We start from the raw sequence: 144179 nt of genomic DNA, 5'->3' as shown, positions 1-144179 counted from the left end.
AAGCTTTGCACCCTCGGTGGATACACTGGGCAGCATAATTGACGTCTCCGGATGTCACGTTTGTTTTTGATGCCTCCTTACGGTCGCAGGAATTTTTGCAATATGAATTTGTTCATCCTGCGACTTTGGCTATGCAGACTTTGGAGGATTTCCATTGCATCATATACACTGATGGTTCGGCACCGGTTGCGCATGGTTCTAAACACGCCTACGTTTCCGCATGTGCCATTGTGGTAGCTGCCATGGTGAACGATGAGTTCAAGTGCAGAGTCGTGCGCACGCAGAGTCTAGGGGACTGCACCGCACAATTAGCAGAGCTTCGTGCTCTAATGCTTGCATTGGAGTACGCAGATCCTAGTGTGATGACTTTGACTTTGATCGTAAGTGATTCTTACTACTGTGTCCAGTCTTACAATAAAAACTTGTTCTTTTGGATTCAGAATGATTTTCGTGATTTCAAGGGTAGCACAATAAAACATAAAATGATCTGGGTCTGAGTGGCTGAGCTTAAGGAGCATTTGCCACTCGTGTTTGTAATTCATGCTCTCGGTCATCAGCACGTGGGAATTCACACTGTTGGCAACTCGCTTGCTGATGAAGCAGCGAAATCAGCAGTATCAACATATTTAGTTGCAGCAGTTACACGGTCCAAAAGTAAGATTGATGATGATATCTTGGCGGCTGTTGCTGCCACTGAGAAGGGAGTTAATTATCCTACGGCGTTCCCTTCGAAGTACACATACCACTTAAGTCCCGATAAGGTTCCTTATGTGAAAATTCCTGAAGTTGGGGAGAGATTGATTCCCAACTCTGATCACAACGACCCATGAAGTTGTTGCGTCTGCGTATGCGGGCGTTTCAGCTACTGTGTCTCAGTTGCAACAACGTTTTTGGTGGCGGGACTGTACAAACAGACTCGTGACTATGTCCTTCAATGTGACATTTGCCAGCAGATTAAGCCTTCAACTGCTACGCGTCCGCCCCAAACACAGTTGTTCATTTCTAATAAACCATTAGGTTGTGTTTATTTAGATCACTGTCGTCCTTTTTCTTCTGATACTGCGTATGAGTACATCTTAGTAGCAGTTGATTCATGCACACGCTTTGTATGGGTATAGCCTCATCGCAGCTCTGATTCGCGGACTGTCATAAGGGATTTGCGTGTCTTTGTAGGGATTTTTGCCTGTGGTACCTTCTCGGATCAGGGTCCTGCTTTAGCCTCTAAAGCCTATAGGGATGCCATGCCTTTGATGGGGGTCCAAGTCAAGTTTTCGTCTCCATACCGACCTGAGGGTAATAGTGTTGTGGAACGAATGAACCGTAACTTAAAGCAATCACTGACAGCTCGAGTTATAGGCACTGGCAGAAACTGGCTGGCCCATCTTAATGGCGTGCAGCGTGCTCTTAATAATCTCCTTAGAAGGTCTCTGGGTGGGCGGACCCCATACAAAATGCTCTTTGGTATCAAGATGTATGTACCGGACCTTGACGGTCTAGACTCGGTGGCTGCTGCTGCCTCCTTTGACGTAGATGAACATTGCAATGTTTTTACAGACTCTACAAAAGACAAGAGACAGTCTTGCAAAGGAACATTTGCCCTCCACTTGGGATGATGCGTTACAGATCCCGGTAGTTGGCTGGCTACCCCAAGTTGGAGAATTGGTTCAGGAGAAGATCGATAACAAGAAAGAATTTGGTCCCTCATACCGTGCTCCAGTTCCTGTACTTGGTGTGAAGGGCACAAGAACAGTCATTTTACCACCACTTCCAGGTCGTAAAGAAAACAGGTATATCTCCATTGACAATGTCAAGATACACAGAGTGGCTGATTCTTCTTAGCATGACACCAGCAATTTCATGTCCTTCGATGGTGAGAAATTCTGTATTGGCCACTGCTTTGGATCATGCGCCGGAGGTGGCCCTTGAGATGCCTGCAGTTTCTAGTCCTTTACTGAGTAAATTGCCTGGTACTCAACTTGATGAAACTGATTACACCTACCCAACTGACTTATTGATGCCTGATTTGCAAACTTGTTTAGCGACAGAATCTAGATTTTCATTTGACACTGTTTCACACACTTCGGTAAAGCCCACAAGGCTTAGGGCCTATGCAAAATTGTTTAAAAAACATTTTGTGATTCCCCCTTGGACTTACATTTGGTTGGGCCTTTTTTCAGTTTACCTTTTTATGTCAATTGATTTTGTGTTTTATTTTTTCCGCTTCATCAATGGACACTATGTCGAGGAAAGAACATGCATTCGACATCTGAATGGAACATTGGCGCCCCATTCCTCGTCACATTCTGCTCAGAGATTGAAGAGAGACTTGGCTTTTGTTAACATCACTGCTTGGCCTGTCCTGGATGGGATAGTCTGGGATGCTGTTACATTTCAAATCCATGGGCCTACTGAAGTTATTAATGTTCCTAATGTGCTTAGAGTTAAAATGGGGGATGTGGTTAAACAAAACATACGTTATGATGATTGGAATGGGGGCGTGGCTTGGACGCCGATCGGGATGGCGGCGTGAGCTCGTAGCTCCGCGCGGATTCCCGCTAATTCTCCTGTTTTTCGGGACCCCAGGCGACCCGGAGAAGACGTTCCTGCCCTCTGAAGTGTAGGGGGACAGCTGGACGTAATCGGTTCATTGCTGGGGGACTGCTGGCCCCGAGGAGATCGAGGAAGAGGCGGCCGAGGTGTAGACCAGGGTGTGAAGAAAATGGCGGCGAGGAGATCGGATGGTCCCGGACTACAGCCCTGAGACCGGCTGTCGCCAAGCAGAGAGGGACCCTGCACCCGACTGCCCGACGCACTGGGATTGGCGGCGCGAAGCCTTGAGCCCGGGGGACGCTGCTCGATTCACCCAGGGGACCCGGGGCCCTCGTCGGCCGCCGTCCCGTGACTCATCCTCCCCCCACCGGACTAGTGGGGGTGACGGACCGGAGCTCATCCGCCTGGTCATTGCTCCTGCGACCATTGGCGGTGACACTGTGCTGCCTGGTGCCCGGTGCTCGGCACGGGCCCACGAGAGCGCCTCACAGAAAGGGTGGCCGGACTTGTGACGCAGCGCCCTGACATGGCGGCGATCGGAGGGCCGACACCCGGGAGCCGCGAAGGGGACTCGGCGACATCGACCCGGTTGAGTGAGAATCCCTCCCCGGAGCTTGACCAAGAACAGCGGCTGAACCGGCGCTTGGATGCCATCCTTGAGGCGATCACCTCCACCAAGGAGGCGTTGCATAACGACATTGCCCAAGTGGCCACGGGCCTGGGGCTGCTGCGTGCGGATCACGCGAAGCTGGCGGATCGGGTCAAGGATCATGACCAACTGTTGCTGGACCTGAAGCCCTCGGTGGTGACTGCGGAGCACAGGATTACAGACATTTTGGCCCGGCTGGACATTCTGGAACGGAGGGCGGAGGATGCCGAAGGCCGCAATAGGCGGAACAACGTGCGGGTCGTAGGCCTGCCGGAACGGATTGAGGGGGAGGATGCGGTGGCCTACATGGAGAACTGGTTCCGCACTGTGGTGGCGCCGGAGGGGCTTACTCCATTTTTCACCCTGGAGCGAGCCCACCGGGTGCCCGCTCGCCCGCCGGGGCTTGGCCGCCCCCCCCGTCCAATGGTGGTGCGGCTCCTCCATTATAAAGATCGAGACCTTCTCATCCAGCGGGCAAGGATGTCGGGTCCTTACGGGGTGGAGAACAGCAAGGTGACGATATTTCCGGACTACACGCAGGCGGTCCAAAAGGACAGGGCATCGTTCCTTGCTGTGAAGAAGGAGCTCAGGGAGGAAGGCATTCAGTACTCCTTGCTCTACCCGGCCAAGCTGCGGATTATCATGGATGGCACCGCACATTTTTTCCAAACTCCGGACGACGTTTGGCACTGGCTTGAGTTGTACAGAGCGGGGACGGACAGGACGCACCAAAGTAGACGAGACCAGCCCAAGCAGCCCAGGGTGCGGCAGTCTCAACGTATCAGGTCCCGCAACAGGCGCCAGCGGGAGAAGCGGGAGGCCCAAATGGCGGCGGAGAAGAGGGACGCACTCGCGGCGACGGCGGCCATCACAGGGTCGCAACAGAATAGTGAACGAGCCGAAACGGACTCGGGTGGAGAGGGCAGCGGAACAGGAGAGGAACTTTCGGAGGCGGAGAGCCAGAAGGGGCCGACAGTGACCCCACAGACTTCGGATAGTATTATCTGCGGCTAAGACAGACTTTGGTCTTGATCGGGACTTCATGGTAGGGTGATATCCTGTTGCTGGAGGGCGGGTTGCAGGGTGGGGGAGCGGAGTGTATCTGAGGGGATGAAGGGCGGACGCGGGCTCCGCTGGCTGGGGTCGGCGGCGACTCACCCCCCCTAGGCCCTTAAGGCCGACTGTGGTGGAGACCACAGGGTAGGTGTGCGAGTAGTTGGTTCAAGGTTTGGATGGGGGCGGCCATTGGGTTCGTATGCTCTGTCCTGGGGAGTGGGGGTTGGGGTATGTTTCAGTTTTGGGGTTGTTGGGGGGGGGGCAACTGCATTGGGGGGGTCATGGACCGTGGGAGTGTGAAATGGACTGTACGGACTTGGTATGGGGACATTACCTAATTTGAAATGCCTAACGTGGAATGTCCGGGGGCTGCGGACTATGGTGAAGCGTCACAAAGTGCATGCATACCTGGTACGCAGGGGGGTCCAGATAGCTATGCTCCAGGAGACTCATCTCACTAAAAAAGAGTGCGCTGCCTTGCAGAAAAGATGGCGGGCCAGGTTTTTGGCACCACTTATTCAGCGTATGCCAGGGGGGTCTTGATCTGGGTGAGGGCGGGGATCCCCTTCCAGGTCCTGAATCAGGTAATAGATCCGGATGGCAGGTTTGTAGCGGTGGAGGGGAGACTGTATGGACGGGACGTGGTTTTATGTTGTGTTTATGCACCTAACACTGACCAAGGCCGATACTTTGATGGCCTCTCGGGGTCCTTGGCCTCTTTCCTGGCGGGTCCGATAGTATTAGGGGGGGACTTCAATTCAATTACGGATGTGGCTCTGGATAGGTCCCATCCCCCCCTGGTAGACTCTCCTGTGCGCAGGCTGGCCGCGCACAGGAAGGACTGGCAAGAACGGTGGGGGTTGCTGGATGTCTGGAGGGAGAGGCACAGGGGAACCAGGGATTACTCCTTTTATTCTGCCTTACATGATTTGCATGTTAGGATTGATTCGGTGCTCTGTGGGGGCTCTCTAGCGCCATTGATCACCCATGCTGAGTATCTCGCTAGGACGATATCTGATCATAACCCCCTGTTGGTGCATATTCAATGGCAGAGGGAGCGCTCAGTAATTCCAACATGGCGGCTTCGGCCGGAGACGCTAGAGGATTCTGTGTTCGACGATGCGGTCCGGCAGGGCATTGATAGTTATTTCGGTGTGAACGCAGGAACGGCGACGAGCAGGTCTGTTGAATGGGATGCAATGAAAGTGGTGGTGAGAGGGGTGTGCCTGGGTAGGTTCTCGAATGCTCGAACGACTGTGCTGAATGACCTAATGAAAGCGGAGGAGACTTTGAGGGACCTGGAACGCCGCAGGCCTACTAAGCCAGGTTTACAGGCCCAGTTACTGGACGCGAAGGAAGTGGTGGCCGCGGAGACGGAACGTTTGAGATGCTATGATTACAGGCAGTACATGATTAGGGCGCACGCAGAAAGGGACAAGGTGGGTACCCTCTTGGCCAGATTAGCTAGCCCGGAACTTAGGGGTTGCCCGATCCTCAGCATTACTGACGCACAGGGAGAGATGGTGTACTCTCAGGCGGCTGTAGTAGACCGCTTTCGGGGTTACTATGAGGAATTGTACCGGAGTCAGCTGGGAGTGGGGGTGCAGGACATCGTGGAGTACCTGGGGGAGAGGCCGCTTCCGGTCTTGGACGAGGGCGACGCGACGGACCTGGGTAGCCCGATCACGCTAACGGAAATTCGAGTGGCTATCAAACATATGGCCCGTAACAAGACGCCAGGGGTGGACGGCCTCCCAATCGAATTCTATCAGCACTATGTAGACGCTCTGGCGCCCAGGCTGCTGGTGGTATATACGGAGGCCTTCGAGAAGGGGGTGTTGCCTGCCTCCATGCGGGAGGCCTTGATAGTACCACTCCTCAAGCCTGGCCGGGATGCCGCGGACGTGAGGTCTTATCGCCCACTGTCCATGCTGACGGTGGATTACAAGATCCTGAGTCGCATCCTAGCCACTAGACTGGCCCCTCACATGACGGGCCTGGTGCACAGGGACCAGGCCGGGTTTATACCCACGAGGAGTACGGCGATGAATATCCGCCGCCTAGTGGGAATAATGGACGCCATCTTGGAAGGGGAGGGGTCGCCAGCGGTACTGTCCGTGGATATTGAGAAGGCCTTCGATAGTTTGGAATGGCCTTTCCTGGATGGAGTGCTGGAGCGGTTTGGCATGGGCGATGGGTTTAGGAGGTGGACGAGGGTCTTGTATAACTCGGCGACGGCGAGGGTACGATTGGGCGGCCTGGTATCCGCCGCGTATCCGGTGGGCAGGGGAACACGACAGGGATGCTCTCTCTCCCCTCTATTGTTTGCCCTGGCGATGGAACCCTTGGCGGTCCATGCGAGGTCCGGCGACCGTTACGCGGGAGTGGTGGGGGATGGGCAATGGCACTATATATCGCTTTATGCGGATGACCTGCTCCTGTACCTAGCAGACACCTCGGGGGCGTTGGTCGGAGCGATGGCTCTGCTGTCCGAGTTCGGCCGATTGTCGGGCCTTAAGGTCAATTGGGCAAAGACCTGTGTGTTTCCGCTGAGAGCGGGATCGCCAGCCCCTAGCAGCGACCTGGGTGTGACGTGGGAGCCCTCTTGCATCGTCTACTTGGGGGTCCGCATTTACCACTCAGCCGCCGACCTCCTGGAGGGTAACATTGGCCGTTGTGTCCGGTCACTGCGGGGTAGTTTGTCTTTCTGGTCGACCCTACCGCTGACAGTCCTGGGCAGGATAGCATTGTTGAAAATGGTGGCGCTCCCGCGCTTCCTTTATTATTTCCGAACGCTACCGGTTTGGATTCCCCAAGGGGTGTTTAGGGACCTGCGGTCCATGATTATTGGCTTTCTGTGGGGGCATGGCCGTCGTAGGGTAGCCTTGAGCACGCTCCTTCGCCCCAAGCTGGAGGGGGGCATGGCTGTGCCCGATCTTGAGCTATATTATTTGGCGGCGCAGTTGCAGGTCCTAACGCAGAATGTGGCCAGGGTGTTCCGGGGGCCGGTGGAAGACCGGGATCGGGGGATACAGCGCCACGTGCTGTCGTACATCATTATGCAGCAACGGCTCGAATTACGGGCCCTCACCATGGAGGAGCGGACGCTCCGGCTGTGCTGGCAGAGGAGCCTCCGGAGAGCGAGAGCATCGCGGCCTTATGCCCCGGAGATCCCGATCGGGATGTTGACGGCTTTACCGCACGGAGGGGACTGGTCCCCGCTGATGGATTGGGAGGACGCGGGGTTGCAGGTGGTGGGCGACTTGTATATAGATGGGGCGTTGGCACCGTTTGACGTGCTCCGGGACCAGTTCGGACTGCCTGAAGGGGGTTTCCTACTGCACGCGGCTATAGTGGCTGCTGTGCAAAAGCACTGGAAGGAGGGGCTCCTGGAACCCGCGACGACTATGGCATGCCAATATGTGGTGATGGCGGCTGGCACATTCAAAGCTGTGACGTGCCTCCATAACAGGATGCTGAACGATGGGCTGGAACCACTCCATGGGCTCAAGGCTAAGTGGGAGGAGAGCGTTGGCCGGCCAATACCGGATACGGCATGGGGCCATATCCTGCGACGCACGTGGAAGGGCACTAGGAATGCGCGCTTTCAGCAGGTCCATTTTTATGTGCTCCATAGGGCCTACCTAACCCCAGAGAAACTACAGCGGCACTTTAGGGTGCCGGATGCCTGTTGCCCCCGGTGCTCGTCCCCAGGGGCGGACATGGACCACTTGTTTTGGGGGTGTCCGCAACTGGGAACTTATTGGGCGGAGGTAGGGGACCTCCTGAATGAAGTGACTGACAGGGAGGTAGACTTCGACATGGCGACGTGTCTATTGCTCTGGTTCCCACATACTAAGCACACCAAGGTGACCAGTAAATTTATAGATCTGGGCCTGATATTGGCTCAAAGGGAAATATCGTGGCACTGGAAGGCCAGGGGGGGTCCCTCACTGCGTAGATGGAAGAATGAGTTGCTGCGATGGTCTGACTGCGAGAGCGTGCTCCGGATGAAGCAAGCGGTGAAGTTGGGGACTGAGAAGGCTCTGGATGCAGCGCGTGCGTGGGAGTTAGTGGTACAGGCTCTGCGTGATGCTTTGGTTGAGGATGAAGACGGCGAGGACTAAGCCGCTGGACACCGCGGGGCGAACACAGAAGTATGCCATCATGCACTGTAGTGGAACCATCCAGTTCAGTAGAAGCGAAGCACACACCTTAGCAGTTGCCAGGGGGGGGGGGGTGTTGGGGGGGTTAGTTATAGAGGGGGTTGGGGAGGGCCGGAAGCCGTTGGAGGGTTGCTGGTGGTGGCCTGGATCTCCTGGGACTGGGGGTATTGAGTGGCGGGCGGATTGAGTGGTTGGAACGGCCTGGCACGAAGGCCCAAATAGCCTAGAACAGGCCCCGATGGGGGCGATTACGTTGACACCTTGGAGATGGCTGACGGGACTGTTGTTGTGGGTGGGGGGGTAAAAGCAGATACTCAATACGACCTTTCGCCAGGGTCCCAATGGGACGTACACTGTGTTGTGCTCCTCCGGAGCGATCTGATATGCCGCCCGGCCTCCGGGATGCGGGCTGAATGGCTGTGTACAATTGTGAACTGTTACTGGTGGGAGGGGCCCACAAATGTACTGGCTGATTACTTTTTTCCTGCTGTTTATAACTCTGCAATAAAAATATATTTTAAAAAAAAAATGATGATTGGAATATTCAGCCCGTAGAGGCTTTGTTTGCTGATTTGAAATATTATGCTGCTTTTGATGCTGAAGATTTATATTTAGAATCTGCTAATTATGGTGATATGTTTTGCTTCCAACATTTTGGCAATCACTACCTACATAAAACTAATTCGAGGAGAAGTACTGTAAATTATACACAGTGGGAGCATTGCCCAGCTCCGTTACGAGCCAGCTCAAGTACGTTTTTGAAAAAGTACACTTATTTTACTGATTTTAATCAGTCCAATCCCGCTTCATTTTATTTTAGAATGACAGAGAAATCCATGTCCAAAGTTAGACTTACCGATACTAAGTTATTGTACTCGAAGTCCTTTCTAGACAAGCTAGCTGTTGGAGGCTACGAGTTGTGGAGGGAAACCGTTGACCTTAAATCAGTTTGGGGTTCTAAAATTTGGCAGGTTCAAGGCACAGAGGCTTTGCACTGTGCATGTCTCATTCCAAATCATTTGTTGTTTTTGAATTCTACCATCTCACAGACAACATGCTTTGGATTGGCTACTTCTAAAAAATTAAATACTCCTTCCTTCCCTGATTTGGAAGAATATTCGGGTTGGGAAAATTCTACGAAATTTTCTATTAGAGAGTTGCAAACTCTATTGCTAAATTCGTCATTTAACATATCCAGTTTCGATCCCAAGGGTTGGTTGATGTGGCACAGAAGTGCAGATTTGTGTCAGCATCGTTTTTTGAGTCTGGCTGACGGTCTTACACAGGTCAGGGTAGATCCCCGTTTTGAGAGTGACCATTCTGTAACCACTTATTCAGTAGGCAAATTGTGTCAGAATTGGCTCAAACACTCTACATTGGCGTCAGTCAAACTGCATTTGTCTAAACTGACTGAAGAGGTTGATTTGAATGATTTCATAAAAGGCCCGGCAAGAGGTAGATAGAGAAGATGGATATATGCCGTTTATAATGAACTCTGGAAAACATCACAGAGTGAAGCAGCTACCCGCCTTAGGGCTATTGATCAAGCTAATTTAGAGAAAGTGCTTGCAGTAGTGGATAACAGCATTAACACACTTTCTTCCCGCATCTACACATTGGATAATATTGTGTCATCTGTTGTTGATATTGTACAGGATGATGTGTCTGTTTTGTACCATGGTCAAAATCAATTGCGTTCTATTATGCAGTTTGCATGGACCCTGCAGACGCTGAAGGCCGGAAAAGTACCTTGGAATTAGGTGATTGTCTCATCTATTTTTGCCCCATTTAATTTGACTGAGAAGCAACGTTTGCTTTCAATGAGAGATGCGTCTTTTTCCATGTTACACATTGAACGATTGGAGTCTTTACCATTTTCAGTGGCGGAGGCCACTATTGCTACGTGGCTTATCCACGAGTTAATAACTTTACCATTTGCACTTTTCCAGTCTACAAATTGCATGAAATATTTTGCCATTGGTAGGTACGAGCCTCTTGGTAGCTCCTATTTTTATGAAGCCTGGTCGCTCCCTTTCACTTACAGATGCCTTAGGGACGGAAAAGAGGTTTATCTGAAAGGTGAAGAGTGCACGGAAACACCAGATCACTCATTAATGTGTAGAAACATACAATTGCATGGCTCTTGTAATCAGGAACGGCCTAATTTAGCATGTGTTTTAAAAGGTACACCGTGCCCGCTATTGTCCCCACTTTTACTTTACTAGCAAACGGTAGTTATTTACTTTTAAATAATGAAGTTTGCTGTGGGTTATTAAAAGGTATAGCTGATGTAGTTACAGTCAGTGAGCGTGTGGTTTGCTGTAAAAATGTGTTGTATCCACCCACGCATGGGAACTTGGATGTTTCCATCTGGCCGAGGATTCCGACCTTGAAAGCAGAGTTCACTAAGATGAGTCGAATAAGTGCCCTATTGTCACAAAAAGAAGTTGCCCTGACATCTGCTCGTGAAACATTTGTCCTTCACGTAGCTAACACCCGCACAGAAGTGCATGCTTTATTAAATACTGACCTAGCATTACATTTCGTTGAGCTGATTCATACTATTTTTAACGCATCCTCCACATCGGGGCTGGCGCACTTTTTTAAAGTAGTGAGGAGTGGTCTAGTGACTTCTTTCCAAAAGATATTTGGAGTCATTCCTGCTTTCTTCCATTTGATCTTTTCCAGCCTATTTGGTGGATTTCCCGTTTTGCTGGCGCTGGCTGCAGGCTTTTTAGTGCTATTTTGTTTGATTCAAAATGTATGCCCATCCTGTGTTAGAGAGTTGCAAACTCTATTGCTAAATTCGTCATTTAACATATCCAGTTTCGATCCCAAGGGTTGGTTGATGTGGCACAGAAGTGCAGATTCGTGTCAGCATCGTTTTTTGGGTCTGGCTGATGGTCTTCACAGGTCAGGGTAGATCCCCGTTTTGAGAGTGACCATTCTGTAACCACTTATTCAATAGGCAAATTGTGTCAGAATTGGCACAAACACTCTACATTGGCGTCAGTCAAACTGCATTTGTCTAAACTGACTGAAGAGGTTGATTTGAATGATTTCATAAAAGGCCCGGCAAGAGGTAGATCTAGAAGATGGATATATGCCGTTTATAATGAACTCTGGAAAACATCACAGATTGAAGCAGCTACCCGCCTTAGGGCTATTGATCAAGCTAATTTAGAGAAAGTGCTTGCAGTAGTGGATAACAGCATTAACACACTTTCTTCCCGCATCTACACATTGGATAATATTGTGTCATCTGTTGTTGAAATTGTACAGGATGATGTGTCTGTTTTGTACCATGGTCAAAATCAATTGCGTTCTATTATGCAGTTTGCATGGACCCTGCAGACGCTGAAGGCCGGAAAAGTGCCTTGGAATTAGGTGATTGTCTCATCTATTTTTGCCCCATTTAATTTGACTGAGAAGCAACGTTTGCTTTCAATGATAGATGCGTCTTTTTCCATGTTACACATTGAACGATTGGAGTCTTTACCATTTTCAGTGGCGGAGGCCACTATTGCTACGTGGCTTATCCACGAGTTAATAACTTTACCATTTGCACTTTTCCAGTTTACAAATTGCATGAAATATTTTGCCATTGGTAGGTACAAGCCTCTTGGTAGCTCCTATTTTTATGAAGCCTGGTCGCTCCCTTTCATTACAGATGCCTTAGGGACGGAAAAGAGGTTTATCTGAAAGGTGAAGAGTGCACGGAAACACCAGATCACTCATTAATGTGTAGAAACATACAATTGCATGGCTCTTGTAATCAGGAACGGCCTAATTTAGCATGTGTTTTAAAAGGTACACCGTGCCCGCTATTGTCCCCACTTTTACTTTACTAGCAAACGGTAGTTATTTACTTTTAAATAATGAAGTTTGCTGTGGGTTATTAAAAGGTATAGCTGATGTAGTTACAGTCAGTGAGCGTGTGGTTTGCTGTAAAAATGTGTTGTATCCACCCACGCATGGGAACTTGGATGTTTCCATCTGGCCGAGGATTCCGACCTTGAAAGCAGAGTTCACTAAGATGAGTCGAATAAGTGCCCTATTGTCACAAAAAGAAGTTGCCCTGACATCTGCTCGTGAAACATTTGTCCTTCACGTAGCTAACACCCGCACAGAAGTGCATGCTTTATTAAATACTGACCTAGCATTACATTTCGTTGAGCTGATTCATACTATTTTTAACGCATCCTCCACATCGGGGCTGGCGCACTTTTTTAAAGTAGTGAGGAGTGGTCTAGTGACTTCTTTCCAAAAGATATTTGGAGTCATTCCTGCTTTCTTCCATTCAATCTTTTCCAGCCTATTTGGTGGATTTCCCGTTTTGCTGGCGCTGGCTGCAGGCTTTTTAGTGCTATTTTGTTTGATTCAAAATGTATGCCCATCCTGTGTTAGACAGTTGCAAACTCTATTGCTAAATTCGTCATTTAACATATCCAGTTTCGATACCAAGGGTTGGTTGATGTGGCACAGAAGTGCAGATTCGTGTCAGCATCGTTTTTTGGGTCTGGCTGACGGTCTTCACAGGTCAGGGTAGATCCCCTTTTTGAGAGTGACCATTCTGTAACCACTTATTCATTAGGCAAATTGTGTCAGAATTGGCACAAACACTCTACATTGGCGTCAGTCAAACTGCATTTGTCTAAACTGACTGAAGAGGTTGATTTGAATGATTTCATAAAAGGCCCGGCAAGAGGTAGATCTAGAAGATGGATATATGCCGTTTATAATGAACTCTGGAAAACATCACAGATTGAAGCAGCTACCCGCCTTAGGGCTATTGATCAAGCTAATTTAGAGAAAGTGCTTGCAGTAGTGGATAACAGCATTAACACACTTTCTTCCCGCATCTACACATTGGATAATATTGTGTCATCTGTTGTTGAAATTGTACAGGATGATGTGTCTGTTTTGTACCATGGTCAAAATCAATTGCGTTCTATTATGCAGTTTGCATGGACCCTGCAGACGCTGAAGGCCGGAAAAGTGCCTTGGAATTAGGTGATTGTCTCATCTATTTTTGCCCCATTTAATTTGACTGAGAAGCAACGTTTGCTTTCAATGAGAGATGCGTCTTTTTCCATGTTACACATTGAACGATTGGAATCTTTACCATTTTCAGTGGCGGAGGCCACTATTGCTACGTGGCTTATCCACGAGTTAATAACTTTACCATTTGCACTTTTCCAGTTTACAAATTGCATGAAATATTTTGCCATTGGTAGGTACAAGCCTCTTGGTAGCTCCTATTTTTATGAAGCCTGGTCGCTCCCTTTCACTTACAGATGCCTTAGGGACGGAAAAGAGGTTTATCTGAAAGGTGAAGAGTGCACGGAAACACCAGATCACTCATTAATGTGTAGAAACATACAATTGCATGGCTCTTGTAATCAGGAACGGCCTAATTTAGCATGTGTTTTAAAAGGTACACCGTGCCCGCTATTGTCCCCACTTTTACTTTACTAGCAAACGGTAGTTATTTACTTTTAAATAATGAAGTTTGCTGTGGGTTATTAAAAGGTATAGCTGATGTAGTTACAGTCAGTGAGCGTGTGGTTTGCTGTAAAAATGTGTTGTATCCACCCACGCATGGGAACTTGGATGTTTCCATCTGGCCGAGGATTCCGACCTTGAAAGCAGAGTTCAATAAGATGAGTCGAATAAGTGCCCTATTGTCACAAAAAGAAGTTGCCCTGACATCTGCTCGTGAAATATTTGTCCTTCACGTAGCTAACACCCGCACAGAAGTGCATGCTTTATTAAATACTGACCTAGCATTACATTTCGTTGAGCTGATTCATACTATTTTTAACGCATCCTCCACATCGGGGCTGGCGCACTTTTTTAAAGTAGTGAGGAGTGGTCTAGTGACTTCTTTCCAAAAGATATTTGGAGTCATTCCTGCTTTCTTCCATTTGATCTTTTCCAGCCTATTTGGTGGATTTCCCGTTTTGCTGGCGCTGGCTGCAGGCTTTTTAGTGCTATTTTGTTTGATTCAAAATGTATGCCCATCCTGTGTTAGAGAGTTGCAAACTCTATTGCTAAATTCGTCATTTAACATATCCAGTTTCGATCCCAAGGGTTGGTTGATGTGGCACAGAAGTGCAGATTCGTGTCAGCATCGTTTTTTGGGTCTGGCTGACGGTCTTCACAGGTCAGGGTAGATCCCAGTTTTGAGAGTGACCATTCTGTAACCACTTATTCATTAGGCAAATTGTGTCAGAATTGGCACAAACACTCTACATTGGCGTCAGTCAAACTGCATTTGTCTAAACTGACTGAAGAGGTTGATTTGAATGATATCATAAAAGGCCCGGCAAGAGGTAGATCTAGAAGATGGATATATGCCGTTTATAATGAACTCTGGAAAACATCACAGATTGAAGCAGCTACCCGCCTTAGGGCTATTGATCAAGCTAATTTAGAGAAAGTGCTTGCAGTAGTGGATAACAGCATTAACACACTTTCTTCCCGCATCTACACATTGGATAATATTGTGTCATCTGTTGTTGATATTGTACAGGATGATGTGTCTGTTTTGTACCATTGTCAAAATCAATTGCGTTCTATTATGCAGTTTGCATGGACCCTGCAGACGCTGAAGTCCAGAAAAGTGCCTTGGAATTAGGTGATTGTCTCATCTATTTTTGCCCCATTTAATTTGACTGAGAAGCAACGTTTGCTTTCAATGAGAGATGCGTCTTTTTCCATGTTACACATTGAACGATTGGAGTCTTTACCATTTTCAGTGGCGGAGGCCACTATTGCTACGTGGCTTATCCACGAGTTAATAACTTTACCATTTGCACTTTTCCAGTTTACAAATTGCATGAAATATTTTGCCATTGGTAGGTACGAGCCTCTTGGTAGCTCCTATTTATATGAAGCCTGGTCGCTTACAGATGCCTTAGGGACGGAAAAGAGGTTTATCTGAAAGGTGAAGAGTGCACGGAAACACCAGATCACTCATTAATGTGTAGACACATACAATTGCATGGCTCTTGTAATCAGGAACGGCCTAATTTAGCATGTGTTTTAAAAGGTACACCTGTGCCCGCTATTGTCCCCACGTTTACTTTACTAGCAAACGGTAGTTATTTACTTTTAAATAATGAAGTTTGCTGTGGGTTATTAAAAGGCATAGCTTATGTAGTTACAGTCAGTGAGCATGTGGTTTGCTGTAAAAATGTGTTGTATCCACCCACGCATGGGAACTTGGATGTTTCCATCTGGCCGAGGATTCCGACCTTGAAAGCAGAGTTCAATAAGATGAGTCGAATAAGTGCCCTATTGTCACAAAAAGAAGTTGCCCTGACATCTGCTCGTGAAACATTTGTCCTTCACGTAGCTAACACCCGCACAGAAGTGCATGCTTTATTAAATACTGACCTAGCATTACATTTCGTTGAGCTGATTCATACTATTTTTAACGCATCCTCCACATCGGGGCTGGCGCACTTTTTTAAAGTAGTGAGGAGTGGTCTAGTGACTTCTTTCCAAAAGATATTTGGAGTCATTCCTGCTTTCTTCCATTTGATCTTTTCCAGCCTATTTGGTGGATTTCCCGTTTTGCTAGCGCTGGATCGCAGGCTTTTTAGTGCTATTTTGTTTGATTCAAAATGGATGCCCATCCTGTGTTCCAAGACGAGCAGTCGTGGTTAGCACTGTTTTGCGACAGGATGCATGAATACTATGGTATGCTGCCGCTCGCCACCTTAAGTGCAGCATATGAATTATCGTTTCGATTTTCCTATTTCACCTGTGTCCAGCCTGTCTTTCATTGCCTGAGCTGCGATTTCGACTGGGCCCTGGATTTGTGTCTCTGCAATTTGGTGTCTCCTGAAGTGGATTTTAATCATCTCATGAGTCCCTTAGTTACTCATGAATTGCTTTGTTCTGACGTAAGGATTATGGCCTTTGCAGCGATGCATGGAATACTGGGTCGTTGGAATATATTCGCAGCGGCGCAAGATTTCTTGGCACACAGCTTTATTGAGAACCCGCCGAGTTGTCCTCTGATGATACTAGAGGCTCCTGTAATTGAGGAGCATGTATGTTCTTTCTCACTATTTAATTGGATGACTGAGTTATTTTCGGATGATAACAGTGACTTCCTTTTAGAAGCAGTTGCTGCTTATTTTGCATACTCAGTGTTAGGCTGACTCCTATCGAGGCCTTTGATATCATGAAACTTTTTTCACTTTTTTTCTTCCAAATTTTTTTTAGAAAAGTATGATGGACATTTTTGTTATCGGACCTATTGACTTTAATAACAGTGAACACTGAATTGTCATGCTGGTGATATTTTGTTTTTTTGGCTGACTAAAATATTTTTCCTCACTTACTCGAATTTGAACTGACTATTTCATTGAACTCTGCATTTCAAAATTGAGTCCCTTATCTTATCTTATCCGTGCTGGGATCATGGGAGGGTGTCATATTGTCAGACGAGGTCTTCCTCAGGATCTGTCGAGTTGATATAGGGGCCCACCTCTCAATACCTCCAATTCTGATTGTAGTAAATACACAGAATATTGAAGTGATCAAGCGGGAGGAAAAGGGTGTTGGGAAAGGAACAGCAGGGAAGGAGATCTGAAAAGGAAAAGTTAGTCAGGGGTGTTGGGTAGGGAACAGCAGGGAAGGAGATCTGAAAAGGAAAAGTTAGTGTTGCAAATCTATACTGATATTTTAAGAACTCTGCAACAACTTAAAGTACTAAAAATGTCAACCCTCAATAAAAGACCTTTTGTCTTTAACCTGGGTTTAACTCCAAATCAACATATATGATATCATTCCTTTAGGTTATGCATCAAAAGAAAACACATTTGGGTCTCAAATTCAACACTGACGGAATGACTCCTTTCTTGTAAATAACCACTTTACAATGACAGTCAAAAATGCCTCTTCGCCTAGCAAAACATAAACTTTTACATGGATAATCTCTGATGCAGTTTTTTACATAAATAATCTCAAGTTCAAAACCTTCACTTGAAAATTCTTTCTGAAACAAAATAATTCTTTCTTTAGTAATATCAATTCTTACTGCGACTGTTGTGGATTGCGACCAAGGAAACCATAAGAAAAGACCTAACTAGATAGAGCCTACGCTCTCAGAGAATTATTTCACAGAAAACAAAGAATGTGTATTTTGCGCAGATAAAAGACTCAAAAACACATTTAAACAAGTTTACTATAATGTGCTTTAAATATTGGCCTAGAAAATAGCTTAAAATGTCCTACCTGTAGAGTACGACCTACTCTACTGATACACAGGGCGTGGCCGAAGAAACCTAGGCCTCAGAGATCCAACTTACTGGTACTGCAAAGGGTTCCCAAATACCTCCTCAGCAGGTTGCGCCTTCCCAAAGGACCTTCAGCAGGATTGCCAACCCCTTCCTGAAGCAAAGTCCAAGAAAATGCTTCCAAAACTCTGAACTCCACTCAGAGCTACTGGAAGACGCTGCTACACCCTCAAGATCCTAAGAATAGTGAGCAAAGAGGCCTGGGCGTGGTCGCGCACGTTAACGTGGCTACGCCCGATGTTAAATGCGACCGCTTGCCGTTTCTCACGCATTTCGCGTGAGGTTTTCAATACCGCTTGCCAAACCTCACGCATCTCGCGTGAGGTCGCCAAACCTCACGCATTTCGCGTGAGACAGTCAAATCTAACGCATTAGGCAGACTAAGGGGTATGAAGAGCATGTTACAAGTACATTTACATCACACATCATCACACATCAGTATGTACATCCACATATGTTTCTGTAGGTCGTGCAAACGAACCACCAGCGCCCCCTGGAGGGAAAACTGTGAATCTTCCCACACAAATACTTCGAGCATGGCTGATGCCGTGGGGCGGGCCCTAGACCGCAAGCCGCCCTAGTATTCCTGACAGTACCTCCCCCTCCCAAGAGCGGTCTAGGGCCCGGCTTAGAAGGATGAAGGAGGTGGAATCTGCGTAACAACCGAGGGGCATGAACATGTTCTGCCGGTTCCCAAGAATCATTCTCAGAACCGTAACCTTTCCAGGAAACCAGATACCATAGTTTCGTGCCCCTGCGTTTAGAATCCAATATCTTTTGCACCTCATACTCCCAATTGCCCTGAATCAGGATCGGTGCAGGTTTGGGAGTTACACCTTGTCTAGCTGGCTTTAACAATGACGTATGAAATACAGGATGAATCCGCAAGTTCTTGGGAAGTTGCAGTTTGTATGTCACTGGATTAACTTGACGGATCACTGAATATGGACCAATGAATTTGGGACGAAACATGTTTTTGTGTTTAAACTGTAAGTTCTTAGTGGACAACCACACCTTATCTCCAGAAGAATACATTGGTCCTGCTCGATGACGCTTATCATATTGCTGCTTGTATTTCTCTTTGCTTTGTAATAGCCTTTTGTGAATTTTCTGATGAATGTTCTGCATATTTTGCACTGTCTCTTGAACTGCGGGAGCATTGGTTTCTTCTTTGGGCAGATTTAGAGGAATTGTTTTTGGTATATAGCCATATAGGGCCTCAAAAGGAGAGGATCCTGTAGAAGAATGAGGTGATGAGTTATAGGCTATTTCAGCAAACCACAGCAAATCCAACCAAGACTCTTTTGAATCTGTTACATAGCATCGCAGATATTGCTTCAGGGTTTGATTTAATCGTTCGGTTTGACCATCCGTTTGAGGATGATGACTGGTTGACATATTTGACGTGATCTGTAGACATTGACACCATTGTTGCCAGAACTTGGATGAAAACTGAGAACCTCGATCCAATATCAATACTGAAGGCAGTCCATGTAGTTTCACGATATTTTTTAGAAAGATTTGCGCTAACTGTCCAGCTGTAGGCAATCGTTTACAAGCTATGAAATGTGCGTACTTTGTTAAACTGTCTACAACTACCAAGATAACTGAATGTTGGCTGTTTTGCGGAAGATTTGTAATGAAGTCCAAGGAAATATGTTCCCAAGGTCTGGTTGGAGTGGGTAGCACTTGCAACAGACCTTTTGGTTTACTGTGATCCGTTTTGAATCTTGCACAAGTTTCACAGTTTTGAGCCATTTGCGTCACATTTTTCTGTAGAGTTGGCCACCAGAATAATCTTTGTATTTTCTCCACTGTCTTCCTCGGACCCGGATGTCCTGCCATTGGATGAGAATGTAACCAACTGAAAACAGTTTTTTGTAGTTCTTTGGTTGGTAGATAGATTTGCCTTCCATGAAATGGTAATCCCTCTTTGATAGTTTGATTCTCTTCCTTATTCTCCCATTTTTTCCATTGATTAGGAGAGAAGTTTTCGTGTATTTTCTCTAGAAATTGATCGGCTGATATCAAGCAAAGTACTTTATCTGGGCTTATGATCGCTTATGGATCTCCTTCGAACCTGTGCAATGAAGAATCTTTCCTAGAAAGAGCATCAGCTTTCTTGTTGTCTTGACCAGGACGATAAGTTACTACGAAATCGTATTCTGCAAAAAACATCATCCATCTTAGTTGTCTGGGTGTCAACATTCTGGCTGAGCTCATAAATTGCAAATTCCTATGATCCGTGTAAACGGTTACCGTGAATTTAGCTCCCTTAATATAGTGTCTCCATTCTCTGAAGGCTTCTAGGATAGCAAGTAACTCTTTTTCTGCGATGATATAGTTTTGTTCGGCTGAGTTCAATTTTCGTGACATATATGCCACCGGATGCATTTGGCCAGTTTTAGGATGCCTTTGAGAAAGAATAGCTGCAATTGCCACATCTGACGCATCTGCTTCAATTATGAAAGGTTCTTTAACATCCGGGTGCATTAAAATTGGAGCTGCTGTGAACGCCTTTTTTAGTTTCTGAAATGCATCATTTGCCTCGGAAGACCATTCAAATTTTACCTTTTTTCTCAACAATCTTGTGATAGGAGCTACTACTGCAGAAAAGTGATCAATAAATCGACGGTAAAAGTTTGCAAAACCCAAAAAACATTGTACATCCCGGACTGAAGTTGGAATAGGCCACTCAGCTACTGCTTGGATCTTTCGATCAGTCATTTTCATTCCTGTTGGGGTGAGTAGGACACCTAGAAATTCCACTTCAAATACATGAAAGTCACATTTTGTTAGTTTACAATACAAATTATGTTTTTGTAGGGTTTTCAAAACTTGTTTTACATGGCCTTCATGTTCTTCCACAGAGTCTGAGTAGATTAAAATATCATCGATATAGACGATAACAAATAGATCTAAAAATTCTCGTAAGACATCATTGAGGAAGAATTGGAATGCTGCTGGGGCGTTACAGAGACCGAATGGCATTACCAAGTATTCAAACAAGCCATATCGAGTTTTGAATGCAGTCTTCCACTCGTCTCCTTGTCGGATTCGTACCAAGTGATAAGCCCCTCTGAGATCAAGTTTGGTATAAATCACTGCTGTTTTGACTTGATCCAAAAGGACAGGGATTAACGGCAATGGATATTTATTTTTGATGGTTATTTTATTCAACGCCCTATAGTCGATGCAAGTTCTTAATTCCCCATTCGCTTTTGGAATAAAAAACAAAGGGGAGGCAGCTGGAGACTTAGAAGGACGGATAAAACCATTTTCTAGATATTGGTCTAAATAGTCTCTCAAATGTTGGTTTTCTTTTTCTGATAATGCGTAGATTCTACAATTGGGTACACATGATCCTGGCAGAAGATCAATCTGACAATCATAGCTTCGATGAGGTGGAAGTTTTGCTGCTTTCTCTTCACTGAACACCTCTTGAAATTCTCTGTATGCTTTGGGTAAAATTGTCTCTTTTTCTTCTGCAGTTGCGATTTTACTTACAATTGGTTCCAGGATTTTTAAACAAGATGACTGACAAAACTCTGAGAGGAATACTAGTTCTCTTTTTTGCCAATCGATTAGAGGATTATGCAAGCAGAGCCAAGGCATGCCCAGAATAAACCCATATTGAGGAGCTTGGATCACATCGAATTGCACTTCTTCTAAATGTCTTTGTTTCTTTGAGTCCTCACAGATCATAACCACCTTTGAGGTTTGCATTGTAACTGGCCCTCCGGACAAAACCTTCCCATCGACTGCTTGGACAATTTCTGGAGTTTCCTTTTTCTCGCAAATGATACTTAGTCTCTGTACAGTTTCTAGATCAACAAAGTTCCCAGTAGCACCAGAGTCGATTAAAACTTCCATTTGCCAAATCTTAAGAGTTACTTGAATTTGTACTGCCAACCTGAAATGAGCTTTGTAATTGGACACACAAGAGTTTATGGAAGGGTAAGCGATGGTACCCAAGAGATCCCCTTCTAAACATCTCGGGCAAACTAGTTTACCGACGTTTGATCTGTTTTTTCTAGGATTGCCGCCTTGTTTGCACTAAAGGACTTAGTTTTTGGCTTCATCAAGCAATCCTTCACGAAATGTCCTTTGCGACCACAGTAAAGACATTGTCCATTTTTGCGTCGGGTTTCTTTTTCTTCCTTAGATAATGGTTGTCTAAGAGCTCCGATCTCCATAGGTTCTGAACTGGATTCGGAGTGAGATAATTGAGTCCGGGATCTAGGTTCATTTTTCCAATTTGGCTTCTCGCTCTTTCTTTTATCTGACCTTCTTTCAGAGAGCCGATGATCCAGTCGTAAGGTTAGATTAATCAAATCCGAACATGCAGTTGGTTGTGGATCAATTTGTGCAAGAACATCTTTTAACTCATCCCGCAAACCCTGATAAAAAAGAGCAGCTCTCTTTTCTTCTGGCCAAGAGGTTTCGGCCACCAGTCTGTTAAAATGGGACAAATAAGAAATAAGGTCTCTGTTTCCTTGTCTTAACTGCAACAATTCCCTGTCTGCAGATAAAGTTACAGTTCGCCTATCAAACACCTTTTCAAATTCCTCTACAAAACGTCTCCAGTTATATAATAAGGCACTATCCTGTCTGACCAACGGAACCGCCCAAGTAGCGGCATCTCCAGACAGGTAGGATATAAGAAACGCAATCCTAGATTGAGGAGTAGGAAAGGCTGCAGGCCTGCAAGAAAAATGCAACTCAATTTGTGTCAAGAAGGTTTGCACCTTAGAAGGATCTCCAGTAAAACGTTCTGGGGATGCTAAAGGAATTTGCGGGGGTACAGTAACCGAGATATTAGTGGAAGCTCTAGAACCTGTATCCTGAACTTCATCAGGCAATGGTGTATTCTGAAGTTGAATGTTATCTACTTTCTCAGCCAATAACACAGTTGCATTCATGGTTTCATTTAGATCAGTTTGCATTTTTACAATTACCGCCATTAAATCATCTAAGGTGGCCATTATAGCAACTCCGACAGATCAGGAGGAAAAGAATTCGTGGGCTCACTATTCTGTCAGACGAGGTCTTCCTCAGGATCTGTCGAGTTGATATAGGGGCCCACCTCTCGATACCTCCAATTCTGATTGTAGTAAATACACAGAATATTGAAGTGATCAAGCGGGGGGAAAAGGGTGTTGGGAAAGGAACAGCAGGGAAGGAGATCTGAAAAGGAAAAGTTAGTCAGGGGTGTTGGGTAGGGAACAGCAGGGAAGGAGATCTGAAAAGGAAAAGTTAGTGTTGCAAATCTATACTGATATTTTAAGAACTCTGCAACAACTTAAAGTACTAAAAATGTCAACCCTCAATAAAAGACCTTTTGTCTTTAACCTGGGTTTAACTCCAAATCAACATATATGATATCATTCCTTTAGGTTATGCATCAAAAGAAAACACATTTGGGTCTCAAATTCAACACTGACGGAATGACTCCTTTCTTGTAAATAACCACTTTACAATGACAGTCAAAAATGCCTCTTCGCCTAGCAAAACATAAACTTTTACATGGATAATCTCTGATGCAGTTTTTTACATAAATAATCTCAAGTTCAAAACCTTCACTTGAAAATTCTTTCTGAAACAAAATAATTCTTTCTTTAGTAATATCAATTCGTACTGCGACTGTTGTGGATTGCGACCAAGGAAACCATAAGAAAAGACCTAACTAGATAGAGCCTACGCTCTCAGAGAATTATTTCACAGAAAACAAAGAATGTGTATTTTGCGCAGATAAAAGACTCAAAAACACATTTAAACAAGTTTACTATAATGTGCTTTAAATATTGGCCTAGAAAATAGCTTAAAATGTCCTACCTGTAGAGTACGACCTACTCTACTGATACACAGGGCGTGGCCGAAGAAACCTAGGCCTCAGAGATCCAACTTACTGGTACTGCAAAGGGTTCCCAAATACCTCCTCAGCAGGTTGCGCCTTCCCAAAGGACCTTCAGCAGGATTGCCAACCCCTTCCTGAAGCAAAGTCCAAGAAAATGCTTCCAAAACTCTGAACTCCACTCAGAGCTACTGGAAGACGCTGCTACACCCTCAAGATCCTAAGAATAGTGAGCAAAGAGGCCTGGGCGTGGTCGCGCACGTTAACGTGGCTACGCCCGATGTTAAATGCGACCGCTTGCCGTTTCTCACGCATTTCGCGTGAGGTTTTCAATACCACTTGCCAAACCTCACGCATCTCGCATGAGGTCGCCAAACCTCACGCATTTCGCGTGAGACAGTCAAATCTAACGCATTAGGCGGACTAAGGGGTATGAAGAGCATGTTACAAGTACATTTACATCACACATCATCACACATCAGTATGTACATCCACATATGTTTCTGTAGGTCGTGCAAACGAACCACCAGCGCCCCCTGGAGGGAAAACTGTGAATCTTCCCACACAAATACTTCGAGCATGGCTGATGCCGTGGGGCGGGCCCTAGACCGCAAGCCGCCCTAGTATTCCTGACACATATAGATATACTTTGCCTATATGCTGTGTTAAGTTAGCATGAGCTTATTAGGAGTTTGAACGCCATTTTACCTTTCTGCTGCTTCTGCACACAACATATAGCTGTTACTTCAGCTTTGAGCCTAGTAGAATGTTTTGATTCATGCGAGAATAATATGTTGTTACTCTGATATCAGCCTTGCTTGGTGAGCTGTGTCTGTACCGTGAGTGCAGAAACCTTCAAGGATATCTCAACACAGTGGTTGTTGTGAGGTCTGATCTTCGCACGTTCCTAGACATGACATACATGCAGCTGCGGCCAAATTCTGGCTTTAGGCGCGTTTTATATTGCTTTGCACAAGATCATAGAAAAACACTTGATGGTGCTTCGCATGCAGAGAGCTGGTGGAAGATGATGTGATCCCTTACCACTAGAATCTTGAGGTATGGGGCCGCCCTGCTAAAAACCCAAAGAGACCTTCTTAGATATAATATAATATACTAGCTAGGGAGGGTGAGAATTAGGTGTTTCTGAACCCTATTCATTTTAGCATTTTACCATGTTTTCACCTTTGGGGGTTCTATGGACTAGTGACTATGCTGATTACTATGTTTCTTATAATATGTTTGCTTGTATTAGCTAAGATACTGCGTTTGAGAACACTGCATTAGTGAATAAACATTTCAAATATGCACGTGTCCTCTTTTACTCCTTGTTCTGGATTGTAATGATTGTATAACGAAAGAGTGTTCATGTGTTCCACGTTACCTGAGGTGTACTAAGTCCATGTTCTGGTTTGTCTAAGCATTGGGGGTTTGTGATAACCAATGAGACACTGTAGCTTGTCTGGTAGGGGATTTTGGGTACTAAGGTGAGTTTTGGCACACCCTAATTCACTGAGGTTCCAAGTCTCTATGCACAGTTCTGTATGAGAACGGAATCCCTGCGACAGAAGGTAATCAATTGCTAATTTTCAACAGACAATCCTCCTGGTTCCATTTTCCATAATTATAAAAGCAGTTCCATAATAGACTTTACTGTGCTCTCAGTTCCCTTAGTTGATCTTATCAACAGCGTTCGCATAAAGTCCAGGGGAGAAAGTGACCATCTGCTACAGGAGCTGTACCTTGCTATCCTCCCCGATAATCGCCCAGCAAACAAGGCTCTCAAAGGTATCTCCTACAGAGCAAATAGTAAGAGAGAAAAAACTGGTCGAACAGGTAATTTTCTACTCTTTCTGAATCCGCAAAAAAATAATTCATAGCATTTTCATTTGATTTGAGAGCTCCTTATAGTACTTGGAAGTCCATCCCCAGTCTATTTGCCACGCAGAATGCCTTCTCCAAAAGACGTCGTAAAACAAACATTGGAAAAACAAAGATGGATGATCAGCATAAATTAAAAGACCTGCTTCAGGCCTTGCCAATCGAGCTCTCAGGGCCCTTCAATAGTCCACGAATAACCACTGCCTGAAAAACACTATGTTAAAAGAAAGGTCAGCCTACAGGAAGTTCAGGTGTGACCTAAAAAGAAAGGCCAATGATAATCTTAGTGCTAAACTCCTACACGATTTAAAAGCCAATAAACATGAGTGATTTTGGAAGGCTGTGAATAGCCTAAACATTCTTTCAAAAATCGCAAAAACAGTAAATATACAAGAAGAGAACAGGTTCGAATACCTCACAAAGCACTTTGCCCAATCTGCCTCTTACTCTGCTCACCCTCAAGACACTTAAAACACTAACGAGCCAGAACCATCCTAGCCCCTCCATCCGTAACAGAACACGACCTGCTAAGTATCTGCAGCACAATCACGGCATGCAGCCCCCTGAAATTTCAAGTAACAATCGAATTTCAAAAAGGCGCTGCGATAGGGCATCTGGCCCGAACGGCTTTCCATCAGACATTATTAAAGAGGACAATACATTACAATCTGAAATCAGTTGTTGATAATATCACGATTTTATACATCACTCCAGCCTCCTGGAAAGGATCAAATATTTTTCCAATAACTACCATTTTATAGCACTGCTGGATGTCGAATCAAAATACTTTGCCTGATGTCTACTTGAGGAATTAACAGCATGGGCTGCTGAAGAGCGCCAGCAGCCCCTCAATCAAACAGAGTTCGCAAAAGTCATGGCCCCAGCATCTAACATACTAACTCTATCTCTACTGTTTAACCAACACAAAATTCATTGTCAGCCCTTTACCTCTGTTCCATTAACTATAAGGCGGCATTTGACCGAGTCGATTAGAGTAAACTTTGGTGAAAATTAGGAAACTGGAACATACCTCGCCCCTTGCTACAAGCCCTGATCCTCCTGCATAGGAACACCTGTGTTAGAATAAAGTTGGTAGATGTCACATATCTGTTTGGAAAGATTAACTTATCAAGGCCTGACTGAGACAGAATGTGTTTTAGCCCTCATGCTTTTCAACTTGTTCCTGACTGACATCCCACCTATCCTAAACAAAGTTAACGCTCATGCCCCATAGGTGGGGAGCACCCTCCTCCCATGTTTAATGTATGCAGACGATCTTGTCCTACTCAGCTGAACAAAAGTTGGTCTCCAGAGATTTTTTAATGCCACTGCTACAAACTCCAGAGAGTCCTTTAGGGAGATCAATCTGAGGAAAACAAACATCATGATCATGGGCAAGCCTGCTCCAGGCTCGCCAAAGTGGTACTTGGGAAACAAAGAAATTGAGATCATGTCTGAATATCAATCAATCAATCAATCAATCAATCAATCAAAGCATTTATATAGCGCAGTGTGGCTCAGGGGTTAGAGGCGGCAGACCCGGAATCTGAGATCGGTCCTGGACCAGGGTTCAATTCCCTGCCCCGGCGGGTCTTGGGCTAAAAATTCCACGGACTCGATAATTCTCGTCCCGGTGCCTCCTCGACTCACGGGTTCACACTCTGCGACTCTGGGCAATAGCTTGCTTAATCTCCACAACGGCCCCTCGCGGCGGGATGCCTGACTTTCACCCTGTGGACACCCTGTCTGGGCTTCTCACAGGGGAATACCAGGACGGGTTCCCTAGGCAAGCGCCAGGATGCCCTTTGTGGTGACAGGTTGCGCTATATAAGTATACCTACATTTACATTTACATTTACTCACCCAGAGGGTCTCAAGGCGCTAGGGGGGGGGTCCGCTACTGCTCGAACAGCCAGGTCTTGAGTTGCTTCCTGAAGGCGAGGTGGTCCTGGGTCAGGCGGAGGTGAGTCGGGAGGGAGTTCCAAGTTTTGGCGGCAAGGTAGGAGAAGGACCGTCCCCCTGTGGTGGCTCTTCGGATGCGGGGGACGGCGGCGAGGGCGTGGCCTGTCGATCGAAGCTGGCGTTTGTGAGCGTAGAAGTTGGGCCGCTGTTGAGGTATCCTGGGCCTTGGTTGTGTAGGGCTTTGTGTGAGTGGGTGAGGAGACGGAAGGTGATTCTCTTGTTGACCGGGAGCCAGTGCAGGTCTCTCAGGTGTCCGGAGATGTGGCTGCGACGGGGGATGTCCAGGATGAGTCGTGCTGAGGCGTTCTGGATCCGCTGGAGTCTCTTCTGGAGTTTGGCGGTGGTTCCGGCGTAGAGGGAGTTGCCGTAGTCCAGACGGCTGGTGACGAGGGCCTGGGTGACCGTCTTCCTGGTCTCGGTGGGGATCCACTGGAAGATCTTACGTAGCATGCGCAGGATGTTGAAGCACGACAAGGAGACGGCGTTGACTTGTCTGGTCATGGAGAGGGAGGAGTCCAGGATGAAGCCCAGGTTGCGTGCGTGGTCTGTTGGTTTGGGTGCGCTGCCTAGGGCGGGGGGCCACCAGGAGTCGTCCCAGGTGGAGGGTGAAGATCCCAGGATGAGGACTTCCGTCTTGTCCGAGTTCAGTTTCAGGCGGCTGTTCTTCATCCATTCGGCTACCTCTTTCATCCCTTCGTGAAGGTTGGCTCTGGCGGTGGTGGGGTCGTTGGTGAGGGAGAGGATCAGCTGGGTGTCGTCGGCGTAGGAGATGATGTTGAGGTTGTGCTGGCGTGCGATGTCTGCGAGGGGGCTCATGTAGACGTTGAAGAGGGTTGGACTAAGCGAGGAGCCTTGAGGAACGCCGCAGATGACTTCGGTGGCTTCTGATCTGAACGGGGGAGGCGGACTCTCTGTGTCCTTCCGGCGAGGAAGGAGATGATCCACTCCAGTGCCTTCTCCTGGATTCCGACGTTGCTGAGGCGCTGAACTAGTGTACGGTGGCAGACAGTGTCGAAGGCCGCGGAGAGGTCTAGGAGGATGAGGGCTGCTGTTTCTCCGTTGTCGAGCAGGGCTCGGATGTCATCGGTGGCTGCGATCAGGGCGGTATCGGTGCTGTGGTTGGCCCGGAAGCCAGACTGCGAGAGGTCAAGGGATCCGTTCGTCTCGAGGAAGGCGGCCAGCTGCTTGTTGACGGTCTTCTCAATGACTTTTGCAGGGAACGGGAGCAGCGGGATGGGGCGGTAGTTCTTGGGGTCGGCGGAGTCGGCTGATGGCTTCTTAAATAGAGCGCTGAGTTCGGCGTGCTTCCAGCTCTCCGGGAAGGTAGCGGTGTCGAAGGAGGTGTTGATGATGTCCCACAGGTGGGGTGCGATGACAGCGTCGGCCTTGTTGAAGACGTGGTGAGGGCAGGGGTCGGTCGGAGATCCGGAGTGGATGGAGTTCATTGTGCGGACGGTGTCTTCGGTGCTGATCGGGGTCCAGGCACGGAGGGTGGTGGTGGGGGGCGGTGGTTTGGTCGTGGCGTGCGTCGGTTGAGTGCTGAAGCTGTTGTGTATGTCCGCGATCTTGTTGTGGAAGAAGGAGGCGAGGGAGTTGCAGAGGTCTTGCGAAGGGGTGATGTCGTTGTTTCCGGCGTTGGGGTTGGAGAGCTCTTTAACGATGTTAATATCAATACCTTGGTCTCTTATTTGACAGACAGGGCTCCTTCAAGCTGCTTTCCAGTGTCTAAAGCCAACAATTTCCGCATTCTTATTTACACCCCTATTGAAGATGATACAGGCCAAACTAGTTTCTACCATAGCCAATGGCAGTGAAGCAATAAGAGGTAGAGACGTCATTCATTCGGACAAACCGATAGTTAGGCATTATAAGTCAATTTTCCATCTCCCATGTCATTCTTTGCCAGCCCAGCTGAGTTTGGAAATTCGGACTCATCAAATAAACTCAGGCAAGACATGGGGGCATTCATACAACTTTGCTACAAATTAAGAAATGCTGCTTTTGGCACATGGAATCACCACCTCTGGGAAGAAATTGCCGGCAGGGATTACTCTCCACCCAGGAGCTACCTTTCTACAGCCCTAATATCCTTAGGCTTAAATCAACAATGGGACCAAGTAGATAGTTACTCCCAGTTCAAGAGCATCAATAACAAAGCAACCAACCACACCTCTCTTCTGGCCGACAAAGATGCCGTTTCCAAGCAACAGCACATAGACACCTACAAAACGTTAGCACTACAGCCCTACCTAGGCGCAGGCACCAATTCCCATATCAAAGAATCTTTTCTGAGATATCGACTGGCCTGCCTGCCATCGCTTCCACATCTGTCACCTTGGTATTGCAACAACGTCAAGAAAACGTGCCTTATATGTGGGCTAGCTCCAGAAACAATAACTCATCAAATCTGTATATGTAAATTGACTTCAGAGGATTGCAAAGCCAAGTTAAAGCCAGGAATTAATATGAGAGGGCTTTGCAGTTGCAGGTAGTCATCGCCTGCTTCGACTCTTCCGACACTCAGCTAAAATGCAGACTGGTAAAATAGCAGAGAAGAGTCGAACATAAAATCTACAGGGCTGTAGCAGTATGTGCTCTCAAGTTGAACCCTGGAATTGAGACTCTTCTTGTCACAATAAGATCACTTTTGCACTGCCGCTTTACTGTAAAGATGTTAAAGACGTCTATACAGTGAAGCCATGAACGCCCTTAAAATTACATTTTAATCCAAAATATATTATTGAGGTCACATTTTAAGAACCTTCTATTTTGCACATGCATTTCGTCTATTGAACTTCATCGATTCCGATGTATTTTTTCAGTTATTGGTGCAACGGTTTTAATTAACTATGCATTTAATAAATATTCATTTATACATGAGAAATGCATTAGTGGTGGAGAGGTGTTTCAGGACTGCTGTGTGGGTTATTCGGATAGGGAAGTAGTGGTTTAGGGAGCAGCTAAAACCATGCAGTGTCTACACATGCCAGGGTCTTAGCGCTGTTAACTCTTCTGTATTAGGGCCCAGCTTATGTGTGCTTGAGAACAGTTATACAGTGCTTAATTGGACATTAATCCTCAGTGGCAGTGGGACGGTGGACGCTGTTGCGGCGCTTGGGTTCTTGCTAATTTTAAAACTGTGTTGTGTTTTTTAACTGTGTGCACTCTTTACTTGGCTTACCTGCTGCCTTCTTCCTATTCCATCTGCCTGCACCCCTAGCCCCGGTCCGGATCGGCAGTGTGCCGTTACTCGGAGGGCTGACTGGGGTCAGCAGGCCGCCATCTTGGGAGGGCAGTCTAGGCTGGGTCAGTGCTCCTGACATCGCGCTCGATCCCCACTTAAGCCCAGCCCCATGCGCTCGCGCAGCGGGCGTGACGGAGGCGCGCCAAAGTTGCGCCTAAGTTAAGCCCGTCCGCGGCCGGCTGGGGCAAGGGGCACCCCACTATGCCCGTCTCCTCTCCTACTCTGCTACACAACTCTGTTCGTATCAGGATTCTTGGCAACTCCACCCCGCCACTCTCACATGGGTTAAGGAACTTGGTGTGGCCCGTGCTACGCCCTCTTGCTCCCTCCCTGCTACCCTGCCTTCCTTGTTTTCCTCCTCCTCTACCCCCTCCCAACCCCTTCCCTTTCCCAGCCCTACTCTCACCTCTACCATCTCGGCCTTCCTTCTGAACACTAGGTCAGCTGTAAAACATCAATTGGAGTTATATAACCTCTTGGACTCCTACAAGCCGGACCTTCTGTTTTTAACAGAAACCTGGTTTCGGTCAGACTCCTTACCGAACGTGCTGGCAGCTCTCCCCCCCCCCCTACTTTGTCCTCCGTGCCGATCGGCCGGAGGGGAAGATGGGAGGGGGGGTGGCCTTGATTGCTCGAGCTGGACTTCACTTTCAGGTCCTCTCCTCCCCTCCCATATTAGCAGTCGACTGTTTAGTAGTGCGCTCTGCTTCCTTTCAGGTTTCTGTCACGTGTGTGTTGGTCTATCGCCCACCCCAGCCTATCCCCGGTTTTATTTCCACCTTTCAGGACTTACTGGCCACATTGGTAGTTAACAATGCATCAGTCCTACTTGTTCGGGGATTTCAATTTCTGGCCCAACGACCCGGCGGAGGACGCCTTGTCTAGAGACTTCTCTCACCTTCTACTCAGCCTTAACTTTGTCTCACAGGTCCATACCGCCACCCATTCTCATGGCCACATTCTGGACCAAATCTGGACTATTAACGTCCCGGTCACCGCCCCCTCCGTCACTCCGTGTGCATGGTCTGACCATTTTCTGATCTCTTTTTTCTTAGACCTTAGCCTAGCAAAAAAAACTTCCTTCCCCAGAAAAACCTGGGCTAGGAATTGGAGTAGAGTGGATATCCCTTCCCTCTGTGCCTCTTTGTCAACCTTGTGCCCGGATCTAGCTGGCCTTGCCCCTCTGTCTCAAGTAGCCACGCTCAACAGTTGGCTTTCGATGGCTTGCGACCAAGTGGCCCCCATGAAGCGCGTCATGGTTAGACGCGCCCTTGATGCCAATAAGTGGTTCTCCCCTGGCCTTAAAGCAAAAAAATCGGAGGTGCGCCAAGCAGAGCGCGCTTGGAGGCTTGCCTATTGTCCCACTCTTAAAGCACGTTACACGGCTGTCCTTAACGAATATAAAAGAGACATCCTCCACGCTAAGACCGAATACTTTTCGGGGAGGATCCTTGCCGCAGAGAACTAGCCAAGAGAAATCTTTGCCACTGTGGTGAGCTGGCCTCCTCTGATAGGATACCCCTCAAACCCCCCCTCTCAGTTTCTGTGCGACTCCCTCAACAAATTTTTCGTTGAGAAAGTCGCATTGATTAAGGCTAACATACCCCCGTCCCCTTCCTTCTGTGATCCCCAGCCTCCCCCCAATAGGTCTGTCCTTACCCACATACAGCCATTGACCAAAGAAACTCTTCTTCCTCTCCTGGCTCGTGTTAAGTCAGGATCCCCTGCTGATACCTGTCCAGCTCACGTCCTGTGTAAAAAAAATTCTGATTCGTTTTTGCCTCCCCTCACCTTTATGAATGATTTCCTCAGACAAGTTATAGTCCCTACCCCTCATAAAGCGGCCATCATCATCCCCATCTTAAAGAAGCCTGGGGCCGACCCCTCCCTCCCCGCAAATTATCGGCCAATTTCCCTCCTCCCTTTTCTGGGCAAGGTCCTTGAGTCCTACGTCACCCAGGTACTCAGCTCCTTTGTGGAAGACAGTGGATATCTTGCCTCTTGCCAGTCAGGCTTTCGCCCTCGACATTCGACCGAGAAAGTCGTCATCTCTGTTATGGACCAGCTCAGGGAGGGGTTGGACACAAACACCCCTCAGGCCCTCGTCCTTCTAGATCTGTCCACCGCCTTTGACACGGTTGACCATTCAATTCCTTTTTCCTGTGTCAAGGCGGCGGGCTTGGGGGGCTCGATACTGGCCTGGCTTAGCTCCTTCCTGAGAAAGTGCAGTGTGGTGTCCCCCAAGGGTCTTCCCTTTCCTCTTTATTGTTTAATTTGTATATCTTTCCTCTCGTTTTTGCATTACAACAGATGGAGGTCACGGTGTATAACTACATCGATGACCTCCAGCTTATTTTTCATCTTTCCTCCTCACCAGCCGGTATCCACACTTTCCAATCGGTCATGCTGTTTATCCGGGATTGGATGAATTGTAACCAACTCAAACTCAGCCCGGATAAGACTGAGTTAGTCCTGACCGGTGGCAGCGGCAGCCCCTGGTCCTCCATTTTTTGGCCCTCCTCTCTCGGTCCCCCTCCTTCTCCCTCAGTCTCAGTTAAAACACTAGGTATCACATTAAACCAACATCTCACGCTTCGCTCCCAGATCAGTTCTGTTGTTTCCTCTTGTTTCTTCATTCTTCGCACTATCCGGAAGATTTCCAGTTTTTTTTCTTTCCCGGCCCTTAAGCTGATCCTTATGTCGATGGTTCTATCGCGGTTGGACTACGGGAACATTAAATTAAAACATGGGCTGGTGGGGGAGTTACATCTTCCCTCTCATTGCTGGTGCTCCTCTTGTGATCTCAGTTTTTGGGCCTCTTCTTTGCTGCACCCACCGCCTGGGCCTTTATGGCCTGCCGGCGTCCACCCGCCATGACCGCAGGCAAGAAATACTCTCATCCGCTGACTTGACCACCTGCCAGGCCTCTGAAGCACTGGCATTGTATTGCGGACTCCTGACACCGTGCCTAAGGGTAGGTGTGGAAGCCGTTTTGGGTTGGCGATCTAGCCAGCTTGGGTCGGATCTGATTTCCAACATCAGCAAGCTTCTTGCTCCTCCATTCATATCCCAACTTTAGGTGAAGACGTCTCTGACCTCAGATCGCTTTTCAATGGAGGCCAAAAGAAGCAAGCCCCAGAGGAGCCCCAGCGTATTTTGGTCTATCAGGTCAGTGTTATGGCCCCACCCCAGCATACATTTTTTAAACAACGGATATCTCACATTTTGTATAGATAAGCAGTAAGAGATACCAAAAGTCATTTCTGCCTAAGGATTCAATATTGGTCACACTACTTCTGATTTGGCTGTCATCTACATGACTTACCTCACACCCTTTCACCCCATCTCCACCTACTAAATGTTCACTGTATAGCATCATTCCTTTATCTCCCCCTTTTTTTTTTTGGAATGTTTTCATTTGCATTTTCTTAATTACATTACAAAAACACATCAGATATTCAGAGCATCTCATTTGTGTTTTCATTCCAAGCAGAGAGGAGTTCGACAATATTGTCACAAAAATGATCAACGATACCAAGATTTTTCCTGTCAACAGGATCCCTTTTCCCCCTCCCTCCCCCTATATATCCTCCCTCCCCTCCAATTTACTGCGAGTCCGTGAGTGCAAGACCATAATAAGTTAACCATGGCTTCCATATTTTCCCGATTTTTTCAGGCACCCCCTTGCTTTATAGGTTGTTTTCTCCCCCAGCATATACATGTCCATACCCCTTTGCCATTCTTCTAGCGTTGGATTAGACGCAACACCCCATGCCCTTGTCAAGTCTCTTTTGGCTACTACCAAGCCCAGCTGGAGCAACGTCCGTTTCATTTTGGGGAGATCAATCTCTGTAGGTATGCCCAACAAAATAAACATGGGATCCGGGGGTATTGAGTCTTGCAATGTAAGTTCCAGCTCCATCAGCAGCGTGCCCCAATATATCTGCACTTGTGGGCATCCCCAGATAGTTTGAAAGAAGGTCCCTCCCATGGTCTTATATTTCAGACAGTTGGGTGATTCCACTCTACCTATCCTATGCAACCGGGCTCTGTCATAATACATTCTGTGTAAATACTTGAATTAAATCAATCGAAGTCTGGATCTAATAACTACTTCCCTAGGATGCATCAAGGCCATTTCCCAATATAGGTCATCTACATCCTCCAGTTCAGCCTCCCAGTGTGATCTAAATTTTCGCAGAGGGTCTGGTGTGTTATTCATAACTGTCCTATATGTCCAGGACACTGCCTTTTCCCCAATTTCGACCATCAAAAGCTGTTCTTCTAGCGGGGCATATTCTGGGAGGTCCTCTATATCAATATGTTGTGCCTTCCAAGCATGTTTCAACTGTAAATATTTAAAATGCTGCGTCTTGTTCATGTCATATTCAGCCTGGAGCCGCGAGAACGTCACCAGCTCCTTACGATATACCATGTCTTTGAGCTGAGAAATGTCCATCAAGTCCCATTGCTGAAAACCTGTCAGCTTGGCAAATTCCTTGAGTCGTGTTCCCACCCAGAGCGGGGTTTCCTTGGTCACCCGGCCATCCCGTCTCATTCACCTCTCTGCTTTCTTTCATGCCATTCTCACAATTTGTGTGCCCTGCAACATTTTTGTGACTCCCTTACCTCCATAGAGATAATGTGAGTATGGCTTTTTGATGAACTGTGTGTGTTCTAGCGCACACGTGGGGTGGTCCCCCTGTCCGAACGCCCATTCGTTTATAACTATCAAATGGGCTGCCCAATAATAGACCCGAAGGTCCGGCAGGGAAATGCAGCTGCTGCATTGTAACTTTAAAAATGCTACCCAAGGAGATTTCCCTCCCCAGATGAACTTTCTCAGAATATCATCAATCTTGGTGAACACCTCTTCTGGGATTGGACGATAGGCATTTTACAAAACATAAAAATTTTAGTAGGGTTATCATTTTGAAGAGTGCCGCTCTTCCAAGCAGCGTCAGAGGTAGTGAGGCCCATCTATCAGCGTCTAAGCGGAATTCTCCTAGCACCTCATAAAGGTTTCTCTCCAAAGCCAGCGGATTATCCAGCGTAATGTTAATACCTAAATATTTTATCCCAGTGGGTGCGACCTACAGTTGGCTGGGGTAGACAACATTCTCAACATCCTGCCCAGCCGGATAAACACATTGTTTTTCCCAATCAATTCTGTACCCCACGTACCCGCCATATTCCTCGCAACACGTCATAATAGTAGGGAGTGTCGTTTCGGGGTTTGTGACATATAGTAGTATGTCATCAGTATACTAAGATATACACTCATCGAGGTCATCTTTGTCACTCACTCGAAAACCAGTTATGTTCGGATGTGCTCTAATGACACATGCCAGGGGTTCTAGAACCATTACGAAAAGCAGAGGAGACAGGGGGCATCCCTGTCTGGTGCCCCTTTCTATTGGGAATTTCCAAGACGTAACCCTGTTGACTCTGACACTTGCCAATGGTCTTTGTACAGAATGGCTATCCACCTCCTGAACTTGGGACCAAATCCCACCCTATCCAGTACTGCCATGAGACATGGCCAGTGGACTGTGTTGAATGCCTTCTCAGCATCCAGGGACAGTATGAGATGTAGGTCAGTTCTATTTTGCACCGGCTCCAACCAGTTAGAGACTTGTCTAAGGTTGAGTCTCGTCCATCTCTTAGGCATAAAGCCTGATTGGTCCCTGTGGACAAATCCTGTAATGACCTGAATGAGTCTATTGGCCAGAATTCTGGCCAAAATCTTAGTCTACATATTTATGAGGGAGATGGGCCGATACGAACCACATCTATGTGGCGGCCGCCCTTCTTTGGGTATCACCACAATAGTGGCTGTCCGCAAGTCCTCGGGGAGTGCACCCAGATCTCGCGCCTCCAGTTACATCTGCAGAAGATGTGTGCTAAAAAGTGCCCCATGCTGTTTAAAAAATTCTGGTGGGTGTCCATTGGGACCTGCGGACTTCCCTGTTTTCATCTGACCTATGGCTTCTACAATTTCTTTTTTCGTCAACTTTGCCTCCAGTGCTTGAGATTCACTGGACTCCAGTCGAGGGAGCTATATGGATTGTAAATACGTGTGAATCTGCTCAGTGTCTGCTAGGGATCGTTTCGTATAGAAGGCCTCGTAATATCCTGCAAAGGCGCGCACTATTGCATCTGGGGTTACGTGAACCTGGTCGTCATCCATCTATTTTTGGGCTACCCATTTGCTTTCCAGCTCCTTTCTGCTGAGCCACGCGAGCAGTCTACCTGTTTTATCACTCACGTAATACAGTCACCTATGCATGGCATGTATTGCATGCTGCAGATCCCTTTTGGCTAGTGCAAGGTATTTTTGCTGCAGGAGCTTCAGCCTTCTCAACTGGGAGGGGTTATCGCTTATAGGGGCTCACGATTCAGTCTGCAGGAGCTGCGCTTCAATTCTTGCTACCTCCTCAGTCTCCTTATGTTTCTTATGTGCTATGATATTTTGGGCTCTGTGCCCCGGAGGACTGCTTTGGAAGCTTCCCACAAAATATTGGCGGAATCCACTGTCCCTATATTGTCCAGGAAGTATAACTCCGTGTCCACTCTAATCTCCTGAGCCACCCATGGCTCTTGTAGTTCCCACAAGTTCAATTTCCATTCTCTAGGTTGGTGTTGTGCCCGAGCTCCGGTTGTCAGCCATAAATACGAGTGGTCTGAGAGACCTCTTGCTAGGTATTCGATCTTTTGTACTTCCCCTACTTCCCCTGCCAGGGTGAATATGTAGTCTGGATCACTGACATAATATCGATTACACAAATATAGAATTACCAAAATATTGAGGAAAAAATATAGAATGCAAAAATATCGAATTCTTATCTCCAAACAGGTAAGTACAAAAATATTGAATCAAAAATATAGTTGTAAAAAATATAGTTAGTCAAAATATCGATTTTTTTTAATGTCTTAAAAGTAATTGAAAATTAGTGAAATAATAAATATAATTAACTTAAACATACTTAAAATACTTAAATAATCCCAAAATTATTAAATAATTAATGTAAGGTAAAAAAACATACAATTTGATTTTTAATACATATATATATATATATATATATATATATATATATATATATATATATATATATATATATATATATATATATATATATACGTAATATTAATAAAAAATATACAATATTTTTACCGTACGATAGCGGGAGGGTAACATTTACTATTACCACTCCAGTGAGTGCAACAGTAGTGAAAGCGTTGGATAGCGTAGGGGTAACAACTACTATTCCCACTCAAGTGAGTGCAACAGTAGGGAAAGTGTTGGATAGCGTAGGGGTAAAAATTACTATTCCCCCTCCAGAGAGTCCAACAGTAGGGAAAGCGTTGAATAGCGTAGGGGTAAAAATTACTATTCCCACTCCCGTGAGTGCAACAGTAGGGAAAGCGTTGGATAGCATAGGGGTAAAAATTACCATTCCCACTCCAGTGAGTGCAAGAGTAGGGAAAGCGTTGGATAGCGGGAGGGTAAATATTACTATTCCCACTCCAGAGAGTGCAACAGTAGGGAAAGCGTTAGATAAGGGGAGGGTAAGAATTACTATTCCCACTCCAAGGAGTACAACAGTAGGGAAAGCGTTGGATAGCGTAGGGGTAAAAATTACTATTCCCACTCCAGTGGGTGCAACAGTAGGGAAAGCGTTGGATAGCGGGAGGGTAACAATTACTATTCCCACTCCAGAGAGTGCAACAGTAGGGAAAGCGTTGGATAGCGTTGGGTTAAAAATTACTACTCCCACTCCAGTGAGTGCAACAGTAGGAAAAGTGTTGGATAGCGTAGGGGTAAAAATTACTATTCCCACTCCAGTGAGTGTACAGTAGGGAAAGCGTTGGATAGCGTAGGGGTAAAAATTACTATTCCCACTCCAGTGAGTGCAACAGTAGGGAAAGCGTTGTATAGCATAGGGGTAAAAATTACCATTCCCACTCCAGTGAGTGCAACAGTAGGGAAAGCGTTGGATAGAGGGAGGGTAAATATTACTATTCCCACTCCAGAGAGTGCAACAGTAGGGAAAGCGTTGGATAGCGTAGGAGTAAAAATTACTATTCCCACTCCAGAGAGTGCAACAGTAGGAAAAGCGTTGGATAGCGTAGGAGTAAAAATTACTATTCCCACTCCAGTGAGTTTAACAGTGTGGAAAGTAATGATTTAATATATTATTAAAAATAAATTAAATATCAATACCAATAAAACATTAATTACAATTAATTACCAATTTAATATTATGTAATAATTAGTTAATTAGAAATACAAATAAATATAAGTTATTAAAAATCAATTAGCTATTCATAATTAACATCTAATTAAATTTCAATAACAAAAACGAATTATTAATAACAATTAATATCAATTAATAATTAATTAACAGTAAATTAATTATCAATACACAAAAAGTATTTTTAATATGTAATTAATTACAATTACATTACTTCCCAGCCTATTCCCCTATAAACCCACAACCTGCTACGGAAGAAAAATTAATAAAAGTATCATAATTATCAAATAATTAATTAATAAAAATAAATTACCAATTAAAAATGTATTAACAATAAATTAAAAATCAATACCAATAAATAAATACAAAATATTTACTTAAATTCAATTAAATTACTTCCCACCCTATTCCCCTATAAACTCACAACGCACTACAGAAAATACATTAATACAATTAACATAATTATCAATTAATCAATTAATGAACATTAATTACCAATTAATAAAAATTAATTACCAATTAAAAATTATTTAACAATAATTCAAAATGAATACCAATAAATAAATATTTTTTTTAATTAATTACAATTAAATTACTTCCCACCCTATTGCCCTATAAACCCACAACCCGCTACAGAACTAAAAAGCTAAATTAAATTCAAAATAATTAATAATTGCTAAAAATTAATATTTAATTTATTATAATTAAATTACTTCCCACCCTATTCCCCTATAATCCCACAACCCGCTACAGAATTAAATTACGCTAAAATTAAATAACTTAAAATTCATTACTTTAAAAAACTAAACATACATCACAAAAATAATATACACTTTTCACACATACACTAACATACAAAACACTTAAAAAAATTGATATTATTAAAAATTCGATATATTTTAATGCCTATATTATATACTTCGATATTTTGACTTCGATATTTTGACAATCAATAATTCTTACCTTCAATTCGATATTTTTAACCACTATATTGTGTCCATTCGATATTTTGTCCATTCTATATTTTTTATTCAATATTATGTCCATTCTATATTTTTACTTCGATATTATGTCTTGTTATCATGTAGTCCAGTCTCAAGAAGGCCTTGTGGGCCCCTGAGTAAAAGAAATACGCTTTTTTCTGGGGGTGTTGTCTGCGGCACAGGTCAGTGAGTGTCAATGTATCCGCAAATCTTTTGAGTGGGGTTTCCCTGGGGACCCCTGGTGGGACCGTTGTGCGATCCAATGTGGGGTCCATCACATCGTTGAAGTCCCCGCCTATAAAGTGGGTGTGGGAACCTGCTTCAAGAAGAATGGCAGCCAGTTTGTCCATCATTTACTTCTGTAACCTAGGGGGTGCATAAACACTGATAAGTGTGATATGTTGTATGTCCCAAAGCCCCTTCACTGCCACATACGTTCCGTCAGGGTCACTCCATGTGCTCTCTATCCTGAATGGTGGACTTTTCTTTATTAATATGGCAACCCCTCTTGCCCCCGTGGGGAACCCCGCATGTTCCAGTGTTGTGTATGGTCTACGGCCCAAAAAACTGCATCTCATGCCCTTTAGGTGCGTTTCTTGTAATCCATCACTGTTCTTTAGCCCACTCTGCCACCCCAGTTCAGACAGGGCTATATGCAAATCAGTCTGACCCTGCTTGCTTGAATCCAGTACCATCACCACCTCCTTTTGTACCGCTTTTGGCCGCCATAAGTGTGGCAGGGTATGCTCAGACGTGAGTCCCTTGCTCACTTTGCCACTGGATTCATGCAAGCCGGGCTGAAGATGGCTGGAATGCCAGAAACCGGTGCTCGGAAGTTTGTTTGCAGTCCAGGGAAGACATGGCTTGGCAGTTCGGGCTGGAATGTTCCCATGAGGCACAGGGTCAGACTGATTTGCATATAGCCATGTCTGACCTGGGGTGGCAGAGTGGGCTAAAGAACGGTTATGGATTAAACCCAGATTGTTTGACTGGGTGTGAGTGTTTGATTGATTCAGATGCCCCAACCAGCACCACCCACCTTTTGTACCACTTTTGGCGCCATAAGTGTGGCAGGGTATGCTCAGACATGAGTCCCTTGCTCACTTTGCCACTGGATTTAAGCAAGCCGGGCTGAAGACGGCTGGAATGCCAGAAACCGGTCCTCGGAAGCTTGTTTCCGGTCCAGGGAAGACATGGCTAGGCAGTTCGGGCTGGACTGTTCCCATGAGGCACAGGGTCAGACTGATTTGCACATAGCCATGTCTGACCTGGGGTTGCAGAGTGGGCTAAAGAACGGTGATGGATTAAACCCAGATCGTTTGACTGGGTGTGAGTGTTTGATTGATTCAGATGCTCCGTCCATCACCACCCCCTTTTGTACCACTGAATTTGAGCTGGCACCTGCTTCCTTAGCTGTAAGTGCTTCCTGATTAATGATGAGCTTGATCTTTTGCACCTGCAAAGTGCTTTCAGTTTTGCAAAATTCGTTAGCACACCTGCCCTGCCTCAACTGACATGAATGAATTAGGGGTTGATTAATGTGTCACTGAATTTGAACTTCCAGTCTGGCACCTGCTTCCTTATCTGTAATTGCTTTCTGTTGCAGTGTAATTTTTTTTAACAGGACCTTTGTGGCATTCTCTGAGCCTGCTGTGAGGGTCAGAGCAGGGTCATAGTTGCAAGTAGGCAACTGAACTCTGGAGGGGGCCCTCAGGAAGCACTACAGGGAATGGCTACTAATGATGAGCTTGAACTTTTGCACCTGCTGAGTGCTTTCAGTTTTGCAAAAATCGTTTTTCTGCAATTTCGCGCGATTCGCTGGGCGCGAATATGCGCAAGATCGAATTCGGAAGCCGCGAATTCATGCGAATATGCGATTTATTTTTTTGCGGTGTGTTAGTTTGCGTGGTTTTTTGCGTTTTCGCAAGCCGCTGGTGGCGCAACGACGCCAAGTTACCCTAGCGGTCGTACATGAGCGCGGCCATTTTGTTTGCGTGACATATTTCCGTTTCCGGGCGCTTTGTGTAATCTCGCAAAGTGTGTGGCTCGCTAGTACAAGTTTGCGTGTGATTGCGGGGGAAATCTCGCGCGAACTTACCCACGCGGTCGTGAACGGGCGCGGCCATCTTGTTTTTCATTCATTGCTATTCATTGTTCTGGGCATGCTTTCTGTATCCTCGCTCAATCTCTGCCATCCTCTGCTTGTTTGAAGTTTTTTTAATCTATTTTACTTATTATCTATCCCTCTATTATTCTAGCTCTATATTTTTGTGTTTTCTGCTACTTTTGATTAATTTTAAACTACTTTTTTAAACTCTTTTCTTTTCTTCTTCCCTATTTTATTTCTTATTTACCTTCCTTTCTGCCCAGACCATGGTAAAGGGAGCCAGGAAGCAGCCCGAGAAGGGGAAGGGTCCCGCACCAGTGCCCGGCTCCCATGCAGGCGTTTGATGGGGGAGCTAGTGATGCCACAGGAGATCTTTTGCGCGGAGGAGGTGGCCGCACTAGTGTTCTATGTGCAGCGCCGCCTGCCCAGGACCATCATGGCAGGCGGCAAGATCCCAAGCGGCTACGGGCTCCGGGAGCGCCGGAAGCGGTGGGAGAAGGTGTGCCGGGCCATGCATTCTCACTCTCGGGTCCGGCGCACCTATAACCAGGCCACCCACCGTTGGACGTATCTCCTGCAGTGGGAACGCAACTTGTTCGACCTGCTCGGCATCGAGATCCCCGGGCTTGGTGAGTAGTAGTAGCTATTTAATCCCTACTCTGTTTTCTCCTGCTCTGTGTGTTATTATTATATTGCAAATGTTGGTTTTTTACCCAGAGCAATAATGCTGCCGATTACATTGTAGGTAAATTATATTTCAAAATCTTCTGTGCATTTCAGGTGCACTGCTCTCCTTCTCAGTAGCGTTGCTACTATGCTTAATTTTTTTCAATTTTGTGTTCATTTCATTGGCCTGAGAAATTATGTATGAGTGTAGTTTACAGAACTGCGTAATGCTAGACACTAAGGGGCCGATTTGCAATTACCGGCGCATCCCTGCAAAGGAGCAGGGATGCGCCAGTAATTGTGCGCCAAGCCACCACCACCCATGGTGCGCCGTATTTACAATGCAGCGCACCATGGGCTCAAAACGTCACCGAAGCGTTAGGCATCTCTGCCGCAAAGGCGGCGCATTGCTGGAGTTGCGTCGCAACGAGGGCGCAGCTCCAGCAATGGTCTGGGGTGCTCATTCTCCCCAATGCTGCGTCAAGCCGTACGTCTGCTTCAAGCAGGCGCAGGGTTTGAGTGACGCATCATTGTCTTAAAAGTGACTGATTGAAATCTTGTAGATTTCCCTCAGTCACTTTTAGGATGCGTTCCTGCGCAGGAACGTCCTCCCTTGCGCCGGAACGCCCCCTGAGGGCGCAGGGCTTTACAACATGATGCATCTCCCATATGCGTCACGTTGGTAATATACGCCGCACCATGGCACCTCTTTTGTTCTGCCGCTGCGTCACAAAAGTCACACAACAACGGAGCAAAAGAGCCGCAAGGGGCTTGTAAATCTGCCCCTACAGACTCAAGTCCAGTCCTTCCTTTGTACACCTGGCAATAAGAAGAAATAGTGGTGGTGGATTGATAGTTTGAGTATTTTAATCACTGGCTAATGTAGTAGGAAACTTTTTAGTGTTGTCACTGATCTGCAATCACGATGGACTTTGTCTGTCACTTCGCGTGCTGCGGACTGCTGCCTGCCAGTCCTAGGCAAACCTTTTTAGTAGTTTGTTTAGTGAGTTACATAACTTTCCAAGTCGACGGTCCACAAATCAAGCAATACTAATATCGTAGTAGACCACATGAGATAGGTAAATATATCCCGTGGAATAGTTGTCTATTTGCTATTTTGCCAAAATATTTTGTTATTGTTCTTTTGAAATGTTTCATTTGGTTGACAACAATCATCCATGTTTTCGGGTCTTTCTTTCTTTCATGTTGTACATCAGCTCCCCCCAGGGGTAAGAGGACAGAGGAGGAGGCTGCTGCTGCTGTACAAGGCCAGGATTGGTCAGGCAAGGGCTCCTTTGCTGGCCCCGGTAAGTTTTAATTTTAATATAGACTACCTATTTTTTCCTAGCGTTCCTCATTCGATTTTTTCTAAATCGTCTTTGATCTTCTTGTAGACTGTATCTAAATTCTTATCCTGCCTCTACTATGACTCCCTTTGGTATTACTAGATTATTCTTATTAATCTGTCCGTGTAGCTAACTAAGATTGCACATTTGGCAAAAGGTGTAAAACGAAACTCCCATTCTAGTCAGCAATAGCTCTATGCACTGAGTGCAGTCTTCTGGGATTGACCATAATGTCTTTTCAAGTCTTCTAAATGTTTATGCTTTGACAATTACCAACAATAAAATGTGAATGACCACCAAGAAAGAATAAGATAATACTTTACTTTTGGTTTGGATAGGAGGACAATCCATACTACTACTGTTGCAGGGACAAATCTGCACAAACAGAACTATGGACACTAAATAGTGCATTGTTTATCAATTATAATAGGCGCAGGTAGACTTTCCACATACCTCAGTGATATCAGACTTTGAAGAACCCCCAATCTCCTTACTGACTAGATAGTGTGGCAGAGTCATTTAGTTCCCGAATTCATCGATGATTGATCCCCAATGATGATTATCCAACGCAGGACAAGAGTACGGAGTCAGAGTCCAGAAGTGTCAGAGGCACGGACTCATGCTTGCAAATTGCAAAACCTTTTGCTCATGCACTCTTGACCAAAAACCACAGAGTCTATTTAAGTTTTAACGCTTTATTAAAAGTAAAAACATTTATTAAAATCAAGCTTGTCATAAAACATAAACGGTTGATTAAAAATGGAAATGTGCTTAGTGATTTATTTCACACATTTATTGTGGGCGAGCCAAGCCCTCACCTGGTTTGAACTTTAATTTTTCTTTTTGGTGCTGAATCGTTGGTCACTCCGTCCTAGTGATGATGAATTGTTCTTAGAAGTGAAGCTTCTGTCTGTTATGAGAAAAATGGTGTGTGTTAAAAAGCAAGCATTCATCAGTTGTGCCAAAAAGTGCAGCAAGACAACACCCTTCCCTGGAAAAAGGGACATTTTTACTTTGGAGTAGACAGTCACAAATTATTAGATTGGTTTCTGTATTGACATTTCTTCATTCCTAGACAAAATACTAGTGAGTGGTGTATGTCTATGACATCTAACATTCTTAAATGTACTTTGTAGGTGGAACATCTGGTGCCGGGCCCAGCACGGAGGTGGAGGAGGACACTTCTGGGGAGGAGGCGGTGCAAGTGCCGGAGGAAACTGCTGTGCGGGTTGCCACGGTAGTGGCGGGCAGTGGTAAGCTCTTATATTCCTTACTTATTGAGATTGCAGACTGCAGAGTGTGCTCTCTGCACGGGTGTAGTATATATGTTCTACAGTTAAGTTACTATACTGTTAAGCAGACTTTCAAATTTAGAACAAAGTTTTTATCAACCAGGTAGTAGTCTCCTCTAAATTTACTTCAACTCAGCTGTGAATTTTTTTTCGAGAATCCAAATCAGATCTGAGATGAACTTGATGGATGGGATGAACAAAAAGCGAAAGAAGGGTGTAAGTAAGTGTGGAAGGATGAGCAAGTTAAAAGTAATGATGACTGACAAAGAAGAATGATACGTGTTTGATTGGTGCCCGAGGTGGCTGGGAAGGAATATGATGCATGGCTGGGTGAAGGATGAAGCAAGGATGGGTGGAAGAAGGACAGCCTGGGTGGGTGAAACAGAAACTGTATGTGTGCGCAATATATGCTTTGGTTGAAATTCAAATGCAAGTCAAGCACGGATGTATGGCTTGCGGTTACCCAAATAAAATGAAAAGGTTGTTTTCCCGTGAGAAAACGTAAGGTTTGTCCAGATGAGAGACATGAAGAAGAATGATTGACATATAGTTTGAATGGATGGATGCCTGGATCATGGTACTATCTGACTCTTAGATAGCATATGTGTATCTAGAGAGAGTAGACGGTCACTGGATGAACTAAGTGTTACTTTGAACACCGCACCCGCACGTCTGTCCCAGTGTAGGAAAGGCAAGGAAAAGAAGTTGTAATTTTGTCCGAATACTGCCATGAATAGTAGCAGTAGTTTGTATTGCAAGCACAGCATATATCCGGCTATTACGATGGCCACTCACTACCTCTGTTAATAAGTTTAGTAGAACTTGGTCATTCATGTGTGGATGTATCACTGTTCACTCAATAAAAAGCAAAGCACCTAAAGTCATCCCATATGTAAGCAAATACATACCATGTTCAGTGATAGACAATCAGATTATTTATCTTCTTCATTTTCCTTTTCTAGTATTCATTGGCACTGTAGGGTAGAAGTTAAATTAATTAAGCAGTAGCCATTGTAACAGAGTATTCTCAGTGCCACCCGTAATAGAGAAGTAAGAGCATTACCACCTGCATGTACTGGACTGGTACAGTAACGCAAGTCTGCCTCACTCATCATGGCCCTCCGCAAGGAGCATGCCGACCTGGCCCGAAAAGTGAACAGCAGCCAACAGTAGGAGGAGACTGTCCCTTGCCCCTTTTTTAAAGACTTCTGGGGGTGGGAATTGGGAGTTGGGTTTTTTGGACTTTTCACGGACATTTGTTGGGGTTAGGGATGGGGGGTGGGTTGGGTCTTGCGGGAGATTATTTATGTTAGGGATATAAATATACTTAAACTTTATCTTAGCATACGTGTTTTTTACTGCTTTTGAGGCTGGTGGGTGGGGGTTTAACAGTAAGTTTGTTTTCCTGAAACGTAAGTGGCATCTTGATTCAAGTTGTGTGAGTAATTACTAATTACCCAAATGTTTTCAAAACTAAGTGCCTCTCACAGAGTAAGTGAATTCAATAGTCCTAGGACTTTACTAAGACTACCGTCAGTCTTGCGTCTCTCCTAATACTCCATTATACAACCTTCCCCCAAACGCTTGTCTTACCTGTAATTTGTGTTTGGAAATAGGGCTAGGCACAGGGCTGGCTGCACGGGAAATGACGATTAAGGTTGGCAATCCTGGGCGGATGAAATGTCATCATTGCGGTGGTACTGGTGGTGTTACACAGTGGCAGTTGCAGCATATGAAAAAAAAGAAAATGAAACCTTGTTTGTCCTTACCTTAGCATTAGAACGGTACGATAGAGAATATAGCAGGTGACAGTACACTGGAACAGTGCCACAATGTAGCCCAACAAATGGCAAAGTATTGAAAGTATAACTAGTACTTCCGTTGAATTTCTTTGACATTGGCTACTACTTCAAGAAATAGTACTGAAGGACTCAGCAGCGTAATAATTTGCCACGTCTAGGAGGAGGATGTTCTTGATGACCTATCAAGTTGATGGCGCACATGAAAATCTGCTTTCATTTGCCAATAGTGACTCTGTGTCAAGCTGAGTAAGAATATATCCTCGGATTCCTTCACCAGCCTGTTGCTATGACCTTATCCCCCCCAGCAAGTGTGTGGAATTATTGCTGTCATTTAGTCACACATCAATCAAAACCACACGGCCCGGGGGAAGAGGGTTAGGGTTTGGAAAATGGATGGGAATGGGGGTTTTTGGGAAAGTTTTGTTGAGAGAAGAAAAAAAAGCACAGCATGGACAAACAATAATTGAAGATAAACAAATCTTTGGGTACAAAGCTATCCATAAATCTTTTAAGTGACATAAAGGAAGTGCATGTACTACTGCATGCATGGTTACTGAAAAGTAAGTACTTTCGACAACCGTGAATGAAAGAATGCGACAGTACAAGGCTGCAGTAATAATTATGCGTTTTCACTTGCCTATCTCTGCACTCAGAGAAACACTTCGTACATTAAATTAGGTTTGAAAAATAGCAGAAGTAAAACCTATACAATGGCTGTAGGGATGAATTTAGAAGCAGAGATCAAAGAAGTGCAGAGTGACACTCATAGAAGTTCACAGCAATAACATTACTTAAAAGATAATTAGAAAAGAATGGATACTGTATCTGTATGTTGTTGTAGTAGTCCTCTTGAATTTGGTAAGTTGCTTGCATCCAACCATTCCTCTTATTAGCGGGACTCCTCCATTCCATCTGACGCTCCGTCCATCAATATTGGTGACCAGAAGACACCCTGTCCACTGCCTGCCTGGCAGATGCTGAATTGCGGCTCGCTAATGTGAAGCCTGACTTCCTCCTTTTTTTCCATTGCACAGGCTGAAACCCGGCCTGTAATTATTGATGGAAAAACAGGAAGTGATATTAGAACACCACTGAATAATAAATATAAGGTATGTACGCTGTGAAGTGCAAAAAGTCACACTTTGAGTTTCCTAATAGAAAGTAAAATATTTTTGAAAGTGCGTACTCTGTCTGAGTCTCCTTTTGAAGGATAAATAAGTATGGGCGAATTAATTTAGCGGATCTTTCCCCTCAAGCTAGGTGTACTCTGTAAACTGTGTTTTAGAACAAAATTAGACCTTCCCAGCAGTGCTCCCAGACCCTTACTAAACCCAGGCGCAAAAATGTAGAAGACCCTCAATCAGATCTCCAAAAACCAGGCCTAGTAGAAAATGGTGACAAAACGTACTTTGAAAGTAAAGTAGACCCAAATCCCCCCTTACCCACCATGGATTGTATTCAAACCACTTGCAAGCAAGGAAAAGTATCCATACCCAGCATTGCTCCAAGACTCACAAACCCCCCCCACAAATACCAGGAACCCCCACAAACAGCCCACCGAAAACGGTAGAGTGAGCGAAATCTCAGAAAATATAAAACTTTTTCCCCAGGGATTGTCTCCAAAACAGTTTCTTTTGGGTTTGGCCCCAGAACTGTCAACCCGGGCGAAAACATGTTTAACACCCCCAACAAGCCAAAAGACAAACCCCGGGAAAAGCCACAGTTAGAAAACTTTGGCCCTACCTGGAATTCAGTCCAAATGCGCTCTGCAGCTAGGCCCCAACTCCCCTTTTCCACCATGTATTTCCTGTAAAACAAATGCAATCAACATTAGACTGTGCCAGCAGTGCTCCCAGACCCCCAAACCCACCCACAAAAACCTGGAAGCCCCCCAAAGACAGACAAGTGAGCAAAAACGCAAAAACTTTTTCACCATGGATTTTGTTCAAAACACTTGATTCCGATATTAGACCTTCCGAGCTATACCCCCAGACCCCTGCAGCCACCCGCAAAAAAGCAGAACATCCCCAAACAGGCAAAAAGCAAAAATGGGCCTAGCTTCAATTCAGTCCAAATACGCTGTGCAGCTAGGCCCTAACTCCCCTTTTCCACCATGGATTTCCTGAAAAACAAATGAAATCAACATTAGACTGTACCAGCAGTGCTCCCAGACCCCAAAACCCACCCACAAAAACCTGGAAGCCCCCAAAGACAGACAAGTGACCAAAAACGCAAAAACTTTTTCACCATGGATTTGGTTCAAAACACTTGATTCCGATATTAGACCTTCCGAGCTATGCCCCCAGACCCCTGCAGCCACCCGCAAAAAAGCAGAACACCCCCAAACAGGCAAAAAGCACAAATGGACCTACCTTCAATTCAGTCCAAATACGCTGTGCAGCTAGGCCCTAACTCCCCTTTTCCACCATGGATTACCTGAAAAACAAATGCAATCAACATTAGACTATGCCAACAGTGCTCCCAGATCCCAAAACCCACCCACAAAACCCTGGAAGCCCCCCAAACAGCAGCCCAAAGGCAGACAAGTGAGCGAAAACGCAAAAACTTTTTCACCATGGATTTGGTCCAAAACACTTGATTCCGATATTAGACCTTCCGAGCTATGCCCCCAGACCCCTGCAGCCACCCGCAAAAAATCAGAACACCCCCAAACAGGCAAAAAGCAAAAATGGGCCTACCTTCAATTCAGTCCAAATACGCTGTGCAGCTAGGCCCTAACTCCCCTTTTCCACCATGGATTTCCTGAAAAACAAATGCAACCAACATTAGACTGTGCCAGCAGTGCTCCCAGACCCCAAAACCCACCCACAAAAACCTGGAAAGCCCCTCAAACAGCACCTCAAAGACAGACAAGTGAGCAAAAACGCAAACACTTTTTCACCATGGATTTGGTCCAAAACACTTGATTCCGATATTAGACCTTCCGAGCATGCCCCCAGACCCCTGCAGCCACCCGCAAAAAAAAAGAACACCCCCAAACAGGCAAAAAGCAAAAATGGGCCTACCTTAAATTCAGTCCAAATACGCTGTGCAGCTAGGCTCTAACTCCCCTTTTCCACCATGGATTTCCTGAAAAATAAATGCAATCAACATTAGACTGTGCCAGAAGTGCTCCCAGACCCCAAAACTCACCCACAAAAACCTGGAAGCCCCCCAAACAGCACCCCAAAGACAGGCAAGTGATCAAAAGCGCAAAAGAAAATTCTGCTCCGATTTTCTCCAAACCACTTTTATCCGGTATTAGACCTTCACAGCAATGCCCCAGACCCGTCAACTCACCCGCAAAGAAGTAGAACACCCCCACAAGTGCAGAGTCTTTCTTCATTGGGCGTAATCCAGCCATCTGCTTTGAGGGAAATAGGAGTCTGGAGGAGGAGGATAGAGGAGCATGTTCTTGTGAACTTGTGAAGCTGAGGAATGCAGACTGCGGCACCTTCAAATCAATAAGCAAATAAGTGAAGACAGTTCTGCTGATGGGCTTGTTTTTGTGATTAGGTGATTAAAGTTTTTTTATATAGATTTTGCAAAACAAAGAAAGACAGACACACAGGAATAAAAGTGAATAAGGACGAAAAAGAAAGTTAGTGATTCATTGACTCATTTTCAGGGCTCGGTGTCAGGGAAGAAGAGCTCGTCCTCAAACTCTGCGAATTCAGACGGGAGTATGTCAGTTAACAGAGAAGAACTTCCCTCATCTAAGTTGGTGTCCTCCTCGTCTTCTTCCTGCGTGCATTCTCGTACTTTGTAATCTGGTGGTATGAGATGCTGAGTCATCTTGATCATTGTTAACCTCTCCACATTTTTGGGCGAGAGGCGGGTCCTTTTAGAAGTTACAATGCCACTAGCAGCACTGAAAACACGTTCAGAAGACACGCTTGTGAGTGGGCAAGACAAGTAATTTATAGCCAGGTTGGTGATCTCTGGCCACACATCTATTTTCCCATGCCAAAATGCCAATGGGTCATCATGAACATAGACCTCTGTTGAGTCATTCAGATAGTCCTGCACCATCGACTCAAGGTTCTCCAGGGTTCCTCCACTTTGCTTACTTTTTTCTGGGACCTTTTGAGAAGCAAACCGAAGCTGAGATAGCCAATCCTCTTCTTCCCACAATGTTACTGTTGTGTCTGGTGCAGATGATATGGTTGCTGTTGTCTTTAACGGCTGAGAGGGAAAATCACTCACTTCTGCCACAGCCACAGATGCAGAAGTGGATTTTTTGACGGATGGCCTGCTGATGCTGATGTACTGCCTTTTCCTTCAATTTCCTGCCGTTCTCTTTCAAACCGACTGGCTGACACAGCTAGCCAAAGTTTGTACTTTGTAACATCTGCGTCATCAAAAGGAAAGAACACTCTGCCTGCCACTGCCTTTTTGTACAGTGGATCCAGAATAGTAGCAGAAATGTAATGCTGTTCTGTGTGGATCTTTTGAAGACGTTCATCGCAAAGTAGGCGCTGTAATAACTTCTCCACCAACTCAAATGCTTCTTGCTTTCCATCTTTTTGAAACGTAGAAGACACTACCTTCAGTTGGTGCTCTAGTATGCGCAACAATGGGATAGCTTTTGCCAAATTCAATCAATCAATCAATCAATCACGGCATTTGTAAAGCGCGCTACTCACCCAGGAAGGTCTCAAGGCGCTGGGGGAGAGGGGTATGTTACTGCTCGAACAGCCAGGTCTTGAGCTGCTTCCTGAAGGAGAGATGGCCTTGGGTTCGCCGAGTGTGGGTGGGGAGGGCGTTCTAAGTCTTGGCTGCCAGGTAGGAGAAGGATCTTCCTCCGGCGGTGGCTCTGTGGATGTGTGGTACGGTGGCGAGGGCGTGGCTGGTCGATCGTAGGTGGTGGGCGGGCATGTAGAAGGTCATGCGGTCATTGAGGTACTTGGGGCCCAGGTCGTGGAGAGCCTTGTGTGCGTGGGTGAGGAGTCTGAACGTGATTCTCTTGCTGACGGGGAGCCAGTGCAGGTCTCTCAGGTGTCCGGTGATGTGGCTGTGTCGGGGGATGTCCAAGATGAGTCGTGCGGAGGCGTTCTGGATGCGTTAGAGTCTTTTTTGAAGTTTGGCTGTGGTTCCGGCGTAGAGGGTGTTCCCGTAGTCCAGTCGGCTGGTGACGAGTGCCTGGGTGACGGTCTTCTTGGTTTCAGTGGGGATCCATCTGAAGATCTTGCGGAGCATGCGCAGGGTGTTGAAGCACGAAGATGAGATGGCGTTGACTTGTCTGGTCATCGCCAGGGAGGAGTCCAGGATGAAGCCCAGGTTGCGTGCGTGGTCCGTTGGTTTGGGAGCAGTATTCCCTGCTGACTTCACGCGTGAAGACCTCAAAAGGACGAAGCATGTCTGTCAGGCTTTTAACTAGCTGCCATTGCTCCACCTGTATTCTCAGGTCAATCATAGGTGTACCCAGTGTAAAGAAATACTGATCGACTACCGCATACTGCTCATACAGACGCTCAAGCATGTAGAAGGTTGAGTTCCATCGTGTTACCACCTCCTGGATGAGTGCTTTCACTGGCACTTTACGTTCATATTGCAGGCACCTCAGCTGCTTCCGGGCCTTAAAAGAAAGGTTGAAATGTGTGCACATTCTTCGGCAGGTGGTCAGTAACTCGCACACTGGACTTTCTTCACTGAAGATTTTTTTAACAACCAGGTTTATACAGTGCGCCAAACACGGCACTCTGAAATAGTTACCCTTATTCATGGCCTTAACTACATTAACTACATTGGCGCCACTATCCGTGGAAACATAACTAATCATGCGTTTTCTTGGGGACAGCCATTTGTGTTAAACTCATGCAAAATGTTTTCTCCTGTATGATTTTTCTCAATGGCAAACATGGCTAGTGTTGTATGTTTACGAGCAGCTTTATAAACTTTGTCTGTGTCAACACCTGCGTTTACCTTTGCTTTAACCCCTGAAAAAGAGACCCAGTGTGCAGTGATGCACATGTAATCAACGGCTTGGCAACTGGTCCACATGTCTGTTGTCAGATGTATAGTGTGAACAGCACTCTTCTGCAAAGCTTCCCCAATCACCTCCAGCACATCTTCATGTAGTGCTGGAACCGCAACTCTGGCAAAATAGAACCGGCTAGGAACCTTCCATTTAGGGCAGAGCGTTGCTACTAATTCAAGAAAACCCACCCCTTCCACAAAAGAAAAAGAGAGAAGGTCCAGCACTAGCATTTTAGCCTGCTTAGTGTTATACAGACGCAACGTTGGGTGGTTGCGTTCAAATGGCGCATCTGAAAACAACATGCTTCTAATGGTGGGCTGGACCATTTTACGGGATGATGATGACTTCTTCGACCCAGTTACGCTCGGTGATGATGAACTTTTTCGCATTGGTGTCTCACTCTCTCCCACACTCTTAGTGTGGCTCATATATCTTGCAGGGGGTGTGCTGCTGACAGGGGTACTGGGTGTAAGTGAAGAAATGTTTGACGCTTCTTCCTCCTCGTCATCATCAGATGAAACATCAACGGATACAATTTGTTGACTTGCAATTCGGGCTGCCTTGATCTCCTTTAGGTTACATGCCATTTGACAGTGTGCTGTCTCTCAAGATGACCTCTCTGGCCTCGGGTACCATAGTTGGTACCAAGCTTACACGACTAACTCGAACCTTACAAATGGTACAAATGGCTATGTTTTCCCTTGTTGGGCTAACACTAAACAAATGTCTGTGGGGGGCGGAGGAGGCGATACTGGGAATGCTAATGCCAGATGAAGTGGAGGATGTGTGTTGCCAAAATTTACTACGTTGTGCACTTACAGCACCACTAATTGAGGAAATGGAGGTCGAGGTGGATGGAGGTCCCTTCTGGCGAGAAAATATAGAAGCCGTAGGTGGTGGTGTACTAGTTAACTGCATTGGTGGTGGTCCCATTGACACGTCGCCAACATCACGCTCAGCAGCATTTCGGGATAGGGTAAAAATGTCTGTTTGCTGCATGCCCGCTGAGCCTGGAGTGACGTCTATGATGACTGCGTCGTCGTCGTGAGAGTCTTAATCAGCAGGAGCATACGCCACTTCTTGTTCAGCGTCATCATCACACTCCATAACTTTGAGACTTTCGGGGACCTTCCTTTTACGCTTAGCTACCTTTATCAGATCATGGTGTGCCTCACTCTCAGACAGCAGTGGTGGTTCCCAATTTTGATCCATATCATCAGAAGGAAGGGGGCTTGAAGAAGATGTAGACACCAACCTTGATCTTTTCCTTGCTGGGGATCTGGAAGACAATGAATCATCAGAAGGAGTGGCTCCCTCAGATGATACCTCGGCTTGAATTTCGATTTCCTGATGTGCCCCTACTTCGGGAGGACCAACTATTGTGGGCACTTGTGCAGCTCCATGCACCTCTGCTTGCGCCTCTCCTTGCGCCGCCTCTCCTTCCACATATACTTGGGCTTGTACTTGCAGCACTTGTGGTTGTTGTTACGGCTGTGATTGTTGAACACTCGTCAGATGAGTTACAACAACCTGTGTTGATTGAGGGATGCTGCTACTTTCTTGCGATGAGCCAACATCACTGGTCGATGGTGATAGAACAACTATACTGGCTGCCTCTGCAGCACTCAAGGGATTGGCCCTAAATTGGCGTGGTGGTGGTGGCACTGAGCCTAATGGAGCGGAGGTGCTGCTCCCAGCTTGGTCCCCAGCAGACCCCGCTGCTACTGCAGGCGTACTTTTTTTTCTCCCAAAAAATCCGGTGGTCGGCACACCAGTCTCCTTGGTAAGTGGCGCCACTTGCTTCTTCTGCTCCTTACTGGACACTTTCTTGCTAGAGGAGCTACGGGCAACTTTTTTTGGGGCCATCTTCTTCAGATGTCAGAACAGCAGGCCGCAGTTGCACAAGTTGCAGAGTTGTCTGAGCCACACGTGACGTTGTGCTGCGCACACCGCAGCAGGACTAGTTCCTGGCACTGATGAGGAACGATGAGGCTGATGATTCGTCTTTCTGCACCAAAAAGCAAACGAAGCCAGAGGAACATCAGTTAAATAAATGTTGCATATGTAGCGCTTCAATTATTAGTTTGCAAGTAAGCATTTTTATTATACCCATCCCCCAAAATGGAAAGACCAAAAAAATGCACCACTGACAGAGTACCCCTGGGCATAATGGATGAAGCATGGCAGACTGGGTGCAGGCCTATGGCACAACAAAGCACACTGCCTGGCTTCAAAATGGCCCCTAGACCACACTCACATGGGCAGGCCCTGCCTGGACCAGGCCTCAAAATGGCCCCCACCCACATGGACAGCCCCCAACACCACCCCAAAAAACTTGAAAAACACATAAAAATCACCACAATCCAATGCCATCCATGCCCTCAATGATGTTTACATTCACGACACCCCACAAAAAGACTAGGCCCATGCACCACTGAGTACCCCTGGGCAAAAGGCCCCAACAACAGTCAAAAAATCGAAAAACACACAAAAATCACCACAATCCAATGCCATCCATGCCCTCCATGATGTTTACATTGAAGACACCCCACAGAAAGACTAGACCCATGCACCACTGAGTACCCCTGGGCAAAAGGCCCCAACAACAGTCAAAAAATCGAAAAACACACAAAAATCACCACAATCCAATGCCATCCATGCCCTCAATCATGTTGAAATTCAAGACACCCCACAGAAAGACTCGGTCCATGCACCACTGAGTACCCCTGGGCATAATGGATGAACGCATGGCAGACTGGGTGCAGGTCTATGGCACAACAAAGCAGACTGTATGGCCTCCAAATGGCCCCTAGACCCCCACCCACATGGCCAGGCCCTGCCTGGACCAGGCCTCAAAATGGCCCCCACCCACATGGACAGGCCCCAACACCACCCCAAAAAATCGAAAAACACAAACAAATCACCACAATCCAATGCCATCCATGCCCTCAATGATATTTACATTCAGGACACCTCACAGAAAGACTTGGCCCATGCACCACTGAGTACCCCTGGGCAAAAGGCCCCAACAACAGCCAAAAAATCGAAAAAAACACACAAAAATTACCACAATCCAATGCCATCCATGTCCTCAATCATGTTGAAATTCATGACACCCCACAGAAAGACTCGGTCCATGCACCACTGAGTACCCCTGGGCATGATGGATGAAAGCATGGCAGACTGGGTGCAGGCCTATGGCACAACAAAGCACACTGCCTGGCTTCCAAATGCCCCCTAGACCCCCACCCACATGGCCAGGCCCTGCCTGGACCAGGCCTCAAAATGGCCCCCACCCACATGGACAGGCCCCAACACCACCACAAAAAATCGAAAAACACAAACAAATCACCACAATCCAATGCCATCCATGCCCTCAATGATATTTACATTCAAGACACCCCACAGAAAGACTTGGCCCATGCACCACTGAGTACCCCTGGGCAAAAGGCCCCAACAACAGCCAGAAAATCGAAAAATACACAAAAATTACCACAATCCAATGCCATCCATGTCCTCAATCATGTTGAAATTCAAGACACCCCACAGAAAGACTCGGCCCAGGCACCACTGAGTACCCCTGGCATAATGGATGAAAGCATGGCAGACTGGGTGCAGGCCTATGGCACAACAAAGCACACTGCCTGGCTTCAAAATGGCCCCTAGACCCCCACCCACATGGACAGGCCCCAGCACCACCCCAAAAAATCGAAAAACACATACAAATCACCACAATCCAATGCCATCCATGCCCTCAATGATGTTTACAGTCAAGACACCCCACAGAAAGACTAGGCCCATGCACCACTGAGTACCCCTGGGCAAAAGGCCCCAACAACAGTCAAACAATCGAAAAAAAACACAAAATTCACCACAATCCAATGCCATCCATGCCCTCAATCATGTTGAAATTCAAGACACCCCACAGAAAGACTCGGTCCATGCACCACTGAGTACCCCTGGGCATAATGGATGAAAGCATGTCAGACTGGGTGCAGGCCTATGGCACAACAAAGTACACTGCCTGGCTTCAAAATGGCCCCTAGACCCCCACCCACACGGCCAGGCCCTGCCTGGACCAGGCCTCAAAATGGCCCCCACCCACATGGACAGGCCCCAACACCACCCCAAAAAATTGAAAAACACATAAAAATCACCACAATCCAATGCCATCCATGCCCTCAATGATGTTTAAATTCAAGACAGCCCACAGAAAGACTAGGTCCATGCACCACTGAGTACCCCTGGGCAAAAGGCCCCAACAACAGCCAAAAAATCGAAAAACACACAAAAATCACCACAATCCAATGCCATCCATGCCCTCAATCATGTTGAAATTCAAGACAACCCAAAGAAAGACTCGGTCCATGCACCACTGAGTACCCCTGGGCAAAATGGATGAAAGCATGGCAGACTGGGTGCAGGCCTATGGCACAACAAAGCACACTGCCTGGCTTCAAAATGGCCCCTAGACCCCAACCCACATGGCCAGGCCCTACCTGGACCAGGCCTCAAAATGGCCCCCACCCACATGGACAGGCCCCAACACCACCCCAAAAAATCGAAAAACACATAAAAATCACCACAATCCAATGCCATCCATGCCCTCCATGATGTTTACATTGAAGACACCCCACAGAAAGACTAGGGACATGCACCACTGAGTACCCCTGGGCAAAAGGCCCCAACAACGGCCAAAAAATCGAAAAACACACAAAAATCACCACAATCCAATGCCATCCATGCCCTCAATCATGTTGAAATTCAAGACAACCCACAGAAAGACTCGGTCCATGCACCACTGAGTACCCCTGGGCATAATGGATGAAAGCATGGCAGACTGGGTGCAGGCCTATGGCACAACAAATCACACTGCCTGGCTTCAAAATGGCCCCTAGACCCCCACCCACATGGACAGGCCCCAGCACCACCCCAAAAAATCAAAAAACACATAAAAATCACCACAATCCAATGCCATCCATGCCCTCAATGATGTTTACAATCAAGACACCCCACAGAAAGACTAGGCCCATGCACCACTGAGTACCCCTGGGCAAAAGGCCCCAACAACAGTCACAAAATCGAAAAACACACAAAATTCACCACAATCCAATGCCATCCATGCACTCAATCATGGTGAAATTCAAGACACCCCACAGAAAGACTCGGTCCATGCACCACTGAGTACCCCTGGGCATAATGGATGAAACCATGGCAGACTGGGTGCAGGCCTATCGCACAACAAAGCACACTGCCTGGCTTCAAAATGGCCCCTAGACCCCCACCCACATGGCCAGGCCCTGCCTGGACCAGGCCTCAAAATGGCCCCCACCCACATAGACAGGCCCCAACACCACCCCAGAAATTCGAAAAACACATACAAATCACCACAATCCAATTCCATCCATGCCCTCAATGATGTTTACAATCAAGACACCCCACAGAAAGACTAGGCCCATGCACCACTGAGTACCCCTGGGCAAAAGGCCCCAACAACAGCCAAAAAATCGAAAAACACACAAAAATCACCACAATCCAATGCCATCCATGCCCTCAATCATGTTGAAATTCAAGACACCTCACAGAAAGACTCGGTCCATGCACCACTGAGTACCCCTGGGCAAAATGGATGAAAGCATGGCAGACTGGGTGCAGGCATATGGCATAACAAAGCACACTGCCTGGCTTCAAAATGGCCCCTAGACCCCAACCCACATGGCCAGGCCCTGCCTGAGCCAGGCCTCAAAATGACCTCCACCCACATGGACAGGCCCCAACACCACCCCAACAAATCGAAAAACACATAAAAATCACCACAATCCAATGCCATCCATGCCCTCAATGATATTTACATTCAAGACACCCCACAGTAAGACTAGGCCCATGCACCACTGAGTACCCCTGGGCAAAAGGCCCCAACAACAGCCAAACAATCGAAAAACACACAAAAATCACTACAATTCAATGCCATCCATGCCCTCAATCATGTTGAAATTCAAGACACCCCACAGAAAGACTCGGTCCATGCACCACTGAGTACCCCTGGGCATAATGGATGAAAGCATGGCAGACTGGGTGCAGGCCTATGGCACAACAAAGCAAACTGCCTGGCTTCAAAATGGCCCCTAGACCTCCACCCACATGGCCAGGCCCTGCCTGGACCAGGCCTCAAAATGGCCCCCACCCATATGGACAGGCCCCAACACCACCCCAAAAAATCGAAAAACACATAAAAATCACCACAATCCAAAGCCATCCATGCCCTCAATGATGTTTACATTCAATACACCCCACAGAAAGACTAGGCCCATGCACCACTGAGTACCCCTGGGCAAAAGGCCCCAACAACAGCCAAAAAATCGAAAAACACACAAAAATCACCACAATCCAATGACAACCATGCCCTCAGTCATGTTGAAATTCAAGACACCCCACAGAAATATTCGGTCCATGCACCACTGAGTACCCCTGGGCATAATGGATGAAAGCATGGCAGACTGGGTGCAGGCCTATGGCACAACAAAGCACACTGCCTGGCTTCAAAATGGCCCCTAGACCCCCACCCACATGGCCAGGCCCTGCCTGGACCAGGCCTCAAAATGGCCCCCACCCACATGGACAGGCCCCAACAACAGCCAAAAATTCAAAAAACACACAAAAATCACCACAATCCAATACCATCCATGCCCTCCATGATGTGTACATTAAAGAGACCCCACAGAAAGACTCAGTCCATGCACCACTGAGTACCCCTAGGCAAAAGGCCCCAACACCAGCCAAAAAATCGAAAAACACATAAAAATCACCACAATCCAATGCCATTCATGCCCTCCATGATGTTTACATTAAAGAGACCCCACAGAAAGACTCAGTCCATGCACCACTGAGTACCCCTGGGCAAAAGGCCCCAAGAACAGCCCAAAAATCGAAAAACACACAAGAATCACCACAATCCAATGCCATCCATGCCCTCCATGATGTTTACATTAAAGAGACCCCGCAGAAAGACTCAGTCCATGCACCACTGAGTACCCCTGGCCAAAAGGCCCCAACAACAGCCAAAAAATCAAAAAACACCCAAAAATCACCCCAATCCAATGCCATCCACAACATCAACTTACTTGTGAAATTTCTAATCCAAAAGTGATCCAAAAAAGTCAAAAAGGCCTCAAATCCAAATATCCAGCAGCATCCACAAAAAGTAATCCCTCCAGGTCAAGATCCAAATCAAAGTGACCAAGACATGAACAAAGCACTGGGAGGAGCCTGCTGGACAGGAACAGGAAGTTGGAGACTGTGGGGCATTTCCTTCCTCCCACCCCCCCCCCCCCCCCCAAAATGGACTTCCTGCAAAAGAAAGTGCAGACAAATGTCAACATGAGGAGTTATTCTGATAAAAATCATCATTTTCAGAAGGTTTATGCTGCCTGCTGGTGGATTTCTTGTGCAGAATTGCAAATTTTGCAATTTAGCGAGTGCGAGATTGTTGCTGCCCGCCGCATCTACGAGTTCGCAATTGTTTACTCCCGCGATACGTGATCACAAGCCTTTATGACGTAATCGCGGTCGACAAACTCCCGCGGGATCACGCAGCAAGATCCAAAATGGCGCAGCACATGCAAACATGGAGAAAAACAACTCTTCAAACGCTGAATGGCGGTAAGTGAACGCCGCGCGCCGCAATATTGTATTTGTCAAGCGCGATCAAGCAAAAAAATCCGCTGCGAGCGAATTTGCGAATTGTCGGCAAATTCGCGAGAATTCGCAGATTGCGAATTTGCCGAAAATCCGCAAATTCCGCAAATTCCGCAAGCGGAACGGATTTTACGCCCATGCTTACAAATAATTAACTCATAAGATAGAGTATCTAATATATTCAATATGCAAGTGATCTCATGCCAAACTTCAGCCCAAAAGTTTTTAACAAAATGACATTCATATAACATGTTTTAATGATCCAACTTTTGAATAACAATTCCAACAAATGGAGGAAGTTAAAAGTTTTGCTTCATATAATTTTAAAGGAGTCCAAAAACAATTGAGAAGAATGTAGGAATTAGTTTGATATAGCGTTACAGGCAACCAACCCGGGATAGAATTTACCCATATCGTCCCCCACGTATCTAAAGATAAGGACAAATGTAATTCTTCGTTCCAAAAGGTTTGAAGGAAATAAATATTATCTTCATTAGAGAGATTTAATTTTTCATATAATAATGACACTGTATGAGAAGAGGTTGCAATTGTTTGGAGATACACTTCTAAGTCAGAGGAAACAATGGAGGGAAAACCATTTGGGAAGGAATCCAGAAGAGAATTACAAAGCAATGCATATTTGGTACTGTCTGATGGTAACAAATGAAATCTATGTTTTAAATCCTCAAAACTTATAAAGTCATTATTATAATAAATATCTTTAAAATACCAAATGCCCGCTTTTATCCAGGAATTCCAAAATTTAACATGACGATCTAATTTTACTAATGGGTTATACCACAGTGTTAAACTTAATGTATTGGAAACAGGACAATGAAAAATAGAGTCAAGATCACGTAAAATCAATATGGTAGATTTCAATATTACTGATTTCTTTAAGAGAACAGAGGAGTTGGACATTGTAAGCAAAGCAGGTAAAGAAAAAGGTGATACTAAATTCTTTTCAATACGTATCCATGTAGGTGAATTATTAAAATCTGAATGTTGAAACCATAAAATGCATTGTTTTAAAATGAATGCTTTATGATACTTCAGAAAATTGGGCAAACCAAAACCTACATTAGCTTCCCGAAGTTAACTGCAGCAGGCATGGAGAGGCTTCACGAGATAGAGAGAAAGAGAGGAGGAAGGGGAAGCAAGAGAGAATACGATTAGAGAGGGACAGAGGAGAGAAGGAGCGAAAGAGAATGGAAAGAGAGAGAGAGATTGCTAGAGGTGATTAGGGGAGGAGGGCTTGTTTGAGCACGTATTTTCAGGGCTGCTTTTGGTTACACAGTCTGGAACTGTCCATTCATCACATTGGTATTCCAGCATACTCAGTATTCCATGATTCCTAGCGTACCTTTTACATGCCCCTCCCATTACTTCTTCCTCTTCTAAATAATATGTATGTTATTTTCTTGTCCTTAGTGGCTCATGACGCTTGGTTGCAGGGGCACTGTGATCATTAGTTCAGCAGGTGCAGTGGCACCGGACCCGGAGCTGAGGGTTCCACTGCACCCACATTTTGGCTGTGGGGAACATTTTCCTTGCTTGCTCTGAGCTTCGAGGAAGCAGATGACATGGGTAGGGGCTTCTGAAAGATGCAAGTGACAAAAAAGATACTCATGACCAGTTCTGGAAGGAGCAAGTAAAACTTGGGAAGAACAAGGCCATTATTTCAGAAGTAAAATAGAATATAGGGTCTACCGAGAGCAGTTCTGATGACAATGGGGTGCAGGACTGGTAGGAAGTTGATCTGAACAGCAGCAGACGGCGATAATTTAGCAGCTAGTGGGAAATAGGAAGAAGTGTAAACTGCTCATTGAAATAAAGGCCTTGAAAACGTATTGAAGCTGAGTGAATACATCTGTCTAATTGTCTTGAGAATGGAAACCTAGGAGTGGGAGCATACTCTGAAAAAGACTAGTATCTGAAGTTGAGCACTTGAAGGGCAGGACAAGCAGAAAATGAAGGTAGAAGTCCACCTCTCATTTACATATGTGAAAAAGCCCTTGCATCCATATTTTACAAAATTCCTCTTTTTATTAAGAATTTTCCAAGTCTATGTTTCCATGATAAAAGTGCATTACAATCATCAGAATGTAATGTGATGTGGTCTAATAATCAATAAGTTGGTATGTCAGTGAATTGAGCTCCCACTAATCCTAAACTCTAACACTCCAAAACATATTTTCTCAGCATGTGGCAAATAGCTCAATTTCCCCCTCCTAAGTGTCAAGATTCAGAGTAACTTCATATGGGATAGAGATGCTAGAAGCCCAGTGAAAGCTGCAAAGGGCAAGAACACTAGACTGCTAACTGCATACTACCTGTTCATGCTCACAGAATTAGAGTAACTTCCAGGTGAAGAGTGGTAGTGCCCTATTTAAATAAAATTCTGATCTGTAGTCTTCACTTGGCAACATGTTTCTCAGTTTGCATGGCTTCCGACTTAGTTCATACCCATTATTGTCACTCACATTTGTTGTTTTCTTCCTTTCGCAGTGCCCTCTATTCCCTACTTCAGTCCTGTACCTCTTTGCCCCTCATTGTGTTTTGTCTTGTTCTAGAGTTATGTTATCTTATGTGTATTTGTAAGGCGCACTATCACCTGCAAGTATATTGTTGAGCAGGTTTGTGTGTCTAGCCCTGGGTTTTAGTAGGTTGGTCATGTGAAAACAATGTCTTTGACTTCTTGTGGAGTTTAAGAAGAGAGGAAGGGTCTCTGATGTGGAGTTGGAGGCCCTTCTATGCGTTCAGAGCGATATAAGAGATGCCCGTCCTCCTCATCTGATTCAGTGTATGTGTGGGATGTGCGCAAGTAGGAGTCCTGCAGAGCGGAGGTGTCTGGGTGGTGGATGGAAGGAGATGCACATGTTGAGAGAGGTGGTCCTAAGTTGTCTAGTGCCTTGAAAGTGTTAGATGTTGTCAAATCAATACATTTGTGTATAGGGAGCCAGTGGAGCTCTCAGATATATGGTGTGATGTGAGGTCTGTATGGGAGGTTGAGGATGATTCTGTCTGCCAAGTTTTGGATGGTTTGTGGTCTTCTAGTGAGTGAGTTGTCGAACTAGCTGGTGACAAGGGTGTGAGAGACAGTTTTGCTAGAGTTGCTGTGGAGCAATTTGAAGATCTTCCTCAGCATCTTCCGTGTGTGAAAGCAGGATGCAGTGACAGCGTCGATTTGTCTGGTCATGTGCAGTCAGCTTTTGATGATTATTCCAAGGTTCCTGGTGTGGACCAGCCACCTGCTGGAGTCCCATGGTGAGGTGTTCTTGCCAAAGATCTGTAAGTCTGTCTTGAAGGTGTTGAGCTTGAGATAGTTGGCTTTGATCCAGTTAGCGATTTCTGTCATGCAGGTGGTAAACTTGTTTTTAATGTTGAAGGTCTTGTCCAAGAGGGAGAGTATGAGTTGTGTGTTGTTGGTGCAGGAGAGGAAGTTGATGTCATGTGCACAGATAAAGTTGGTCTGAGGGATTATGTATGCTTTGAACTGGGTAATGAATCTTGAGGCACTACTTAGATGAGTTTGCTGGCTTCTGAGGAGTTAGGTGCCAGGCTAACAGCTTGTGTTCTATCCGTTAAGGAGCAAATCAAGTGGAGAGTGGGTCCTTGAATCTCAATCTCGTGAAGGCGACTAATGAGGATGGGGTGTGCGTCCCAGTCAAATTCTTCAGAGAGCATTTCAAAAGAAGAAAAGCAGCCATGTCTCCCCTATCAAGGATTATGCGGATGTCGTCTGCGGTGGTGATGAGTGCTGTTTCTGTACTGTTGTTGGGCCTCAATCCAGACTGCGTGTCATCCAGGTGGTTGCAGAGGCGAGGATCGGTGAGATGTTAGTTGATTAGTTTTTCCAAGACCTTTCCTGTGTATGGAAGGAGGGAGATGGGTCTGTAATTGGAAAGTGTGGCTGGGCCAACTGATAGTTTCTTGAGCATGGGCATGATGGTGGCAGGTTTACAGGTGTCCAGGGATGTGGCCAAGTCGATGGAGGCACTAGGGATTGGTGTTAGTGCTTTGCTGATCAGTAGGAGTCCTTTGGTGAAGTTTGGTAGGGCAAGGGTCAGATGGGGCCCTTGAGTGAATGGTCTTCAGGGTAGCCATGATTTCAATGGTGGTGAAGGTGAGTGATGAGGTCAGGGTTCATTCTTTGGACATGATGGGAATCTGAGTTGCAACGGTGACGGGGTCCGGATGAGGGTGAAATTTGCTTTATCTGAAATTAAAACGGGTATTTAGTAGAGTGCACAGCTTCTCAAACAAGAGTGTCCTGGCGTTTGCTGAGCGATAAGAGAGGAGTGAAAGGGCCAGTATTTTATTGAAACAATCATTTCTTTAAGCTCTTTCTAAAAGAAAGTAAGTTAGGGTCAAGCCTCAAAGATTCCGGAAGGTTGTTTCATAATTTTGCACTCAGAAAACCAAAGAATCTGCCGCCTGTACGAGTAAGACGTATTTTGGGCAGAGTGGCAAAATTAGTATTGGAGGACCGTAAGGGTCGGGACGTTGAATAACGGTTGACACGTTTATTAAGGTACACAGCACCAACCTTGTGAAAAGCTTTAAAAAAGATGGTCAAGGCCTTACAGTCAATCTGCTCTCTAATGCGGAGCCAGTGCAAAGATTTACGAACCGGGGGCATGCAGGTTCTAAGACTAGATTGTGTAATAGCTCTGGTAGCCGCATTGTGGACCACTTGCAGATGCTGGGTCAGAGATTTAGGGATACCAAGGTACAGACTATTGACATAGTCGAGCTTAGATATCCCAAGAGCCTGCACAATGATCCTTCGGTCCCAGCAGTAAGAGAGGCAAGAATTTTTTCAACATTCGGAGTAAACCAAAGCAAACGTCTGAGAGGTGTTGTATCTGAGGACACAGATAATGATTTGTCAATGATTATTCCTAGAATTTTTACATTCTCTTTTTCAACGGGCCAAGGTGGCAAATCCTTAGGCCACCAAGAGCTCCAGTCAGGTGTTTCACGACCACCAAAGAAAACCACTTCCGTCTTGTCCGGATTGCATTTCAGCTGGTTTACTTTGAGCCAATTAAAAACCTTCGGGAGGCAGGAATTGATCATTGCCCCATCAAAGTCAGAGCCTTTGGCACACGAGAAAATAAGCTGCGTGTCGTCAGCATAAGAGACAATTTTGGCTTCCTCCACAAAGGATGCTAAGGGAGGGAGGTAGATATTAAAAAGGGTTGGGCTAAGAATAGAGACTTTTATGACGCAAATATTGAGAGCGGGGACTGGAGAGAAGAAGGGTGGAAGCCAAATGTCCTGAGATCTATTTTCCAAATAGGAAGACATCCACTTGAGGACAGTCCCACCGAGGCCAATGTTCTTAAGTCTATTCAAAAGCATCTCATGTGGGACCGTATCAAAGGCCGCTGACAGATCGAGCAGTATCAGAACGGCCTTGCCTCCCGCATCCAGTCTACCCCTGATAAACTTAGTAACTTCCAACAATGCAGACTCAGTGCTGAAGTTGGCCCTGAACCCAAACTGGGATTAATTAAGAAGCTTCCTTTCTTCAATATGTTCTTGCAAAATTTCTTATGAGGCGGTGATGTTGCTGGAGCCAACAGGAAGCACAGTGAAATCTTTGATGATGGCGAAGAGATCAAGATATGGCTGATTTAAAGATGTCTTTATCTGTGGGATCTTTACTTATTCTCCATTTCAACTGCAGCTTCTTGTAGAAGCATTTTGTCAGCTTGAGTTCCTCTATGTACCAACTGGCCTGCGGTCAAGCTTTTGCTGTTCGGTTGAGTTGAGGGAAGCCAATGTATTGGTAGACGCAGTGATCGAGCTGTTGAGTTTCTTGATGGATTTTGGCTAGTTGCTGTGTGCCCGCAGCAGTGCACAGAGGGCAGAAGCCATCTCCGCTTCTGTGATGCTTTTCCAGCTGTGGCATTCGGTTCTGGTGGTGGTAGGTCCGTGGTGCAGTGGGATGGGTATATGGAAACAGACAAGGGCCTGGTCTGCCAGGTCATAGCTACTGGTTGTCGACTTGATGTTGGTGAATGAGGAGAAAATCTGGTTCAATAGGTGTCCGGCTTGCTTTGTGGGTGGATTTGATGATGTGCTGGGTGAGGCCAAGGTTTCTGAGGTCTTCAAGAAAGGCCACAGAGTTTGGGTTGAAGTGGCCTTAGAGTAAGCATGGGCGTAAAATTCGTTCCACTCACGGATTTTCCGCAATTTCGCGATCCGCGAATCGTGTGAAATCGCTGCAAAATCCGCGAATTTGCGAGTGGGACGAATTTTGCTCAGGAAGCACTTACAGGGTTAAAGCAGGTGCCCAAATTGAAGCTAATTTCTTTTTAACCATTTACAAAATGGTTACAAAGAAATTAACTTCAACTTGGGCACCTGCTGTGACCCTGTAAGCGCTTCCTGAGCGGCGTCTCGTTGCCTACATGCAACTATTCTCTGACCCTGCTCTGACAATTGTCAACTCAATATCCTGTTCCTGGGATATGAGTTGTCGAGTGAAGGAAAAGCCTGGCAGACAATTATTAGAAAAATGTGCGCTGCTCAACCCTCCAATGATTCTAAAAGGACTACAATCAATTTTTTTGATTTTTACATTTTGGATTACGCAGAACGAGTACAGTGGTTCTACGACTTAATTAGACTTGATTTTTTAGTGAATCAATGGACACAGGACCATTCAAATATTGAATGTTCCATACAAGCTGACATGGTGGCTTCTACACATTTGCACACATGTGAACATAACTAACCTGGTGATCTGCATAGTCGCTGGACCAACTGGGTGCACCTATATCACTTTCAATGAAGGTGATACAGTACCTAATGCATACAAATCACATTTGTACATGAATGCTGAAATGTGTTTTGGATCCACTGAGAAAATACTCACAGCGGTACACACTGCTGTAGTGAGAGAGAGCACAGGGGAAACACGTAATTGTTGTGATCCCGGTACCGACCTTAGAGGACGTCAACAAACCAAGCGTTCCAAATGCAAAATATTTACATCCAAGATAGATTCAATGGGCTAACTCTCTAAGTGCAACAGATGTAATTTACAGATTTGACTCTACATTACAAACACGAGCATTATTGCAGTACGAACAAGAATATCCTCTGCCAAATGAAATTGTGCCTCTAGATAGATATGATTGCAACATTTATACCTATGGTTCTGCAATCAATCAATCAATCAGGAGTTTGTTAAAGTGCAACTACTCACCCGTAAGGGTCTCAAGGCGCTAGGGGTGGGGGGGGGTGCAGGTTCCATTCCATCAAGGAGGGGGTCTGTCAAACAGCCAGGTTTTGAGGTTTCTTGCGAAGATGGGGAGCGATGTTGTCTGAGGGAGGGGGATCGGAAGGGCGTTCCATGCTTTGGCCGCGAGAAAGGAGAAGGAGCGGCCTCCCGATTTGGTCTTTCTGGTGCGGGGGACCTCGGCGTAGGAGAGCTGGGCTGATCGTAGGGTCCTTTGGGGTGCGTGGAATTTGAGCCGGCTGTTCAGGTATGCTGGTCCGGTGCTGTGGAGGGCCTTGTGTGCACAACCTACCGTAGGAACAAAACAGCAATATTTCACGGCATGTGCAATTGTAAAAGGGCACATGCATGACAGAAAGTTATGTCCTTGAAAGACACACACTTAGTCCCCTAGGGAACTGTACAACGCAGGTGGCAGAATTCAAAGCTTATACAGGCACTACAAAATACGCATCATGAATTCTTCATACTTATTGTGTGTTGTGTGTGGGTTTGTTTTATTGTGTCTAGACCTATAATGAATATTTACACTATTGGGGCCAGAATGGATTTAGAGATTCTAAAGGTTGCACAGTAAGCACAAGATGCTTTGAGAACTGGTGATGAAGCTGAAAAAAGGCCCCAACGGGCTCATGTTATTCATACATTGAGTCATCAACATGTTAGCGTTCACGTTGAAGGGAATTCAATAGTGGATGAAGCGCCAAGGCAACAGTTCGTACTGCTGCCGTTGCTTCATTGACTCACTCAAGTATGAGGAAAGACGGAACAACTATGGTGGCAGTTCATGGCACACGTAACAGATCAGCCCTGACAAAAGGCTTTCCTCTCAAGTACTCCTACTGGTTAGATGCACAAAATATTCCGTATGCTCAGATTCCAGGAGTGGGGGATAGAGTAATACAAAATATTGATCACAGATTAGGACTGATATTAGCTGCACTTGAGGGCCTGGGTTCCGCTCGCGCCGGGATTACTGCTACAGTTTTATTACTGAAGCACCGCTATTGGTGGCCAGGTCTATCGAAACAGACTTTGTCCTGAAATGCAACATTTGCCAGCCGATGAAAGGCTCCCCCATAGCACGTCTAGCAGAGACACCTCTATTGACCTGAGGCAAGCCTTTCGCTTGTGTTTATTTGGACCACTGCGGCCACTTACAATCAGATAGGGCTTATGAGTATTTCTTGGTGGCAGTGGATTCATGCACCAGATTCTTGTGGGTTTGGCCACAGCGCTCATCCGATGCATGAATTGTTATAAAGGATTTGGGAGTCTTTATCATAAAATACGCGATTGGCACACCACATTCTGACCAGGGTCCGACCTTTACCTCTTGGTCTTACAAAGAAGCCATGGGAAGTTTGGGTGTGGCCTTGCGGTACTCCTCCCCATATCATCCTGAGGGAAATTTGGTTGCTGAAAGGCAGAACCATGACTTAAAGCAATCCCCATCAACAAGGGTACCAGTTGGAGTAAATCACCTATATGGGGTTTAGAGGGCGTTTAACAGCATGCCAAGAAAATCCCTAGGGGATCGGATACCTTATGAACTCCTGTTTGGTGTGAGAATGTGGGTACCAGACATCGATAGTGTCAGCACAGTGGCGGCTGAAACACCATTTGACATTAATGAACGTTTGGCTGTTTTACAGGAACTCAATGAATTCCGGGCTTTACAAAGCAATATCCAAGTAAAGCACACCGCCGCTGCAGAAGTGAAGATAGTTCCGGAAAGACTTGCCTGGGTACCGAATAGTGGGGACCTGGTCAGAGAGAAAGTAAATGACAAAAAAAAATTGGGCTATCATACAGAGCACCTGTACCTTTCCTGGCTGTTGGAGGTACCAGAACTGTACTTCTTCCATTGATCTGATCAAACCACAAGATGTGGGCGATTCTCAACAGTAGCCACCACACTCCTCTCACTACTGGACAGGAAGTTCAGATGGAACTTTTAACAACAGAAGTATACATCTCCCTGTTGAAACAACTACAACTATACAATCAACAAGTACAGAAATCAAAATGAGAAAAATTGACGTCTATGTGAATATGACACTGATCAAGTTGTCTCCCAGTTCCACAAAACCTGCTGAGCTCGCAAAAATAGACTGGACAGCGTCTGGCTACTTCGTGCATTATGATGATTTCTCATTGCATTCAAGCAAACCAGAGCTGCCACCACCGCCCCTCTTTTCAAGCTTCACGTATATGCTTTCTATTTTTGGCTGAAAAAGACTTACTGCATCCCACCCTTGTTGCATCTCTGGATTGCAATTGAGTTAATTTTCCTGGTGCTTTGTATTGGTTTGGTAATGGTCTTTTTCCTACTTCTGAATGGACACTGTCTCTCAGAATGCTCTGCAGTACAACTCAGGAACCACATGCTTCATAAAACAGTGAACTAAGGAACCTGTCCTTGGTGAACATTACAGCAGTTGAATTGTTTGGGACAGGGTATTCTATAATGTGTATGGTCCTCTGAACTTTGGCAAGTTCCTTATTTGTTTAAAATTTCCTTAAATTATATCATCACCTCTAGTACTTCCTCTGATAATTGGGACATTGAAACTGTGCACAATTTGCTTGCAGATCTATAGCAATTACCTGCATTTTCTAATAACGAATTGTATGATGGTATATCTAATTATGGAGACATGTTCTGTTACCAACATTATAGACACAATTGTTTACCCAAAGCTAGTATCCCATGTGCTGTTTATTATTATACACAATGGGAACATTGGCCAACACCTCCAAAAGGTAGTTCAAAGACATTTGAACAAAAGTTTGCTTATTTTACAGGTTTTGAAACATCAGACCCAGCCTTGTATTATTATAGGCTTGCACCTACACCTACAAAGATAAAAATGCTAACAAACACCAAGATAATATACCCTGCTTCCTTTATTTCCCAACTGTCTATACAGGGTCTAGACTTTTGAAAAGACACTATAGACACAAAATCTGTCTGGGGACAAAAGAGTGGCAGGTTCAGGGAACAGAGGCCTTATTTAGGGAATGCCTCATACCACATCAAATGATTTTCCTGAACACAACAGTGCAACAAACTTCTTGTCTTGGTATAAAATTAGAGATTGGAACGCACCGCGTATTCTCGCAGTCTCACGCTTTGAGAATTGACAACTCTTAACACACTTCAGTGAGGATACACTAGATACCATGATACAAAATGGTTTCTTTCATCAGACCCCAATTGGAAGGGGTGGTTGGTTTGGCTGACAGACACAAATATATGAATATTTACAGCAGGCATTAGTGGTTCTAACACTACAAGGGATGTTTGCTAAGCTCACAAACTGTTTTAGTCGGTGCTGTATTGGTATAATAGCACCCTACTACCATGGGTGCCTACTGCATGTTGGTGCAAAATACCTCAATGTAGACATGATAAAAAAGTAGTACCAAAGCACTCTAAATCATCCCAATTTTGATTATTTCGGTTTATAATCATTCTAATAAGAGACCCAAGCTAGGTGGTTGTAGATCAGCAACGTGTACTGAGACCACCAATAGACAGAAAAAATTGTTTTTTCATGACAAGGTGACTTCTTCATGGCTGTAAATACATACAATAAATAATTTTTTTTACCACATATCCTTACGACATCCATTTATTTTTAACATACAGTGAAAATAGCTATATTTTTCTCTACAAAGAGAGGAAGGAACCCATTCTTGCATTGACACTTGGACAGAGTAGAGGTCAGCCTTGTGTATTTGTTCCCGAACCTCATAAAATGTGAATATAAAAACAAATCAAAAAGAAAGAGAAAGTCTTCCACCACAAGGTTTAAGGGCCTACATACTTGTATGTGGCCCCCTAGAAAATAGTATTTTGTGAAAAGATTCCAACACCCACAGAATCACCAAAACCATTGTGAAGTTAAAGAACGTATTCACTGCCTATTGGGGAGAGGATGTAGCATAACGGCTAGGGAAGTCGATCTCAAATTTGGGGATCCTGGTTCGAGTCTCGCCAATGACGCTCAACGTCCTGTGATTCTTGGCAAATCACTCAATCTCCCTGTGCCTAACAAAAATGAATGTGTCCTTGTTTAACGTAACTGGTGCTCATGTAAAGCGCTCTGATACCCAATACCTTTGGGTCAAGTTCACGCTATATAAAACTGTAACAACAAAAAAATACGAGAAAAGAGATAGATAAGCTACTAGAATTATATTTTACTGAAGCAACACTTGTCCCTTCTTTGTGAGGACATGGATCTCAGGGATTTTTATTAGGTTCCTGGAACCCATGTCAAATGTGCTTTTTGTATGTAATATACAAGTTGAGGAACATTTCTCAACCGGAAGCTGCTGAGAGATTGCACAAGATTAACAGGGATAATTTAGAAAAAGGCTTTGGCTGTGGTTGACAATGGTATGATCACATTATCATCTAGGATTTTTTCACTGGGCAACATAGTGTCTTCCTCAATTGACATAATACAGCAAGACATGTCTTATTTACAACATGGGCAGTCACAATTATGGTCCATCGTAATACTGAGCTGGACGTTACAAACATTACGTTCTGGTCACGTCCCATGGTGTTACATCAGCAGTACTAGTTTGTTCTCTGAACATGAGCTATTGGATAGACAGATGGTAATAGCATGCAGAGATGCAAGGTATACTATGTTGTACATTGAAAAATTTGACCAATTACCTTTACCACTGTAGCTGAGACACCATCTACAGACAGGATAATCCATGGTTACATCACCCTACTGGTCACAACTTCCCAATTCCTAGTCTGTCTCCAATACCAACAGGTAGACAGATATAAAGCACTATGGAAAGGTTATGTGAATGAGTGTTGGGAATGACCGTTCAGGTTTAGATGCTGGAATGGGGACACTGAAGTTTTCTTTAGTGGTTCGAACTGTGAGGGTGCTAGTGGGTCCTTTGGTTTGCAAAGACATTTCCCTCCAAGGGGCTTCGGTAGCAAACTTGTTATCTTAAGGGTTCTCCAGCTGCCATGATTCATCCAGTGTTCAAGCTGCTCTCCAATGGGAGGTATTTGATGCTGAATGATCAAGGTTGTTGCAGAATAGAAACAAGCAAACACAAGGAGATGATGGACGAAGAGCTGAAACTTTTCGCCCCCTCAGTTACAGATCTGGGTTAAATCTATCATCGTTCTTTAGCTCACTTCCCCACCCCAGTTCTGACACAGCTATATGCAAATCAGTCTTGACCCTGTGCCTCATGGGAACAGTGCCTCATGGGAACAGTCTAGACCGAACTGCCAAGCCATGTCTTCCCCGGACCGGAAACAAGCATCCTGGAACCGGTTTCGGCCTAACAGCCCTCATCAGCCAGGCTAGCTTGAACACAGTAGCAAGGTGAGCAAGGAACCCACGTCTGGGCATACCCTGCCAAATTAGGGCGAACAAAGCCAACACAAGGAGATGATGGACAGAGAGCGCTGAATCTTTTCAGACACTCACCCCAAGTCATAGATCTGGGTTGAATCCATCATCGTTCTTTAGGTCACTTTACCACCCCAGTTCAGACACTGCTATATGCAAATCAGTCTTGACCATGTGCCTCATGGGAACAGTCCAGACCGAACTGCCAAGCCATGTCTTCCCTGGACTGGAAACAAGCATCCTGTGACCGGTTTCGGGCTAACTGTCACACTCACAGCCACATGAGAATGCATGGGAAAGATACAGGACTACGTGTCCCAGAATGCCTGCAGAAATGGTCTGTCTTCTATCTCTCTACCCTTCTGCTTTTTTCACTTCCTACTTATGCTCCTCCCTGGGAGTTGTTTGGTGCTTGTCACCTGTTTATCGATGCAGCCCCAGTGGATGCGAGGAGAAGTGGTACTATAGTCTCTCCTGCACCCGTGGTTCCTGGATTTCCTGAATTGAAGATTTACTACCCTGAGCATTGGCAGATGCTGCGGGGAATGTATGACTTAACTGCCGCCTTCGGAAAGGCACGAAAAGCGCTGGAGTGTTTCCGTGTTCTTTTCGCTTCATTAAACAGCGTGAGTCTCGCTGTGCGCTCTGTGTGGGCGCGGTTCATTTCGCGTTCAGCTAGTTAGCTGAAAGACGCTACAGAGACCTTTTGGTGCACACTAGTGAAAACAACTAGTGTGCACATTTATTATTTCATTCTTTCTCGGCGTGCTCGACGGTGCAAAAGGAGGAGGAGCACACGCGAACTTTGGGGGAAATTATCACGCAGCCGTTGAGAGGCTCGGATCCCTTCTGTAGGAGAATTGGCAAAACATTTGGAGGTAGCTTTATTCTGTTGTGGAATCCGGCAAGATTGATTAATGGATTCAAAGAGAAGACATCAGCAGATAAGTAGCTTCCTGCTATAACATTTGTCTCAGCGTCTGATAGTCAATACAATAGCTATCCAGCCCATCATTACCAGAATCTTCTATTTTTCTTTTGTCTTTGATTTATTTTTTCCTTTTGGGCTTTTAGTTATTCAGGATGCTTGTGACAGCCATATAAGTGAGTGGGTATTTATATGCAATATAATACACTTTGCTTATTTGGGTAGGGGGGAATTCTCATACATGTCCTTTATGTCTTTAATGCAGTAAACTGAATGCAGGCATAGAGTATCTTCCTCTACTCTATCTGAACGCAGGCTATAGATGGTTTCTGGCTGCCAGACCGTTATATTTTATTTATCCCTTTATTCCCCTTCCCCTTGTGGAGTACTATCTGTAGAGGTTATATATATAGAACTCACAGGAGGTGCCGCCTCTAGGGAAGGAGAGAACTAGCATCGCTTCTGCTGTATCCGGCTTTTCAAGGTTAGTCAGCCCGCTTTCTTTGTGACAGAGTGACAAGCCCACGGTTTACTACAGCCCGAGCGATGGATACGAATACAGTCTTAACTTCTGTATTAGAAACCCTTACAGCATTAAGAATGGAAGTAGATGTGTTTCGAGGAGAGAATCAGGATATGAGGAACGAATTAGGTACCCTTCGACGTGAGGTTACAGGTTTATCCTTATCCTGAACCAATCCGACTGGGTCTAGAGGGGCTCAGTATATTAGGGATCCTATATTACCTCCACCTAGACAGTCTAGCTCCACTTCCTTCCCAGGGGGACAAGGTCCTTCTACCATTCATGTGATTCAACCAGTGCAATTGCCTTTGGCGCCTCCAGAAAGGTTTTTAGGGGATCCTAAAAAGTTTGCCAAGTTTGTAGGACAATGTAAATTGCATTACACTGTTTTTCATGATGATCAGGCAAAAAACGCTTTCATGTTGTCTTACCTTGGAGGAAACCCAGCTAGGTGGTCTTTACCCTTAATAGAGAGAAACGATCCTGTGCTAACTGATTTCACAAAATTTTGTGATGACATGCACAAATTATTTAATCGCAAAGCACACATGCTCTCTTTAGACAAAGAACTTATCAAGCTCAAACAAGGCTCACAAGACCTTTTGTCTTACATCACTAATTTTAATCGTCTTGTTATCGAAACTGATTGGCCTACTGAAAAAAGAGTCTCCTTGTATTATCAAGGGTTGAGAGGAGAATTGAAGGATGTCCTGGCCCAGGTGGTACACATGCCTACCACATGTGAAGAGCTAATAGATCTTACGGTACAGTTGGATCACCGGTTACTGGAACGAAAGGGAGATAAATACTGTTATGAAGTTTGTTTTCCACCCTCTAGACCCAGAGTTGTCGTGGACGGAGCATCGTCATCGACTGACAGCACGGAACCAATGCAAATAGGAGGAGTACGGGGTCCTTTGAGTTCCGAGGAAAGAAATAGGAGACGCATTCAAAGACTCTGTATGTGTTGTGGAAAGGCAGGCCATTTTATCAAAGACTGCAAATCCAAAACCAGGGTTGCATTTAAGGAGGACAAAAGTGTCAAGGACATTCCAGTGGTGAAATACCCTTCCAATTAATCGGGAAACGATTATGCTCAGATAAGTCAGAGACCCCTTGTCTGAGCCAGTTGGATGTAGAAGAGGTCTGTCACGCAGTAGCTAACACCATGCAACCTTCAGTTCCCCATATGAATTTGTGTGTCACTATTACTTGGCCAGGAGTAACGTCTGTATTGGTGCACGCCATGGTGGATTCCGGGGCTACTGGCAACTTTATAGACCAGCAATATGCACAGAGGCTGGGAATACCGTGCATAAAGAAAGAGATGCCTGAACCGGTGAAAGCGGTGGATGGCTCTGACCTGACTTCTGGGACGGTATGCTTTCATACACGCCAAATGATTATGCAAGTAGGACAGAATCATTACGAGTATATATGCTTAGACCTAATTGATGCTCCACAATTTAAGTTGATCCTGGGAGTGCCGTGGTTGACACAACATGATCCTGAAATCAAATGGGCGGCTTGTACCATTCCCCTCAGCTCTGCTTATTGTTTGGACCACTGTACTCAGAGTCTAATACACAAACAAGACAAGGAGGAGTCTCCTGCGGTTATGCTAGCTAGTGGAGGGAGAGAAATGAGTATATGTGCTGTCTCCACTCTTCCCGAGGCTTACAATCTGTATAAGGAAGTATTCAGCGAGAAGGAAGCTAATAAACTACCCCCACACAGGGAATATGATTGTGTAATTGAGCTGGAACCTGGTGCAAGCATTCCCTGTAGTAGGATATATGCCCTCACAGAAGCTGAGACTACCTACTTACAGCAATATCTGAAGAAACCTTTGGAGTCGAGATTCATTCGGCCCTCCACCTCCCCTGCATCTTCGCCCCTGTTTTTTATTCCGAAACGGGAATGGGGTTTGCGAACCTGTATAAACTACAGAGCGATCAAAAGAATAACTAGAAAGAACCGGTACCCTCTTCCCTTGATACCGGTACTGCTGGATCAGTTGAAAGATGCTAAGATCTTCAACAAGTTGGACTTGAGGGGACCGTATCATCTTGTGCGAGTACGAAGAGGGGATGGGTGGAAAACCGCCTTTAGGACAAAATACGGGCTCTATTAATATCAGGTCATGCCCTTTGGCCTCTGTAACGCCCCTGCAGCATTTCAGTTTTTTATGAATGAGGTGCTGAGGGGCTTGTTGGATGTATCATGTATCGTTTACATTGACGATATATTGATATTCTCCACCACGCAAAAAGAACACGTCAGGCATGTGGTGGAAGTTTTGGAATGCCTAAAGAAGCATGAATTATATGCCAAATTGGAGAAGTGTCTGTTCCATGCAACGGAGGTAGAATTTCTGGGTTATGTTATCGGGCCAGATGGATTACGCATGGATCAGAAGAAAATACAAGCCATCATCCAGTGGGAATCCCCTTCTTGTGTGAAAGCCTTGCAGAGTTTTGTAGGCTTTTCCAACTTTTATAGACGGTTCATAAAAGAGTTCTCCAAGATTATACAGCCGTTAACCCACCTTCTCAAGAAAGGAGCTGTTTTCCATTGGACCGAACCTGCCGAACAAACCTTCCAAGCTCTGAAAGCGTGTTTCACAACAGCTCCCATCTTACGGCATCCTGATGCTAGTCAGCCTTTTGTAATAGAAACAGATGCTTCTTATTACGCCATAGGAGCCATCTCTCGCAAAGACACCCTGAAACAGGACAACTTCATCCGGTTGCCTACTTTTCTAGGAAATTGTCGGCCTGTGAGATCAACTACAGCATAACGGACAAAGAACTATTGGCAATAAAGAGGTCATGCGAGGAGTGGAGGCACCATCTTCTAGGGGCCAGACATACAGTGGAAATATACACTGATCGCCGTAATTTACTCTTTTTAAAAAGTGCAAAGGCTTTAACTCCTCTGCAACTACGGTGGTCCCTGTTCTTTTCAGATTTCGATTTTGTGATCAAATATCGTCCAGGGCCACAAAATGGCAAAGCTGACGCCCTTTCCAGACCTGAGTCCACAGTGAAGAACAGTCCTTCAGTTACGGAAAACCCTCCACTCACACTCCACAAGGCTTCTTTTGCTTCAAACGTCATGGCTATAACAAAGTCGTCCGATTTCTTGAAGCAAGTAGAGGAGAAAACGGAATCTTTGGACAAACAGACATGGATTGCTAAGGAACCCTTACAGAGAACATTAAACAACAATCTCCTATTCAGAGACAAGCAGCTGTATGTACCTGATGAGTCTTTACAGAGACAAGCCTTGCAATGGACATATGATTCCTCCTTAAGCGGGCACATGGGTGTCCTGAAAACACTACAGGCTGTATCCAGATACTTTTGGTGGGAAACAGTACGAAAAGACACAGAAAACTATGTTTCCAGATGTCCCATCTGTACGCAAGCTAAGGCCCAGCATCAACGGAGTAGTGGACTGTTACGGCCCATACCTATACCTCCGGCACCTTGGCACACTGTGTCTATGGATTTTATAGTAGAAATGCCTCTCAGTTTCGGTAACAACACTATACTTGTAGTAATCGATCATTTGACCAAGATTGGTCACTTTATAGCACTGACCAAGTTGCCTACGTCCGGGGAATTAGCCATAACCTTCTTGCAAAATGTTGTACGCTTACATGGTATTCCATCCATTCTAATCACAGATAGGGGAACACAATTTACTTCCAAATTCTGGAAGGCTCTTTGCGAGATCATGAAAATTGATGCCCGTCTGTCAACAAGTTGCCATACTCAGACAGATGGCAAAACAGAGATGCTCAATCAGACTTTAGAGCAGTATCTAAGGTGTTTTACCCTGCAACAGGGTGAGGAGTGGAGAACGCTATTGTGGACGGCGGAGTTCGCCTACAATAATGCTACCCATTCTTCTTTGGGTTGTTCGCCCTTCTTTTGCCTTAATGGGTATCATCCCAACTTGCTACCATTTGAGCAACCAGGAACTTCTAACCTTCCCACCATTCAGGAACACCATACCCACCTCACAACAGTGCTACAAAACGCTAAGGTACATTTAGAAGCAGCCAGAAACCGTGACAAAATACAATCAGATAAAAAGAGAACCCCTGAACCGGTTTACAAAATCGGTGATAAGGTGTGGTTGAGCACCAAACATCTAAAATTTAAAGGGAATACACGGCTGCAACCTAAATTCCTAGGTCCCTATCCCATTGTTGCAGTTATCAACCCGGTAGCCATGAAGCTAGGACTCCACTCATCGGGCACATACACCCAGTGTTCCATATGTCTCTGCTGAAACCTTATCTACTGGGAACTAGCGCTTCTGAGAGACTTCGGCCGGTGGAAATTGAGGGGGAGGTGGAATATGAGGTCCAGGCCATCCTTGATTCCAAGCGGGTGTGGGGTACCTTACATACCTGATAGATTGGAAAGGGTATGGGCCTGAAGAACGCTCCTGGGAACCACGCACCCATTTGCATTGCCCAGGGCTGCTAAGGCGAATCCATGCTTTGCACCCCTCTAAGCCTGGTGGACCGCCGAGACGTCGGTTGTTAAGAGGGGGTTCTGCCACACTCACAGCCACATGAGAATGCATGGGAAAGATACAGGACTACGTGTCCGAGAATGCCTGCAGAAATGGTCTGTCTTCTATCTCTCTACCCTTCTGTTTTTTTCACTTCCTACTTATGCTCCTCCCTGGGAGTTGTTCGGTGCTTGTCACCTGTTTATCGATGCAGCCCCAGTGGATGCGAGGAGAAGTGGAACTATCGTCTCTCCTGCACCCGTGGTTCCTGGATTTCCTGAATTGAAGATTTACTTCCGTGAGCATTGACAGATGCTGCGGGGAGTGTATGACTTGGCTGCCGCCTTCGGAAAGGCACGAAAAGCGCTGGAGTGTTTCCGAGTCTCGCTGTGCGCTGTGTGTGGGCGCAGTTCATTCCGCGTTCAGCTAGTTAGCTGAAAGACGTTACAGAGACCTTTTGGTGCACACTAGTGAAAACAACTAGTGTGCGCATTCATTATTTCATTCTTTCTCGGCGTGCTCGATGGTGCAAAAGGAGGAGGAGCACACGCGAACTTTGGTGGAAATTATCACGGAGCCGTTGAGAGGCTCGGATCCCTTCTGTGGGAGAATTGGCAAAACATTGGGAGGTAGCTTTATTCTGTTGTGGAATCCGGCAAGATTGATTAATGGATTCAAAGAGAAGACATCAGCAGATAAGTAGCTTCCTTCTATAACATTTGTCTCAGCGTCTGATAGTCAAGACAAGAGCTATCCAGCCCTTCATTACCAGAACTCTTCTATTTTTCTTTTGTCTTTGATTTATTTTTTCCTTTTGTGCTTTTAGTTATTCAGGATGCTAGTGACAGCCATATAAGTGAGTGGGTATTTATATGTAATATAATACACTTTGCTTATTAGGGTAGGGGGGAATTCTCATGCATGTCCTTTATGTCTTTAATGCAGGAAACTGAATGCAGGCATAGAGTGTCTTTCTCTACTCTATCTGAACGCAGGCTATAGATGGTTTCTGGCTGCCAGACCGTTATATTTTATTTATCCCTTTTTTCCCCTTCCCCATGTGGGGTACTATCTGTAGAGTTTATATATATAGAACTCACAGGTGGTGCCGCCTCTACGGAAGGAGAGAACTAGCATCGCTTTTGCTGTATCCGGCTTTTCAAGGTTAGTCAACCCACTTTGTTTGTGACAGAGTGACAAGCCCACGGTTTACTACAGCCCGAGCGATGGATACGAATACAGTCTTAACTTCTGTAATAGAAACTCTTACAGCAATAAGAATGGCAGTAGATGCGTTTTGAGGAGAGAATCAGGATATGAGGAACGAATTAGGTACCCTTAGACATGAAGTTGCAGGTTTATCCTTATCCCGAACCAATCCGACTGGGTCTAGAGGGGCTCAGTATATTAGGGATCCTATATTACCTCCGCCTTGACAGTCTAGCTCCACTTCCTTCCCAGGGGGACAAGGTCCTTCTACCATTCACGCGATTCAACCAGTGCAATTGCCTTTGGCACCTCCAGAAAGGGTTTTAGGGGATCCTAAAAAGTTTGCCACGTTTGTAGGACAATGTAAATTGTATTACATGTGCAAACCCACTGTTTTTCATGATGATCAGGCAAAAAACGCTTTCATGTTGTCTTACCATGGAGGCAACGCAGCTAGGTGGTCTTTACCCTTAATAGAGAGAAACGATCCAGTGCTAACTGATTTCACAAAATTTTGTGATGACATGCACAAATTATTTGATCGCAAAGCACACATGCTCTCTTTAGCCAAAGAACTTATCACGCTCAAACAAGGCTCACAAGACCTTTTGTCTTACATCACTAATTTTAATCGTCTTGTTATCGAAACTGATTGGCCTACTGAAAAAAGAGTCTCCTTGTATTATCAAGGGTTGAGAGGAGAATTGAAGGATGTCCTGGCCCAGGTGGTACACATGCCTACCACATGTGAAGAGCTAATAGATCTTACAGTACAGTTGGATCACCGGTTACAGGAACGAAAGGGAGATAAATACCGTTATGAAGTTCGTTTTCCACCCTCTAGACCCAGAGTTGTCGTGGACGGAGCATCGTCATAGAACGACAGTACGGAACCAATGCAAATAGGAGGAGTACGGGGTCCTTTGAGTTCAGAGGAAAGAAATAGGAGACGCATTCAAAGACTCTGTATGTATTGTGGAAAGGCAGGCCATTTTATCAAAGACTGCAAATCCAAAACCAGGGTTGCATTTAAGGAGGACAACAGTGTCAAGAACATTCCAGTGGTGGAATACCCTTCCAATGAATCGGGAAACGATTATGCTCAGGTAAGTCAGAGACCCCTTGTCTGAGACAGTTGGATGTAGAAGAGGTCTGTCACACAGTAGCTAACACCATGCAACCTTCAGTTCCCCATATGAATTCGTGTGTCACTATTACTTGGCCAGGAGTAACGTCTGTATTGGTGCACGCCATGGTGGATTCCGGGGCTACTGGCAACTTTATAGACCAGCAATATGAACAGAGGTTGGGAATACTGTGCATAAAGAAAGAGATGCCTGAACCGGTGAAAGCATTGGATGGCTCTGACCTGACTTCTGGGCCGGTATGCTTTCATACATTTCAAATGATTATGCAAGTAGACCTAATTGATGCTCCACAATTTAAGTTGATCCTGGGAGTGCCGTGGTTGACACAACATGATCCTGAAATCAAATGGGCGGCTTGTACCATTCCCCTCAGCTCTGCTTATTGTTTGGACCACTGTACTCAAAGTCTAGCTGCAGTAAGCTAGCAAGACTCAGTGGATGGGTTTGCGCAGCACAATTTACATCTTTCATGTAATTTTTAAAAACGGATGACATTTTAAAAAACGGATGACATTTTAAAATGTGTATGGTAAATTGTTTTTATCGTATCCACTCATTTGCACGGATCTTGTAGGGAAGTCTGGGCTCAATTACCAGCCTGCACGCCTCGGTCCGACTCGGTGATTGCAACCGTTGAGCGGAGGGTGGACAGGCAGACCCAGTTACTTCCGCATCATGAGCGGTTAGCGCTCTAGCTTTTACAGCTGCGAGGGCTACATAGGCAGCGAGGAGCGGCGGGCTCTTGGCGGTAAGTTGTTGACGGTGGCAGAGTCTCCCCTGATCCGCTTAGACGCCAGCAAGCGCTGCAGTAAGCTAGCAAGACTCAGTGGAAGAGTTTGCGCAGCACAATTTACATCTTTCATGTAATTTTTAAAAACGGATGACATTTTAAAACGTGTATGGTAAATTGTTTTTATCGTATCCACTCACTCGCACGGATCTTGTACGGAAGTCTGGGCTCAATTACCAGCCTGCACGCCTCGGTCCGACTCGGTGATTGCAACCGTTGAGCGGAGGGCGGACAGGCAGACCCAGTTACTTCCGCATCACGAGCGGTTAGCGCTCTAGCTTTCACAGCTGCGAGGGCTACATAGCCTAAGAACGCGCCTAAGAACGCGCCTAAGACAAGCCCAAGAGAAGCCCGTCTGCGCCCATCCGCGACTGGACGAGGCTAGGGGCTAGAGGCTATGGCTCTTACATCTGCCCATCCAGTTGACCACGTTACATCTCGGGTAAGCTACTCATCACTGGATCTATTAAGTATATGGACGCCCCCCCACTTGGGTTGTTCAGGAGGAGGGGGAGTACCTCCAGGGGTCCCTTTCTCTTGTCAGAAATGTCGCTTCCAGGCTTTATATGACAAACTACCAGATGACTTACACGAAGCTCCTGCTTCGAGGGCAGTTCCACAGTCACCATTGGGAAGTAGGAATCTCTTGTGCAATATTAGATCCTTACCTAAACACTACAGTGAAGTATGTGATCTGATTTCTTCCTTACAACTAGATCTCTGTTTTCTAACTGAAACATGGTTAAAGCCCCATTCGGTCCCAGCCATTACCTTAGGGATCCCAGAGGGCTATAAAATGACTAGGTTAGATCGTCCAGTCAAACCTGGGGGAGGTATAGCGATCGTCGTATATAGACACGATCTGTCGATTTACATTTTAGAGGAAAATAGCACCCCTGACTTAGAAATTCTGGTTTTTAAAGTCAGTATCTCCCCTAAGATCAGCTATAAAGGGGCATTAGTTTATCGCCCCCCTGGCCCCTGTGCTAATTTCTCGATCTCATTGCTGGAGATATTAGCCAGACACATTAATTCTGAGAATGAATTTATTCACCTGGGAGATTTTAATGTACATAGTGAATTGAAGGAATGTGGGAAGGCACAGTCTTTATTGACTGATCTTTCTCTACTTGGGCTAACCCAGATGAACACTGGTCCCACACATCAGGCAGGGCATACCTTGGACCTTATTTTTTCAAATAAACCCAATATCATTAAATGTCTCCCCCACACAAGTAAATTGGAAAGACCATTTTGTCATGGAATTCCACACATCACATTTAGGTAAAGTCCCCGTTCAGACACAAGTTTTGCCCAGCAGACGAAGGCAATGGCACAAGGTAACCCCGGAAGCCTTTCAGGAGAGGTTTGTTGAGCCCTCTATTAGCCCTTCAGAGGGAGTGGAAACGGCTTTAGCCAATTTTAATCAAGCTATTCTCAATGCTGTAGACACTATTGCCCCTATGAAAATGTTCAAACCACGTCCATCACATAAACAGGAAGTATGGTTTTCGGAACATTTAAGATCTCTTAAATAATCAGCCAGAAAGCTGGAAAAGGTATGGAGAACTACCCACAATGAAGCTGGCAAGCACCACTTGTGGGCGGCCCTCACAACATATCACAAAGATATTCGACGTGCTCGAAAAATTCATATTGAGTCCCTACTCTCAGCTGCAGGTAACACCCCCAGAGTTCTATATCAAGTCCTGCAGTCCTTTGCGAAACCAGTAGCGTGCGAAACCCCTGAACTATCTTCGCAGCAATTGTGTGATGAAGTCGCTCAGTTTTTTACTAATAAGACAGACAGGATACATGATGATATCACCAATGTGAATCAAGAACCAGGCTCTATGACTCTGGATGTATTCCCCCCCATCTCTCCGGTAGAGGTCGAATGCTCTGTAGGACAGATTAAGAGTGGTAGCCCTTCAGATTCTATCCCGGCCAGAATTATGCCGGTGGTAGGTAACACACTGAGCCCAGGGCTCCAATGCCTCGTGAATCTCTCACTGATGGAAGGTCAGGTTCCTGGGGAATGGAAAAAAGCATTGGTCAGACCTATCAGGAAAAATTCCACCATTCCCTGGACTGATATGTCTAATCTAAGACCCATATCCCTGCTTCCTTTTATGGGTAGGCTTATAGAGAAACATGTAAATAGGCACTATCAAATTACATTGAACAGGCTGGCAGGCTCGATTGCTCCCAATTTGGTTTTAGACCAAAACATAGCACCGAGTCTGCTCTATTGTCGGTGACAGATGACCTTCACATGTACCAGGACAGAGGTTATTCTGTTATCCTGGTACTATTAGACCTGTCGGCAGCGTTCGACAAGATATCTCACAAAATCTTGATCGAACGACTGGCCAAGATCGGCATTGGGAGCACAGCACTGGCCTGGTTAAGGAGTTTTTTATCTAACCGTACCCAAGCTGTTAGCATGGGCTCATTTCAATCGACAGAGACTAAAATCACCAAGGGGGTGCCACAGGGCTCTTGTTTGAGCCCTACTCTTTTCAACATCTACGTGGCCTCCCTGGCTAGAATTTTGAGAGAGTTTGGGTTCATCCCGGTATCTTACGCGGGTGATACTCAGCTCCTGTTTCCTTTCAAGAGTCTCTCCGACGAAGTGAGAACGTCCTTTTCCGGGGGCATGAAAGCTGTGGCTAAGTGGATGTCATCTAACTATCTCCAATGTAACGTAGGCAAGACGGAAGTCATGCTTTTTTTGGAGGCTAGGATCATGTGGACTCTGGACTGGTGGCCGCAAGATCTAGGCCCAGTCCCAGAACCCAAACAGGTTGTAAAAAATCTAGGGGTACGCCTTGACCGTGAACTCTCCCTTAAACAGCACGGCAACTGGGTGGTGGGCTCATGCTTCCACGTCATTGGTCTTTTACGAAAAGTCTTTCCCCTGTTGCCTGACTCCACCAGAAAAACCTTGGTGCAGGCCCTAGTATTGAGCCGTATGGATTATTGTAACGGACTCCTGCTGTCAGCCAACGAGGGTGTACTAGCAAAACTCCAGGTGGTGCAAAACACTGCAGCGAGGCTGGTATTAAACGCCCCGCCCAGATCACCATCGAAACCCCTCCTGGTCAAACTACATCGGCTTTCAGTTCGAAACAGGGTTAATTTCAAAATGTGCTGCTTAATTCATAAGAGCCTAAATGGACTAGGGCCATCTTACTGGACTCATAAATGTATCCCATATAACCCTGTCCGGTCTCTGAGGTCAAGTAGCCAGCTTCTACTGAGAGTGCCAGCCGCGAGGAAGGCCAGACAAGGCGGCAAGGCTTTGTCCGTCGTTGGGCCCACTCTGTGGAATAAGCTCCCTCTCCCGCTCAGGCAATGCGTAGTGCAAAGGCTTTAACTCCTCGGCAACTACGGTGGTCCCTGTTCTTTTCAGATTTCGATTTTGTGATCAAATATCGTCCAGGGCCACAAAATGGCAAAGCTGACGCTCTTTCCAGACCTGAGTCCACAGTGAAGAACAGTCCTTCAATTACAGATAATCCTCCAAGTTCTGGAAGGCTCTTTGCGAGATCATGAAAATTGATGCCTGTCTGTCAACAAGTTACCATCCTCAGACAGATGGCAAAACAGAGAGGCTCAATCAGACTTTAGAGCAGTATCTAAGGTGTTTTACCCTGCAACAGGGTGAGGAGTGGAGAGCGCTATTGTGGACGGCGGAGTTCTCCTACAATAATGCTACCCATTCTTCTTTGGGTTGTTTGCCCTTCTTTTGCCTTAATGGGTATCATCCCAACTTGCTACCATTTGAGCAACCAGGAACTTCTAACCTTCCCACCATTCAGGAACACCATACCCACCTCACAACAGTGCTAAGGTACATTTAGAGGCAGCCAGAAACCGTGACAAGATACAATCAGATAAAAAGAGAACCCCTGAACCGGTTTAAAAAATTGGTGATAAGGTGTGGTTGAGCACCAAACATCTAAAATTTGAAGGGAATACACGGCTGCAACCTAAATTCGTAGGTCCCTATCCCATTGTTGCAGCTATCAACCCGGTAGCCATGAAGCTAGGACTTCCCTCATCGTGGCACATACACCTAGTGTTCCATGTGTCTCTGCTGAAACCTTATCTACTGGGAACTAGTGCTTCTGAGAGATTTCGGCGGGTGGGAATTGAGGGGGAGGTGGAATATGAGGTCCAGGCCATCCTTGATTCCAAGCGGGTGCGGGGTACCTTACATTACCTGATAGATTGGAAAGGGTATGGGCCTGAAGAACGCTCCTGGGAACCACGCACCCATTTGCATTGCCCAGGGCTGCTAAGGCGATTCCATGCTTTGCACCCCTCTAAGCCTGGTGGACCGCCGAGACGTCGGTCGTTAAGAGGGGGTTCTGTCACTCTCACAGCCACATGAGAATGCATGGGAAAGATACAGGACTACGTGTCCCAGAATGCCTGCAGAAATGGTCTGTCTTCTATCTCTCTACCCTTCTGCTTTTTTTCACTGCCTACTTATGCTCCTCCCTGGGAGTTGTTCAGTGCTTGTCACCTGTATATCCATGCAGCCCTAGTGGATGCGAGGAGAAGTGGAACTATCGTCTCTCCTGCACCCGTGGTGCCTGGATTTCCTGAATTGAAGATTTACTTCCATGAGCATTGGCAGATGCTGCGGGGAGTGTATGACTTGGCTGCCGCCTTCGGAAAGGCACGAAAAGGGCTTGAGTGTTTCCGTGTTATTTTCGCTTAATTAAACAGCGTGAGTCTCGCTGTGCGCTGTGTGTGGGCGCGGTTCATTCCGCGTTCAGCTAGTTAGCTGAAAGACGCTACAGAGACCTTTTGGTGCACACTAGTGAAAACAACTAGTGTGCGCATTTATTATTTCATTCTTTCTCTGCGTGCTCTACGGTGCAAAAGGATGAGGAGCACACGCGAACTTTGGGGGAAATTATCAAGGAGCCGTTGAGAGGTTTGGATCCCTTCTGTAGGAGAATTGGCAAAACATTGGGAGGTAGCTTTATTCTGTTGTGGAATCCGGCAAGATTGATTAATGGATTCAAAGAGAAGACATCAGCAGATAAGTAGCTTCCTGCTATAACATTTGTCTCGGCGTCTGATAGTCAAGACAAGAGCTATCCAGCCCTTCATTACCAGAACTCTTCTATTTTTCTTTTGTCTTTGATTTCTTTTTTCCTTTTGTGCTTTTAGTTATTCAGGATGCTTGTGACAGCCATATAAGTGAGTTGGTATTTATATGCAATATAATACACTTTGCTTATTAGGGTAGGGGGGAATTCTCATGCATGTCCTTTATGTCTTTAATGCAGGAAACTGAATGCAGGCATAGAGTGTCTTCCTCTACTCTATCTGAACGCAGGCTATAGATGGTTTCTGGCTGCCAGACTGTTATATTTTATTTATCCCTTTTTTCCCCTTCCCCTTGTGGGGTACTATCTGTAGAGTTTATATATATATAGAACTCACAGGAGGTGCCGCCTCGATGGAAGGAGAGAACTAGCATCGCTTCTGCTGTATCTTGCTTTTCAAGATTAGTCAACCCACTTTGTTTGTGACACTAACAGCCCTCATCAGCCAGGCTAGCTTGAATCCAGTGGCAAGTAGCCAGTAGCCCAAAGGGGTAAAAGGGTCCCAGGATGCTTGTTTCCGGTATCTTTAACATGTATTATACGAACGTAATAGTGCACTTTTTAAAATGTATCAGCTCTGGTCTGGGTAGCACATTTCAGATGATTTTCAGAGCTATACCATATTTCATACACTTGAGTTGCGAAGCGTTTTTGGAGGGCTCCTGCTTGATCGTCTACTTGTGACGGGAATCCAGATTTCAAATTTTCTACTCCGTTAAATGGACATCCCAGTTTAGCTTCTAATGAAGATAGTACTGCTGGTGCTGCATTGCCGTGAGTGCATGGTACACTGCTTCGGCACAACTGAACGAGCACTGGGTCTGTCTGGCTTGACTGTAATCAACCTGAAGCCAAAAATGTGTCCTGAGTATATATGAATATATATATGTCTCAAATCACAATTGGTTGCGCCACCAGAAATGTAAGTACTGATGGACCACTGAAAGGCCCATGTGTATTGTTGTCCCCATCATATTCCGTTGATGATGAATACATTCTTAGAGCCACCCTGGAATGCTTCAGCTCCAAGTCAATTGAACAGCGGCTCTGCGGATGACTTGTGGGTAACAACGCCGCCTCCTGTGGCTGCTGTAGGAATTGGATGGAATCACCTTTTCTCCATAAACCTGCTTCAAGGTGCGCCTCTGGGACGGTCATCTGCAGTTGTGGGCAAATCCAATGTTGAGTCTACCACTCGGAACACAAACAATTGGCTTTACCGTGTGGGAACAATTTGGCCTGTTTTGAAACAAAATGAACCAAACCTGTTTACCGTGGCTTTCTGATTAGGAATTTCAAACACCATATTCACTTTTAAAGGATGCTTGCTTTTAGATGATTTTGCAACAGTTTTAAAGCTTTGAGATTTCATGTTATCATGGCCTGCTGGCTGTTTTAGAATGGTTCTAGATAGCTTTTCATGTATCGACCCTTAGTATGAGGAGTGAGTGTTATATTCCCAGGTTAGGCCCATGTAGTGAAACAGCTTATTTTCTTATATTGTCCTGTTTTTCAGCAGTGACTTTTTGCACATACTTGCATTTGTGACACTTTTGGATTAGTTTCTCTGAAACTAAACTTGTTTACACATCTAGCTTCGCACAACATTATCACAATGCCCTGAACATCATGTACAAGGTCTCTTCTCGCACTATGTACAAAGGTCATCTCCATCTTGATCCCCGGGGCGACAGGGTCTTCTACATATCCATAACATTACTAATGTATACTAACATCGCAAGGCTGCTTTCTATTATAAAAAGATGAGCATTCAGATAGATTAGGGGAGGAGGCACTTTAGATGACACCAAGGGCCCTTGCATGCTGAGAATTCACCATTTTGCAGTCTGACATCTTGTGATGGGTGTCCAGTTTGTGACCAAGACAGGGTCTTTCATTCTCTCCCATCAGGTAATGGGGTTTGAGCGTCCCTTGGTGGGGGGATACTTGGCTCCACACCTACACACACTCTATTTACACTTAGAGTAGGGTCCGCATAGAAGGAGTACATTCGATTACTGCCTTGTCTTATATGCCTGCATATACACATTTTTTTAGCACCATGGTAGAACTATATTCACTATTCACACTTTTGGTGCTTGTAAAAAACAACTTACTTTCCTGTACACTGTGGTTCTCCAGTATTGATATCTTTTATAGATTCACATGCTTGAATCTTCCCCATTGTCATGGTGTCCCAGGTGGCAGGATGGATGCAGGAGAATTTCCTTAAGTTAAATGGAGATAAGACCGAGATTGTGGTCCTGGGCAAGGATAAAGATCTCTGGTTCCCTCAACATTGGCCCTAGAGTATGGGTCCTACCCCGCAACCCGTGACCCAGGTTCGCAATCTCGGTTTCTTAATCGATGAAAAGCTCACAATGCCACAACAGGCCGTTAAGGTGGCTTCTATTTGTATTACTACCTTAAAATGGCTCCAAAAAATCCTGTGGATGCTCCCTGCCTCCACACAAAGGACGGTGGTCCAGGCTTTGATAACATCTCGCCTGGACTATGGGAACGTCCTGTATCTTGGTGCCGATTTGACAACTTTGAACAAACTTCAGGTTGTTCAAAACGCGGCCGCACGGCTGTTATGTAATGTTCCTCGGAAAAAATCTGCCTCTGTAGTCCTTTGTGACCTGCACTGGCTTAAAATAAAGAACAGAATTAAATTCAAGGCCTTATGTTACATCTTCAAGATAAAACAGGGCTCTGCTCCTAGGTATCTTCATAATCTCATTCATGCTTACATACCTAGTCGCAGTCTGAGATCCTCAGGAAAAGGAGATTATATTGTTCCGAGATTTAGGCTGGTGAAGATGGGCGGCCACTCGTTTTCCCATCTGGGCACTAAATCCTGGAATGCCCTGCCTGTGAGGCTGAAGTTGGAAACTGATCTTCTTCGGTTTCGCAAGGGTTTAAAAACCTGGCTTTTCCAGCAATAATTCTGAACAGTCTTCTGGCAGCTCCACTTATTGACGCCTGGTAGTTCTTTCTTCTCCAGTCTATCCCTTGGCGCCGGGAAACCCACTGCGGGTAGCTGTGCGCCTTATAAGTTTAAATAAATATAAATATAAGGAGTCCCACAGTAACAGAAGAAATAGCATTAATAAAACATCCCTATAGACCTCCATAGAACAGAAAACTCACTTAAGTAACTTTGCAGCCTCATTTTAAAACATCCAAACTTCAGCCAATCATAGCAGAGACCTCAGAGTTCCCTTCCCCACAAAGCCACCATACCTCAGATTTTGAGCACAAGTGTAGAGGTTTACAAAACTCTGAGGTAATTGGTAAGCCTAATCGGGGAGGAGGGAAGGTTGCATGTGAATCTATAAAAGATATCAATATTGGAGAGCCACAGTGTACAGGTAAGTAACTTGTTTTTTCTCCAGTATTGAATCTTTTTAGGAGTCAAATGCTTGAATCCAACTAGTAAGCAGTACAAACACAATAAGAGAAAAAGAAAGGTGGTGGGCAGGTGAACCATCACACCATGACGTAAACTTGTAGCATCAGACACCAAGAAGAGAATAATAAGCATACAAATTTACAAACAGCATGTGAAGAACATAGAAGGCTAAATGCCACCTTCCTTAGGCAAAGAGACGCCAAAGTGTAGCTTGTCCAGCAGCGATTTCGGCCTTTTTCCAACCATCAAGGCAGCAAGGCTTTGTGAATGTGTGAGCCTTCGCCCACGTTGCTGCCCTGCATATGTCAGGGAGTCATGCTCCCGCAGACAGAGCAGAGGAAGTTGCCACTTTCCTAGTAGAGTGAGCTTGTGTTTTCGCAAGAAGAGGACAGCCAGCTTTCTTATGACCGAAGGAAATCGTGGAAGTGACCCAACGAACAATTATGGCCCGTGTCAAGGCTTGTCCTTTCCTAGGTGCAGAGAAAGAGACCAGTAGATGAGAGGATTTATGGAAGGGCTTCTTTATTTGTAGATAAAACTTTAAACAACGTTTAATGTCCACAGAATGCAACGCCCTTTCCACTGCTGAGGATGGATTAGAAAAGATAGTTGGTAAGACAATTGGCTTGTTGAGGTGGTAAGTTGAAGGTACCTTAGGTATAAACGAAGGGTTAGAGCGTAGGATAACTCTTTCTGGCAAAACATGCAGATACAGTTCTTTTATAGTTGGAGATTAGATTTCACTGATACGTCTGGCTGACATAATGGTCAAGAGGAAAGCCACTGTCCAGGAGGGGAACTTCAATTCGCATTTGTGCTCTGGCTCAAAGGGAGGACACATCAGTTGTGACAGGACAGTGTTTAATTGGCACAAAACTGGAAGAGGCTTCACAGGCGGAAAGCTCTAAAAAGTCCCTTCATAAATTCTTTAAGGAGTCAGTTAGACCAGTTTGATTTGAGTGTCTTCTATACCTAGATATTGTAGCAAGGTGAACTATTATGGAAGAGTGAGAAAGTCCTGATTTTGCTAACTTCAAGAGATAAGGCAGCACCTACTCCCGAGATGATGAGAATGGATGTAATGCTTCCGAGATACACCTGATAGCCAGAAACCGGTCCTAGGATGCTTGATTCCAGTCCAGGAAAGACATGGCTTGGCAGTTCAGGCTGGACTGTTCCCATGAGGCACAGGGTCAAGGCTGATTTGCATATGGTCATGTCTGAACTGGGGTGGTGTGGAGTGCAAAAAACTGATGGATTTAGGCCCAGATCTCTGTATTGGGGTGAATGTATGACATTGTTCTGCCTTCTGTCCATCAATTGTTATTTTTGCATTTGTCACCCCGAGTGGGATGGGTATGCGCAGCCGTGAGTCCCATGCTCTCCACACCACTGGAGTCAAGCTATCCTGGCTGAAGACGGCTGATAGCCAGAAACCGGTCCTAGGATGCTTGATTCCGGTCCAGGAAAGACATGGCTTGGCAGTTCAGGCTGGACTGTTCCCATGAGGTACAGGGTCAAGGCTGATTTGCATATGGTCATGTCTGAACTGGGATGGTGTGGAGTGCAAAAAACTGATGGATTTAGGCCCAGATCTCTGTATTGGGGTGAATGTATGACATTGTTCTGCCTTCTGTCCATCAATTGTTATTTTTGCATTTGTCACCTCGAGTGGGATGGGTATGCGCAGCCGTGAGTCCCATGCTCTCCACACCACTGGAGTCAAGCTATCCTGGCTGAAGACGGCTGATAGCCAGAAACCGGTCCTAGGATGCTTGATTCCGGTCCAGGAAAGACATGGCTTGGCAGTTCGGGCTGGACTGTTCCCATGAGGGACAGGGTCAAGGCTGATTTTGCTTTTGGATACAAGACCAAGACCATTCAATGTCCCTACCTCATTCATAATTGCGCTACTACGGGTTGCACTTCAAACAAACTATTTTGTATCTAATGGTCAATATTATCAACAGTGCTGCGGGACCAGCATGGGCGCAATTTTTGCGCCCCAAACTTGCGAATATCTTTATGAATGACGGAGAGATGAGATATGCTTTGAATGACCAAAACCCTCAACATTCCAACATCAGTTGTTGGTATAGATACATAGATGACATCTTTTTAGTGTGGAGAGGTAATGAGGACTCGTTCAATGATTTCGTGTCTTACCTTAATCACGTCCAAATGCAGTTGACATTTACATTTACAGGCCACAAAAAAACAATTGCATTTTTGGATCTCAATATCCAACATGATGATGGCAAAGTGTTTACGTCACTACATAGGAAACCTACTGAAAGAAATACGCTTCTGGCATATAAAAGTCAACACCCGAGAGCACTGAGAGATGGTCTTCCTTTCGGACAATTTTTGCTTATACGTCGCAATTGTGCACGCAAGGATGATTACTTTAATGAAGCAGAAGTACTAAAAAAGAAATTGTTGCTGAGAGCTTACCCTAATAAGATAGTGAAAAGATTGCTCAAACGAGCATGGTACTGCCCAAGGGAGGAATTACTTTTATCTAAACCAAAAAAACAGACATCAAAAATTGTATGTGTCACTACATTTGGCACACACACTAATAAAATCAGGAAAGCCATTACTAAGCATTGGGAGATTATTCAAAGTATAGATTCCTCGTTTGAAACTCCCCTATTTGCATACAAAAGGGCCAAGAATATAAAAGATCATTTGGTAAGATCATCTACTGAAATCACTAAAAAAATCAGGAACGTTGGAAGCAGCATGGGGCCTTCCCCCCGTTGTCGGCCACCATAGATGTGGCAATTGCATCATATGTCCTTTCACTGAAGATACTACTGTGTTCAAACATGGTGAAGTTGAACATAAACTTGACTTTTTTTCTAATTGCAACACCCGAAATGTGGTGTACTGCATCTGGTGTCCATGTGGATTGCCCTACATTGGACAAACTCAGCAACCAATTAAAGCCAGAATAAGTCAACATCGCAGTCGCATTAGAAAATCTGTGGTTACTGCTCCTCTGGTTCAGCATTTTCTTGATAAAAAACATACAACTGAAGAAATTAAATGGCAGGTGATTGATATTGCGAAGTTACCAGAGAGAGGTGGAAACATTTCGCAAATACTGCAAAGGCACGAATGCCATTGGATTGACAAAGTGAATTCTATAAATCACAGGCTTAATTCAGCTGAGGAATGGCGAGGTTATGTAACCTCTCTTCCTCAACAGTAAGAAAATTGTGGTTACTGATTCGATTAAAGGTCTGTCTGATGTTGTACCCTGGGTCAGTTAATTATACATTATATTGATGGGACAAATGTGAAACCATTGTACACACTGCATTATGTATAATAGGTGTGAAGTGCTCTCTTGAAAATTGCTGCACTAACTCCTTTGCTCCTCACAATAACATGTATTCACAATGATAATCAATCTCTAACTGTATCGTTTTAACCTTGACTTTGTTTTACGCTCTCGAAAGCTAAATCCATTGTTTTTTCGCCTAAAAGCTAAACCACTGAACAGAATAATGGTTACAATGTTTTGAGTGCCCTCTCGAAAAATCACCGCAATTCTTGTTGGTTTTTTACTGCAGAATGTATGTAGAATGATATGCGACTTTAACTTTATTCAATTTGGATTATGTGAGTTTCATCGAAAGTATTGACTTAACAATCTGAATTTGTGATGTCAGGGGTATCGTTCGCTTTCAATCTGAACATTGGTTTGATTACTCTGGCTCCACTCTTTCCCTGTTAAGTCCCTTCTCTAACGTGAAGATGGAGCTTTCGCTCTCCTCACGCCCCCTGCGTCTGGCTCGTAAATGCACGCATTCGCGCCATGTCTGATAGAGACTGCTTCCGGATCGCGGAAGGCAAATCCAGTTACTGAAGACTGTACCTGAATTCAGCGAGCGGGTAAGACATAGCCATGAGCGGTTTGGAGATATAACGCTGTATGCGAAGTCCTTAACCAACACTGACCGTACCGTATTATTTTAGGTATCATCCCGACCTGGCAGTGCGATTGAGCAATCCCCGTGAGGCGTTTCACAATATTGAAACTGGCAATTGCCAAACGCCGTTATCTTCATGGAGTATATTACCTACTCCGTTTAATCTGGTAAGATCCCAACTATGTCATACTGAATATTAATATGTCAACTCCAGCATTTGAAACCTGATTACCTGCTATGCATTTTTGAAGGTAGTCTCCTGTCATACCCTGGTGCAGTCTTTAAAAGCTCATAGGCTACCCCGGCCTCAACTATTGAACCACAACAGTGGTAAGTGTTGCTGTTAATTTTTTCAGCATAGAATGGGCCACATTATAATGATACCTGAATACTAATAGTTATTATTTTCTTTTGGCGCAACACCATACAACAGTACCCGGCTGGGTTCACTGTAAGTGCATTTAATCTTGTACTCACGCTTGGTGGTCACCCCTCAAATTATCATCCTGTTCGCGTGTAATTCAAATGTCTAGGTAACTAGTCCACTTGCCTCCCAGTAATCTCCAATTAAATATCTTTGCTAAAAGTAGTGTTCTTACACCATTTTTTATTTTTTGACACCCCCTATTCACAGAGTCCCACATTGTTTAGTCCTGACGAGATCCATTATACTGTCTGGGTCGAAACGCCGTCGACGCCCCCAGAAAACGAACCCTACGAACAGTGCCTATGATTCTTGATAGCCATTGTTACAAACTATTGTGTTCATTATTAATTGTGGTCGTTTTCTTGTACTATGATTCCTTTTAGAAACCTTATATGTCACTCCTGTCTGTATTAGTTTTGTATAATTGTTGTACCTCCTTGGTTCTTATTTTACACTTTGGGTCACTTTGCACTTAATTTTGTAACACTAAGAATATTTATTGATTGTTGAAAAAGTATGAAAAAATCAAACAAAGAAACATAAAATTTAATGATGATATGGAATCTTCCGTGTAGAGTCGTTTCTCTGTCGGATACTCTCCTTTAACCCTCTAATTGTTATTAATTAACATATACTGTATTGACTATCAGTCTTACATTTATTGTGCCGATGGTATATGATGAAGCATGACACTAATATTTCTGTGAGACATCTTTATAGGACGGAGTCTTAGTCGTGTATCCCCAGTCACTGCAATAGCTTATCTACTTTCTTTTGTAAAAAAGGACCAAACTAAAACAACAACCAATAAGGCGAGAGCACCCTTTAGAATATTCCCAAGAGATGCTGAGTTCCTCAGATTTTCAATTATAAGTATGAAACTATATACTTGAGGAAATAAGGGAAGCCTCTCAGAGGAGGAGGGTGGGTCGCATGTGAATCTATGAAAGATACCAATTCTGGAGAACCATAGTTACAGGTAGGTAACCCATTTTCTTCTCCAGTATTGGATCTTTCATAGATTCACATGCTTGAATCAGAGAAGTTAGCAGTTGTATAGAGAAATATGCATAGAAGCAAAAATGTAATACTCTTAGAGGATGGTGGGTAACAATATACATGCATATACATATCTATCTTGTATATAATAACTTTATAATGGAAAAACATAAATGAAGAAGGAAAAAATAGCTCTAACTGTAGAGGCTTACCTTATTGAAACAGATGACTTAAGACCACCTGTCCCACATCTGCGTCACTGTAAGTTGCCGGATCCAAACAATAATGCCGCATGAAAGTAATGATGTGTGAAAGTATATGTACTCTTCCATGCTGCGGCACAGCAAATCTTGTCTAACTGAACACCAGGAAACAGGGCAGCATATGAGGATATTGCCCTTGTGGAATGTGCTTTGGCTTTGATCGTGGGTGGTTTACCCGCTTTAATATGGCAGAGCTGAATAGTTGTAGTAATCCATCTTGCAATTTTCCTCTTTGTGACTGAAGCACCCAGTCTTTGAGGTTCATATGAGACCAGCAATTGCTCCATTTTGCATAGTTGTTTAGTTCTTTCCAAATAAAACTTAAGACATTGTTTGCCATCTAAAGAGTGAAGAGATTTCTCTGCTGGAGAGGATGGATTTTGATAAAATGTGAGGAGGACAATAGGCTCACTAAGGTGAAACTGAGTTGGAACCTTCGGGATGAATTTAGGATTAGTTCTGGTTTCATAAATTGAGATAGGTCTATTTTGAGATGACATTCTCGCAGAGGAGGCTGAATTAAAGGACAAGTCCTGAATAATCCTTTCATGAATTGTTTGATGATCCGAGAAGAACAAAGGGAAGAAGTGTCAACTGTATTAAGAGATAGCTGCGAGGTGGACTCTCACCGATGCATACGCTAGTCCTGACTTTGCCAGAGAGGGGAGATAAGGCAAAACTTATTCCAGGGATGAGAGAAGAGGGTGGATGTCGTTTTGAAGGCACTAAGAGCAAAAACGCTTCCATTTTAATCTATATGTTTTATTGATGGACTTAGCTCTAGCCCCAGACAAAACACCCCTACAGTCCTGGGGGATGTCTAGATCTTTGAATTCATTGAATTCAGGTTCCAAGCATACACCTGAGTAGAGACGCTGAATGTGGATGCAGGATTTGTCCTGTGCTCGTGGTCAGTAGAGTTGTTAACACTGGAAGGCGATAAGGCCTGGACTCCGAAAGTAGGAGTAGCACTGTGAACCATGTTGGCAGGGCCAACGCGGAGCAATGAGGATCAGCCGGCGCGGTTTCCTTTTCATCTTCATTAAAAACTGGAGATGAGAGGGCATGGGGAAAGATACCTGAACATCTTATCGAAAACGTATTCCCCCATGACCGTCTCTGACGTTACCAGCTGGCTAAGAAAAAGCATTTTCGGTTCTCTTGAGATGCAAAGAGGTCCAAGTTAAAAAAAAATAAAAAAAAATGTATATATATTTATTTAACAGTTCTTTATTGGCATTCAATGAACTAAAATCCAGAAATATAGACACATCTGATATCTGTTTACAATGATTACAATATTCTCGAACAGTTCGCAAGCACTTGTTACACAACAGTAGAGTAGACATATATCCGTTCCATTACGCCACCTTGTATTTTACAGCTAGGATAATCATATAGGAACCCGACTACCCAGAACCAAAGAGGTCCAAGTTGGGTGTTACTCATTTCCAGAAGTTGGAGTCGAGAATTAGCAGATTGAGTACCCACGCCTGACATGTCTGACCTATTCTGTTCAAGGTATCTGCTAGGTTGTTTCTTACTCCTGGAAGATGATCTGCCTTGATGAAGATGCAGGTTAGTAATGCCCATTCATAGTACTTTTAAGCTTCTAAGGATAGAATCAGAGACCTTGCTTCCCTGCTTGTTGAGATTGTGCATGCAGGTGGTACTGTCTGTACCAATGAGGACGGAGTTTCCTCGTATTCTTGGAAGAAACAACTGAAGAGCAAGGAAAATTGCCCTTAATTCCAGGAAGTTGATGTGCATGCTGGAGAGAGAGAGAGAGAGAGAGACTACATTTGTCACTCACTTGAAGGTCTTGAAAGAAGCTCCCCAGCCTTCCAAATAGGCATCCATGGTCAGAAGGAACTTGGGAAGTAGAAAGAGGAATGTCAGACCCACAGAGAGATTGCTGGTGGACTGCCACTAAGGAAGTGCTCTTTTTATGATCAGAGTGATCTGAATATTGTTCATGAATGATCAGGTGACCTGAAGCAATTGCCTGTCCAACTGCTATTGGAAAGGTCTCATTCTGAGATGTGTGTGGGACACCAGGAGGATGGCTGAGGACATCATGCAGAGGAAGGATTTAAGGAGAAGGGCAGAAGTGAGCTCTTTTTTGGATAGAGTGTGAGCCAGAGATAATATGGTGTTTTGCCTTTCTGTTGAAGGAAATTATCCGAAAAACTGGTCATTCAGGTGACTCAGGACCACCTCTATGCCTTCCCAGAAATGAAGAGTCGGTCATACAGAGGAGAATACAAACCACATATTTATTAATAATCATGTTGAAACTGAGCCCAATCTGACAGCCGAGGGACTGACTCCCCCCAACTCTGGGCTAACAATTATACCAAACTTGCACCTTCAAGGGTCCGCCCAAGCAGGTAAATTCCAGTTCAGGCCAGGATGAACAAAGGAGGCACAGACGGATGAGTCATGTTGCAGAGCTGGGTACAGGCTATCTCGACCGCAAGGCCATTCAGCTGGTGCCTACCATTCTAAGATGTGGGAACAAACATTTCCAACAGCAAAGGTATGCAAAACAGATAACACATTCATTAGGGCAGCAATATTTCAGCCTTGAGAACATCGGTGGAGGGTGGGCAGGAGCTGCGGCTCTGCAGAGGCAAGCACCATGAGACAGAGAATTCGATCTTTAGTCATAGTACAGTATGGCACAAATACAAATGGCACCATCAATGCTAACATAAGAAAGTACACAGCTTATAAGTGCAAGGGATGAGCATTTCGGGCCTACGCATCACAGGAATTACATTTCAAATCTAACAGACCCTCCTTTTAGCATTGCATGCAAAATTTGTATAATCAGGTAGGGTCTTTACAATTCTAAAACATCAAAACTAAACACTTGTATTATATCACCAGTTAATAAGGAGAAAATGCCTACTAAGGTTTGCACCATAAAACGTCAGCATACTAAATTAATACTCAAAAATAACCTTGTCAATGTTGAGCAAGTCCTGAATTTTCTGCATCATCATGACCTTTGCATTTGAGTCAGGTCCCTGTGCCCTGGGACGTACTTTTAACATTGAAACACAACAGGTACAGCAAGCTGGAAGACAATGGATACATAAGCAGCACGTCAGGATGATGCCCGCTATAGCTACCAGGAAAATGAGAATCTTCCAACCCCACGTAGTGAACAGACACCAGAACCAGCCCTTAAGAGACCAGGTACCATTCTCCTGATGTATTTCTGAAGCTATCTTGTGCAATTTCTGTATGGCAGCATACACTGTGGGGGCGTGATTAGGGATGTAAACACACCAGCTACTACCAATGACACAACAGGCCCCACCCCGATCAGCTAAGATAACATCTAGAACCATCCGGTTCTGAAGGGCAACAAGTCTCGTGGCCTGCACTTCTACTGTAACATTCGTCAATATTCCTGCTGATATGTGGATAACCCCTTCTATCACCCTGGTGAGTTGTCTAATATTGAGGCTGTTGGCCATGGGGCCCCAGAAGGGTAAAATGCCTTTCATTGCATCAGTAAACTGCTGCAGGGTTGTGTCTGTCTGATCTATGTCTTCTGTATTAATCATTCTTTTAACTCAGGGGCTGAAACACCCCTACACTGTAGGCGATGATCCTTGTGGTAGTTGGGAGGGACTATATATACTGGGGGTAGGAGGAAGGTGAGGTAGCATCGCCCAGACATTGCGGGCTTGGAAGGATTGGTAATACTCTGATACATTAAACTGTGAGAATTTTTCCCTTTCCACCTTTGACCAGTTTCCCTCCTTTCCCCAGCCTGATGCTTGGAGATAGGAACTCAAGAACACAGACTAAACTGCTCACTGCCAGGGGAAATACCAGATGGGACTCTATGCTGAAAACGTACATTCATTGTCAAGGTGCTTTTACATTCCAGGGTTTTTGCTTGAGGGAACAAGTGGATCATACTAAGCAAAGTGAACCACCCCTCACAACTATTAAAATAAGACAGAGGCATATGCAACAAATTCTCACTTTGGTGCGCTACAGAGGGTAACAAACCACACACCCAACATTTTGTCGTATATAGGCAGCATGGGCTTGGTGCAAAGTTTGGATAAAAACATTATCCTTATAAGACTTCCAGTGTTCTTCCTGGTGGGATGCTATGGTGACAAAAATATGCTCAGGGGGGGCAGACATAATACTTATCCAAGTGTGCACAGGGTATTTCTCTTCAAGGAAAAACATGAACCCAAGTACCAATATCAGGGAAAGCAAAATTATAACTTCAAACACTATCTTACTGTCCGTATGCCAAGAGGACCAAACAGGCCCATCTGGAACGGGACGTAGAGCCGCAAAAGGCTGCTCCTCATAATGGAGAGGGCGACCGAAGGGATACATTTTATTATGCAATGGAAAAGTCTTACACTTGGAACCAAGCTGAAATAGCCACAAAAGAGGCAAAATCTATCTAATGTTCATCGGGCATTGGCACTGTTGAGCACCAGCGTTGGAGCTGTTTGTCCAGCTCGGATCCTGATCCCACGTAGCAGGGCAGAAATCTTCTACTTGAAAACACAGTTCCTGTGCCCTGATTGGTGACTGTCCGAGAGGATAAGAGAAATGGGAACTGCATCAGTCTCCTGATCCCTAACCTATTTCACGCACCATGGGCAGGGTGCTTACATCCTAGTCTTCAGCAATGCAGTCCATCCCTAGTCTTTTAGCAAATACAATCAGTCTTTAGTTCATTAAAATATCCCTACTGGTGCATTAGTCTTGTGGTAGGGGCGTAAATAGTACCTCAGTGCTCCAGGTACAGCAGGGTCGGGAAACAAAGTTTCGGGTTCAAGGAAATCAAGAGGTAAGGGGTCAAATGCCGACCGATCAATGGATTGAGACTCAAAGGGACGTGGCTCAACCATCGGTGGACCAACAGACAGAGACTCCTGGATGGCCTTTATTTCGGGTGGCACCACCACCTCATTCAGCACAGCCTGACTTTCTTCTTCTGTGGGTGCAAAGGTGAGGCGGGCGTCAGAGAAAGGGATGAACCTAGGTACTTGCTCTCCTTCACAATCCCCGATCCCGTCTGCAACACATTGGTCATAGGGTAGCGGGAGAGGAACCTTTTTTGTATGGCTGCTGTGAATCCAATTCTTCCAACCATCAACTTTTACCTCTGTCCTGGTGGCCAGGACCTGCAGCGGTCCCTTCCAGCGTGGCTCCAGGCTGCTTTTCCGTGAAATGTTCCGGACGAGGACCCAATCGCCGGGCTGTATCTGATGACCCGGCTCCTCCAGATGAGGCAGTAAGATCTCCGCAACCTGTTGCTGAATAGAGTGGAGATTTTTAGTCAACTCATAAAGGTAATCTACCAGCAAGGGGTATTTGATGTCAGAGAATCTGCAAGACCACGGGATGCCCCAAATATTAGCGGGGCGGCCAAACACGACCTCATAAGGGGATATTCCTGTCCTAGTGTGGGCTCTGACACTCGCAGACATCAATGCTAGGGGTAGGGTATCTGGCCATTGCAATCCTGTGCTTTCTTTGATCTTGGCCATCTTTAACTTGAGAGTTCCATTGTATTTTTCCACAAGCCCAGCAGACTGGGGGTGGTTCGCTGCATGGAACTTCTGTCGAACATGTAGCCCCTCACAGACCAACATGATGAACTTAGCATTGAAGTGACTGCCGATGTCACTCCAGATCAAAAGGGGCAAACCAAAGCGTGTGAAGAACTCTTTCAAGAGAACTTTTGCCATCGCCAGGGCAGTATTCTCTTTGGTGGGGTAAGCCTCAACCCATTTGCTAAACGCACAGACAACCACCAGCACATATTTCAAGTTGTTGACTCGTTCCATTTCGATGTAAATCATCTGGAGAACCTCGAAAGGGAAGGAAGGCGATGCAAAACTGCCAACGGGAGTGCGGGTATCTTTTCCAGGATTGTGCATCAAACAAACCATGCAATATTACTAAGTGCGCTGCAACTTTGGGAATGCTGTTGTTCCGCCACATGAGATCTAGTAGCTTACAGATCCCCTTTGCACTTATGTGTTCGGGTCCATCCGCCATAGTAACCACAGGGAGCACATACGCATCGGGCAACATCCATTTCTTTTTCCAGACAAATCTGTCCAACATCTATCCTCATCCAACTCAGCTGTACTCTCCTGCCATATTGCTAACTCCGTGTATAATCATGGGGGTGGGGGAGGCAGAGTGAGAATCCTTTCAGTCTCCGTAGGTAACTTTGTAATCAGAAGGGGGAAAGGATCACTGGTCCTGCTTAAACCTTGGGCTCACAAGTCAAGGACCTGGTATCTCCCAAACATATATGACTCTCATACACGTGTATATTGATAGTGATGGTCTCTCTTTTGCGGTATATACTGTGTCCCCGCTTTTCTACACGTGCGTGCGTAATCATTGAGTCATTTTTTGTCTCGTGCACCCTCCACCAGGAGGTTTGCCTTAAGGTTTAAGGCAGTAGTGATCGTGGAAAGTAGGGGGTAGTGGTGTGGTTAATAAAAATCCGGATGGCCAGACAGGAACACTTTAATAAGTCTGGGTTCGGACTGTAGTTAAAAATTACGGATGCACTTTATGAATTGATAAGGGATTCTAGTGCATTGTATTGGTATTGTTAAAAAGAGGTCAACATGTTTCAGCCTTTGGTAGTCAGTAGATCTATAGGCTTTCGTCAGGACCAATGGGGATAAGTGAATGGTGAAAAAACTGTGAGAAGAATAAAGGGATATTGACCTGATTCTTCGTGACTTTAAGGTTTCATTGTACCTGCAAATGTAAAAAACACGCACACAGACAGCGACAAATAGGGAGAAGGGGTATGGAAAAACACATAATTATGTACAATAGTACCTTAATTTTTATATAAGGAACTAGAAAATGGCAATACTTCCCGTCATACTCATTTCGGGCGTCAACTCTTCCATTCTCATGCTTCGTTTCGACTTATATTGAGGTGCCCATAGTTCTGACAATAATACTGTAGTGAAGTGCTCATAGTTCTAACAATTTCACTGTGCGTGGTCTATAGTGAAATACGCTAAACAGTGCGGATGTTCTGTGTCACTGCATACAATCTGAGTATTCCAAGGATGTGGTTATGGGGGTTAAGGGCGTGCTAATGATGCCAATGAGGTTTTCTACGAGTCGTTGGTTTGGCGTGGTTGCATTCATGCTCAATACGCTGCGCGCGCTCTTTAAAAATGCGCATACCTTGTCTTATTTCGGAAATTGCTCCCTCGGGGATTTAGGCTGATCGAGAGAGGCCTTACTGCAAGGTATCAGAAAGGGGAAGTTATCGAGTGTGCTTTATTTACTTACGGTTTCCCGTTTGTTGAATGCGTCTAGTTTTACCCAGTACCTTAGTGCCTTCTTACTCGGTCCCGGCAGCATGTGCTGACTCTGCCTGTCCTCAACCGGAACTACAGGGTGATGCGGTTCCTGGTCGATTTTAACTCCGTGGCGGTGAAAATGAAAGAAATACTTCAGCAATTGATGCCGAAGGTCTCTTTTGAATTGAACCCACCATTATTAATGGTAATTGAAAGGAGTGTAAATCGGTTCTTATAATTAATTCGTAAATAAAGAAAAAATGGGGGAATTTTGTATATAAAGGAACCTTGTTATTTTGGTTAACCATCTCGTTTAGTGAGAGAGGCTAGAGTGGGCTCATAATTTGTTGCGCTTAAGATAGAATGCAGAGATTTTATTTGAACTACAGTATTGGGCTTAATTTTTGGGATCACTAGTAGAGTACATATTTTGTGCTCACCAAGGATGGGCAAAGATACTTGGCCATTGGGGTACCCTATTTAGGTGGATTGTAGGGAGTTGAAGTCTCAGATCATCTGTTGGGAGATAACCATGGAACAGAATCGTTCAAGCCCAAGGTATCTGTTTTTAACCTGTGAACCCAACGTTGTTCTTTCTCGAACAGTATGTTTTCCGCATTTCTGTCGATTGTCTCAAGGCTTTCCAGGATCACCCAGTGGAGATCGTTAACAGTGTGTTGTTTTTCCTTATAGTGTGATGACATCTTGGTTGTGCTTTTTTGACAGTTAACATTACTCCTGTGTTCACCGAGTCTCTGTTTCGCTTTTCGGCATGTCATCCCAATATATCTCATGTTGCACGGGCATGTGATCATATATACCACGTGGCTGGTATTACAGTTGGTGTGTCTTTTCAATTTCCATAACATGTTTGGGAGTAATTGCAATTCTTTTGTTGGTTTTGTAGTAGCACAGGCTACGCAGGAACCACAAGAATAGTGTCCAGTAATTGGAGGATTATTCCAGAGGCCTGGTTGTTGTTTCTTTTTTCTTGGTGGAGGTCTCGTGTGGACCAGCAGATCCTTGATATTGGTGCTCCTTTTGTTCGCAAATCTTGGCTTTGGCCAGCTCAGGGAGTTTGATGTTATAATCTTCCAGTTGCGGTTGATTATTTTTTTCACCTGATTTGTTATTGGGCTATACGTTGTTACGCACGTAGTCCTGTCTTCAGTCTGTTTCGGGTGACTTTCGAGGAGAGATTCTCTCGGTTGATTTCTGGCTCGTTTCGCACAGGAGTGGATTATTCTTTTTGGGTAGTCTCTAGTTGTTAGTTTCTCACAGAGATCTTTTGCTTGAGTTTTGTAGTCATTTAGTGAGCTGCAATTTCTTCTTAGCCGTAAGAACTGGCTGTACGGAAGGTTTTCCCTCAGCGGGCGGGGGTGAAAACTGTTGAAGGATAGTAGACTGTTTTTTGCAGTGGGTTTAAAAAACGTTCTTGTTTGTAGGCTGTTTTCTTTGGCAAAAATGGTAATATCCAAGAAGTCCAGGCTCTGTGCATTGGATGTGAATGTGAACTTGAGGCATTCGTCTTGATCGTTTAGCCACCTGTGGAAATCTGTTAGTGACGTATTGTCCCCTCTCCAGATTAGGAAAATATCGTCGATATATCTCTTCCAAAAGAGTATATGACGAGAGAAGGGGTTGTGTGCGTTGTGTACATAGGTCTGTTCAAAAGTGCTCACGTACAGACCCGCTACGCTAGGCGCAAAGGTGCTGCCCATAGATGTTCCATGTTGCTGGAGGTAGAGGGTGTCCTTATATTGGAATTTTTTTTCCATAAGGGCCAATCTGCAACATTCCAATACGAAATGTCTTGGGGTCCGGTGTGGCCAGTCAATGTTAAACAAGATGGTTTCGAGAGTCTCTAAAGTTTTCTGTTGCGGAAGGCTTGTATAGAGACTTTCGACGTCCAGTCCTACTAGGAGCATACAACTTTCCGAGTACTCGAAGTTTTGTAACATGTTGATCAAGTCTCGTGTGTCTTTTAGGTAAGTAGGAGTGGCTTGGACCAGTGGTCTCAAGTACTGGTCCGCAAATTGCGATAGTGGCTCTAAAATCGAATTGATCCCCGAGACAATTGGTCTTCCTGGTGGTGGCATCTTGTCTTTATGAGTCTTGGGCAGAGAATAAAAGTAGGGCGTGACTGGTGTTCTTGTTACTAAATAGTCCACCTCTTTCTTTGATATCCAGTTGTTACATTCTGCTTCCTCAATCATTAATGATATTGTTCTTTGTAGGCGCGCTGTTGGGTCGGTTGTGATCACTTGATAGAATTTAGTGTCTGCCAGTAGTTCCATGCATTGTCTATCATATCCTTCTGTTGTGAGTAGGACAATCCCTCCGCCTTTGTCCGCAGGCTTTATGACTATGTCATGATTGTCTTTTAGTTCTGTCAGAGCAGCTTTTTCTGCTTTTGTTAGATTCTGGAAAGTTTTTTGAGGTTGATGATTCAATTCTTCAACTTCTTTCATGATGGCCTGTTCAAATGTGCTTATTTCGATGGGGATTTGTGAGTTAAGCGGGCAGAAGGTAGATTTTCTTCTTAGAGTTGTATCTCCTTCTTGGGGTTGTTGTTCTCCTTTGAAAAAAGCTTTCAGTTTCAGTGTGCGGCAAAAGTTGGCGAGTTCGCATTTTGTTTTAAAGACGTCTGTTTTTGGGGTTGGCACATACCCTAATCCTTTGTTCAGGACACTGGTCTGGTTCTCTGTGAGTTCTAATCCTGTCAAGTTGACTATTAGATTGTCGGACCTTGTCCTGTGTTGGCTTTGGTAACGCTCCTGGTTTGGACCTGTCGAGCTTGGTCGGACCAGGTCACTCCTTTTTGTCTTGACCTTCGATTGTTCTGGCCATTCCCTAAAAAAGGACGGCTTTGTTGATAGTTTTGAGCCCCTTGTGGTGGCATTTGATGATTCATGGGTACTTGAAAATATGGGTTTGGCCAACCTTGGAACTGAGGATTGAATGGGTGGAATGGTATTCCTTGCATATTTTCTTGGAAAAAAGGGGGGCGCCAGTAGTTGCCTCGACCTCTTCGTTGTCCTCTTTTATTCCTAAAGTTCCCACGGCCTCTGATTGTTGTTTCGTCAACGCTCTGATCTGAGCTATTGTCTGAAGACACACTGGTCGTGTCCGAATTATCATTGGGTTTCTAGTCTTTGCTACTATAGGGGTGAATGCGTTCCAAAGAGAATCTCTTTAGTTCTTTTGCCAACTTTTGCAGTTTAGTCTGCGTTAGATATTCTTGACTGTCTTTCATTTCTTTATTAATTTCGTCAAGACGCGTTTTGTAGATGGTTATGTTGATTGTGTTGTTCAGTTTTGTTTCCAAGATCTCGATCTTGACCGCAAGTTCATCCATAAGTCTAGTTGCCGTTTTTATTATTAATACCAGGTAGTCTCTGGCACATTTCCAGGATATGGAAGACCAATCCTTCCTAAATGCCAGGTCTTTTAGGAAAATCCGTGGTGCATTCGTCACCCATAGGCCTCTTGGTGCAGCATTAACTCGGAGGTACTCGGTCATTATTATACCGTGCACTGCTGTTCGTACTTGCTCTTTCTTTAATTCGCTTAACTCGTCCCATTCTGCCGTTGAGGACAGAGTCTGGTTGAGGTCACCTTCTATGAGTAGAGGTGGTCTTGCCAAAATTTCATCATAGTCCTCAGTTGTGTAACTGAGTCCCAAACTTCCTGCCATGCTGATACGTTTGTAGGCAGTATAGTGTCAAAGGCTTTTGTTAGTGCCTATGCAATTTTCTCCCACAGCTGTGCGCTGCTTGACATGTATAATCATGGGGGTGGGGGAGGCAGAGTGAGAGTCCTTTCATTCTCCGTAGGTAACTTTGTAATCAGAAGGGGGAAAGGATCACTGGTCCTGCTTAAACCTTGGGCTCACAAGTCAAGGACCTGGTATCTCCCAAACATATATGACTCTCATACACGTGTATATTGATAGTGATGGTCTCTCTTTTGCGGTATATACTGTGTCCCCGCTTTTCTACACGTGCGTGCGTAATCATTGAGTCATTTTTTGTCTCGTGCACCCTCCACCAGGAGGTTTGCCTTAAGGTTTAAGGCAGTAGTGATCGTGGAAAGTGGGGGGTAGTGGTGTGGTTAATAAAAATCCGGATGGCCAGACAGGAACACTTTAATAAGTCTGGGTTCGGACTGTAGTTAAAAATTACGGATGCACTTTATGAATTGATAAGGGATTCTAGTGCATTGTATTGGTATTGTTAAAAAGAGGTCAACATGTTTCAGCCTTTGGTAGTCAGTAGATCTATAGGCTTTCGTCAGGACCAATGGGGATAAGTGAATGGTGAAAAAACTGTGAGAAGAATAAAGGGATATTGACCTGATTCTTCGTGACTTTAAGGTTTCATTGTACCTGCAAATGTAAAAAACACGCACACAGACAGCGACAAATAGGGAGAAGGGGTATGGAAAAACACATAATTATGTACAATAGTACCTTAATTTTTATATAAGGAACTAGAAAATGGCAATACTTCCCGTCATACTCATTTCGGGCGTCAACTCTTCCATTCTCATGCTTCGTTTCGACTTATATTGAGGTGCCCATAGTTCTGACAATTATTATTAAGCAACTTGTATCGCGCAGACTAAACCCGAAGGTATCAAGGCGCCTATCAAAATCAATATACAGAAAATACAGGGTACCACTACGGGTATGCACGTGTGAAAAGATGAGTTTTAAGCGCGGATCTAAAAGTTTGCAGAGAGGGGCTAGATCTTACTTCCAGAGGGAGGGCATTCCACCACTTGGGTGCCAGAGAGGAAAAGGCAATACACTACAATACACTACAATAATACTGTAGTGAAGTGCTCATAGTTCTAACAATTTCACTGTGCGTGGTCTATAGTGAAATACGCTAAACAGTGCGGATGTTCTGTGTCACTGCATACATTCTGAGTATTCCAAGGATGTGGTTATGGGGGTTAAGGGCGTGCTAATGATGCCAATGAGGTTTTCCACGAGTCGTTGGTTTGGCGTGGTTGCATTCATGCTAAATACGCTGCGCGCGCTCTTTAAAAATGCGCATACCTTGTCTTATTTCGGAAATTGCTCCCTCGGGGATTTAGGCTGATCGAGAGAGGCCTTACTGCAAGGTATCAGAAAGGGGAAGTTATCGAGTGCGCTTTATTTACTTACGGTTTCCCGTTTGTTGAATGCGTCTAGTTTTACCCAGTACCTTAGTGCCTTCTTACTCGGTCCCGGCAGCATGTGCTGACTCTGCCTGTCCTCACCCGGAACTACAGGGTGATGCGGTTCCTGGTCGATTTTAACTCCGTGGTGGTGAAAATGAAAGAAATACTTCAGCAATTGATGCCGAAGGTCTCTTTTGAATTGAACCCACCATTATTAATGGTAATTGAAAGGAGTGTAAATCGGTTCTTATAATTAATTCGTAAATAAAGAAAAAATGGGGGAATTTTGTATATAAAGGAACCTTGTTATTTTGGTTAACCATCTCGTTTAGTGAGAGAGGCTAGAGTGGGCTCATAATTTGTTGCGCTTAAGATAGAATGCAGAGATTTTATTTGAACTACAGTATTGGGCTTAATTTTTGGGATCACTAGTAGAGTACATATTTTGTGCTCACCAAGGATGGGCAAAGATACTTGGCCATTGGGGTACCCTATTTAGGTGGATTGTAGGGAGTTGAAGTCTCAGATCATCTGTTGGGAGATAACCATGGAACAGAATCGTTCAAGCCCAAGGTATCTGTTTTTAACCTGTGAACCCAACGTTGTTCTTTCTCGAACAGTATGTTTTCCGCATTTCTGTCGATTGTCTCAAGGCTTTCCAGGATCACCCAGTGGAGATCGTTAACAGTGTGTTGTTTTTCCTTATAGTGTGATGACATCTTGGTTGTGCTTTTTTGACAGTTAACATTACTCCTGTGTTCACCGAGTCTCTGTTTCGCTTTTCGGCATGTCATCCCAATATATCTCATGTTGCACGGGCATGTGATCATATATACCACGTGGCTGGTATTACAGTTGGTGTGTCTTTTCAATTTCCATAACATGTTTGGGAGTAATTGCAATTCTTTTGTTGGTTTTGTAGTAGCACAGGCTACGCAGGAACCACAAGGATAGTGTCCAGTAATTGGAGGATTATTCCAGAGGCCTGGTTGTTGTTTCTTTTTTCTTGGTGGAGGTCTCGTGTGGACCAGCAGATCCTTGATATTGGTGCTCCTTTTGTTCGCAAATCTTGGCTTTGGCCAGCTCAGGGAGTTTGATGTTATAATCTTCCAGTTGCGGTTGATTATTTTTTTCACCTGATTTGTTATTGGGCTATACGTTGTTACGCACGTAGTCCTGTCTTCAGTCTGTTTCGGGTGACTTTCGAGGAGAGATTCTCTCGGTTGATTTCTGGCTCGTTTCGCACAGGAGTTGATTATTCTTTTTGGGTAGTCTCTAGTTGTTAGTTTCTCACAGAGATCTTTTGCTTGAGTTTTGTAGTCATTTAGTGAGCTGCAATTTCTTCTTAGCCGTAAGAACTGGCTGTACGGAAGGTTTTCCCTCAGCGGGCGGGGGTGAAAACTGTTGAAGGATAGTAGACTGTTTTTTGCAGTGGGTTTAAAAAACGTTCTTGTTTGTAGGCTGTTTTCTTTGGCAAAAATGGTAATGTCCAAGAAGTCCAGGCTCTGTGCATTGGATGTGAATGTGAACTTGAGGCATTCGTCTTGATCGTTTAGCCACCTGTGGAAATCTGTTGATGACGTATTGTCCCCTCTCCAGATTAGGAAAATATCGTCGATATATCTCTTCCAAAAGAGTATATGACGAGAGAAGGGGTTGTGTGCGTTGTGTACATAGGTCTGTTCAAAAATGCTCACGTACAGACCCGCTACGCTAGGCGCAAAGGTGCTGCCCATAGATGTTCCATGTTGCTGGAGGTAGAGGGTGTCCTTATATTGGGAAAAAAAATTCCATAAGGGCCAATCTGCAACATTCCAATACGAAATGTCTTGGGGTCCGGTGTGGCCAGTCAATGTTAAACAAGATGGTTTCGAGAGTCTCTAAAGTTTTCTGTTGCGGAAGGCTTGTATAGAGACTTTCGACGTCCAGTCCTACTAGGAGCATACAACTTTCCGAGTACTCGAAGTTTTGTAACATGTTGATCAAGTCTCGTGTGTCTTTTAGGTAAGTAGGAGTGGCTTGGACCAGTGATCTCAAGTACTGGTCCGCAAATTGCGATAGTGGCTCTAAAATCGAATTGATCCCCGAGACAATTGGTCTTCCTGGTGGTGGCATCTTGTCTTTATGAGTCTTGGGCAGAGAATAAAAGTAGGGCGTGACTGGTGTTCTTGTTACTAAATAGTCCGCCTCTTTCTTTGATATCCAGTTGTTACATTCTGCTTCCTCAATCATTAATGATATTGTTCTTTGTAGGCGCGCTGTTGGGTCGGTTGTGATCACTTGATAGAATTTAGAGTTTTTTACATTTGCAGGTACAATGAAACCTTAAAGTCACGAAGAATCAGGTCAATATTCCTTTATTCTTCTCACAGTTTTTTCACCATTCACTTATCCCCATTGGTCCTGACGAAAGCCTATAGATCTACTGACTACCAAAGGCTGAAACATGTTGACCTCTTTTTAACAATACCAATACAATGCACTAGAATCCCTTATCAATTCATAAAGTGCATCCGTAATTTTTAACTACAGTCCGAACCCAGACTTATTAAAGTGTTCCTGTCTGGCCATCCGGATTTTTATTAACCACACCACTACCCCCCACTTTCCACGATCACTACTGCCTTAAACCTTAATATTTACAACAAGGGGTGGTGAGGGACAGAGTCTCTGAATTAAACAGAATACTCTCACCCAGTCAAGAGATCAGGGCTAGATCCAACACCGTTTTTTAGCTCACTGCACCATCCCAGTTTCAGAACCTGGCTGTATGCAAATTAGTCTGTTCCTGTCCCAGTGCATGATGGGAACAGGGCAAACCAAACTACAAAAGCCAATTCTTACACTGGGAAGGAAACAAGCTACCGGGGACCGGTTTCTGGCATTTCAGCCTCTTCGGCCCAGCTTGCTTGAATCCTGATGGTGCAATGAGCAAGGGACTCACATCTGAGTATACCCTTCCACGCTTAGGGTGGACAAAAATATTTACAACAAGGGGTGGTGAGGGACAGAGTCTCTGAATTAAACAGAATACTCTCACCCAGTCAAGAGATCAGGGCTAGATCCAACACTCTAGCCTCTCTCACTAAACGAGATGGTTAACCAAAATAACAAGGTTCCTTTATATACAAAATTCCCCCATTTTTTCTTTATTTACGAATTAATTATAAGAACCGATTTACACTCCTTTCAATTACCATTAATAATGGTGGGTTCAATTCAAAAGAGACCTTCGGCATCAATTGCTGAAGTATTTCTTTCATTTTCACCGCCACGGAGTTAAAATCGACCAGGAACCGCATCACCCTGTAGTTCCGGTTGAGGACAGGCAGAGTCAGCACATGCTGCCGGGACCGAGTAAGAAGGCACTAAGGTACTGGGTAAAACTAGACGCATTCAACAAACGGGAAACCGTAAGTAAATAAAGCACACTCGATAACTTCCCCTTTCTGATACCTTGCAGTAAGGCCTCTCTCGATCAGCCTAAATCCCCGAGGGAGCAATTTCCGAAATAAGACAAGGTATGCGCATTTTTAAAGAGCGCGCGCAGCGTATTGAGCATGAATGCAACCACGCCAAACCAACGACTCGTAGAAAACCTCATTGGCATCATTAGCACGCCCTTAACCCCCATAACCACATCCTTGGAATACTCAGATTGTATGCAGTGACACAGAACATCCGCACTGTTTAGCGTATTTCACTATAGACCACGCACAGTGAAATTGTTAGAACTATGAGCACTTCACTACAGTATTATTGTCAGAACTATGGGCACCTCAATATAAGTCGAAACGAAGCATGAGAATGAATGAATGAATGAATGAGGGGAATCTTGTATCGCGCAAACTTAGCCCAGTGGGCGTCAAGGCGCCTAGATTAAATACAGCAACTTAAGACCTTACCTAGTGATAATTAATCATGAGTAGGCCTTCTTAAAGAGAAAAGTTTTTAGGGCTTTCTTGAAAGAGTCGATGGAAGGGAGAGTTTTAATCTCCATGGGGAGGGAGTTCCACAATTGAGGAGCGACGACGGAAAAGGCTCTGGCTCCCCATCTGACAGATTTGATGCGGGGAACAGCTAGTTGGCAGAGTCCCGCAGAGCGTAAGTTTCTTGTGGGGACATAGCGCGAGAGGAGTGAGCCAATGGCACTAGCAGGACCATCCATCAATGCTCTGTAGGTGAAACAGAGAATTTTGAAGGCAATTCTGTGCTGTACCGGAAGCCAATGAAGCTCCTTCCTGGCTAAGGTGGCAGAGGAAGCTTTGGGGAGATTCAAAACAAAGCGTGCTGCAGAATTCTGAAGAGTCTGCAAACGGTGGATCAACCCTTTGTTGACTTCCATATAGAGGGAGTTGCAGTAGTCCAGTCTTGAACCCACCAGGGCGACTGCAACCTGTTTACGCGCCTGGGGGGAAAGGTACCCACGGATTTTGTTGAGTACCCGAATCACACCACAGCAGGTAGCAACGGTCCTGTTGACTTGCAGGGACATAGAGAGTGAGGTGTCAAATATCACTCCCAGATTTTTGGCAGAGAGGGAGGGAGTGGGGCAGATGCCAAGAGAAGAAGGCCACCACTCGCTCGACCACAGATTCTGGTTCTTCCCAAATATTAACACCTCGGTTTTTTCACCGTTTAGCTTCAGGGAATTTATAGTCATCCAGTCTGCCACATACTGCATGCAGACCCTGAAGCTGGCGGCAGATGTCTTAACCGAGGTGTGAGCAAGAGAGACCATAATCTGCGTGTCGTCTGCATAGGATACCACCTCCATCCCCTGAGATTTGATAAGTCTTGCAAGGGGGGCCACATAGATGTTAAAAAGGGTCGGACTTAAGGCCGACCCTTGTGGCACCCCACATTGCAGAGACTTGGCAGGGGAGAGGTGGAAGAGTTGAATGGAATGGAAGAGTTGACGCCCGAAATGAGTATGACGGGAAGTATTGCCATTTTCTAGTTCCTTATATAAAAATTAAGGTACTATTGTACATAATTATGTGTTTTTCCATACCCCTTCTCCCTATTTGTCGCTGTCTGTGTGCGTGTTTTTTACATTTGCAGGTACAATGAAACCTTAAAGTCACGAAGAATCAGGTCAATATCCCTTTATTCTTCTCACAGTTTTTTCACCATTCACTTATCCCCATTGGTCCTGACGAAAGCCTATAGATCTACTGACTACCAAAGGCTGAAACATGTTGACCTCTTTTTAACAATACCAATACAATGCACTAGAATCCCTTATCAATTCATAAAGTGCATCCGTAATTTTTAACTACAGTCCGAACCCAGACTTATTAAAGTGTTCCTGTCTGGCCATCCGGATTTTTATTAACCACACCACTACCCCCTACTTTCCACGATCACTACTGCCTTAAACCTTAAGGCAAACCTCCTGGTGGAGGGTGCACGAGACAAAAAATGACTCAATGATTACGCACGCACGTGTAGAAAAGCGGGGACACAGTATATACCGCAAAAGAGAGACCATCACTATCAATATACACGTGTATGAGAGTCATATATGTTTGGGAGATACCAGGTCCTTGACTTGTGAGCCCAAGGTTTAAGCAGGACCAGTGATCCTTTCCCCCTTCTGATTACAAAGTTACCTACGGAGACTGAAAGGATTCTCACTCTGCCTCCCCCACCCCCATGATTATACACGGAGTTAGCAATATGGCAGGAGAGTACAGCTGAGTTGGATGAGGATAGATGTTGGACAGATTTGTCTGGAAAAAGAAATGGATGTTGCCCGATGCGTATGTGCTCCCTGTGGTTACTATGGCGGATGGACCCGAACACATAAGTTGAAAGGGGATCTGTAAGCTACTAGATTGTGGCCTCACTTTAAATCTCTTTCACATTATCCAGTGTGTCCTCAAACGTTCCATTGTAAAGGCACCCACCACACTGGCCCTGCCACAAACATTCTCTTCATCTTAGACCGTGCTGTCTCCTCGGCTGTCTGATATGCACTTCACGTCAGCATAAGCAGTGGAGTTGGTGGCCCTTATCTGGGCTTGTGAGCTGTATGAGGGACTGGCTGTAAATATCCACACTGACAGCCAGTATGGCTTTGGAGTGGCTCATAATTTTGGGCGGCTCTGGGCAGAGAGGGGGTTTTTGACATCACACGGGATGCATTTTAGCCCCGTTTCTTTTTAACCTTTATATTAATGAGTTAGAAGAGCATTTATTAAAAACCGGTACAGATTACCCATATATAGGAAGGAAGGGCGTGCCCGTCCTGCTATATGCGGACGACGCCGTCCTAATTTCCAGAACCGCAATCGGTCTTCAAACCCTCTTAGATTCTTTTTTTGATTTTATGAACTCCCGAGGCCTGAGTATCAATAATTCAAAATCCTACACAATGACGACAGGTCTACGACCAAAAAAAACATACCCTCACTCAGTAAATGGCGAAAAAATACCGACAACTAAGACTTTCTCGTACCTTGGTGTCCTTTTTGACCACAAATTAACGTGGGCACCAGCGATACAAAAGAAAAAGGGTGAGGTAGTGCGAGCTAACGTAGAAATAATGGACTTTGCCAGGAAAATGGGTAACAGCCCGGTGGCTGCTGTCTTGAAGCTATACCAAGCCAAAAGTACAGCAGTCGCTTGTTACGGGAGCGAAATATGGGGCTTTGTACCCTTAGATGATCTTGAGATCACTGAAAATAATTTCGTAAAGCAAATTTTAAGGCTCCCCAGGGGTGCGGCAAACTTTTCAGTCCACGAAGAACTTGGTGTGCCCTATCTAAGTAACAGGATAGCTGTAAATCCATTGCTGTGCTGGCTAAATAGTTGGTTAAACCCAGAAATACCCCTCACCAGAAATATCCTGCAAGAGGCACTAGAGTGGGAAGGGAGGGACAAGATTCCATGGATAAAATACGTTAGGAGCTGTTTCCATGAATTAGGCAGGTTGGACCTCTTTTTAGCCCCTGAGAAAACAACTAAAACTGACGTAACTTACGTGAAGAACACTTTTACGTCATCCAGGCACCTAGCGAGGGAGGAGAGAGAGTTTAAGAAAAATAGTGTGAGATTGCATGCTCTCACCAAAACCTGTCTATCTATGGAACCTTACCTAGCTTGGCCCTTGTCGGGATATGAACGCTTTTTGCTAACAAGGTTCAGATTTGATATGTTTCATTTACTGTTAGCTGTACCAAGTGGAGCACATAGAGGACAAGTGCTGCCAACTTGCGGCTGCGACAATAAGTCTCCGCAAGATTTGGCACACTTTTTATTCTTTTGCTCGTATTATACTGTTCCTCGAAATTTGTTTTTAAAACCTCTTCTCAAACAGCTGTATTTTGCACAATTCAGACCAGCACTTTATCATCTACTAATGTTAAATAGTGATTGCACCTTGATTGTATGTAGTTTTTTAAAACTAGCACTTAAATTCAGAAAAAGCATGGAAGGTTAATCAATTTTGCTACTGAAAGGAATGTCTTCTTTTTAATCTAAATTGCATTTTTATCTTTTTAAATTTTTAAGCCCGCTTGTGTCTGTGTCCATGAGGAAATACTTATTTTTATAATTATATATTTGTGCTCAATGTTTATGAAATGTACTTTTATGATTGTTGTATGTAAACAATCGAATAAAGATACTTTACTTACTACGGTTCCAAGATACAGAATGGCCCCTTGATCAAAAGTCTCATGTAATCTCTGGCACTCCCTGGGAAATTGGCAGTGATAAAGTGTAGTGCACACAAGGCGATAACTGATGCTGTTGCAATCACTGTAATGAAGGTATCCTCTTCCATTTTTCCTTCTTTATCTCTTTCTCTTTAGCACTCTTTGAATTCACATTTTGACCCACTAGAGAAGGGTTACCACCATTTTTGTACCTGGTTTCTTGTTATCTGGTTAAGGGCATATTATAAATGAGGATATATGCACCTTTTGGTATATTTGGGTGCAGGCTTTCACTTGGGTCTTTATGTTCATTTCTATTCTGATTCATCTATTTTTGCATCTTGTACTTTCCTTGATTCCTTTCCGGCGCTAGTATTTGGTGCTTTTTTGCTTTGGGAATATATGGTTACAAGTACGAAGGATGTACTATTACCAGCTTATACACTGCTTTTTTATCCGTTTTTAATTGTACATATGAATTTTGTTATGTGATCTATAAATTTTAATTGGAGATTCATTGTCACTTGCAACCTTGAGAAAGTCCTTTCGGACAAAACACGTGCCGGCTGCCTGTTTTGCATGATATGAAAATCGTACTTGATTTGGAATAAAGGATACATAAATAAAAATCAAGAGTGTTTTATGGACTTGAGTGGCTAATATACAGCTGCACTGTATTGAACTTCTTTTTGTGCCTCTGTATTTGTGTAACTCATTGTTAAACCTCAAGAGGGATGTTCCATCTTGGGTGTTGATTCAGCCTCCTATCAGCAGAGGGAGGCTATATGCTTGGAGAGCACTACAGTTTACTCACATCTAGAGGAATTACTTCCCAATGGACGAAAGGGGTGGATGTGCATGTGTAAAATGGCATTTCTGCTTTGTTGCTTTTTTGTGTGTTGATTCTGTGCACTAGTAAGGTGCTGTGTCTTGGTTCTATTCAGAAGTATGTCCACAGCATGCGGGACCATACCGGTGAGATCAGTATCAAGGACGAGCCCTGCCGATTGCCTGATAGAGATTCCACGGCCATGGCGGCTCTCAGGCAGCTGGGGGGAGAGCTCTGGTGATGTTATCAAGCGAAGCAGAGAAATACGCACATGGTATTTGCTTACCACCAAAGGCCTGTGTTAAGACAGAAAGCGCGCAACCTGCCGTCTCATGTACAAACAGCACAAACGGCTTCTGGTAATCAGGAGTACCAAGGACAGGTGCAGAACAAAGAGCTGCCTTTAGCTGTTCAAGAGCAAGCTGGCAATCATGCATCCAAGGGAGGGGCTCATGCACATCTTTAGTAGTTAGGAACAGCAGGGGTTGTGTTGGTAAAGCAAAGTTGGGGATCCAGTGGCGACAGTATGAGGTAATACCTATGAAAGCCTGCACATTCCGCTGCGTCTTGGGAATGGGTATCTAGGTAATGGTAGAAATGTGTTCAGGTGTTAGTCTTCTTTCCTCCTTCAACAGTAGGTGACCTAAATTGGTGACCTCCTGTCGACGATATTGAAATTTTGAAAGGGACTCTTTATGTCCGTTGCTTGCCAAATGTAGCAATAATTTACTCGTTGCATCTTTGCAGTCTTCTTTCGTATCAGAAGCAACTAGCAGATTGTCCACATATTGCAGTAGGACATTCCCTGAAGGAAGGACCAGGGAGTCCAATTGTGCCTTTAGAGCTTAACTGTAGATACTGGGGCTTTAAGTATAGCCTTCAGTAGCCCGACAGAATCTAAAGCTTCTGCGGGCTGGACAGAACTCGAAAAAGTACCTGCTTTTTGGGTGTATTGGGATGCTGAAAAAAGCGTTCTTTAAATCAATGACAGAAAAATATGTGGCACAGGGTGGAATCATTGTCAGTGATATCTGAAAAAATGGAAACTGAGGGATCATGATCTTGTTCACCTCCCGCAGGTCAATGACAAAACGGTAGACATCGGGATGATCATCGAGGGAGCCTGAGGATGCCCTCTTCAATACGGGAAGAATAGGGCTATTACACACATTCGCATTTGTCTCTTCTGAGGAAACAGAAATTTTACGTGGTCAGTGTGTCCCCCCTCGCACCCTATTCACGTACCCATGCTCCATGTATGTCCATGTTATCATATAATTCCCTTCCCGTGCCTGTCATAATAATGCCCCTGCATTTCCGTCTAATGTTAGCATGACAGCTATTAGGCCCTCCATGAATGAAACGTTAACTCTGTACTGAAGTCTACGTTGCCAATGCATTTACATGGCACACGTTTAAAATGTCGAGAAATACACGTTTTTGTGGCCCAGCCGAGCCAGGCCCTGAATTCAGCCTCCGAGCCTCTTCTGTCTCTGAAAACTGCAGTTTAGGTATGCATCCCTGACCTATCCCTTACTCCCTGCCCAGCCGAGAGGTGCCCGGCCTGGCCTGCCTGCCAAGACGGTATTTTGCCCCCAGTTATCTGCTCAGCCTCCGCAAAAACACATTCCAGTCTAGTGAAATAGGTAAACATTTTCCGCCTGCAGAGCATAGGGCCTAGCCTCCCTGTCTCCATGCAAGTGATTTACTGAACCCGTTGCCATAGTAGGCCCATGGCCCCCGCGCAATGCCCGAAGAAATATACATGTACACTAGCATTCAGTAATGAACAGCCTTTACTCGAGAGACCTTTACTTCAGACAATACATCCTCCAAACACAAGATATCGGATATGCCAGAAGTGCAGGTCGTTCTGACATTCCAGACTTCAGACTCCTCTACTAGTGTTAAAGTCACAGCCCCCAGCTCTCCCCAGTTATACGTCAATTCCACGTCATGACCAGTTGCGCGAACATGTAGGTTAAAGGTTTCTGCTGATCCTGCAGACCTCCTCTGTGCATCCACCCACCTATGACACTCCTATGACTCTTCAAGTGCACGCCTACGTGTACGCCCCCTTACACGCCTTCTTTTACGCCCATGTGTTCTTATCTCTCTCTCTTCACACTGCTCCGCCTGGAGTGTTCCGCCTACTGTATTCATTACAATTGTGTGGTTTTACTATATATAATGTGTGATGTTAATAAAGATATGATATCCCTTCCTGAACCTTAGTGGTGATGGAACCCGATTCTCCCCCTGGCTCGAGCCATTGAAATAAAGCCCTTTTTGACTCTGATACCACGGACTCTGCCTCTCATTTTATGAGCTATCCTTATTGTTATTAATGTATAGAAAAATGTCCAGGTAATTTTATTTACCACACTTCCACCACTCCAGACTCAATCAAATCCTGTATAATCTGCAACAGCGCCTGCTCTCCAGCCTTAGGTATTTTGTACTGAGGAAGACAAAGCAGAACCGCATTATTTTTCACTCTAATAGAGACTGGGGGAGTCTGCAACAGACCCACATCTGTGTCACCTGTGGCCCATAATGTTGAAGGTACCTCCTTAAACTCTGCAGGAAGAGGCTCATCCTTCAAAAAACACTGCTTGGAATTCACCACTCTGGGTCCGATTGTCATATAGACACCATCCGGGGAGCACGAAATAGTGGCATTTAACCTCTTCAACAAGTCCAAACCCATCAAATTCTCCCCACAAATAGAGGTCAATAAGAAGGGCAAACCCACTGTGAAAGGGCTTATAGTCAGAGCCAGTGGCTTGGCGATGGGGCTCACAACTGGTATGACTGAGAAAGAACTAGTTACTTACCTGTACACTATGGTTCTCCAGTATTATCTTTCATAGATTCACATGCTTGTATCTTCCCCGTCGTCATGGTGGGAGTCTCCCGGTAGATAAGAACCATAGCAGTAGAAGAAAAAACTGCCTGAAACCATAGAGTAGTGAAACCAGAGGGTAACCTCTCCTCCTCATTATGTAGTGCCCAAACTACAGCCAATCAGCAGCCAGCCCCAGCCTACACCATTCCCAGCAGAGCCACCATACCTCAGATTTCCTACCGCCCAAGAGTGAGCTATGCAGGAAAACCAGAGATAAAAGGTGGTCTACCTAATGGAAACGGGGAGGCGGGCGGGCGCATGTGAATCTATGAAAGATAATACTGGAGAACCATAGTGTACAGGTAAGTAACTAGTTCTTTCTCCAGTATTCAATCTTTCATAGATTCACATGCTTGTATCAGAGTAGATAGCAGTTCTTGTAGTTAGCGCGTTTCAAGGCTAGACCCCTTTCCTAACTCGAGGCTGTGTGCCATAAATTGATTCTATTAAAAAAGAACTTATTACAAACTTTGCCATTATAATTATTAGCGTAAGAGAAAACATATCATATAGAAAAAATTAGCAGAATACAATTCATAAACATGTACCTTATTTAAAGCGATGTCGCAGAACTGCCTGTCCCACTGCTGCATCTGCTTTCCATTCCGTGTCCAGACAGTAATGTTTGGTGAATGTATGAGCAGTCGACCAGGTTGCTGCTCTACATATGTCTGGAAGGGGTACTCCTGCTAGCAATGCAGAAGACGTCGCCATTTTCCGTGTATCATGGGCACGGACTTTCATGTCGAGAGGCTTGCCTGCTTTCTCATGACAGAAGACAATAGCGGATGCAATCCATCTGGAAATGGAGGAACGTGACAGGGCCAGACCTTTTCTGGGCCCCGAGTAAGCGACAAACAGTTGGTTTGATTTGTGAAAAATTTTTGTCTTTTCAATGTAAAATTTTAGGCATCTGCCAATATCCAAAGTATGTAGAGCTTTTTCAGCCACTGTGGTAGGATTTTTAAAATATGTAGGCAGAATCAGAGGGTTCATTTAGATGAAAATAAGAGGGTATTTTAGGCACAATTTTAGGGTTAGTTCTTAGCATCACCTTATGCGGCCGGAATTGAATGAAGGGGTTCAAAATAGAAAAAGCTTGGATCTCGCTCACTCTTCTGGCTGATGTGAGCGCCAGCAGTAATGCTACCTTCCATGACAAGAATTGCAATTCCGCTTTGTGCTCGAACGGAGCTTTCATAAGCTGTGACAAGACTGTGTTAAACTGCCATGAAGGTGGAGGACGCTTATTAGGAGGAAACTTCCTGAACAGCCCTTTCAAGAATTCTTTGATTAGTCTGTTAGACCACAAAGATGGGCATCCTGGGGATCTTCTGTATCTGGAAATTGCTGCTAGATGGACCTTAATAGATGAGTGCGCCAGCCCTGATCTGGCTAAATGCAGTAAATAAGGAAGAATTTTCTCAGCAGAGGACGTCAAGGGAGGCACTAAATTAGCAACGCACCAACTGCAGAATCGCTTCCATTTTGCAGTATATGTCTTGTTGGTAGATAGCGCTGCGGAACTTTGTAATATTTCACGACATTCCGGAGAGATATCTAGAGATTGGAATTCGTGCTCAAAAGGTTCCAAGCGGACAATTTTAGAGAGGTCAACTGCGGATGAAGTACTTGGCCTCTGTTCATGGAAATCAAGCCCCTGGTTATCGGGAGCTGTATTCTTGGTTCCACCGACAATTGCAGAAGCTCCGTATACCAAAACTGCCTCGGCCAGGCTGGGGCTATCAGTATTATTTGGCAAGGTTCTGATCTCATTTTCCTCAGTAATCTGGGAATCAGGGAAAAGGAAGGGAAGGCATAGGCAAACATCCCTGTCCATCGGAGGTGGAGAGCATTCCCCCTCAAATCCTGCTGAGGGAACCTGCTGGCATAATGTTTGCATTTCTTGTTGCTCTGAGTTGCAAACAAGTCCAGACTTGGCTTGCCCCATACGTTGAAAATCCGATTCAGCTGGACCTGACATAGTTCCCACTCGTGGCAAATGTCGGATGCCCTGCTTGACAGGTCCGCTTTTGTGTTGTCTACTCCTGGAACATGTTCCACTTGCAGCGTTATGTTTTGACACAATAGCCATTTCCAAATTCTTTGTGCCAGAATCGACAGGGGTTTTGATCTTGTTCCACCCTGCTTGCTCAGGTAAAACATTGTTGTTGTGCTGTCTGTCCGCACTAAGACCGATGAACCCTGGATCCTGGGAAGGAAAGCCTGAAGGCCCAGGAAGACGGCTTTTAATTCCAAGAGATTGATGTGAAGCTTCGCCTCTTGAGGAGACCAAAGGCCTTGAATCTCCAGGTCTTGCAGATGCGCTCCCCAACCTCGTAATGAAGCGTCTGATGTCATGACGTAGCTTGGTGATTGAGGTTCGAATGACAGGCCCTTCGTTAGGTTGCTCCTGATACCCCACCATGACATTACCCGTATGATCTGACAGGTTAAGACCAGCTTGTCGTCGAAGGAACCGAGGGTTTGGACCCATTGTTTGTCCAGGGCTTCTTGCAGCGGTCTCATCTGCAAACGGCAGTTGGGGATCAGTGGAATACAAGAGGACATCATTCCCAGTAATGACTTGAATATTCTGATGGAAGTGAACTTTTTTGTTGCCAGAGATGCAGTCAGATTCAAAATTTTTGTTACCCTTTCTTCTGAAGGGTAAGTCTTCATTTCCTGCGTTTTCAAGATTTCTCCTAGGAATTGTAGAGCACAAGTCGGAATAAAAGATGATTTTTCTTTGTTTATCCGAAGGCCTAGCCTTTGGAGCAGATCCGTGCAGGTCCGTAGAGATCTCTGCGTTGATTGGAACGATGGTCCTTTCACTAACCAGTCGTCTAGGTATGGGAAAACCTGTAGACCTTGCTACCTTAAATAAGCTGCTATAGGAGCCATGCATTTTGTGAAAACTCTGGGGGCAGACTTCAGGCCGAAAGGCAAAACTCTGAACTGGTAATGGCGCCCCGCCACCATGAATCGCAGATACTTCTTGTGCTTTTTGTGTATCGGAATGTGGAAGTATGCCTCCAGCAGGTCTAGAGAGACCATGTAGTCTCCTTTGCGGAAAAGTAGCAGAATTTCCTGCAAGGACAGCATACGGAAATAAATCTTCTTTATGTATGTGTTCAGATCTCTGAGGTCCAGCACCTGTCTCCATTTTGAAGATTGCGTTTTCCTTATAAGGAAGAAGTGTGAATAAAAACCTGTTCCCCGCTGGTCTGATGGGACTTCCTCTATCGCTCCTTTCAGTAGGAGTGATAAGACCTCTGCTTTGAGAGCCGCTAGGTGCTGATGAACCCTGCAGAGATGTGGACGATTTGGAGGCCTTTGCGAGAATTCCAGGGTGTGACCCTGTGTAATGATGTCTAAAACCCATCTGTCCGATGTTATGGACTGCCAATGCGGGAGAAACTGAGAGAGGTAGTGGAACTGGTCGATCTGAAGCGGTAATGGAGGCGCCTGAGGAACATCACTGTCTGCGACCAGAGTCTTGCTTCCCTCTGGCGGCGGACTTTCTTCTTCCTTGTTGTTGGAAGGAAGTGTTTGAGGACCGATACTGCTGGTTGGAGGAGTACTGACGGTAACCCTGTTGGTTGTAAGGTTGGTACCGATTAGATTGGTAAGAAGAACGCTGCTGTTGAAAGTGTCCTCTGGATCCTCGGCCGCGAAAGGACTGATAACGGCCTTGTTGTAATGAACCCAAGGATCTAGCAATATCGGTATCTGCTTTTATCCCCTGTAACGCCTCGTCGATCTGCTTGCCAAAGAGGCTTTCTCCATCAAATGGCATGTCCAATATTTTAGACTGGACCTCCGGTCGAAAAGACGTAGCTTTGAGCCATCCTTGCCTCCGCAGGGTTACCGCCCCAGCCATCTGGCGGAAGGCTATAGACGCTATGTCCATTGCCACGTCTATGGACTCCGACGCTGCTCTGGCTCCATCCTATAGAATGGTAGTCGCCTCCTCTTTCTTGTCCTCCGGAAGGTGCGACAGGAAAGGTGCGATGTCAGACCACATCTGTCTATTGAACCGGCTCAGTAGAGCCATTGCATTGGCAGCTTTGATGGAAGCAGCTGCCATGACTGCAAAGCGTTTACCAATGCCGTCCATCTTCTTGCCCTCCTTATCGGGGGTCGCCAGACATGTTGCCGTCGGGTTCTTGGAGCGCTTCTGCGCTGCTTGAGTCACGACCGAGTCCGGTCGAGGATGACCAATAAGACATGCTGGAGCCTTCTCTACAGCACGATACTTCTTGTCCAGCCTGGGTATGGATGCTGGGACTGAGGCTGGATTCTTCATCAGTTTGAGTCCTTCATCCCAGATATGGTCAATAATTGGAATGGCTCTTACCGACTTCCTGGAGGACTCCTTAAAGTCGTAAAGGAAACAATCGCTTTCCTTGACTGGCATAGCAAGCTTGAATCTTTTAGCCGCTTTTTCCATCAAGTCATGAAAACTGGCTATGTCCGCTGGTGGAGAGCTTGATTGAGGCAAAGGTGACACCGGGGACGTTGGAGCAATATATTGGTCCCATTCATCTCCAACTTCCTCATCCTGAGGAATTTCCCCTTCCTCCTCCTGATCATCCCGATCGGACTCATTTAAGTCATCACGAATCGTAATAACCTTTTGGACCTCTGTCCGAGGAGGAGGAGGCGGCTAAGCCAGAGGTGTCTCTTTAACAGATTGAGAGACTTTCTCTGAGGCCGCGGAAGCATTATCTTCTGGAAAGCGACAATAATAGCTGTCTATCATACTTCTCAGGTCAGATATCAAAGAGATAGGCACCGACATTGCCTCTTCTCTCGCAGGCGTATCCACTTCCTCCTCATCATCATCCTAGTGATAAGCCTGGTGAAATGACTCGTATCTCATCTGGCCCTTGACCAGCCGGTCTGTACAAGCGAAGTGTTCCTGGGCCTCCTGGTGGTCTTCCTCATCAGAATCCTGATGTTTAAGATGGACCTGCGAAGGACTGTAAGCAACACCAAAGGATCCTTCCTCTGACTCCTGGCAATCCAGAATGGTGGAAGGCAGCAGAGGTGAAATCTTTGGCGTGGAAAACTCCCCTTTTTTGCTCGTCAACACCCCCGTCGACGGAGCAATCCTCTTTATGGATTTATAAGTTGAAGTTATCTTATTTGGAGATGGCATCGTCAGCGTTTTTTTCGTCGTTGACGGGGTCGTCGTCGGGGCCGTCGATGGGGCCGTTGACGGAACAATCATCCGCAACGTCGACGGGATGCTCGTCGACGAAGATCTCGCCGTCGACGCAGGTCTGGCACTCACCGTTGACGGAGTCGTCGTTGTCGTCGACGTCGACGAAGCTGTCGTCGTCGAGACTGTCGTCGTCGTCGATGGAATGGTCGTTGTCGTCGACGGCCTCGTCTGCGATCTGACTGGAATCTCAGCAGATTTCGTCGACGGAAGCGACGACGGAGCCTTCTTTACTGAGGAAGGCTTGAGAGGAGTTGGAGGGAGTGAAGTAGAAGGTTCACCTTCCTTAGTTTTAACTGCTTTTTGCTTCCTCACCTCTCTCTTTTCCTCAGAGGACCCTCTTTTTAGCTTTTTAGAGGTGTGTCCCTTGGCTTCTCCTTCAGACTCCGAGTCTTGAACTTTCCTTTTCTGAAGCCATAATAAGAGGCGCGCTTCTCCATCCTTCAGAGTTTTGGCAGAGAAGATCCAGCAATACTTGCAGTCCTTAGGGATATGCTTTGGGTACAGACAGTACAAGCATTCCTTGTGAGGATCCTCAGAAAATAATCTGGCCTTGCCACAGGATCTGCAAGCTCTGAAAAGGCTCTTCTTGGAGCTTTCAGACATTATGAATGAAATAATCCTTGACAAGAAAAGAGAACAGTACCTGACTTCCAACTGAAAAAAGGTCAAAAGTTCAGTGAAGAGAGAATAAACTGAGCAGAGCTCAGGGAGACTCCTTCTCACACGAAGGCGGCTGGAAATCTGAGGTATGGTGGCTCTGCTGGGAATGGTGTAGGCTGGGGCTGGCTGCTGATTGGCTGTAGTTTGAGCCATATAATGAGGAGGAGAGGTTACCCTCTGGTTTCACTACTCTATGGTTTCAGGCAGTTTTTTCTTCTACTGCTATGTTTATTATCTACCGGGAGACTCCCACCATGACGACGGGGAAGATACAAGCATGTGAATCTATGAAAGATTGAATACTGGAGAAGCCTACCGAGACATTATTTTGGCCAGACGGAGCTGCCCCGGGGACCAGTTAACGAGAAACAGAGCTATTCATTGCACTTTTTTCCACCAAAAACTTCTTTGTGAGCCCTCCAAATCAGCAGTAAAATATGGTGCCCGCTGATCCACAGGGATCTGGACTGGTCCCTCACCCTGCCCTTGGCTATCCTAGCCGTGGAAGGAATCCCGTCACCTCGTTCAAATCATAATCATCATGGTAATACTTTCGTCCCCTCGGGTCATAAAAATAATTCTGGCTAGACTGACCCGATCGCTCATCCTCTCCTTGCCTGTCTTTTCCCGTCCCTGCTTGCCTTCGTGACATCCTCTGTATCCCCTTCCACAGGGCGCCTCCACTCTCTTTAGTACTATTGGACACTCACTACGCCAATGCCCGTCCTCCTTACAATACACACATTGGTTCGGCCCCACGGGCCCGGTGTTCTCACTAGTACGGGGTAACTGCCAGGCCGGACCTTTTCCCCTGCCCCGTCCATTTCCGTTCCCCCTCAACGCCTGCTGCAGCAACACTTTCGTCTTCAGGTCCCTATTTTTCTGCTACACTTTCTCTTTGTCCTCATTCTCCCTGTGCTGATAATACTGGGCCATACTCCGAATGACCACGGGGAGAAAGTTATCCATGTGCTTTCCAAAGCCTACAACTGAGTCGTGATCTCAGGAAGCAGGTCCGCAACAAATCTGTTAACAAACAGCCAAATTCCTCCCTCCACCGATAAGACTGTCCGCTAAAATCCCAAAACACCCCTTCAAATCTTGTGAAAAAATCAGACACACTTTCATCTTTCTTCTCACAACATGCCGTTAACTTATCCCAATCCACCCTCCTTGGCCACCCTCCTTGGTGGGATCATAGAGTGCATATACATTAGTATTCTGCCCGATAAGGCTAGTATCTCAGCTGTAGACTTCTCACCAGGCTTCCGCTCTTTGTCCAAAGCCCTAATCTGATCCCATGTACCACCTAGCTCCACTGCATGGTCCTGCATATGCACCTGCCACCAGATATCAACCGGGACTAGTAATCCAAAAAACATTTCAGTGTCTGCCAGGGTCATCACAGTCGAAGACGGTGCCTCGGTCAACTCATTATAGTATGCCGTCGTATTCTTCCTAGGGTCAGGCAACTGAGTCTTAAGGGTCAAAACCTCACTTCTTTTCCAAGGAGTGTAAACCCATTGCACCTGGAAACGGGCCTCTACTCTCTGCCTAATAACATTGTTCCCATCCCGGAGCTCTGGTATTGAAGAGTTATAACTGGGATGTACCACCCTCGTGGGGAAATGGGAAATAGCAATGGGCTTCATTGGACCAAACTACCTCGGTATCCAATCAGGGTAGCAACATTACTGAAAACCTCATTTGGTGTCATTCCAGCTGCATACACTCTGTCTCGAATGTCGTAAATAATTTGCAGGGCCACACCATTGAAACACTGCTTCCATAATCCAATTACAGTGGCCGATATGTGTTTTAGGGCATGCTGCTGCACAACCGGCTCATAATCCTTCAGTACACTCCACACATCTTTCTCACTATAAATTATCTTCCGGGCCCACTGAGAGGCCTGGTTAGCCACCATCTTCTTCTCTACATCACTCACATCAGATCAGATTAACACTCTCCCCAGTCTTTCTTTAGCCGCCTCCTGATCTCCTCCCATAGGACCCCTCGCCGGTGTCCCGTCGTACGGCAGATGTGAGGGAGGAAGTTGAGTGGGAGGCGTGCTCAAAGATGTCCCGGAGCTGGGGTATGGGAAATATAATGACTGGGAAGGAAGGGTGGCGGGAAGACACAGGGAAGAACCAGGGGCAACAGATTCATCATGTTGGTCTATTTTTTCGGCAGCCGCTTCCAGTGTGGGCGGAGACAGAAATAAAACTGTTCCATCCGGAGTAAGGTGTTGATTCAACTGTGTTCAACAGTGTAACTTCAAGCACTTCATTATTAACACCTTAGCAGCTATGGAACGTCCAGCTCCAGTGCTGGACGTTCCATTGCGCAGGTGCAGTTGGAACGTTCAACGGCCGACGGCAGCACTCCCGAGATAGTGGTGCCGTCGGCTGCCGAACGTTCGAAGCACTTAAGGGGTTAATGAAGTATAATTGGAGTTTTGTGACAAGAAACCAGATGAATGAATAGGTATTCTGAGCATTGTACTTTCAGTTTTGTAACACATGTAGTGTGTGTTCCTTATGGAGTGAGCTATGAGACATGCTTTGGCAATACTACTGTTAAACACTCCAAAATTATGGATCATGTTGTGATTATAAAGCAGTCCTTCTTTTATGTTGCTGATATCTGCCTGCACAGGATTGATATAGTTCACTTTAAAACATATGAATTTTTAAACTGCACTTGTTTCGTGATCAAGGCTTTGCAGCAACATGTTGATACTCTTGGCAAAATAAAGAATATTGGAGTGCCTTCTCTTGTGTCAGCAGGAGGCGACAGAAATATAATATAATATTAATATATATATATATATCAATATATCAATATCTATATATATATATATATATATATATATATATATATATATATATATATATATATATATATATATATATATATATCCCCAGCCAAACACTCTCCTTTGTGTTAGAAAGAAATCCGGGCCACTTTTAGAGTTTTGCAAAGCATGTTTTAATTAAAAAACAGCTTTTCCTCGACGTGTTTCGCAGGTGAAACCTGCTCTCTCACGAGAACGAGCAAACTGAATTACGTGCAATATATACAAAGTCGCATGGTATTGACGTCATACCCATGGTAATAAACAACACACTTGCTGATTTACAAGCGGGCTGTGTTCAAGCATTGTTATACATCGTTGAATATTTTTGAATAAACATTTTGTTTGAAACAAGACTGGTACTGTTGTAATGCATCAACATTGCTTGTCAAATCACCATGCTAAGTGTCAAGTCCATCTAGACGACCATGTTTTTTTGGTCCACACCTTGTCTGAAGAAATTTCGTCTGCTTAGTCTTTCGGGCAGTAATTGCTAGAAATGGATGAGTGGTTACCAATTAAATAATTTTCCCCACATGGGGGGTAGCTTATCCTTTGATTGCACTAAGCATAGCAAGATGTATGACTTTTTGCCGAACGAGATTGGCGGCTTGCCCTTTAACCTTTTTTGAGCCCACATGGCTCACTTTATTGTTTTCTTTGAGACGGACATTGGTGATAGGCACTGATCATCCCAGTGTTTGTCTTTTGGAATGAATGAGCTCACTTAGCATGGTGATTTGAGTGAAAACTCCATAAATACTTTAAAATCAGATCCAATGTGAGAGATCAAAATGGTATAACATCTAGGTTGACTGCAACAGAAGCACTAACAGGAAAAGACTTACCGGCAATAGAGCTCATTGAAAATCTAAGGTTGGAGATTGAGGACACGCAGAAATCTAATGGTGACATGGCAGAAAGAGCAGTCAATGTGGGCATTGAGCAAGAACGTGAGGAGAGCCCTTTTAAACCTAAATCTTTGTTTAACCCTCAAATGCCATGGGATGCCATTGACGTATTCTCAGAAGCCATGACAAATTACCTCTTAAAATTCAAAGTGAAGGCGAAAAATAAAGTATTTTCTAACAATCTGTCAAAGGTGTAAAAGCAGGCACTTCAGAAATTGATGCAGGATCAATCTATTGTCATAAAACCCTCTGATAAAGGGGGAAATGTGGTGCTGCAAACTAGGGAAGAGTACTGTAATGAGGCATTAAAGCAACTAAATATGAACTGCTATCAAAAAGTAACAGCTAAACTGTACCAAAGCAGCATAAAAGCATATGATGATCTAATTGCTACAAGATACAATAAAAAAATGCTGGGACCGGAAGAACATTTGTTTTACGTAGTTCCAACCCCGTTATTCTAACCTTCTACCACATTCCTAAACTGCATAAGGACAGTACACATCCACCTGGCAGACCAACTGTGTTGTCGCTAAATGGACTGACAGAACATTGGTTGTTGATCATTATTTGTTTCCGCTGGTGGCACAGTTAGACTCTTATATCAGAGACACTAAAGATTTTTTGAATAGGATCATTAATGTTGAATGGGATTCGACCTATCAGTTAATGGTCCTTGATATCACTAGCCTCTACACGTGTATAAACCATGAGGATGGGGTTAAAGCAGTGAGATTCTATCTGGAAAAACGCCAATTGGGTACTCTGAACATAACAAAAGGCTAATAGAATTCATTGAATTCTGTTTAAGCAATAACATCTTTCTATTTGAGGACCAACACTACAAACAGCTCACTGGTACGGCGATGGGCACCTGCTTCGCCTCCAGCTATGCAAACTTGTTCGTTGGCTGGTGGGAGGAGCGGGTGCCCAAAACCTACCAATGTGGTACTGCCGTAGGCCAGGTCATAGAGTGGTATCAGTATATCGATTACCTATTCATTGTGTGGCAGGGAACAGCGGAATCGGCACATGGATATATCAATCTCCTCAACCGCAATGAATCAAATCTAGGATTCTCGGGTACAGTGAGTCCAGTGGCAGTGGACTACCTGGATCTGAGGGTATATGTTGAAGAGGGTACTATACAGACTGCTCTATACTGTAAATCCACTGCGGGGAACTCAATACTCTATACAACCAGTAGCCATCCTACCAAACTTGTCAAAAGTATTCCTTATGGGGAATTACTTGGGCTAAATAGAAATTGCTCCAAGGAAAGGGAGTTTGAAATGGCTGCATCAGAGAGTATTGCCAGGTTTATTGTGAGGGGCTATAATCCAACAGCACTTAATGCCACGTTACAGAAAGTGAGAGGCATACAGAGAAACCAGTTGCTATTGAACAAAGAAAAACCCAAAACAGATAAGGGAAAGTTCCGGATGGTAACTCCCAATTCTGCGGAGGCTAACAATCTATAAAAAAAATGCTAAATAAGAATTGGCATATTGTTCTAACAGATACCATCATTAGTGAGAATATCCCTCCACTACCATTGGTGACTTTCAAGAAAGCTAGGTCTCTTAGGGACATGCTAGTGAGGAGTCACTTAGAGAAAATATCACAGAGAGTGAGCACACTGAAACAAATGATGGGATGTTATCCTTGCAGTAAATTCAAGGCGTGTGCCAATAGCAGAAGGATCCTATGGTACTAAATTCCAGACATAGATATATTCAGAAAAATCAACAAATTAATTTCATGTAGCACGCCTTATGCAGTTTACTGCCTTACTTGCCCATGCGGACTTCGCTATATAGGTAGCACGGTCCATCCATTAAAAATCAGGATATTAGAGCACATGAGGGCCGTTGACAAAATAGATCAGGCGTATCCAGTGGCGCGTCATTTTGCAGAGAAACACAAGAGTGACCGCAATCAGCAACAGTTCAATTTAAATCCACAGTGGGTGTACTTTGCTTTGTGTTGGAGTCCCGGATTTTTTCATCCATTTCGCGCTTCTCCTCCTGAATTTATTTGTTGCGGCTATGCTCGGTCGCGAAAGGATCCCGCTGCCTCAATGGCAGACCAGCGCTGCTCCAGGAGGAGAAGCGCGAAATGGATGCAAAAATCCGGGACTCCAACACAAAGCAAAGTAAAGGGCTGAGATGTGCTGATACTTTAACCCACTGTGGATTTAAATTGAACTATGTTGCCAGGGTTCTACTAAACTCACTAGAGATCGAAATTTCCAGGCACTACATGTCCCAAGAGGCCAGGAGCCACGCCCACAGGGCAGGACTACATTTACATTTACATTTACATGGAACAGAACTAACTTTGGCACACAGCGCACAACCATTGATAAAGGGGACAGGAGTCCCAGAAACGCGTCTGGTGTTGGTGCAATGAACTTGAATGAAGCCATTGGCGTGCTGCTATTTACAAGCCGTTGGAGTCCAAATAAAAGGAGAAATGAATTTTGCTTGTGGATTCCTTTCATAAGGGCAACCTGTTGAATTTATATATATATATATATATATATATATATATATATATATATATATATATATATATATATATATATATATATATATAAATATAAATAAAATTGTATCGAACAACTAACAACAGAAAGAGGAAGAGAAATTCATACAGGATGAGAGAGTATGACAAACTAATGAAAAAACTTGCAGAAAATAGTAGTTAAAAATTCGGACAAAGGTGGAAACCTGGTCATCTGGCCCAAAAAGGACTACATATTGGAAGCCACCAGACAACTGAATGATACAAACTGTTATGCTAAGACTAATTTAAAGGACTTTACTAAAGCTAAAGAAGATTTGCAAAAAATGCTTGGACAGTGGCGTATGGAAGGTTTGATTTCGCTTGAAGGGTATAAATTTATGAATATTGAATTTCCAGTGTTACTCTCTCTATACCTAATCCCAAAGGTACATAAACTTATCAATCCTGTCCCAGGGAGACCAATTATCTCCGCTATTAATAGTATGGGAGAGCATGTGGGGAAATATATAGAATTTTTCTTACAGGATTTCGTCAAAAAGCTACCCAGTTTTGTACGTGACACGAGCGATTTTTTTTAATGTAAAATTCAGAATCTTGCATGGAGTGATGATATGTTATTACTAACATTAGACGTAGAATCGCTCTACACAAGCATTAGTCACTGTCAAGGGTTAGAAGCAATCAAACACTATTTGTCCAGCAGAAATATAGAATTTTATGAACACAACAAAATGATCATTCAGCTCATTGACTGGTGCCTGAATAACAATTAATTTGCCTTTGGGTCAGATATACTTAGACAGGTCAGAGGAGTGGCTATGGGGTCCTGTTTTGCATGTTTACACGTTGGCTGGTGGGTGGAACAGGTCCTAGAGTGGCAACATAGTCATTGGGTAGATAACCACATCTGCTGTTACCTCTGGTACATGGACGACATTTTCGTCTTGTGGAGGGTAGATGAACAGCAAGCCCTTAAATTCGTGGAGGAGATTAACCAGAACTCCCTAAACCTTCATTTCACATCCAATATCAATAAAAGCAAAATTTAATTTTTGGATGTTGAATTATATGTAGAGAATGCGATGATCAAATCCACCTTACACCGTAAATCCACCGCAGGGAATGCTATTTTGCATGCATCCAGTATGCATCCTAGACATCTTATATCTAGCATTCCCTACGGCGAGATACTACGCTTGAAAAGAATCTGCAGTACATCCCATGACTTTGAAAAATGCCTGGCTGACATGGTTAAGTGTTTCAAAGCAAGGGGGTACACGGAAGATATTCTGCAAAAGGCTATTCAGAAAGCTAAAACAAGACCTAGAGATAGTTTATTCAAAAGAACTGACATGAGGGAAGATGGAATAGAATCTGCTACCACAATACATGGAGTAAAAGAAAAGTCAGAAAATGTTAATGCACGTCCGCGGCTAATTACGACCTTTAGCAGCGATGACAGAAAACTGAGAACATTCATTAATAAGAACTGGCCGATTGTTTTAACTGACCCAGTTCTTTCTGACCAACTTCCAGATATCCAAATATTACCTTTAGACGGGCCAGTAATATGAGGTCTGCCTTGGACAAGGCAGCACCAGAAACAAAACAGAAACAGTCCTGGTTACAATCCAATAAAGGTTTTAAGAAATGCACAAGCTGCCGTGCATGTAAATTTGGTATAAACAAAGCTAGCTATTCCACTCCCTTTGGCACAAATGAAGTACCTATTAGAGGCAATTTTAATTGCAAAACAGATTTTGCAGTTTATGTTCTCACGTGCACCTGTTGTTTAAATTATGTGGGAAGCACAAAGCTACAGGTGCACGTGAGAATTTTACAACATCTAAGAGCCATACGTCATAGCGACCCATCCTACCCGGTGGCCCGCCACTTCAAAGACGTTCACAATAAAGATTTAAACTGTCTTAGATACTATGTGGTGGGGGCCATCCCTATACTTAAAAGAGGTGGGAATCGCATGCGCTTACTAAGACAAATGGAAACGAAAATGATCTTAGAACTTGATAGTAAGTGGCCGAATGGGTTAAACAATATTGAGGAATTACATAGCTTTGTTTAGTCCCTCATGTACACCAGTTTATTCTTACCCACATATTTTAAAGTAGTTTGTCTCACACCACCCAGTCCCATTATATAGGTTCCCTAATTCTGAGGACTTAGACTAGGAGGAATACTGGTTAAATAACATCTGGTCTTGTTTTTCACAACATTTATTTAAATATGAAATAATGGATTTATATTTGTCTAATATAATTGCACTATTTATTGATATGATAAACATCAATTATTGTGTGTATATATATGGTATGAATGGTAATAATATAAATATAAATGTGTATGTGTATATATATATATATATATATATATATATATATATATTATATAGTGTTTACCTCTCTTATCCTGACATGTGCAATATTTTATTAAATCTCTCTCTCTCTTTCTTATAGAGTTGTTTTATGGAATATTTTATCATGTTGAGATAAATGTGTATATCTCAACTTTACATTATAGGTCATTTAACGTAATTTCTACTTTTTTACGACTCATCTCTCTAATATTGTCTATTTTGTATCGCATTAGCTTTTTACTATTTTGATGAATTTTAGACGGTAATTTATATGATTTTAACTAAATCATTAGAGGGCTCTGTAATAGTTGTTAGTTACAATATTGATACGCCTCATATATCAAACAGTCGTATGCACTTTATATTCATACCCAATTCCGTCTTCTTTGCACTTCCCAAAATCTGCACATCTTTCTGCACTTTTTATATGTTTGCTGCTTTGCACATATGTCACTTTCATATCCATGGTCGGTTTCTTACGATTTATATATTGGATAAACATGAACAAGCACATATGGTGTCCAATAATTGAACTTCCATTTATTTTGTTATGTATTCATACAGACAATTGCTCAAAGTTAAATAGTCAATAGTGGATTCATCCAGTGATATTATGACTTTAGGAGACTTTTGTTTTATTGAAAGAAATTTAATAGCATTCATAATGTTAAAAGAACTGTTTTTCGTTATCTTCATAAAATAAGATAAGAAATGTTTTCTATGTCCATGACCATGTGATGTATGATGTCACCGTTAGGGGTGAGCACATTTTCTTTTGCACTAATATAAAAGCAACAAAAAACTTTACTGACTTGCAGCATGGTCAAGGGCTCGTGAAAGCCTGAAACGCGTAGCTGTTCTGTGCAAATAAAATTACTGCACTTAATTCCGTGGTCCGTCTCCTTCTCTCGCCGGCGTTGCAGGATTGCTTGCTGGAAGTGGTGTGGAGTTTTTCGAATATATACATATATATATATATATATATATATATATATATATATATATATATATATATACATATATATATATATATATATATATATATATATATATAGTCACACAATTTTCGCCCTTATGGAGACACCACTGACGGAGAGATTTCAACACCTTTAATGGCAGACATCAGTTCAGCAGCATCAGGAACTCCTTCAATTAAAAGTAAATGCCCAACGCGTTTCGAGCACCGCTGTGCTCTTGTTCACGGGCTGCAAGGTGAGTGATTAAAATCGGCAGGTTTGCAAAGGGCTACTTTATCTGATAGAAGGTTCCGCCCCAATGGGCGTATGCTCAGAGGCATACTGGTCTTTGTGGTCCTTTGCCGGTATTACCCCAGTGGGTGCCGATTTGTCTCAAGTGTCCCATAGTGTACCCCCAGTGGGTTTGGAGGAGTGAAGGCACCGCTGAATCTGTGAGTCATTGAGCCCTGCCACACGGCTTTCTCCGCTTCTTTTTGCTCGGTGTTTACCGAACAACAGATCCGCCTTTGAGCAGAAGGGCGTCTCCGCGACTGAAGGAGGCGGATGCCGCTTTCTTTGCAACAGGAGAAGGTGCCAGTTGATGGAGGCATCACATGAGTAGCGGTACGGAGCAGTATGCGCGACACCCCACTTGGGATATTATTGGATTTTAATTGGCGAACTCCTTGCAAAACTCACTGGAGGTAAAACAAGCACTTCAAAGACCATGAGGCCGTGCGAGCGGCCACACCCACATGGGTAGTGACTCTTTAAATATCAGGTGCAAAATGTTGCAGTTGTTCTCCGCATGTCCACGAAGCCATTGACTAAGGGCAGGGGCCCGAAACGCGTCGGCTTGGCATGAACTTTGTTTAGCAGCATCCTGCTTAAATACTGCTACAAACCTTCATTAAAATCATGGTGATAATATTACCTTCTGGTGGCTCTTTCTTCGAGGCAACTCTTTGTGTGATGAATATTGAGCGGCTCGCCTAGCCGCGAAAGACGCCCCGCTGTTGGTGCAGCCCTGAAAGGAGGCGGATGCCGCTTTCTTTGCAACAGGAGAAGGTGCCAGTTGATGGAGGCATCACATGAGTAGCGGTACGGAGCAGTATGCGCGACACCCCACTTGGGATATTATTGGATTTTAATTGGCGAACTCCTTGCAAAACTCACTGGATGTAAAACAAGCACTTCAAAGACCATGAGGCCGTGCGAGCGGCCACACCCACATGGGTAGTGACTCTTTAAATATCAGGTGCAAAATGTTGCAGTTGTTCTCCGCATGTCCACGAAGCCATTGACTAAGGGCAGGGGCCCGAAACGCGTCGGCTTGGCATGAACTTTGTTTAGCAGCATCCTGCTTAAATACTGCTACAAACCTTCATTAAAATCATGGTGATAATATTACCTTCTGGTGGCTCTTTCTTCGAGGCAACTCTTTGTGTGATGAATATTGAGCGGCTCGCCTAGCCGCGAAAGACGCCCCGCTGTTGGTGCAGCCCTGAAAGGAGGCGGATGCCGCTTTCTTTGCAACAGGAGAAGGTGCCAGTTGATGGAGGCATCACATGAGTAGCGGTACGGAGCAGTATGCGCGACACCCCACTTGGGATATTATTGGATTTTAATTGGCGAACTCCTTGCAAAACTCACTGGAGGTAAAACAAGCACTTCAAAGACCATGAGGCCGTGCGAGCGGCCACACCCACATGGGTAGTGACTCTTTAAATATCAGGTGCAAAATGTTGCAGTTGTTCTCCGCATGTCCACGAAGCCATTGACTAAGGGCAGGGGCCCGAAACGCGTCGGCTTGGCATGAACTTTGTTTAGCAGCATCCTGCTTAAATACTGCTACAAACCTTCATTAAAATCATGGTGATAATATTACCTTCTGGTGGCTCTTTCTTCGAGGCAACTCTTTGTGTGATGAATATTGAGCGGCTCGCCTAGCCGCGAAAGACGCCCCGCTGTTGGTGCAGCCCTGAAAGGAGGCGGATGCCGCTTTCTTTGCAACAGGAGAAGGTGCCAGTTGATGGAGGCATCACATGAGTAGCGGTACGGAGCAGTATGCGCGACACCCCACTTGGGATATTATTGGATTTTAATTGGCGAACTCCTTGCAAAACTCACTGGAGGTAAAACAAGCACTTCAAAGACCATGAGGCCGTGCGAGCGGCCACACCCACATGGGTAGTGACTCTTTAAATATCAGGTGCAAAATGTTGCAGTTGTTCTCCGCATGTCCACGAAGCCATTGACTAAGGGCAGGGGCCCGAAACGCGTCGGCTTGGCATGAACTTTGTTTAGCAGCATCCTGCTTAAATACTGCTACAAACCTTCATTAAAATCATGGTGATAATATTACCTTCTGGTGGCTCTTTCTTCGAGGCAACTCTTTGTGTGATGAATATTGAGCGGCTCGCCTAGCCGCGAAAGACGCCCCGCTGTTGGTGCAGCCCTGAAAGGAGGCGGATGCCGCTTTCTTTGCAACAGGAGAAGGTGCCAGTTGATGGAGGCATCACATGAGTAGCGGTACGGAGCAGTATGCGCGACACCCCACTTGGGATATTATTGGATTTTAATTGGCGAACTCCTTGCAAAACTCACTGGAGGTAAAACAAGCACTTCAAAGACCATGAGGCCGTGCGAGCGGCCACACCCACATGGGTAGTGACTCTTTAAATATCAGGTGCAAAATGTTGCAGTTGTTCTCCGCATGTCCACGAAGCCATTGACTAAGGGCAGGGGCCCGAAACGCGTCGGCTTGGCATGAACTTTGTTTAGCAGCATCCTGCTTAAATACTGCTACAAACCTTCATTAAAATCATGGTGATAATATTACCTTCTGGTGGCTCTTTCTTCGAGGCAACTCTTTGTGTGATGAATATTGAGCGGCTCGCCTAGCCGCGAAAGACGCCCCGCTGTTGGTGCAGCCCTGAAAGGAGGCGGATGCCGCTTTCTTTGCAACAGGAGAAGGTGCCAGTTGATGGAGGCATCACATGAGTAGCGGTACGGAGCAGTATGCGCGACACCCCACTTGGGATATTATTGGATTTTAATTGGCGAACTCCTTGCAAAACTCACTGGAGGTAAAACAAGCACTTCAAAGACCATGAGGCCGTGCGAGCGGCCACACCCACATGGGTAGTGACTCTTTAAATATCAGGTGCAAAATGTTGCAGTTGTTCTCCGCATGTCCACGAAGCCATTGACTAAGGGCAGGGGCCCGAAACGCGTCGGCTTGGCATGAACTTTGTTTAGCAGCATCCTGCTTAAATACTGCTACAAACCTTCATTAAAATCATGGTGATAATATTACCTTCTGGTGGCTCTTTCTTCGAGGCAACTCTTTGTGTGATGAATATTGAGCGGCTCGCCTAGCCGCGAAAGACGCCCCGCTGTTGGTGCAGCCCTGAAAGGAGGCGGATGCCGCTTTCTTTGCAAGAGGAGAAGGTGCCAGTTGATGGAGGCATCACATGAGTAGCGGTACGGAGCAGTATGCGCGACACCCCACTTGGGATATTATTGGATTTTAATTGGCGAACTCCTTGCAAAACTCACTGGAGGTAAAACAAGCACTTCAAAGACCATGAGGCCGTGCGAGCGGCCACACCCACATGGGTAGTGACTCTTTAAATATCAGGTGCAAAATGTTGCAGTTGTTCTCCGCATGTCCACGAAGCCATTGACTAAGGGCAGGGGCCCGAAACGCGTCGGCTTGGCATGAACTTTGTTTAGCAGCATCCTGCTTAAATACTGCTACAAACCTTCATTAAAATCATGGTGATAATATTACCTTCTGGTGGCTCTTTCTTCGAGGCAACTCTTTGTGTGATGAATATTGAGCGGCTCGCCTAGCCGCGAAAGACGCCCCGCTGTTGGTGCAGCCCTGAAAGGAGGCGGATGCCGCTTTCTTTGCAACAGGAGAAGGTGCCAGTTGATGGAGGCATCACATGAGTAGCGGTACGGAGCAGTATGCGCGACACCCCACTTGGGATATTATTGGATTTTAATTGGCGAACTCCTTGCAAAACTCACTGGAGGTAAAACAAGCACTTCAAAGACCATGAGGCCGTGCGAGCGGCCACACCCACATGGGTAGTGACTCTTTAAATATCAGGTGCAAAATGTTGCAGTTGTTCTCCGCATGTCCACGAAGCCATTGACTAAGGGCAGGGGCCCGAAACGCGTCGGCTTGGCATGAACTTTGTTTAGCAGCATCCTGCTTAAATACTGCTACAAACCTTCATTAAAATCATGGTGATAATATTACCTTCTGGTGGCTCTTTCTTCGAGGCAACTCTTTGTGTGATGAATATTGAGCGGCTCGCCTAGCCGCGAAAGACGCCCCGCTGTTGGTGCAGCCCTGAAAGGAGGCGGATGCCGCTTTCTTTGCAACAGGAGAAGGTGCCAGTTGATGGAGGCATCACATGAGTAGCGGTACGGAGCAGTATGCGCGACACCCCACTTGGGATATTATTGGATTTTAATTGGCGAACTCCTTGCAAAACTCACTGGAGGCAAAACAAGCACTTCAAAGACCATGAGGCCGTGTGAGCGGCCACACCCACATGGGTAGTGACTCTTTAAATATCAGGTGCAAAATGTTGCAGTTGTTCTCCGCATGTCCACGAAGCCATTGACTAAGGGCAGGGGCCCGAAACGCGTCGGCTTGGCATGAACTTTGTTTAGCAGCATCCTGCTTAAATACTGCTACAAACCTTCATTAAAATCATGGTGATAATATTACCTTCTGGTGGCTCTTTCTTCGAGGCAACTCTTTGTGTGATGAATATTGAGCGGCTCGCCTAGCCGCGAAAGACGCCCCGCTGTTGGTGCAGCCCTGAAAGGAGGCGGATGCCGCTTTCTTTGCAACAGGAGAAGGTGCCAGTTGATGGAGGCATCACATGAGTAGCGGTACGGAGCAGTATGCGCGACACCCCACTTGGGATATTATTGGATTTTAATTGGCGAACTCCTTGCAAAACTCACTGGAGGTAAAACAAGCACTTCAAAGACCATGAGGCCGTGCGAGCGGCCACACCCACATGGGTAGTGACTCTTTAAATATCAGGTGCAAAATGTTGCAGTTGTTCTCCGCATGTCCACGAAGCCATTGACTAAGGGCAGGGGCCCGAAACGCGTCGGCTTGGCATGAACTTTGTTTAGCAGCATCCTGCTTAAATACTGCTACAAACCTTCATTAAAATCATGGTGATAATATTACCTTCTGGTGGCTCTTTCTTCGAGGCAACTCTTTGTGTGATGAATATTGAGCGGCTCGCCTAGCCGCGAAAGACGCCCCGCTGTTGGTGCAGCCCTGAAAGGAGGCGGATGCCGCTTTCTTTGCAACAGGAGAAGGTGCCAGTTGATGGAGGCATCACATGAGTAGCGGTACGGAGCAGTATGCGCGACACCCCACTTGGGATATTATTGGATTTTAATTGGCGAACTCCTTGCAAAACTCACTGGAGGTAAAACAAGCACTTCAAAGACCATGAGGCCGTGCGAGCGGCCACACCCACATGGGTAGTGACTCTTTAAATATCAGGTGCAAAATGTTGCAGTTGTTCTCCGCATGTCCACGAAGCCATTGACTAAGGGCAGGGGCCCGAAACGCGTCGGCTTGGCATGAACTTTGTTTAGCAGCATCCTGCTTAAATACTGCTACAAACCTTCATTAAAATCATGGTGATAATATTACCTTCTGGTGGCTCTTTCTTCGAGGCAACTCTTTGTGTGATGAATATTGAGCGGCTCGCCTAGCCGCGAAAGACGCCCCGCTGTTGGTGCAGCCCTGAAAGGAGGCGGATGCCGCTTTCTTTGCAACAGGAGAAGGTGCCAGTTGATGGAGGCATCACATGAGTAGCGGTACGGAGCAGTATGCGCGACACCCCACTTGGGATATTATTGGATTTTAATTGGCGAACTCCTTGCAAAACTCACTGGAGGTAAAACAAGCACTTCAAAGACCATGAGGCCGTGCGAGCGGCCACACCCACATGGGTAGTGACTCTTTAAATATCAGGTGCAAAATGTTGCAGTTGTTCTCCGCATGTCCACGAAGCCATTGACTAAGGGCAGGGGCCCGAAACGCGTCGGCTTGGCATGAACTTTGTTTAGCAGCATCCTGCTTAAATACTGCTACAAACCTTCATTAAAATCATGGTGATAATATTACCTTCTGGTGGCTCTTTCTTCGAGGCAACTCTTTGTGTGATGAATATATATATATATATATATATATATATATATATATATATATATATATATGAAAAAGCAGTCCTTGTTCCGTCTATGATCGGCAGAACCCAATAGGTATGGACCTCCAAAGCCCCTCACAGTACAGCGAAAATGCAACAAAGAAACAGTCACTCCTCAAGTGAGTTGCAGGAAGACTGTTTATTCAATGAAAGATGACGCGTTTCACTCCACTAGGGAGCTTGTGTAGCACTCCACTGTGTATATTATCACTGCCCGTAGTATGAAATTCACCAAGGACCAGGTGCAGACTCCAGAAATCTTCAAAAACCATTTATTGCAGTTTTGATCTGCCATAACACGTTTAGGCCGCAACGTGGCCTTGCACACACACACACAATATATATATATATATATTTTACGTTTTAACACTTATATTCCATTTAAATATATTGCTTGAATATAAAAAAAAAATTCCAACATAAATAAATCTTGTAATAAAAAATGTAATTAGTTGGGGCGCTAGAGAGCCCGATTCCAAGATGGCCGCTCTATAGCAAGGCTCTGACGGCGGGTTGATTAATCCAATATAAATCTGCATAATCAGTCAGCCCAGGAACCTCGAAAAGGTGCTGTTGTGCCCGGGAAGCATTCAGGCACAAATAGCTTAAAGAACCGTGAGCAGCGGCTGACAACTCTCCGCGTTACAGGAAGACGAACAACAGAGGAGCTCCGAGCGCCGTTGTTACCGAGAGAGCCCACGGTGTGAAGCAGAGTAGCAGACTAGTGTCTCCGTGTGACATTCCAGAGTGAAGAAGAAGCCCGTGGCCAAGCAAGCAGCAGCAACAGACCTGGGAGCTGGCCGAGAATCGCGAACTGTTGAGGATAGCCCCGAAGGCACTGGGCCTAAATCGGAACCTGAGGCTGCCGAGGCAGGCCTTTGGAAGGTAACGACGAGGGAGGATCCATCATGTCCAGCTCTCCCCCTCTAACACACCCCGCCCCCCTGGAATAGCAGAGGCCCTAAGAACCCGCTCTGGGTAACTCTACTTAACAAGAGTAGCAGAGGCCTTGTGTGGCAACTGCTTGGGCCCTCATGAGGGTGAAGGTCTGAGGGGCAGACCCTGCATACGCGGCACAGCTATGTGTCGGGCAGAGACCCAGGGGAAGGAGGACTGACGGCTACCGGTGCCCAAATAAGAGGACGGCGGGGATGAGCAGCTGGGCATAAAGTGTGCCACAGATTAGGGGAAGTGACATAGAAGTCTGGTGTCGACTGGAGGCCTTGGTGGGGAAACTGCTTGGGCCCTTACAGGGCACATGACGGAGGCGAGCTGATTGGCAATTTATGTGCGGTAGAGCGCTAGAGTGAAATTGAGGCATAGTGTCTCAGTGGAACAACCACTTTGGCCCTCTTGAGGGTGAAGATTCGAGGGGGGGCTGCCGCACTCGTAGCACATCTCAGGGGGGGGGGGCGGTCGCCGCAAGGGCAACATAGACTGGCACATTCCGGCGCCCGTTCAGGCACGCGATGGGTAAAATGACAAAAAGCAGCCAAAGCTGTTGTTTGAGCAGCACAGGACCCCCACCGGGACGCAGAATCAACAGATACATCCTGACCTGAGGCAGACATAAGAGAAATGCAATAGATCGCAAAATAGACTCTGTCAGATTGATTGGACCGACTGAAGAAGGTAACAAAACAAGAGGAGAACCTTGAACAAGTAAAGCAACACACCTCCACACTTGAGGATGAAGGAACGGGAACCTGTGTAAAGCTACTCAAA

The sequence above is a fragment of the Lissotriton vulgaris genome, chromosome 5, assembly GCF_964263255.1.
Source record: "Lissotriton vulgaris chromosome 5, aLisVul1.2, whole genome shotgun sequence".
Classification (NCBI taxonomy): Eukaryota; Metazoa; Chordata; class Amphibia; order Caudata; family Salamandridae; genus Lissotriton; species Lissotriton vulgaris.
The sequence above is the reverse complement of the archived record's forward strand: the minus strand, read 5'-3'. Positions refer to the sequence as shown.